Source organism: Amblyomma americanum, chromosome 11 (assembly GCF_052857255.1).
Source record: "Amblyomma americanum isolate KBUSLIRL-KWMA chromosome 11, ASM5285725v1, whole genome shotgun sequence".
Lineage (NCBI taxonomy): Eukaryota > Metazoa > Arthropoda > Arachnida > Ixodida > Ixodidae > Amblyomma > Amblyomma americanum.
Window position 1 is genome coordinate 75177994 of NC_135507.1, and position 130473 is coordinate 75308466.

At 47.3% G+C, this 130473-nt stretch overlaps 1 protein-coding gene across 1 annotated transcript; it reads right to left on the reverse strand.

The window, feature by feature from the left end:
- Window positions 1–11030: 11030 nt before the first annotated feature.
- LOC144111033 (uncharacterized) lies at window positions 11031–93499 on the reverse strand. The gene is made up of 12 exons (XM_077644127.1): window positions 93108–93499; window positions 92353–92470; window positions 79956–80190; window positions 72347–72493; window positions 71350–71583; window positions 60587–60754; window positions 44143–44298; window positions 42217–42372; window positions 36829–37080; window positions 28496–28706; window positions 21011–21177; window positions 11031–11980 (listed from the first exon to the last, which is right to left on the reverse strand). Exons 1-12 carry the CDS (start codon window positions 93364–93366, stop codon window positions 11330–11332), a joined length of 2754 nt encoding a protein of 917 aa, XP_077500253.1. The 5' UTR covers window positions 93367–93499; the 3' UTR covers window positions 11031–11329.
- Between the last annotated feature and the right edge of the window lie 36974 nt (window positions 93500–130473).

Here is a 130473-nt window from a genome sequence, read left to right on the forward strand (position 1 = left end):
GGAAGCAATTAGTAGTAGCTCTATGGAAGCAATGGGGGAGGCGAGGCCGTCGCAGCGATGACAGGCGGTCAGGGGGCGCTGCTAGTAAGAGGAGTGCGGGAAGCACTGCTCGAGCGCAGAGTCATTTCACGCGCTGGCGGCGAAGGATTTGTGTTTTGTTGCTGTGCGCGTTGCATCGCCGTGTGTTCCCGGTGTATTGTTTACGTCTGCCTGTGCTGAAGAGTTGGATTAAGCGAGTAATTCGTGCATAATGACGGAGAGACGACGAGACAAAAGGGACACCACATGCTTTGTGCCGGGCTGCAACAGTGGTTACCGCTCGTGCAAGGAACCCCGCTCCCTTTTCCGTGTACCCACTGACCCTTATCGCCGCGAGATTTGGTCACGTAACATCAAGAGCGGAAATCGAGTGCTCAACCAAGGAAGTGTGCGCGAGCGCCATTTCGAACCAATTTTCGTTCAGTGCACATTTAAAACAACTATAAACGGCGAAGTCGTGGAGATCCCTCGAGACCGGCCACTGCTTACAGATGATGCTGTTCCGAATATCTTTCCGCATGCACCAAAGCATGTTTAGAAGTCGTTGCCAAAGAAGAGGAAGGACAGGAACATCTGTGAGCAGACAATTCCTGCAGAAAAACGGAGGCGGTGTTTAAGCACACAAGCGAATCAGCCAACAGCTACGCCTGATTGCGGCAGTCCCGAGGAGCCGGACAATGCGGCTTCCGCCGAGAAAAACGCGTACGTACCATATGCAAGCCTAAAAATATCTGATATGTGGTCAAAAATTGCCTTGCCACGCTGCGAAAAATGTTTCACTACGCTGAATGTGAATTGGATGCTGCCGGAGACACAAGCAAATTGGTTTTGCAAAAGCTTGTAAAAATTGACTTGTCGGCTACACAGGTGGTCGGGGAGTCTGTTGTTGCGGCTATAGCTTATATAAGAGGAAAGAATTTGCTTCAGCGAGATATTTCAAAGCCAGCAGATGCGGAGGCGCTAATTGGGCACGTTAATAAGCTGAATCTGCGCTCTGGTGCAGGCGTACAACCAGTTACTGGTAAGTGCCCATAATTCAACGGAAATTTCTTTTCCAAGAGGTGCACGCTTGTGGTCAAGGACGGTACAGCCATTGCATGTGTTCACTGCAAGTACCAGTACAAATTAATACAGGGCCAGGGGCCAGATTACGCAACTGTGACAAATTCTGTTACAATTAAGTTACTGACAGTGACGTCAAAATGACGACACGATGTGACGTCACCACGTGACGCAACGAGGAATCAGCCAATTACAGCAGGGCGGCGCCCCGAGAGCATTCGAGGGGCCGTCTGCTTAATGTTTTTTCTAAAAAGAAATAAGAAATGAGCAACGATGAAAATAACTATTTTATTTTGTCAAAACATTATGTTTGAAGCTTGAAAATATTAAGCAAAACAAAAAGCGTTTGAAGGTTTCCAATAAATTGGCTGGTGGGTAACTTTTGCTGCCGCGGGGATGCGCTGACGGCGGTAAAACGTCAAGCCACTTTGCACGAAAGCAGCCGATTCTACGACGTGTTTATTGTTTGTTACGCGGCGTCTGAAGTCAAGCTACTGTGAGGTTGACCTAAGTGCGCAGAAAAATTTGAACGAATGCAGTGAAGGCTACGTGCCTACCTTGCGAACTTGCAAGAAGCGCTTGGCACGAAATCGACGAAGAAAACTTGTTGAAGTCTGTGCTGTGCCAAAAGGTGAGCATTGCAGTATATGTAACGAGTGGTTGTTTCTTTCCCCTTGGGAAACAGAAGACGACCATGAAGTGCCATTTGCTGGGAAAAATAGAGTGGTTTGCCAACATAAGCGTGTCTCATTTATATGTAGCTGTGTGTCACAGAGGTGACGACGGCACCCACCCCTTTTGCGCACAAACTTTACAAATTGCCTCCAACACCCACTGTACGCACTTGCTCACCGTCGGTTGTGCTATGCAGACGTACGCATCATTACCAACGGCAGCTTGAAAGCCGCCGGTAGCAAATAACCGCAGTGCACACAGCACTTGCTGCCGCACCGGCAGCGCGCTCGCACGCAAACCTCCCAGTTCGTCGGCCACTTCGTCGCACAGCCACTCCACAGTCTGCTTCTCCAGTCTGAAAAGGCTTCGGAACAGCTCGTCCGGCAAGTCAAACGCGTCTTCGTGCGCCCTCCTTCGCCGCTGCTCGCGCCAGCGCAGCCGCCTCAGTCGTATGGCCGCGTACACCGCCGCCATTTTTTGTCACAAACGCAACGGTCAAATTGACAGCCTCAAAACTGTGACAAAAACTGTCAAATAGCGGCTGCATAATTAGGTGTGCAACGTCATCACTTCTGCCACATCCGTGACGTCATCTGCAACCACCCATGACGCAAAAAAGCAATATGGCCGCCGGCCACGACCGACCAATAGGAGCGAGGCTTATTGACACCTTTGTGACAAGTTTTTGACAATTTTCCTAATTGACAGTTACGTAATCTGGCCCCAGCTGTCTCGAAGAAGGTGTCGAAAGGTGGTCGCCAGGAGCAAAACTGCTAACGTGCGCAGGGCAATGCGACGAATGAAAGTGAAGGTGTACAAAACAAACATGGATCTTGAGAGAAGGCTGGATGAGGCAGAACCTGTTTTGAATTATATTCCTCCTCCATGGAGACCATTTGGACGACTACATTGCTGAAAAGAGTTCCAGCCGCCTTGTTCACTACGTTGCTGGGTATGTGGCCCGGAAGGCGCTACAGAGCACAGGATGCAGTCTTTGTGCTGAATGCTTGACAATTACCAAGGTCGCTGCAAACCTCGCGCAAAATGAGTTCATCCGGCAATTTGATTGTGGTGGCCTATTGTATCCATCTGGTCAGCTTGCAAAGTTAATCGCCACACTGGAAGACTCATTCACTATTTTTTTAGCAGCAGAAAGATTAGTGCAGCAGGTATGTCGGATTTTGCTTCCTTTCTACATGGCATTCCCCTTCCAATGGTCGGCTGTCCTGCCCGTGACAAGTCTCCCTTCGAATTGTTAAGTTTTAATTACGTGCTCCTCAGGTTCCGATTCTACACGAAACCTTTAAATAATGACAGGAGCTCCCAGCGAGAACGACTTTATGCTGAGGAGGTGCAAATGAGCGTGGTGTATGTAGCCTACCAAGGCGCTGCTTTGCATGTTTGGAATTTGAATAAATAAATGTCGACACCTTGACCCATTGTTTTTGCTTAATGCGCGAACTTTCTAAAACAATTAAAATGACCTGGACGTGAGTTTCAACACGCCGCAGGCTTCGAACAACTGCCTCCATGCAACGAGCTTACGACCTTGTGTGAATAGGATCGGAAAAACGAGATCCAGCTAGCACACGCTGAATGCGTCCTGTACTTTATTTAGCTCATGGCTAACGGCCGGTAAAGCCCGCACCGAACAATATTTTCGTCGTTGGTATTATCGGTTTCCTACTGCTGCGCGCTGCACGAAACAACGCATTGTTTGTTCAGGGAGTTTAACATCCCAAAGCGACTCAGGCTATGAGAGACGCCGTAGTGAAGGGCTCCTGAAATTTCGACCACCTGGGGTTATTTAACGTGCACTGATATCGCACAGTACACGGGCCTCTAGAATTTCACCTCCACCGAAATTCGACCGCCGCGACCGGGATCCAGCCCGCGTCTTTCGGGCCAGCAGCCGAGCGCCATAACCACAGCCACCGCGGCGGCCGTGCAACGCATTATTCTTGAAATGCTACACCTGCTTATAGAAATGTGCCATTAGCAGCCAGCAAATGTCTCAAGAATGCATCATGCAGTACTTATACAACGTACCGCCGTGCCGCGGCAACGCAGTAGACGGCTCGCGGAGCAGCCGACCTTGGCCAGGCCAGCCAGGCCTCCAGTGCCTCCTCATAGGCCTGGGCGAACGCTCTCTTCAGACCGTTGGGCGCCGGCTCCGCCGCCGCTCGCGGCTGCCGCGTGGCGGCGCTGTGTGAGTAGAATACATAGAATGGAGAGAGGGAAAGGGCAGAGAAGAAGGTTCCTAGTGGCACATCAACAGGACCAGATGGTATCCCGATCATGTTAATAAAGAAGTTAGGACCAAAATCCAAGCGAACATTAATACAGGTAGTGAACAAAATGATAGTGGATGAGAAAGCCCCTGATGAATGGCGATTAAGTAGAATGAACATGATATATAAGGGAAAGGGGGACAAAGCAGACGTAAGTAACTATCGCCCCATAACAGTGACGTCTGTGGTTTACAGGGTGGTGATGCAAATTATAAAGGATAGACTGCAGGCTTGGGTGGAGAACGAGGGGGTGTTAGGGGAACTACAGAATGGGTTCCGGAAACAAAGGAGGTTGGAGGACAATTTATTTTCATTGACACAGTGTATAGAAATTGCGGAAAAGGAACATAGGCCCTTATGGCTAGCATTTCTGGATATTAGGAGAGCCTATGACAATGTTACTCAGGAGCATTTGTGGGACATACTGGGCACATTGGATGTGGAAAATGGAGTAATTAATCTTTTAAAAAATATATATAGAGAGGTAACAGAGTGCTCATAAAATGGGAAAAAAAATGTATCAGGGCCTGTAGAGATACAGCGGGGGCTTAGACAAGGATGTCCTCTGTCCCCTTTGTTGTTCATGTTGTACCTGCAAGGGTTGGAGACCAAGTTAGAGGGGAGCGGACTAGGCTTCAACCTATCTTTTTTCAAGCAAGGGGAATTGATTAAACAGACATTACCGGGACTAATATACGCGGACGATATAGTGATAATGGCTGACAACAAGGAAGACCTGCAGAAGTTGTTAGACATATGCAGTACAGAGGGAGATAGATTAGGCTTCAAGTATATAGTAAGGAAAAATCTGCAGTCATGATATTTAATGAAGAGGGCGGCGAGCATAGAATACAGGAGTTCGTGCTAAAAGTAGTGAATGAGTACAAGTATCTTGGGGTGTGGATAAATAACAGTGTTGAGTATCTGACAGATCATGAAAAATATGTAATGAATAAAGCTAGTAGGAATGCAGCTGTCATGAAAAATAGGGCACTGTGGAATTACAATAGGTATGAGGTGGTAAGAGGGATCTGGAAAGGGGTGATGGTCCCTAGCCTGACCTTCGGGAATGCGGTCATGTGTATGAGGCCAGATGTTCAAGCAAGGCTGGAAATTAGGCAACGGGGAGTAGGGAGGTTAGCTTTGGGAGCACATGGCAATACACCAAATCAGGGGGTACAGGGTGATATGGGATGGGCGTCTTTCGAGAGCAGAGAGGCTAGCAGTAAGATAGCATTTGAGGAACGATTGAGAAAGATGGAGGAAAAGCGGTGGGCTAGGAAAGTTTTCAGACACCTGTATATAAAGAATGTTGACACGAAATGGAGAAAGCGAACTAGAAAATTTACAAGCAAATATCTGGACAGCAGTAAGGGGGCAAATCAGCAATTATCGGTTAAGAAAAAGGTTAAAGGAACAGAGAGAGCTTTGTGGAAAACAGGGATGCTGACGAAATCGGCACTGGAAACATACCGGACCTTTAAACAGGAAATTGTCAAAGAAAATATCTATGATAATTGTAGGGGAAGTTCTTTGTTGTTTGAGGCCAGGACTGGAGTTTTGCGGACTAAGACGTATAGAGTCAGGTACCAGGAGATAGACACTTTGTGCATTGCGTGCGGAGAGGAGGAGGAAACGGCTGAACACTTGATACTTTTCTGTAAAGGGCTTCACCCTACAGTGGAAGGCAGCGGGGCTGACTTACCCAAGGCATTGGGGTTTAGGGATAGTGAAGGGAAAGTGGATTTTAAGAGGTTAGAAGTAACCAAGCGAAGGTTATCTGATTGGTGGCTAAAAGCAAGACAGGAGTAAAATTTCACAAGACATGGCTAGGTGGCTTGAGCCACCGCCCGATGTAAAGGGTTCAGCCGGATCCATCCATCCATCCATCCATCCATCCAACAGGAACACTAGAGCAAACTTCACTGTACGGAGCCTATGGCTGGATGGGCGTGCGCGTAGTTTTGGCCGGCTGCAGGGTCTTCGGCGGCCGAGGAATAAACGTGGGCTTTGCCTACTTCGCAAAGGACCAACTCATCCTAAGCCATTACCAATTCATGCCTACAACAAAGAGGAACGCTCTTTTATATCATGTGGAAAATAAACGCCAGTTAATTGTGAGTCAGCAGCGCCGAGCGCCTCGACACCACATTTTTTCTTGTGTGTTTTCTTCTTTAAAATCTTTGCAATACTTCTGCGCACTGTGGCGTTTGCTTACCAGGTGTTCCCGCGCAAAACCAGCCAGTGCGGAGACGAGGAGCCCAAGGCGTTACCTACAAAATTCCTTGTGCCGACTGCGACGCAATTTCTACATCGGCGAAACCAAAAATATATAAAAGAAAGAATTGGGCAACACAAAAACGACGTCCGCAATTATGCAAGAAAGCGCAGTTCTGTAACTGAACATTCCTAAGACAGACAATCAACTTCAACGAAACCATGGAGCATGCTCGGAGCCGGAACAATTATACAATGTTGTGCGTTTTTATCGCTCACACTTTCAAAAATTTCCCCGCCTCAGCCGCTGGCTCGTTTGCGGTGAAACTGCACACAGAGCTTGCGTATTATGGTAACTTATGTATCGTAGCAAGTTTGACAATGGTACTTACTTAGTTCAGGCGCACATGATGCGAAAACGTAAGCGTCTACGAGAGATCGGCGAGCCAAAACCCGCAGACGACGCTTTTTCGCTGAATGGCGGCTGTGGCGCCATCTGTTTTCGGCAGTAGAAAGCGTATGTCAAGGCCGCCGAGACCAACGTTACCAGATGGCCGAGACGAGCGTTGCAAACAATATTCTTATTAAGGTAAAGCCTCTTTAAATCAGTTGTTTTGATATTTTTCCGCTCAATTAGCCGAAAATGTTGTAAGCGCTTCAGTTGAAGCAGACGCAAATGCCGAACGGCATATTCAAAGGGCCCGTGCTCCTTGCAAGCTCGCCTCGGCGGCCTAGTTGTGACGCTTTCCGCTGCCGAAAACAGATGGCGCCACTGCCGGTTCTTAGCGAAAAAGCGTTGTCTGCGGGTTTTGGCTCGCCGATCTCTCGTAGACGCTTACGTTTTCGCATCATGTGCGCCTGAACTAAGTAAGTACCATTGTCAAACTTGCTACGATACAAAAGTTACCATAATACGCAAGCTCTGTGTGCAGTTTCACGGCAAATGAGCCAGCGGTAGAGGCGGGGAAATTTCAAACTTGCTACGATTCAAAAGTTACCATAATACGCAAGCTCTGTGTGCAGTTTCACCGCAAACGAGCCAGCGGTTGAGGCGGGGAAATTTTGAAAGTGTCAGCGATAAAAACGCACAATACTGTACACACAAACCTGCACTCACCCAGTGCGCGGACGACTTTCCACCGGAGGCGAAAACTCTCGTCGGAGACCTTCTCAGGACACAGAAAACGTTGCTGCCAGCGGCAGGCACTGCAGCACTTGCGATGTTAGGAGGTTATTTGGCTCGCGTTGTTCAAGAAAAAATTGACTGCAGCAGCTGCACTGCTCTTCTTACTCGACCAGCCTCATCTGACAGTTTCATCTGTCATCAGGACAGAGGAGGCCTCCTTTATGTTTCAATGCAGTTTGTGTACGTTCTGTACGCCCTGAAGAACTACGTCGAGGTGTTGCTCAACAAAAGATTTTTAGCAAAACCCCTGCAAGCTGCAGTCAACAACGCAGTTGATGCTCTTGCAGAACATGGAGCACCGAAAAGTAAGCTTGCTTGCAGTGATTACCACGGCCAGCTTCTGAAACTCATCTGCACGTTTCTCCAGACTGTTTTTGTGAACTATGCGTTGTCAGTGACTGACAGGAACGACGTAGTGAAGCCGCTCTCATCAAAGCCTCTATCTATAGAAAGCTGTTAAAGTTATGAAAACTTTTTTGCGCATGTATGTTTTATTCTAACTACAACAGTAAACTTTTTTCCATTCACTCATTGCTCACAAAAATGCTTCCTTAATGTTTCTGCTTATATATTGGATCAGATATGACTTGTTCTGAGAATGCGTGTTTTGTACAAAGAAGCACACAAATAATTACCGTCGGTAAAGCTGAAGACTGAGGAATTCATCTCGGTACTGCAGCAATGTTCGATCTGTATGCCAGGCCGCTGCTTTTATAATTTCCTTGATGAGCAGCTTTTATTAAAGTACATGTGCACAGGGCTTAACAAAAACAACTTAGCACTTTAACGATCGTGCCCGCATATCACTCTTAGTAAAAGACAAAGAGTATACGCAGTAGCAGAATTGCGCGCCGCGTTTTACGCTGCGTGCAACTCCTGCCGCGTCGTCTGCTCCGTGGATGGATGGATGGAAGGTAGGAGCGTCCCCTTTGAAATGGGGCAGTGGTAGTTGCCACCACGCTATTTTTATTCCTTTATTTTTGTTTAACTCTGCTGTAAGTTGTTAATAAATTCGCCATTTTCTTTAAAATACGTCTTCCTACACTTTACAACTTCTGTCACCTCTCTGCTTTTGTGCCACAAATCCTCCAATCTCTTTTTGCTAATTTCCACCGCGGATTTATTTGCATGACTATTGTTATCTCTAAACCCCAAGCCCTCAGGAAGAGTGACTGTGCCTGCATCAACATCGGGATGGATACCATCACATTTTAGGATGAAGTGTTCTATTGTTTCTACAGATTTACCACGTGTTCTATTGTTTCTACAGATTTACCACACACAACACATGTGTCATCATCTTCGTTAAATTTCGTTTTGTAGCTGCGCGTTCTAAGACACCCTGACCTAGCTTCAAAGAGGAGGGCACTGCCTCGAGTTATCATAAAACGTTTCCTTCCTGATCTGCCTTTTCCAGCATCGATATAGTTATACACTATGCTTCTTTTTCATTTAATCTATCCAATTTTTACCTTCGACGTTTTTAACCTGTCGTTCAATGCTCTTTCTCCTTCGTCGTCTCTGACAAACTTACTGGCCAGCTTTCTAGTTCGTTTCCACCACTGTGTGTCAATGCTCTTTCTGTACAGGTATTTAAATACTTTAGCTGCCCACCTGTTATCATCCGATTTCCTCAGGCGTTCTTCATATAGTAATTTACTCCGAGTTTCCCGTGCTTCGAACGTTGCCCAGCCGATATCCCCCTGTACTGCCTCGTTTGTGCTTTTCCCGTGGGCACCTAGTGCTGATCTTCCAACAGTTCTCTGATTTACTTCTAATCGCGACTGAACTTCAGCCCTTAAGCATATAACCGCATTCCCGAAAGTAAGCCCCGGCACCATTATTCCTTTCCAAATACCTCTGAGGACTTCATACCTGCTTCCAGGGCAGCGCGCGCCACACGTCGGCACCGTGTGGCTCACCATTACTTCGGTGCGACGAAGGCTGCGGCAGTAAATCTCTCATCCCCTCCCTTGCCAGCAAACAGTGAGTGAATGCGAGTGGACATGAGCATGAGTGAGAGCAGACGTGAGAGGGAGCAGACGTGCATCTCATGCTTGTACACATTAGGCGACTGAGTGGTCATGAGTGCGAGTGATCACGAGTGTGAGTGGACATGAGTGTGTGTGAGTGGTCATGAGTGTGAATGTGAGCGAGTGGTTGCGAGTAAGTGGACAAGAGTGAATGAGTGAATGCGAGTGCGACTGACCGCGAGTGTGATTGAGCCACCTATCATGGTGCCGAGCTCTGGCTTTTAGTGCTTCATTGTACTGTTAATTTCATTCAGTTTCCTTGTGTCCAAGCTTCAAAATTATCTGCCTGCATCTCATTCTTGTACAAATTAGGCGACTACTTGCCTGATTTGGTAATAATTAATCGGAAATCCACATTGTCTGCAGCGACAGCGAACCAAGAAAGAGTTTTGCAGAGGCTAATACCGGTAGCGCCATCTCTCAGACCAAGCCAGCTTGTCTGCGGCGCTGCTGATCTGTTTATGGTTTGGTTTGACATCCCAAAGCGACTCGGGCTATAAGGGATGCCAAAATGAAGTGTCCAGAAATTTTGACCCCCCTGGGGTTCTTTAACGTGCACCGACAACGCCACTAGAATTTCACCATTGAAAATCGACCCCCAAAGCGGGGATCGAGCCTGTGTCGTTCGGGTCAGCGCCTAACCACCATAACCACTGAGCCACCGCGGCGGCGCTGGGGCAGGCGCGACGTCATGCCCTCCAGCTCGTAGACAGGTGCTCTCCTAGTGCGACCCAGCGACTGCTCACTAAACGCCGAAAGATACAGCTATCCGCTCAAAAATAACCGGAATGATGAGTGTATACGTCAGTAATCGTATCTTACAAATGAAAATTTAGTGCTTTTAAAGTATTTCCAGATTTTATTCATCATTCATTTAATCACTCAGTAAGTTAAAGGAATTTAACTTACAGGAATTTAAGTTCATTCGATTGCCATCTGACAACCATGGCAGGTTGCAGTCACCTGTAATGGTAGACACATATTAGAAAGGGCGAGAAAAAGTGCCCAGCTCGCACCGCCGGTTGGCACAACAGGATTGGTTGACACTAGTTTGGCCAGAAAAAATAAAGTGCCTTGCCTGTACTGCCAGAAGGCACAACAGGTGGATAAGTGGAAAGAAAGAAGTCCCCCTTCATAATTACAGGAGAGAGCAGGTGCAAGAGAGAAGAGGGGGTGAGGGGTGGCCGGGCCAGATTTCACCGATTTGCAAGGGCATGCCTAGGCGCCATCCTAAGGCTGCCGACGTAGATTCCATGGCCGACTGCAGGCCTAAATGATGGCTATACCAAAAGCTAGAACAGCTTTCTCTGATTAATGCACCAAGCCTGTAAGCTTACCTCAACACACTTTTATATTTCTTACCGTCCTACTTGGATTTAATACCCGCAGTATGAAAACTAGAATCAGTCGTGAAGCAACACCAGACCTGTTTCTAATTCAGTCTCAATCAGGATCAGGATCATATATACCCATGTTATCGCACTGTTGTAAGCGAAAGTTACTATGAATACTTAAGAAGTCTTCATAGCGAAGTCATTAAAGAACATTTTATTTATATTGTGCCTATGTTCAGGCAGAACAAACGAGAATAATATACATGAAAGAACTGTGGCAATGGCTGAAAAGAAAAATGGCAACAAATGATAAATGCAGCCCCTGTGGCTGAAAAAAAAATGCAGCCCCTGCTAGCATATTCTGCGGGCGAAAACTTGCAGAATGAAGCACTGAAGTTGTGCCTCTGCTCAAGGGCCCTACCCCCAGGATATGTGTGGCACGGCTCAATCCCCACAGTCTTCATTAACTGCCATGTTCTCGTTAGAGCCCTCTCACTGGGATGTGCTTGGTGTTGTTTCGTCACCAGTGCCTTCATCAACAGCCATGTTACCGTCAGAACCCTCGTCTTGGGATGTGCTTGGCATGGCTTCATCATCTTCACCATCATTATCTTCAGCAACGGCCTCTTTGCCACTGGCGTCCCCCTGCCCTCCTTGAGACTCTGCGGCAGCTGCTGCTTGTGCGGCTTGCCGCCTGCGCTGTGCCCATGCCTCCTTTACCCATGGCTTCTTCTGTTTACGCCGGACACGGCGAACCTTGCGACCTTTTGAAGGAGTGCCAGGTGGCAGCACCACAGTTTCAGCTACATTCTGCTCGTCCAAGAGCAGCGGCCAAAAGAAGTATGAGAGGAAGTGACTGCGCAGTACATCGTAGTTGCGTCGGGTTTCTCGCAGCAGTACACACCGACGGCACGCCAGCTGATCCGTGTACAGTGCTAACTCCCTGTTGGCCATAGAAGGAAGCTCATCCTCTAAAAGAGCCCTGGAAGTGCAATCAGCGCACTGAATGCTTTCAACGTTCACAGCATCAAGAGCCGCAGAAAGTTCTGGAAACGACTCGAAGTCTCGCAGGAACGACCAGCATTTTTCAGCGTCTCCGTCCGCAAAACGGTCTACAAGTCGTCCAAAAGTTGCCATGGTTGTCTGCAATAAACCAGAATACTCATCTGAGGTCAGTAATAAACAAGTGAAATTAAAACAAGAAAGCATCAGCGTAAAGAAACGGTTAGCATGCAAGCACACAAGATTCCAGCACCATCTGTTCACTTCTGGACCAGTAAAAGCAGGGCTTGTAAAAATGGAAAGGATTTTTTTTCCTTTTTTCTCCAGAAGGCCCGCATTATCTATATCCTCCCAAGACCTGGAGTGCAAACTGTGTCACCACTTCTTTTCAGATGTTTAGAATACCGTATTTTCGCGATTCTAAGCACCCCCCGAATCTAAGCACCCCCCCTATTTTCGGAAAAAAATTTCTGAAAAACTTTGCATGCGAATCTAAGCACCCCCCTTTTTGCGCGGAAGAGAGCGTTGCTGAGGCCGCCAAGTGCACTTGCTCTCTCTTTCGTCGAGCCTGTGCAGTCCCGAGGAGGCGCGGCCTGCGCGTTGTTGTTGTGACTGAGCTTTTTCCTAAAGATGTCATCGTACGAACCCAAGAGAAAGGGTGGATGACAGCAGAACTGATGTCCGACTGGATTCGAGTCGTGTGGCAGCAGCGCCCGGGAGCATTGCTCGGCGCATCTGCAGGCACACGGTCAATGCTTCTGTTGGACGCGTTTCGTGGTCATCTCACCCCCCAGGTAAAAACAAAGCTCCAAAACAGCAATTGCGACCTGGTTGTTATTCCAGGCGGCATGACGCCAGTGCTGCAACCTCTCGACGTATCGGTAAACAACCCCTTTAAAGCTAATCTTCGGCAGGAGTATGAAGAATGGGTGCGGAACCCCGACCGGAAGAAAACGCCGACGGGAAAGCTGCAGAAAGCACCCCCGTCAACCATCGCAAGGTGGATTTCGGAGGCGTGGAAGCGGGTGCAAGTTGATGTTGTGGTGAAATCATTTAAGAAGTGTTCCATTACAAATAACTTCGACGGAACAGAAGACGACCTGCTCTGGGATACTGAGAGCGGCTGCTCGAGCGGTGCTACGGACTCGAGTGGCAGTGAGAGTGACGAGTAGCACATAGCGGTGCGTTCACTGTCTGCAGCTATTTTTCTTTTGAATGTTTCCTAAATAAAATGTTTTTTCTCGCGCCCGTTTCATCGAGATTTCGCCGCGAAAAAAGGGGCCCGGGGGGGGGGGGGGGGGGGGGTCTAGATTTTTCGAATCTAAGCACCCCCTCTCACTTTGGGCATCGCAATCGTGAAAAAAAGGGGGTGCTTAGAATCGAGTAAATACGGTATGTTTGGGAACACTTTCCAAACATGAAAAAAGATGATGCGACTGTCACAATGTACTATATTACTCCGTTTCATACATAGCAGGCAACGCTGCCAAAGCTAGCGTGCCTGTTCGCGCAGGCCAAGTCCGCACCAAAGAAGCAGTTCGGCCTAGAACCCAGGTGGATACAAACATACTCATTGCAACAGATCTCAGTATGTGCGTAAACAGCAATCTCGTTGACTTCACTTTACCTCTTGCCACATTTGCATCCTCTAACTCATTAAGACTCCAAGAAGTAAGAATGTCCTTGGTAGTCTGATACACAGCTGCTAGGGTGATTCGCCTTTACTCCATCAGCGCCTAAAAATTCGGTCACACTCAATGAAAATTATAGCCAGAGGTTCGGGGTACTGAGCTTCTCACAGCTCTGAACGTAATTTTCGGTGATGCCACTTCGTTTTATACCGCTCTTTGTTGTCGTCCAAAAACTCACCTAGGTTTCAAGAAGGACAAATGACACATGGCAGAGCAATATGGCTTCACGGACGCATTACTTCCGCAGCCTCCGCAGCGCTGCCTGCTATGCATGAAACGGAGTATAGGGCTATGGCACCAAATCTCAGATGAAACAAACATCCGCTGACATGAACTTCAGCTACAGTGAAGACGAACACCAGCAATTTGCAAGCCTCGGCATGCTGCAGCAGGGTCTTCAATGCAGTCCTGCATGAGTAGATACCGCTATCACTTTTCGCACAAAAATTGTGAAAAGGGCGTGGGTTACACAAAGAAGGCACAAAAAAAAAGAACGTCCATTACTGGTATGCAATGCCAATTTGAACGCCTGCTGCAGGAAATGACATGTTCAGAGGAAGGACACACTCACGGGATATCGACTAATACCGCCCTTCTCCTCTAATCATGGGACCATGTGAGTCTTCTCATGGCAGGTCATAAAAAGAGAAACCTTAACGTGCTTGAACAGAACTATGGAAAGAGATTCAATGTAATACTATACACTGGAGTGTGCTTGTCAGTCGGGCGAGCAATTGCCTGAACCACATCCACTGATCAAGGATTTCTTGGAAGCCAGATTAAATGTTACAAGCTGAAAAAACTGAAGCGCCTACTTCATGAAATCTGTGTGAATCCATGGCTCCTGGACAAAAGCAGACAGGCGGCTGTGCCTCAAGGACATGCACTGCTTACGAGGTTTCCAGAAAGGCCCTTTCACTTGCACTGCGGCCATCCGTGCTAACCTGCTGCTGTCAAGTCATTGTAGGGTGCGTTGACCCCTGTCAAGCCTTCTCTGGCTTTTTGTCGACGCACCCAACATCCTCAAGATGTTGAATAAATTGAATTGAATTGAAAAACCTCACCATGGGCCCCTGCACCTTATCTGGCCCAAAGATTTACTCTAGATAAAATTAAAGAAGGGTGCATGGCTGGGCAAGTTGGTTCACTGTGGGTGGTGCAGCACAAAACACAAAAAAGACGAACGTAGAAGATGACAGGGGCAAGCACTGACTCACAAATACTGTATTTTTTATTTTATTGAGTTATTGAAAAGAACACTCATTTTATACATCAGAGTCATGTGGCACTGAAGAACCTAGAGCACTTGCACAAAGCGTTTTCAAGAAGTATATCTTTAACAACTCATCTGCCACGCAATGAGTCCCTGCTAAAAACGAGCTCTCCCTCCCTCATTTTAACCCCCCCCCCTAGTCATAATCATGAATCATCAAGAAATGAAACCTCTTTATCATCAAGCAATAAAGAAGGCTGCCTTACACACTGTGGTCGTCTCTTTCAGACGAAAAATTCTTTCATAAGTGTTCTTGTTTAATCCTGGTGGCAAAATGAAATATTTTTGTTGGTAACAAAAATGCGGCACTTTTTCTTGTCCCCTTGCCAGAAATCACGGCAGTGATCGTTTGAACGTGAATAGCTTGAATCTAAGTGGGAAATTAGGTACCACAGAAAAATGTTATTGCATCCCTATACATACTTTCTTGCATGACAGTGAGAGCTCATAAACTGCTGCGTAGGCACAATCCACAAGCCTTGACCTGTGAGAAATTGGACCTTTGAACAGGCTCAAGTAAATGACCATATCATTACGTTTCCTAACTGCACATCAGAGCCCACTCAACTTATAAAGCGCAGGGAAAACACCGCCAACCTCAAATCATCTCTTCATATTTTTAAAATCTGAGCTATTCTTTCCACTACTTTCTTATCTCTTATCTATTAACAGCTACTTTCTTATCTACATTACCTATTTTTAAATTCACAAAACTCGCCTTTACCAATCACGAAAGGTTCTTGCCAGTTGTCCAGGTAAACACAATCTGGAAATCCTGGGGTTTTGAGCCTGCTAACCTGTAACTGCACACTATCAGGAATATGATAGTTACAGGAACTCTGTAGGCTGGAGTGAAAGCTCTTGAAGAGACTGCAATTTCGTTTTTCACCATTTTGGGTTGTCCAGACGAGTGCAGTTGAAGCCCTCTATAGTAAAGTAGCTCAGACCAGCAAAAATCTTTTACTATGCCAGGGTCTTTACTACAGTCGACGACCGAAAATTCAAGCGCCCGATTTTTCGGACATGCTTGATTATTCGGACTTTTTCGCGGCACCGCGAAATGGCCCACAGAGCCAATGTATAAGAGCGCCTGAAATTTCGAACACACCGGAACTGACTGCTCGATTTTTCGGACCTTGTTCGCACTCGCCGCCAATACCAAAGCCACCATATAATGCATGCAGTGGAACCTCATTAATTCAAACTGCAGGAGAGATCGAAAACTTTATCAAACAAACCTAAATTCAAGTTTAAAGAGAGCCACTTAACTTGTGACGCTGAAATTCTGCGCGAGTCAGTACATTGCACCCGCGTGGTTTTGAATTCTTACTGTTTAAAGAACAGTACTGCCGCACGAACTTGAACAGTAGTCAGAGTTCGCGGAACTCATCTGTGCCGAGTCTTTCCTCCCGAATACGGAAAGAGGTAGCAGCGAAGCGCATGGGAGGCGTACGGCTTCACGGAGACGGTGAGCGCGGGAGGAAATGGTGGTGCATTTCAAAGCGAGGTCAGCGTACCCGCGGCAAAACGCACCGCAATCCTGACTTTTCTACCGTAAAACTGTAAACAACAGGCGTTTCGAAGACAGGCAAGACGCCTCCCATTAAACGCAAGCCACCTCAGAGCGCATATGGCTGGATACGATGCCGATTTTGGCTCTAGTCGCTAGACCTAATATCGAAGGCCAACGTTGGTGGAGCGCTAGCTTCGGCTGTTTCTCAGTTCTTACTGTTTCGCCATCTTCGCATTCTCGTTCTGGGCAAACTGCACTGCGGGCGCAGCTCAATTTCCGTAGCAGCATGTTCCTTTCCTGTTTAGAATTTGTCCCAACCTGTGCGTTCATCAACAACATGCCACGGGCAGCACAGCCAGGCCGAGTTCATGAAAGCGGTCGCTGCCCGTGGTTCGTGCAAACTTTGCGCAGCGAAAGTTAGTCATGAGGAACTTTAGAATGTGTGCAATACAAACGACCCCTTCCTCCGGCATATTGGTAATAAGTTTGAGATTTTTTTTGGAGACATTTGATTTTCCGGACTGCCTGATTTTTCGGTCGTTTTCGCGGTCCCTAGAGAGTCCGAAAAATTGGTCGCGGACTGTATGTCAGTTGCTGGTCAGGGCATCGCTCTGACTATGCTCTCTGGCTGCTTACTAAGCATGAAGTGCTGGTTTATAAAAACAAAAACTCAAAAATACCTTACATCCTACTCTTATCATCCCTTTATACGATAATTATTTATTATCAGTTATCACGTGTTATCACATTTTTGACATCATCTACATCATGTGAAAGTACTGCATATACACGAATACGAAGTGGCTACGAAAATAAAGAGTTCGATTCCATGTGAAAACCAAAGCTTTCCATGATCACAGCATCATCTTCTGTGGATTCAGTGTCACTAAAGAGACAGTAGTGGAGAAATGCGTGCGACAGAACTGCTTATGCGGCCCCGTGCTTCGTGCTATCGTGCTGCAAATGCACGCAATTTTCTTCCCTTTGGTACCCCTCACTGTGCTTTTACTGGCTTTCCTTTCTCAGCGACCCTCGCCGCCTTCTTTCTACATTCATAGCCAGCTTTAGTAATTCCGTGCGCGCTGCATGCTGTGCTGACGGCTTCAATGTCTTCGAAAATTCCTCCGGCACGGTGGTGAAGCCACCTCAAAGAGTGTATTCGGTATCTATTTACTTCTCGATTCTAGCCTTCGCGCATGCCGCGATTTCATCATTCTGCGGGAAGTACATCGCCATGGCCAGATGCTCTTTTTTACTATAGCCATTCCTTCGAAAAAAAGCTTTAAAAAAATGTGCAGTCATCTATGGAAGGCGAAACGGGACCGCAGCTTCCCTTGACTATCTATAACAGAGTCTACTATAGTGGGGTTCTACTGTAGTAACACCGGTTTCTGAGACATTAGACAGTTTTAGCTGTGCGTACGCAAAGAGTTAGCGTACGCGAGGAGTTTGCGGGGACGGTAGTGCGCATGCGCAGAACGCAAGCGCAAGCCTTGCGTCTTGCGTACGGTAGCCTTGCGTACGCTAGCCAGCGGAGTTTGCGTTGCGGCGCTTGCGTGGCTTGCGTACGCTAACTTTGACAAGATGGCGGCACCCTGCTCGCCCGCTTCGGAATAAATACATGTCGCCGCTGGATTCTCCGACGCAATAGCTCGCTAAAATGGTAGCGGTTCGCTTTTATTTCGTTTAATCTTGCCCACACATAGCGGTATAAGCGATAACAAGCCCCTGTTTTTCAGATAATTTGGCGATCTTCAAGCTCCTAGGCCTAACTATCTTCAGTGTGTTTTCCTCGTAGCAACGACACCTGGCGAAGCAGTTTTCTAACTTTTAGCCAGATCTTGCATTTTCTTCGGTTTGCATAGTTTTTCTTCTTGGAACAAAAAAGGCTCCCAATGCACTCACAGTAGTTATCAGTAATCACGGATGAAATTTTCTTCAACCGAGCGTTGATGTGGTTTGACTTCTTGCCACTAGATGGCGCCACGTGCGCCTGAGGGACGCTACGGCACGGTCAGCTAAAACTATACTTCGGAGCGGACAGCGTAACGCACGCAGCGCCGTAGCTCTTTGCGTACGCAAGCACTTGCGTATGCACAGCTAAAACTGTCTATTGCTCAATACATCCAACATAAGCAGTCATTTCTGAGAGATAGCTTAAGACCTAAAAACTGGAGCACTTCTAGAACATGCACTTTAACATGAAGGACAATCCCTTTCAACATTCCCAAAAGAGATTCAAGCTGTCAGCTATTCACTCGCTGAAGTTGTCTTTTTCAACCAACACGAAAAAAACTATCTACAAGATATGCATTGCCAGTCCATTGATATGCTTACTAATAGCTTTGTCCGATTGACCTGGGAAAATAATGCTTAGTACTGGCAATACAATACATACATTTCATAGTATACCCCTTTCTCGAAAATAAACTTTGCCACACCAGCCTACATATGTGGACTGTAAATAAAAGGACAGAAGTTCAAGGAGAGCATCAACAAATACTCCCCACTGACCCATAAACTTTACTTTTAGGGGTGTGCGAATATTGAAATTTTCGAATACGAATTAAATACGAATATTCGTTCAGTTAGAAAAAAAATTATGGGGGCACCTAAGCAATTCTTGTGATGTGCAAATGCAAGAGCACTTATATTTGTCGCGGAGTTATTGTCAGGGGCTTGAGGGGTGAACGTTGTTTCGCTGCAGCAGCTCGCTTCGAGAGTTTCGCTGCGTTGCGATGGCCACATACTTCGTGGGCAATGAACCGCCGCCGAAAGCTGAAGGCCAATTGACGGCAGTGGCAGGGACTTCCCCTTTTGAGTTATCTCTAGCCATGCTAACATGAATATGACAGTGGCGCATCGCATCGCATTTTCTAGCGTATCTTGCGGAGGCGACACACCACTCTTTGCATGTACCACATCAAGTCAGATGGGACAGTGGCATCTCGCCCAGTGCGTGCAGCGCAGGGGGCCAGCCACTCCCATCTTGAGCATCCAAGTGAGGGGGTATTGTACAGTGACCCCAGGAAGAAGAAGAGGTGCCCCCAAACCTGTTTCCATTAATCACGGAAGTGGACTAGCCATTCTGGCTACAGCAGGGTTTGAATGTGCTATGTGCAAGTGCGCTCGGCTCTTTAGTGTCGCATGACTGATGTACAAAATGTGCGTTGTTCTCAATAAAAACATCTCTTGCGAATCAGTTTTTGAATGAATCACCTGTGCCATCTTCTACTTTTGTCCATCTCTTCCACGCTGCACCACTCACAATGAACCATGAGTCCAGCTTGGACCGTGTGGAGCATTTTCCGAGCATGAAAATTGGTCACCAGCATCTCCACTGCACCAGCATGCAGTGTCTGTGTGATCTCCCGGCTGTCACTCGTTAGCACTCAGCAAAGACAGCACCCTGACAAAACCTAAGCATCGCAGATGCAGTTATTGCATCTGGCTCATATATGTATGCCCCGCAGTTAAAAGTGTCCTTCCATTGTGTGACAATGCAAGCACTGCAATGCTTGCAAGGAGTAGTGTCACCGAAGCATGCCAACCGGCATCGAAACTTGGCCAGGAATACTGCACAGACAGCGAACCACGGAGTTTGCCATCTATACTGTAACCAGCCCACTTACTGCAAACATCGAGCTACAATAAACGAAGTGCACAACACAGCGGTGTTCATCATAAGCACGCTCGAGTGTACAGATGCAAGCACACCCTGTACTGCATTACTTCCTTTGTCTCCTCAGTGTTGCCACACCAAGCAACTTTTTGAATGAATCACCAAATGGCCCACAGCGCAACTTTGCTATGCTTTTAAAATTCAGCTTTCACTAAAAAACCTCCTAGTTGATACTTACTAGGCTGTTTAATTGTGTCAAAGTCAAACGTTCATTACAACTGAAGTCAATACAATAAGTTTGTTACATTCGAGGTCCAGAAACACAGTTCGTTGTATCCGAGGTGGTACACACAGATTCTTTACATCTGAGGTTCAGGCACGAAAGCTCGTTATATCCAAAGTAACATATGATAGCTCATTATATTAACGCACGAAAGATCATTATATTCAATGTGGCATAGTAAGGTTCGTTATATATGAGGTATTTTTCTGAGCTTATTCGTAGCCGGCGGGCAGGTAGCCTCCTGCTATGGCTACTGAAAGACGGTGGTTGCCCTTTCTGTTTGCACTGACCCCTCTAAGGCCCGTTTCACATGCATGCAATTTTTGTCTAAGCCACTGCAAATTTTTTCAGCCTTCGACTGAGGAGGGCCATTGGTCTAGCCATAGATGGCTTCTGATCGAGTTCTCTCCAGCTGGTATTCAGTCGCAGCGTTGGTGTGTTTGCTCTGTGACTGACTAATGGGGAGCGCCGAGACTGCGTGCGACGTGGGAGCAGTTGCCGCGGTAGAAGCAAAACTGACTTCTAATCAAAACATGAGAAATATTGAACTGCATCTGAAAGTATGTTGTTCATAACATCCTCAACACATTTCGTGTAGCATTTCTGTCGCTTGGGCGAGTTGGTAAGTCACGTTTAAGTCATGGGTGACCTATGCTAACATCAAGCAACTTTGCATATCGCTATTTTCGTTCTGGTCGTAGCATGTGAAACGCAGTAAAATGCCGTAAAATAAAAAAACCTGCAAAATGCAGATGACACACATGCGAGGCCTGCCAGAGCAGCACGCACCTCGCATGGTGCCAGCAGGGGGAGCTGGTGGCTTGTGCCTGGTTCAAAGTTCGCGGGCACTCCCAGCACACTCATGCAGAAGAACTCCTCGAAGACGGGCACGGTGTCCATTTGCTCGATCTTGGGGTCCCCTGGAGACCTCTCCAGGTTGTGCACGTCATGCAGAACTGCCAAGGAAAGAGGGTATTCAACTTAATGAAATGGCACCCAGTCAATCGTTCTCAACACATCCCTTCAATCATGTAGTTGTCCGTTTTCGTGACATGTGTTAAGTTCTATGGCCCACAAGTGACCAGGCCATCATGTGCCAAACAGTAGAATTAAAAATGCCTGTTGTAGTAACTAAGTTTTAAAGTTAGTGCTTGTCAAAAAGATGAGATGATGATGGATTTTTATGGTGCAAGGGCATCTATGGCCAAATAGCACCATGGAAAGGTATTTTCTTTTTCTCAAGGTGAGGCCAAAGACCCATTTTCCAAGCATTTCGCCCTAAATAAGCTGAGCACCAGGCCAGAGGAAAGCTTGTACCCACTGTATCACCGATGGGTACCCGGCGGCACTGGGAATCGAACCCCGTACGTCTCGCATGCGAGTCGGATGCTCAACCTTGCTTGTTAAAAAGGTTTTCGTTTTATGACAATCACACACTGAATTCTCTTGTAAAAGCAATCCAAGATGAAAAGTGACATGTTCATGACAAAATAATGTGATATGCTGTTTTAGGTTTTCAAGTTTCAGGCATTAAAATAAAATGTGGTTTATTGTGACTATGCCTATGCATGCTTCGCACAAAGGTTTGTCTTCAAATTTCCCCCAGGTATGAAGTTGAGCTTAAGGTGTGTGCGTGTGTGTGTGTGTAATGCAGAGGCAGCACGAAACCACCTCACAAAAGTTCTAAGCAACTTGATGCTCTCCATTCGTAGAGGACCAACTTTAATAAGGGGAGTTGTTAATTTAATTACCGCATGCCAGTCCAGGTAGATGTGGAGACCAAAATAACAGGATGGTGTTTTAGCAAGCGCAAATTTCCTCGCAAGAGTCATCACGCGACGAAAGTCTAACTGTCGTGACAAAGCAAGCAGCTCAGGAGAGGACGAGCTCTGAAATCGGCTTGCCTTTTACGAGTCAACCGCATTCCCAGTAGGTACTTTCCAGTCATGCTCTACCGTGGCGGTGGGAACACAAACACTCAATATTTATTCACTGACTCGACTAATTGATAGGTTGATCCAGGAAGAAATGCAACCCAAGAAACACTGGGCTCTCCAGCCTCTTTTCAGAGCTGTCCAGATTCCCCTCGAGTATAAAATGGTTAAGGAAAGATGCTACTCAAAAAAATTTTTTTTAATAATTGACCCAGAACAAAGAAACTTTATGTGCTTATTTTGCTCAGTTTTGCTCAGTGTCGCTAACAAGCATAAAACAAAGGCCTTTTTGCGCACATGCTTTTGCATAGAAATGTTTCACTGAGGACGAAGAGCAATAGCTCATTTTGCAGCTTGCTAACTGTAGAATGCAGATAACTAACCAAATTTTGGTCATGGAATTTTGTAGTATGAAAAAAAAACAATAATTTTTACCGCTATTTTCTTGGGGATACTGAAATTCAGAATAGATACCTGCAAGCTACACATTCTAAAGAATATACGTGCCAAGTTTCATTGCAATATAAAAAGGTGGAAGTACAAAAAACCCTGTGTGCAAACTTGAAAATTTGCTCGAAATTGCAAAAGAAGAAAAACGCATTTCAAAGTTTGAAAACTCTGTATTCGACCAAAAGATGCTGAAACTGCATGAAATTTGGCAGAGAGAAGCATGGGCTATATAGCAATCATATCCCATTACTAGAACTCCCCAGCACCATAGGTCACTCCCTCATGGGCCTTGCGAACGAATAGGTCCTCAACCCGAGCCTTCTTCGCCATCCTGTGGCGATGAGCTCGTGCTTGAGCAGTCTGCCGTTCAGACAACTTTTGGATGCGCACCTTGTCTTTACACTCACTGAGAACAAGAAGTTCCTTAGGTGGAACAACTCCAAGCTCTGTCAATACTTGTTCGAAGCTTGTGTGTCCCCTATTGAAACACAAGACTGCAAGGGCTGTGGCTGTCTCAACAGCAGTCCGAGATGCAAACCTTGTCTTTGGGCACAGCAACCATATTTTGCTGTTCAGACTCCCCGCTGCATTTTGAGTTTTCCCTCGAATGCAACGAGCCAGCAGCTTGTCCTCTGTAAGCCGCCTGTATATAGGGAGCAGCGTCTTCCCTTGAGTTTTCATCAAGAGGGGTGTGTGGGCAGGTGGAGGATGTCCAAGAGCTTCCGCTCCCTTGTGTTTGCACCATGATGATGCGCCCCCTGGACAGAACTTGTGGCTACTAGCCCCAGCACTAAAGCAAGAATGCAAATACGAAGCCCAAATACTGCAGTACATAGCACGAAGATCACCCCTGTTGTGAGTTATTGCTATCTGCTAGCAGGTCTGCAGCTTTTGTATTGTTGACTCCTTTAGCTTTTCTCCGCGTGGAAGTGGAGTCTTCAGTTGCTGAAGGGCTGTTCCTATGCGCTTCGCAACGAGATTTGTGCAGTCCTCTTTCTCTATGGTTGTAGCCCCATACACTTGAGCCTCGGAGCCAGCTGTATATGCCTTACTACCTACATCACTCAAAAACTGTGAAACGCAGTGGCGTCTCATATGACAGCGTTCTCTGCCAAATACGAAGTGCTGCCTCTTTCTCCATTTCATGTGATGAGCACTCCACATTTTTCTCGCACACGGGGCGATGGAACGCTTGCCAAATCTCTTCTCCACTGCTCAGTATTTTGTGCTGACTGCATGAAAAGCAAAAATTAGACAGTACTTCAATATCGAGGCACAGGCCACTGTCAAGGGCCACAACAGTGGCCACACCATTGCAACTTTTATGACCCCTCTTCTGCCAAGTGCCGTCATACATAACAGCGGCGTCTGCACCGCCAATACGAGCCTCGATTTCTCGGGCCTTGTCAAGATTTTTTGCAGCAGCGTTCATGGCGGCGGATTGCACCTTCTTTGCTATTGCATGGAAGGACTTCTGGTGCATCGGTTTTGGAAGGCCGATGATCGTGCATAACCGCACGAGTTGATTGCAACCAGCACTGGTTGCGCGAGCGGCGACGACAGCCTTCACATTTACAGCAAAGCTGTCGTGAGCACTCCCGCTCATGTAACTTCACTGCGTGCTTGTGTCTCCACTTGCCGCCATGTCCACGCTGATGTTTCCGCTTGCCGCTGCATGCTTCGAGGTGTATGACGACGACAGAACCGATTTGGGGCACTCACTGTTTCCGCAGCAGCGTTCTACGTACGACGAAAGTCCCTTGCGATTTCGGGGCGACTCCCAGACGCACAGTTGGCACTCTTGACAAACTGGACACTCCGCACCTTTCATGAGCACCGTTAGTGCATCAAAGTCACAAATGACCGCGCTGGCTGAGCTGTCACATCTTCTTTCTTCGTTTTTGATGAGACCAATCTCCTTCTTAGATGCACTAACAAAGTGCACGGCGGAGTCGATCATGTCGGTGCCGCTGCCGTCATTAGGCCTAGGAGGTTTCGGGACGCTCTTCTCACAAATAGTTTTTGGCGTCGACTTGCGCCTCCTGCCTTTGAATTTATATTTGCTACGGAACTTTTGCACGTGGACATTGCGCCTTTTCGGACTGACCACGATTACACCAAAAAAAAAACGCAGAAGTGATCGTGGCAGTCTCGCGAAGCTCGCAACAGGGAAAGAAACAGCAGAACCTGTGCATAGGCTTCGCTGCACAAACCGGCCACCCGGAGCCAATGGTGGCGTCGGAATCGCTCCACATGATCGAAGAGAGGCTTGAAAGCGACGGCAAAATGAGCTTTCTTTATTATTTTTTACTGAAGATACGAAACTGGCAGCCGTTTCATGGGCGAGAATAAGGCTCGGCCTATCTCCGGGAAGCGATCGCCATGGTGTGCGGCGAAGGTGCTTTGCATGGCAGGCGCGCAAATATGGGCAACTTTCGGGGATATTTTCGATTTCTCCACAGACCATCACTCATTCAGACACATTATTTACTTATTTCTGGTCCGAATATCGCTTTCATTTTACGAGAGAAGGTAGCTGAAGCCTAAAAATGTTAAAACAATAAAAAACAAAAATAAAAATTTTTGAAAAAAATTGTATTTTTTCATTTGCATCTCCCCTTAAAAGGCAATGGTTCACTGATTCTGACTATTGCTTTCAGCCAGTGCAACCAGTAATGACTGTCGATCATTGACCAAAGCAGTTGCGCAACCTCTGCAACTTCCAAATATAAATGGGCCTAAAGAAGAAAGTAGAGTTACAAATGCTATTATGGTTGCTATGCTATGGCTCACCACAACTTTGACTGGACAACAACTGCATAGCCCACACTGGGAAGTAGCAACACAGCTGCAGAAAACCAACATGCACTGATGGCACATGGTAACAGGTGGTAATGGCAAGTAAGACTGCACACACGGCCTTTTTTAAAGGTCCCCAAGGCCACAGGGAGAAATTTTTAGGTGTACAGACAAGAATCCAGAGCCGTTCTCCAGTGTGGCCATTTTCTGCCGACTGGGACTACTGGCCTGCGGCAGCTCCGCAGGGGCGCCTGCATATAGCCGCGATTTACAGCCTTTTGGGCGCTAAGAAAAGCATTGCCGAGTATGCTTCCACTGCGCGCTTGTGTTGCAGGAGGACTTTGTATTATTAAAGAGACAAAAATGATGCATTAATCATTACATTTAGTTTGACATTCGCATCAATCTTACCAGCGTTTAGCACACACTGGTTATGCTATCGCTACCGTCTGGGTGCTCCATCGCAGAGAAAACTTTTTGGTCGATAGCATGCACTAGGTGTATGGCTAGCCTGCAGTTCAAATCCCAATGCGCTCTTAATCGTTCCTGCCAGCTATAAAAGCATCTCCCACAAATAGGGCTTTGTTGTCGCCTGCATGGCGGTGCGCCAGTCACAACAAGTTATCGTTGCGAGCTCAACCAAGCGCAGGGCTAACAGAAAACAAATTTTGTCCTGATTTATGCTACTTGGTGAATAAAAACGTAATGTCGCTTAATTTATCAAAGCTTGAATAAATATCAGAAGAGAAGCCAGATTTCACGAATTCTGCAGCCCGAAGTCAATCGCGTTTATTTTATTCGGAAGCTCTGGACGCTTGTGACAGTGTCGCATAGCAGTTTGCTAAGTGCCACAGACTGCAATACAACTGTGTATATTTTGCTGTGATTCGGGCAGATACCAAGTGCCAGAAGATAGTACGGTCAGCCCTTACACCTTGCTGATCCCTCTGACATATGTGCGGAAACAGCAACTTAAACTGGTAACGGTCGAGCTTGCAGTCCTGTACACAAAATGCGTTTAATGGAAACAATAGCAAGCACAGCACATGGAAGCCAAAGGCATACTGGTGATCGAAAACATGCGCTTCGCCTGGACAACCTTCATTCTGCAGCTGGCCGATCTGGTCCCCACATTCACATCACTGCGCCATCGAGTAAAATCAATAAATCATGCATAAAATTATGATAGCTGTTAGTGCACATAAAAGACTGCAATAACTGATACGCCAGCACAAACATCTGCTAATAGGTAACGGTTTCCAGCCTGCGCCCTGCCTGGTCAACTACTTTCGTAAGTCACCATAACAAGCAACATCTAGCGTCAGATAACTGCAGTCAGGTCTGGCAGAGATAAAATGTGAGTAGCGATGCACAGCAAACACCCACATACGTTAGGTGATGCAGTGCATCAATGACGGAAGTGAAGAGCACATAAATATGCATGCTACACGCAGCGCCGGCGTGACACGCAGTCCACCTGGCCACGTTCACCGACGGATGGCGATTGGTGTCAAGAGTAGGAGCACGTCCGCAGCCTGCATTCGAGGGTAAAAGAACCTGGTCTATAGCTGAGGACTTCATCTCATAGTTAGAAAAGGCCAGAGGGGTCAGAACAAGCAGAGTTTTTCTCTCTTTTCAGACTTAGAACTTTGGGCGGGCAAGCAGAAAGTGCCCAACTACAATAGAACCTCAATTATACGACTTTCAGAGGAGCACGTGAAACCATCGAAGAGTAATTGGAAATATCGCACAACTGATGCATTCGCGTAATAAATGCAGCCGCCAATCTGGCTTTCAAAAATTAATTAAAATTCTTTTCCCCGCACTTTAAAAGAGCGGCCGTTTTTGTTCTGCGTGAATTATTTTTGAGACCCCTTCAAGCCAGGCTTCTCACTGTCGAACAAGCGGATTTAGACAAGGCGCATGTGCGTTTCAGTCTCTGCATGTTAAGTAGACGTCACATGCACCTCGAAAATTATGATTTGAACGATGCACCAGAAATACATATGGCTGCTCCCACACTACAAAGTGCGTAGCACCACCATGCCAGCGACATGTCTTTCTGGTCAGACTTCATCTAAAACCGCTGTGACTTCGTGGGAGCTGTGCCTGTACTAGGAATTCATATCATAAAAGAAAAATGAGAAACGAAAACACAATGTTCGCCTGCAACGCGAATGCGCCAGTGGTGCACCTTCCGCAGCAAGAAGCGGCCCACCTGGTGACAGCGTGACGCTCGCTCCTGGCTTGCTCGGTGTTGTTGCACTCAATGTGCTCCTCACTGAAGCCGCGGTGGAAAGTGCTGTCGAACTAGCAGCCGAGGATTACAAAAATTTCTAATCTTGTAACCGCCTGCACATTAACTTCATGCTGGTACGCACGTACAACTGAATTTCCTAACGCCTTTGTCAGTGAAGCGGCGGAAAAACGGGCCAGGCGAACCACCTCGCACCAACGGCTGCAGGTAGCACGCATGGAGTCTGAGCCTAAACCACTGGCAGAACTGTCATTACAGGCTGTCATGCGCATGTCTCCATCTTGATTCCAGTCTGGAACCAACTCGGTTGACGTGGCATCTGCCAATAAAGTGCTCCGCCATTGTCGCTCATTCTGGACTGTTCCCACCGGTTGTCACCCGAAGCAGGTCGGGCATGACTATCATATAATCGAGACTTTTAATGCATTATTCCCATACGAAATTCTTAGAGCCTGCACCAATTTGTCGTAAAATGCAGGTTGTCATATTAGTGGGGGATGCATAATCGGGGTTCCACTGTATAAAACTCAAAAGCAAACCCTGTAGCTCGAAGAGTTTTGACATACTGTACAAAGCATCGGGCACCATATATGCACGTGGCATTTGAACTGCCAAACATTTTCTGTTATTGAAACTAATTTTGATGGGATATAAAATAGCCACGTCAAGCAGATCGGGTGCTTGATAAAGCAAATTGGCTCTGATGTAGAAGGCAACAGGCAGGAGCTGAGCAATTATATGCCACAAGGTACAAGGACACACGAAGGGATGCACACATGAATATACAGTATAACGAGGCAAGCGGGCAAGGTGCCGGCGCTTAGACACACGCACCGTTAGTCACAGCCTGCCACTCCTCATGCTCGTAGGCAGCCATGTTGCGCCACAGGGGACGATACAGAGGCTGGGCGTACTGGGCAATGGCCCTGTTCAGGGACCTGGCCTGAGTGGGCGCATGGTGTGACCAGCGGCCGCTCTGGAACTTGTGCAGCAACCGCCGGTACAGCCGCAGGCACGTTTCCCGGTCCACAATCTCGCTGTCACACTGCACAGTGCGTTTCCAGGGTTTGATACCTGGCAAGACTTCTGGCCACATGTTTCTCGCCTCTCAGGCACTCAGTGCAGTACCCGCAGATGGATTGTTGCACTGCACACATGATGCGCCATCATTTTTCTTTCTTCTATCCCTGAATAAAGGTGCCTGCAAACAGCTCATGGATGCCCTCCACGAGATGGTTTGGACATCACCGAACACAGAGGCTCTATGCTTTGTTACAAATGCCCTCACCTCCAACCGACTGCTGTAGAGAGAATGGAATGCAACCCTGTGCATCAACTGCTCCTGGCCTTAAGAAAACATCCAGATGTTTTCTTTGTTCCAGCGACCATAAAGTTATGAGATTAATCGCACTAACACATGTTTAACCACAAGGTCCTCGTTACAAAGAACTATGGGGACACTTTAGTTACGTTAAGAGTGGAATGCGATAGCATTAGATTGCAGGTTTGTCGCAGCAGCTTCTGTTGCAACTTGCAAGTGTGTTTGCATCAGTTTCTCTGCATCTGTTGGTCTGTCAACGGCCATATTCAGACTGCTACACTCAAATCTTGTTATAACAAACAGGCAAAAAAATTGCAAAATATTACGTACAGCCGAAATGCAATGTAATACTTTGTCAGAAGTGCACACAAGAGCAGTGCAATTTAGTCAGTGAAGAGAAGGCAACTCAGGCGATCCTTACTAGAGAAACGAAAAAACCTTTTTATGCATTTCATTGATGTTTCGAAGGCACTCGCAGAGATTTCGAAGAGTGCAAAAAACCGAGCACTAGTTATGTTGGCTTTCCCACACAGCACCGCAAGCAGGCAGTGCCGACACAGGTTAAAGGGCAGCCAAGGTGAATTTCCCGCAATACAGCCGTCTCGCGTGGAAAGCGGTAAGCCATAGTGAAGCTGCCACCACTTTCACTAACTCCGTGACAACTGGCATAAGGGCAGGGTGGACACTGCAAGGCTTCAACAGTCCCTACCGCTGCTTCCAAAGGGGCTGTCACAGGTGCGAGAGGCTTAATGCTTGTTGACGCCTGGCTTAAAACCCTCCACGCTGCTCTATATTTCGTGGCACTGCTGGCGAGCACGAGATAAATGCTTGAGCCTAAACCGAACGCTTGCCACACCACCATCAGTCATTCTTGTAGTGCGACAAAGCCTGCAATCCAAGCAAGCACCACCTGGCACAAGGTAGTCCGATATATCCAATTTATGGTTAACCGCGCCTGACATATACGGTGGAAACGGCATGTGTTTACAAAAAATATTTAGGAGTTCAATAAAGCCAATATTTTTGTAATATCCATGAGCTGCAGGAGCAGGTATCCGCTATGCTGACACCATAAACGGCCCCGGGTTGCTCCTGATGTGAACTTTAATGCTATCTAGAAACTAGGTTGCTCACAACCCGGTGGGCAGGTTGTTGTGACTTTACTAGGTCACGTGACCTCTCTCGACTAGTCACTGGTTTAATCACCACCTTCCAGAGTGGGCAGATTGTGCTGACGTTGCAAGGCCACGTGACCATTCTTGATCAATCAGCGAATTTCATGACACCAGACATCAGGGGGTTTCGGTGTGACTACAACACTAATGCTATCGCATAAAAAAAACACCCTTTCAGCTCTGCCCCAGTGCAAAGAAATAAAAAGGGTGGATGCACTACACCCCTCTAGACAGTCTGAATTATGCCTGCATCATCATCCTCAAGGCTCATGCTCACCTGCGCGGCTTTCTCAATGGACAGCAGTGGGTGGCATATTTTTGGCGCAAGGGCAACTTGCACCACAAGTAATAAGGGCCCTTAAGTAAAAACCACCGGCCGCAAGGGCAGACTGTCTATTGATGCGTATAGGTGAAGACGAGAGTAGCCGGTTATGACATCAGGCAGCTATGACATGGTTATGCCATCATCAGGCAGCTTCGCCCTCCCGCCATTGCATTTTAACACGATAGCAGTAGGGAGCTCGTGTTGCAGGAAATCCGGTGGCGGCAGCGTTGACTGTGAGCGAAATGTCCAATGAAAATCCCCAGAGAAGCAACACAGAAGGTAGGTGGTGCAGCTAGGTCATGCGACCTTTAGGCGTCATCACAGCCTGATCACCAGATTGTGAGCAAACTGCCCACTGTGGCAGGCGGCCGTTAAATTAATGATTGGTCATGAGATGTTGCTGGAAAGAGCAACCTGGATTACGCAAGTACCACCACCAGTGGCAGCACTTGCCATCGCAGGGCAGTGGCACATCACTTAAGGGGGGACACAGCGCTTTCGGGCTGAAAATTCGTGAAGAAAATGGGTTTTTCAATATTGTCATATACGGATTCACGAGGTCATTTTGCATCTGACGTGGAATTTTTGAAAAGAAATATCCAGCATTTGCTTGGTAATAGCCATTTAAATTTACAAAGGCGCATGACTTGCCTTTTAAACTGAGGTCAAATCATGCCTCGCCATCGCTCGGTACCTAAGCGCTCCCCCGACGCCTTTTTGGTCACGTTCGAAAGCTCGCGGCTGCAGCTTTCTTTAAATCAGTAAGCAACGCTAGGATTTTTCCATTCGCGGACAAAATGACCACAAAGAAAACTTGCGTGCCGCGTTGTCATTGGTTAGAAAAGCCATTTGATCAAAATGGAGCTCTGCGATTTTGTAGGCCTCGGGTTAGGCTTGTCTGCTCAAGAAGTGCAGCGCCATTTTGAGAGAGTGCCACGCGGCGCGTGTGGATGAAGTATCCCTCGTTTCATCGGTTTGGCGCCCGGAAACGGAGAAAACGCAAAAGGCACAAGGAGCCAGGACTATCGCAGCCTCCGCAGACCGAAGGTCAAATGCGGATGGCGCGGATGGTGCGCTGCCAACCGTGAAGCGCGTCGCAGACCCGCACCGTCAACGACAAATCGCTAGTGCCGTTGCCAGCTCCGCTCCCGAGCAAAAATGAAGAAAACGCTGTTCGTATTGACACTGGAATTGACACAGCCTCAGCAGGGCAAAGGTCGAAGTCAAAGTGTTGTTGGAGCGCTGCCAACTGCGTCGTGAACAACCGCGAAGCACATCGCGGACCCACGCTGTGGACAACGGCACACCTCCAGTGCCGTCGCCGGCTCTACTCCCGGGCAAAAACGATGTGCAGCTCGAGTTACGCCAGCCGCATATGCAATGATGCTGGGACTATGACTGATAGCAATGTGGTTGAAACAAGTGCCTGTGAACGAGTGATACTTCATTTTGAATTGACGCTAGCAACAACGTGAAAGACGAGCATTTCGTCGCGTCTGTTTCTGAGGCTCCACCAAGAAGTGAAAGTTATCTGTAGGCATCATTAAGATGGCAAAAAGGCGACAGAGAGATGAAATGCATCCTGATTATGCCCCTGGTGTATTCCTATGAGTTTGAAGTTGTTTCTGTCGCATAAAGATGGTTGGAAACGTTTTTTGTCGTTTTCTCAGAACACCAATTTTGACAGATTTGCAATAGTGCAGGGATGATATCCCTGGTTCTAGGTGGGCTAGCTTCACAATCCTTTCTGTGTTGGAAAGATGAACTCACAGAGTGAAATAAGACTAAATCAAGACCAACTGCCAATCAGCATAATTTTAAAACAATACATTTCGTCTGAGCCGCTATATTGAATTTTCCTTGGTAAAGCTTAATGTGCTATAACTTCTGTTCAAATGTGCCTAAAACAACCATTTTTGTCTTAATGCACTCCATGGACATTCTAGATCATGTCTATAGGCACCCTGCAGATGTAACTCCGGCGCCGACGCGGGCGCCTCTAGCGGCGGCCCGAGCGTCCCTTGGGGGCCGCAGCGAGCAAGCGCGCCGACCGAGTAGCATCGCTGTTTCCTTAATTCCTAATTAATGACATGCTGAATAAAGAATATAAATTACTCAAACCTCTCGGGAAAGTTAAGTCGTTTGAAAATCATTCTGCCTCCGCTTTCTTGTAATTGATAACAGTGAAAGCTTTCTCCTTTTCTGGGCCATCCAAAAAGTTCTAGTTCCTTTTCAGAGCATTCGGAAGCCGCTGGGGCGACTTCGTCGTTGGGTAGTGCCTCTGCGCGAAGCATGTCAGTCAACGGACATTTGATGTCCGCGAAAAACCTTATCACATGGCCGACATCAATGATTTTCGCACGCACTGAAAAGTAAAATAAGATTACATTAATGTACATTCGCAAATATCATCAAGGGATCTTGCTTTCGGAACGAGTGGGGTGATTGCATTTGAGAGCGTGACCAAAACAAGTTACCGTTTTCCTTTCTCGGCCCATGAACTTTGGACAGTTTCGGGTAAGTTTTGCGCGATGACGGAAGGCCCCAGGCTCGCGGTTGGCTCGTGCAGGAGCTACATTTGTACTGTTGAATGTAGAGAGCAACAGCCGCCGTGTGCTTACATTTTCCCGCCACGCCAGCGCGGCAGTCACAGCTAGCTCTGCGGATTCTTCGGCTTCCGTCGATCTAAAGCACCAGTACAGCGATAAAAAATTGTAAGTCGGCATCTGGAATCTCACATTTGTTTAGAGCACTTGTACAGTGCTTTCGAAGAAACTAAACTTACCTCAAGCGTCACGCGTTTTGTCGCTGCGTTTATTCTTGTCTGCGGTATGCATTTTCCCACGATTTCGGAGCCAGCAGCAAGCACAGCTTCACTGACGTCATAGACGTGGCCCGCTTGCAGTAGTAGTTGACCCTTTTTTAGGTTTGCACCACGAAAAAAAGCGTCAACGTCTTGAAGTTCAAGGAAACCCGTCGATAAAACAAGGGGCACGCCGTTTACCGCCATACCGCTGCACCGCGTGAGGCGCGTCGTCTGCTGCAGCTATCCCCCGGCGAACGCAAAAGCGGCTACGCGGTGGCGCTTCACGACAACCGAAGGTGGTGGCGCCTGGCGGATGCAGGGTGCCTATAAGTGAACTTCACCATGGCATTTACTGTTACAAAATTACCTGCATGTTCCAAACAAAAACTGCACAATATCTTGAGAACAACTTGTTTCACAGAAAAACAAAACACATATTTGAAATCAGCATATTGAAATATGTAAACAGGGTAAGTTTCATGAGTATCTATCAAAAAATAAGAAAAATAGTTCTAAGAGGCGTGTCCCCTCTTAACCACTGCACCACGAGTGGTGTGAGGACTCCCAGGGATCTATGAACGTTAAGTAGAAAATGCCAAATTCCGCATATATTGGCATTAACCCATCAGCTACAGTTAAACCTGGATGTAACGAGCATCCATATAGCGAATCTCTCGATATTACGAAGTTTCTCAATTCTCGAACGCAGTCCCCATTGAAACGCATGTATTTAAGGGCTCCATGTAACAAAGGTGTTGCGGCAGTCGACCTTGATATAACGAACTGGCTACGCGTCTATCTGTTAGCTAGTGCTGAGTTACCCACATTTGGCAGAACCACGTGAAAGTCTTGTGACGATAAAGCATAAAATGACATGAGAGGTACGCCGATCACAATGAGCAACGCAGTGCTCCAGCGCCATCGGCGTATTTCCAACGCTCTTTTGGAACGACATACCACGTAGCGTTACAACAGTTCATGCTCAGAAGCAGCGAAAAATATTAGGGCATAGCAAAAAGAAAAACGAAATGAACAGTGCGCGGCCATCGCCGCCGCGCAGTTGCATGCGTGATTCTGGCGCCGGTAGCTCTCGCGCATTGGGAGCAGGAACAGTGAAGAGGGCTGGAAACGCAAGGTGAAGAGTCCATTTCCTGGGGCAACAGCGAGGGGAAGACGGAGAGGGAACATGTGGGTAGCCTCCGTGGTTGGTCTACAAAGGCGGCGTGGCCGCGTGCGTTCTCCTCAAGCTAGTCTGCGATGCCTGCACCTCCACCACCCTCCCCACCTCACTCGTAGTGGCGTTGGGCGAGCCGTGGCGGAGGTGGTGGCGGCTGCTGCTGCAGTGGCACTGTCAGCACGATCGTGAACCTGGATGTAACGAAAAATCTCGGATTTCAAAAATTTCATTATAACCAGGTTTCACGGTATCTTGTCATACACATAAGACGGAGCTTAAATGTCCACTCCAATTTTTTTTTGTGCTTCCCTGCGGGATGGCATCGCGGCACGCATCAACTCAAAGCATCAAACTCCCAATGATGCAATCACAATCACAAAGAAAGTAGCCTGAAGCCAGTGGAGATCAAAAGCAAAAAAGTGGTGTTCCAACCTCCCTCCACACTCGCACGCAGCCTGAATGACCAGTGACAAAACGAACTGCAAACGGTCCCGTAGTTTCCGATTCCGGCATGACGCACGTCCTGGCAATTATTGGAATTGGAAATTGGAAGTTTGCCATGCGCTACCTACCGCTCGTCCGAGGAAGCGACTGCCAGTGCAAATGAGCAGTGTAAATGGTGTGTAATTCGAATTTTCTTTGGCAGACTTGACTTACATATGAATTAACTTCTTTTTGATGCATGGAGCCCCATGCATCCTCCAGGAAAATGCCACCGGCACGGGGCGCATGTACTACCTGGCGCACATCCAAAACTACCGTAAAAACCGGATTGGTCAGACCGGAATATAGGTCGACCCCCAAACTAACCAATTCTAAAAATGAATCTTTTTCAATGGAAAAAGTACCAAGACACCCTTAACTTGAAATAAATGTGACTCGACAGATGGCACAATGGTGACAATTTTTATTTTCATTTAAATGCTGCTTGTAGGCACACCCGGCCAATTTTTTAACAGTATTGCCGCCCATCGACCCGCGTGTTTGTTTCTGACACACAGAAGTATGGCACTATAGAGCAAAGCCCTTCCTCTTCATGAATCGCCGCACCCAGGATGGCGAGCCCTTGAATTGCGCCCTCGTGAGTCTAGAGGCACGCGCGATCTCTACCGCTTTCACGCGGATGCATTCAGCAGTCACAGGCAGCGATCTTGCACGCAGCACAACCTTTCCTTCCAATTCTGGATATGCTGTGGTCCACCCATGAAATAATGTTTTCTTCTGGTTGCTGCAAGTTGTAATACGCAGCTTCTGCCTCCGCCAGTACTGAATGCTCTTTTCGGTTACTCCAAATTCGCGCTGTGCCACCAGGTTCCGTGAGCTTCCGAGTACTCAATCGCGTTTTTCTTGAAGGTGACGGTAAATTGCCGTCGGCTTCCGCTCGTTTTGAAACAAAATGCGAAAAAGCAGCCTTTAACCAAAATAGCTTTGCAACAACGAAAACGCAAAATAGCGGTGCTTCGCTACGCCAGCCATGCCGTGCTGTTGCTGATGGCAATGGTGATGGAGGCTACTGACTTCAGCTGCCCATTGCTGCAAGATTTCCAGTTTTTCCGCCAATGACTGGTATATAAGACAGGGGTCGACTTTTCGCATGGTTTTTTGAAAAAAAGTATGACCTATATTCCGGTTTTTACGGTACCTTAGACACTGCAAATAGGTTGGCTCCACATATAGGTCGACTGCGAATTTCAGGTTAGGAAGGTCAACCTTACCCTCTAACCATGGCACACTACTCAAAGGAACGGCGCAGGCGGCCCACAGACAGTCCTCTACACAGCAATCACTGCAGAACCATAGGGGTGTTACAAGCTCAGGCCTGCCTCAGCGACATAATTAGGTGTGAAAAATGAAACCACACAAAGCACAAACACATAATTCAGGGAAGCTGTGAGTTCACTTCGACTAATCGGAAGAGAGGGGCTAGAAGAACCACTCTTGACCAAATCTTAACGTCCGACTCCCCTTCTGCAACGAACAACATCCATTACATATTCCTCCCCAAGAAATGCACACCAAGCGATTTTATGCCTCACTGTTCTCCAGACAAACAAAGTGCGTCCCTCCATCTTGCACCCTCACCTAGCATGACGCACAAGACTTTGGGAAAGACCAACCACCTAGCCACTTAAGAGATATGAATACACCAACACTTCCCAAACTATCCCACCCTCACCACAGATTGTCAGACTACAAGACCTGAATGTAGGGAGTGTCCTGATATTACGGCTATCGCATAAGTTCATCACCACTCTTGTCTACTCACTTTTCATCACTTCCCCTTTACCAGCAAAGAGCCATCTCCCACTCCCTGAATCAGCAACCTGTACAAGAGAAAAAGCTGCGCAAAAACGCAAACAAACCTTGACCAGCTTCAAGGCAACCTCTCTCTGTGTTGATGTGTTGATCATGCGACAAATGCGCCGGTACACGTTTATCCGCCGGTCCATTGCCGTCGTTAGCATACGGGGAACCTCGGCCACCACAGAATCAGGTGTTGTATAGAGCTTTTCCAAGTCAGCGGCTGTCACTTTGTCCTTGCCCACCATTTGTGACAACCGTCTGTAGCGTGTCAGCACAGAGTGCGACGTCCGCCAGGGCATGCCCTTGGCCACCTGCACATGGAAGGATAGAAATTAAAAATCTGAGAATGACTTGATGATGCTGTCATTAGAACAATAAGAGGTAACTTACATCTGATTTCCCTTCCGAGATGAGCCTAACAAATTATAGATTGCTACCAGATCTGGTTGCATTTTGCAGATAATTAGCAAAAAAAGCTTTGTCACGTTTAATGACAAAAGGTTGGAAAAGCAACAGCATACAACACCACAAGATCCCACCTTGGTAGTAAGTTATTCACACGGTGATAAAGTTTAGCTATGCAAGCTTATGAACTGTAGCTTATGAACAAGGTGTAGAATCAAGCCTACATTTAACAACCGAACTGAATCTTTGTGTACACAGACTAAGAACAATCCAAGCCAATGAGACCTACAGAATCCAGATTAGGGCTACGGCACCAAGTCTCCAAACAAGCATATGTCAGCATGAGTGCTTTCTGTCGTTACAGCAAGCAGACATTTCATTTTATTTATTTTTCCCTTAAAGGAGCTGAGACATGAAATGTTGAGGCTATAAGCTTGTTATAGGCTTCCTCTGTATGTAAGGTCACCGATGGCAAAGTATTGGATTCAACAAACGATTAAAAAATATTTTAATTCAGCTGCAAAAAGCCCCAAAATGCTCTTTCTCATAATCGAGACCCACTGCTAGCGCTATAGTTGGTGACGTAGAACTGTGGAACTATATCAGTGAATAGTAATGATATGACGGCACAGTAACATGACGTACTATGTACGGCGACACGGAGCATAAAGATACAATCGCTGACTGAATTTTCGGACTCGACAGGACCTTGAAAATGGTCCAAATGATCTAACAGTCCAAAAAATCCGTGAACTTCAAATAACCTAATCTTTGTCTGAAGAACCAGCTTTAAAAATCGCAACGTTCACCACTCCTCACGTTCTGCTTGCGAGCGACAATACAGTGCAGTCCACTTATAACGATATCGAGAAAGACGAAAAATATGATCGTTATAACCGATGATCGCTATATCTGGACTGGTTATAAAAATAAAAAAATAAAAAACGCGGAACATACCTTTGCAGCTCCGAACTTGAATTCGCTACTTGCTCTAAAGAATAGATGATGTAGAAAGTAGGCTGTGAAAAACAAACTTTATTTCTAGCGCCAGTAACCGTGTCAAGGGTTAGGCGCGCCGAAATAGTCCGAAATCTGCACTTGCTTTTGCGGCAGCTTCAGATTCACAACCGCGGTGTGCATGGATTCCAGCTGCTGCGCGAACACTGGCGGCAATCCTTTCGCATGCATAAAATCAATTAAGGAGTTGATCGACGACAGTGCACTTTGCGTGGACATCGTGGTCGGGGTCAAGGTGCCACTGTCAATCTCGTTGTCACTGTTGCTGCTGCCGTCGCCACCGTCGCACAACTTTGCCGTTTGTCGAGATAGCACATCTTCGGCGATTGCCTCGTCGGTGACCTCATCGCAGAACGAGGCAGCACTGTCTGCAGTCAAAAACTCCTCCATCGACGCACCACCTGTGTCACCAGTAGGAACGAGCTCCCAGAGCTCGGTTATGTCAGGGGCTTCCACCATGTTGGTCTCAGTGGGTTGGGGAAGTTCGTCCTGACGCACAAAGCCCGCCTTTTTGAAGCAGTTGTATATGGTTGACTGCTTTACTTCATACCATGCACCGTAAACGAAGTGCACGGCTTTCAAAAGGCTGATCTTCAGGTCAGGGGGCCCGTCTGCATGACCCGACGTGCCAGGAGCTGCGCGGTCAATGGCTAAAATTAGCCACTCCAGCATGCGCCGCCGATACAGGATTTTAAAGTTGGCGATCACGCCGGAGTCCAACGGCTGAAGGCCTGCCGTAGTATTTGAAGGCAGAAACATCAATTCGACAGATGTTAGCTTCGGGTTAACGCTGTGTGCACTACAGTTGTCAAGTAGCAACACTACTTTTCTTCCTTGGCCTTCAATTAAACTGTCGAACTCGAGCAGCCATTATTCGAACAGGTCGCGGGTCATCCACGCCTTCTTGTTACTGCGATAGCGGACCGGGATGTACTAATTCTAAAAGCACGTTGGCTTCTTTGATCGCCCGATCATGAAAGGCTTGAGACGATGGCTCCCGTCCATGCTAACGCACAGCAACACGGTCACCCTAAGTTTCGAGTGCTTCCCGCCGGGGCATCGATCTCCTTTAAGAGCGTGAGTCTTCGACGGCAACATTTGAAAAAACAGAGCAGTTTCGTCGCAATTATATATGCCCGTCTCCGCATAGCGCTCCAGCACGCCGGGCAGCTTTGTCTGCAGCCACTGCTGCTTTGCCTCTGTGTCCAAAGACGCCGCTTCCCCCACCACGTTTTTGTAAACGATTTCGTGCCGCTCTTTAAAGCGCTGAATCCAGCCTCCCCCAGGCTCAAAATTTGACCGTCCCAGAAGAAAAGAGAAGTTTTTCGCTTTGGTGGCAAGTACTGGCCCACTAATAGGCACATTATGCGCGCGGGTTGTGATGAACCACCGGTAAAGCGCCTCTTAAACATCGGCGTACAAAGGGTCTCTAACCCTTTTCCGCTGATCGGCATGGCCGCTGACAGCTCCTGCCTTCACAATCGCGGTGCTTTTGGTTTTCAAGATGGTTGATATCGTTACATGGCTGCCAGCCGAAGAATGATACGAGATGACTGATGGAAATGAGATGGTTTAATGGCCGCTGGCCTAGCGCGAGCGCTCCGTCTCGGGCCACTGCCAACTTCGTCTTCTTCGTCACACTACCCGGGGCCACCGAGCGATCGTCCAGATCGGTGACAAAGAGACGCGCGAAGTGGTGATGAGCTTGAGAGAATGGCGGGACAGGAAGCAGAAAGTGGTAAGGTGCTGGATGCCACGATGAAGGACATGGCTGAATGATTCTTGGCCCGCGAAGCTTCCTGCCGTAGGTCACCAGGAGCCGGCGGCCGGGGCTCCAGGACGCGCCGAACGGCATGGGCAGCGGAACGGTGTCGTCACGTGTGGGCAGCGTCTCGGGTCGGTGGGGTCGGGTCCTTGCAGCAGCTTCAGTTCATCGTGTCGAGTGGTCTGGGCGGTGGACGGGGTGGGGGAACAACGGAGAGATTGGTTCGGGTCAGAAAGGCTGGGGCACGGCCGGGCGACGCAGACCAAGGACTCACGGCCGACGACGACGGCTGACGCATGCGCCGAAGCTCCCGGACCAGGATGGGGATGTACCCCGCACCTCCACCAAATGTTACGTGACTGCCAGCCGAAGAATGAGACGAGATGACTGATGGAAATGAGATGGTTTAATGGCCGCTGGCCTAGCGCGAGCACTCCGTCTCGTGCCACTGCCAACTTCGTCTTCGTCACAATATCGTCGACTGGGCGAGCTCATACTTCTTCACGAGAGCGCTCACCTTGAAGCCGCGTCGAGAGTCCTGCAAAATATCCATCTTCGTGTCAAGCGACACAGCTTTACGCTTTGTCAGCGCCATCTTTGAACTGGGTTGTACCGTTGGTTGCACGCTGCTTCGGAGGCGTCAGCCTACTATCGCGAGAGAGAGAGACAGGGTGTGGCACGGGCGCCACCGCGCCGCTTTGCTTGTCGCTTTTTTTTCTTTCTCTCTCTTTCGGAGCGACTGTGACCGACGCGCATGAAGCAGCTAGCGCCATTTTGTGGCGCGCTGCGCCTACCCAAGTACTCTCCGGTGCGCAGGCGGCGCGGGACGCGCAGCGTCGTAATGGCAGAAGATACGAACTTACGGAGGTAAACATCGCCTCGTCTCGACATCGTTCATTTCAGGGAACTAAGCAACGCAAATGTTACGATTATTTTGCACGGAAAAAGCCATCTGGACGGCAATATTTTGATCGTTATATCTGATATGCGGTGAATAACCTATCGTTATAAATGGTTTTTTTCCCCATAGACCTAATGCATAAAATGACACTCTCATGTCGACCCATCGTTATAACCGATATATCGTTATATGTGGTATCGTTATAAGTGGACTGCACTGTATTAGACTGTCTCTGGACCAGTCATGCTTTCCACACCACCTCGTGTCATGATACCAGACAAAGCAACATGACCCCAGGTCATGCCGGAAATGAAAGCACGCACCACGCGAAGCAAGAAGTCAGATTCCATGGGCAACGACGCTCACGATGACCGAGAGGGGTAACCCAGGGGACAACCCCTCTCCTATCTGTCCACATCAGGAGTGGCATCATCCAAGCTACGCGCTCTTTGTAAGCCATAATTATGGCAACGACGAGCATGCCACTATCTCAAGTGGTAACGATAAAGTACAAATCGCCAAGCCTATCCAAGCCAGTCTGTCCGAGTGACTCAGTTCCAATCCAAGCTGGGGCATTTCACAGCAGCGGAGAACCAGTTAGCTGTGACAGTGACACCCACTCCTGTATATATTAGGCCGAAAAATGAGCTTAGGCTTTCATTTGAAAAACGGTCCCCACAGCATTGCTGGCATTTATAATAGTCTGAAAAATCAACTTATTGGGCTCCACAGAGTCTCCACAGAGTTTCATATATTGGCCGTGAGAATTTACACTTTCCTATAAAGCGTGTGACGGTTCCTCAGCGAAGTCCAAAATATCGTGCAAGTCCGAATTATTGGAGTCCAAAAAATTGGCCGACTACTGTATGCGTCAAAACTACAACTGCATCTTCTCCTGACAGCCAGCTAGGGTGGCAAGGAAGATGTCTGAAGTAAAATACAGAAAAAAGCTTTGTTCGAAGATTCTGGAGTTTTTACAGCCACAAAAAATGTGGTTTACCGTGATCCCGTCTTTGCACACTTCACATGGAGGTACACCCTTTGTCAAAAGCTTAGAGCCTAAGGAGATTTGCTTCGGACCCGTGCCGTGTGGCTTGTTAAGCATCCTCAGCATCCCAAACCACTTGACGGTAAAAGGACCCCTGGTCCTTTCCCTCCAAAGGTTATGAGTTCCACTAATGCTACAAAGACCCTACTACACGGCTTAGAAGCAAGCGTCATTGGGCTCTAAACTTTTGAAAAAGGCTGTATGTGCCGTTTTGTGTGCATAAAACTGTGTGCAAGGCAAGCGCAAGTAGGAATTCACCACACGGTTATAGTAAGCCTCTCTTGCTCCAGATGCACTGTTGCTGCCCCTACCTGAGCCCAGCATCCTAGGCCATGCTTGTCCACCAGCTCCACCAGGGCCTTGTCCTCTGAGGGGGTGTAGGGCCCTGAGACGGTGTCACACGCAAAGCTGCTGATGTAGTGCTCCCGGCACTGATGTTTGGTTCGGCCCGGCAGGAGGGTGGCCACCTGGAAGAAGACAGCAGCAGTTGTGATGTCTTACCGGGACACCAACTCACAGAAATCAAAACCAAAACTGCCCCGTGGTTTTGGTGCAGACACTGTGCCATATGTAGTACAGTTGCAAAGCAATTATTCGATCTCAGAAGGAGCCAAAAAATGGCCTGGATAATCAAACAATTTGAAAAATGGCTTGAAAAATCACAACTCTTGTCACTTCGTCATGTTACACCTGCAAGCGACAATATTCACTTGCACCCGAATCGATGCTATATTCTGGTCATATCCATACTGCAAAAGTCCGCATTCCAGACTAAGTCAGCAATGCTAAATTGGGCAATGCAGTCGCGAGTCAAGCCGCCAACTGTGCCACGAACCAATTCCACGCCAGCACACTACGCCGTATGCCCTTTGCTGCCCAAAGTGAGTGCAGAGTCCGCAAAATTTCAAATCGCGAAAATCGACACTCCCCATGTCCTGCCTACAAGCGATAATAATAGATGGCATGTGAGCCATAGCCATGTACTCGTCGTCTCCGTGCCCTCGCATGTCGCGATACCAGACAGTGCGACGCAGCCGCAAGTCATGCCCCGAACAAATGCACCTGCCGCGAGAAGCAAGAACAGTCAGTTTTGCATGGGACAACGATGTTCGCGAAGACCGAGAGGTAACCGACAGGAACACGTGAGCTGAATCCAGCCCAGCGCCTCGGAATGCACTCGACACCCCTTTTAGATCATTTGCTGCCCCACACCGCGAGTGGTGTTATCCAAGCCACGGCGGACGCTGCAGCTGTCCCGTTGCGCCATATTCAATGTGACCCCGCGCTTTATCTCGATAGCAACGGAAAATGTCCCATTATCTCGAATAGGAACAATGGAGAAGAAATAGCCAAACCTATGAAAGCCAGTCCATCCGATTCCCTCCGTCAGCGCCCACCACCCGCCAAGTCCATTTAAATCCAAGATGGCACTTTTCAGGGCGGCGGAGAACGAGTTGGTTGTGACAGCGATGCCCGCACATCTATACTAGGTCCAAATAACGAGCTTTCGGTTGAAAAATGATCTCTACAATATTGTTGGCATCTGTTTTAGCCCGAAAAATCAAATTTTACACCCCACAAAGTTCAAAATATCGGTCGTTGAAAGGTACAGGTTTCTAGGAGGTGCACGACAGTTCCTCAGCTAAGTTCAAATTATTGAAGTCCGAAAAATCGGTCGGCTACTGTAATTCCTTTCAATCTGCAATGACTCAAGGCAAGGCTCTGCCACTTGAGAACTGCAGCACTAAACCTAAACCATTTGCCACCCGGCACGACTAAAGCCCAAGCTGATAAGAGAAAACCTCTCCCTGCAGTCTAATTAAGCAACCACCATCAGAAAAACAAACTCGCTGAAAATTTACCGCTGCTCTAGTGCGAACACCAGCGAGAGCTGAGGTGCTGAGAAATGCCGATGCCGGACAGAGTTTAGTAACTCAGGGTAGGGATCTGGAATGTTGTGTTTATACTGCTACACTTGCGCTAGCACCGCTTGTAAGCTCCAGTGAATGCCTCGTGATGTCAACTGTGTTCACATTAATCCAGTTAACGAAATTTGTGCCAATCAGCATAGCGCTTATTCATGACATCATGCGTGACATCACTGCATTCCAGCCAATCAGCATGGTGAGTTGTCATAACATCGTGTGTGTCGTCAATGACCAATCAACATGATGCGTCATATGGCAATGACAACGTGGCCTGAACAGCTGTCGTAAAAAATGTACAACAAGGCCTGCCTTGCTCCAGCCCTCCGGTCCATAGAGCTTGACAGCAATAAGGAGCATCATGTCTTCTTCAGCTGCCCAACGGCCGCGCACTATGTGTGGGTCCATGGAACGGTAGTAGCGGTTCATCACCTGCTTCTTGGATCGGGTACCCATGAAGTGCGCCACCTGCAGCAAGTCAGCAACAACAATCGACTGAAGCACAAGAAAGGAAACTGTGAGTTTCGCCAACTAAACACGGTGATTCAGGGTCAAATGTTAAATGTGGTGTATTAAAACACTACCAAAGCTACACTGAAAGCAGCCACAATCCACCAAAATCAAGAAAAGCCACCAAGACAGCAACACACTGACAAAACAAAACACAAACGCTTCACAGGCACAGGGCTGACTGGTGAACAGAGCAAATTCGCACTACAAAGTGCCTTTGCACCATGCACAAAAAGCTAGCTTTGTAACCTCTCCGAGTGCTTAAACATGTCCGTGTCATCCTCCTGAAAGTACAAAAAATCATGTGGGTGCCATTGCGTTGTCTATGGATGCAGTAGCAGTCAGAGAAAAAAAAAGCAGCAAAGTTCTGGAGCACTGTGTGCGATGTGCGCGACGTGTGTCGAGAGCTCTGCCGCTACAGAGCATTCAGCCTGCATAGTTTGTCATCAGGCATTAAAAATGCACGCCTGCATCAAATACGTATTTCTGTGGTGCACAGAACAAATTATGAAGCAAGTACGAAAACACGAGTAAGTATAGTCGAGCCCACATATAACAATCCCACTTAAGACAAATTTTCGCTTATACCGAACGAGACCTGCGCGACCGTCAAAATATACATTGTTCCAATGGCACAAAACCACACGTATAACGAACGTCATTAAGCCCTGCTGATCGGTTACAGCGAACGGACAGCATAAACCCGGCGCCATGATGCGAGGTAGCCTGACTCCGACCCCTTCGTGCACCCGGCGCGCGCGATGTTTCCTTTAGCCTTAACCCAAGCAAACTGCCGGACCAGTTTTGTACCGCTCTCTGAAGCGAGCTCCCCTTTCCACGCCGACGCGCCTTTCCCGCCCCTCCTCGCAACTCCGCTCCCCTCTTCTCACTCTTGCAAATCCGTGCGTAGCCTCCGCAATCAACCGCGCCGCCACCGGTGGCAATCCACGGAGGCCATGCTCCGTGAAGCAAGCTTTCCATGGGAGCCATGAGGTGGCTGCACTGACGCTCACGGACGCCCCTCATTGATCTCTCTGCTGGCGTTGTGCGTCTGTGTTTGTATCTTTAGCTTGATTGCGCGCCTATGCACGTTGCATGTCTACCCCGTCGCGCGCTTTTGTCGATCTTCTTGTTTATCATGTTGCAGTGCAGGCGTTTCGTTCGCCTCATTCAAATCTCGGGCCCTGGTTGTAATTCGAGATGGTGGACGGGAACATCGTGCCCATTTGACATTGTAATCAGCGGTAGAGGTGATGAAAGTGGCCAGGGCAAAGGTGACGGCCACTGGCGTGCGAAACTGCTTCCGCAAAACTGGCTTCGTCGACACGGTGTCTGATGCAAAGCCTGATGCTTCGGAAGATGGCCAGCCCGGTGGCGATTTATGGCAGCGCGTCGTTGACTCCGAAATGGGGGGTCATAACAATGGTTGTAATGATTTTATTTGTGCCGATGACGACGCCGATACCATGGAACCATGCACGGACAACGGCATCGTTTCTGAAGTGCAGGACGAGAGTGACGCTGAGGAATCGGATGAGAATGAAACTTCGGAGCCAGTACCCATAAGCACGCCTCTAGCAATGTGCTACATAGAAAGCGTAAGGCAACTTGTCTATGCCAAGGGCCTCAGTGATAGCACGCTTCTGCTTTAAATAAACTGGAAACCTCCCTCATCGGATCTGTGCTGCATAAACAGACGTCCATTACGGGCTTTTTCACAAAGAAAAAATTTGTGTTTTGACAAGCAACTGTCTTTAAAGCTGTGGTCCACATACTACAACTTCGGGATATAACGAACGGACGCCGCGTGACGCTCATGTTCGTTATAAGTGGGCTCGACTGTACTGTGTTTGAATCAATCAACCTAACCGTGTGGCCATCACAATACATTTAGCGTTCAGTGAGCATTCGGGAAGGGGTGACAGTTTTTGTGACTGTGTGTCACTGAATGTCTCCTTTGCGGACTTGGAAGCTTGTTTCCTTGCTGCGAGCTGCTCTGCCGTTCTCCCTGCGGACGCTTGAGTGCACCGCAGCGGTGCCCCACTGTACATGTGGTGTTTGCACATTAGTGGCATTGATCTGTGTGGTCGCACTGAAATAGCACAGGAACTAGCCGTATGACCGATAAAAGCAAATGAATTGGTCAAGTGGGACAATCCACCATGAGCTCAATTTGGTCGTTGGAACCACCTCACTTTCATTTGTAGCTCGGGCGCTCAAGTGCTATATAAGTCGGTAACGTTTCGCCAGGCTTCCCAGAATTATCGTATACCATGGATTTTCTTAACATCATGGCTAAGCACGTTCATAATTTGCGGCTTGTAACACATGCTAGCCTCCGAGGGTTTGAGACAGTGGATTGAGAAAACCAAATCAGACCTGCTATCTGTACAGGTATTCCCAAATAATCGCACAAAGGCCAGGCATGCAGATAAAGAGTTGATACCAATGCTCGCTGCATTATTGAATCCTGCCTCGTTTTGCAGAATTCTAACAACTTTAGTGATTTGAGAAAATCGCGTGCAAAGTTCTTGCGCTCACCGGAGGTACTTGCCCCTGTAGCAGACAAGGCCTGCAAAAGCTATCGCTTGTGTACACAACAGCCTCGCTGAATGTTGCAGGATAATAAACTTGATCACTGCAAATTACGTCTTTAATTACGGTGTCGTGCAACGTTAACAAAGAGCCATCTGGCTGCTGCTCCGATACGCACCCTCTGCCATGTCGCCTTGCGTGGCAGCCCGAAAGTGGCGTTTCTCTCAGCGTTCAATAGTTGGACCCACAGCGCTTTTAAAATGGCGGCATTCAAATTCATTTCATGTTCTACAGGTCTACAGACCACTTCCTGCAAGGCTGCTTCCCGCAAGACTGCCTCACGAAAGAGTGCCTCATGTAAGAGTGCCTCATGTAAGAGTGCCTCACGTAAGAGAGCCTCTGCAAGAAGCCTCCGCAAGAAGGCCTCTGCAAGGCTTATGCAAGATGCCCTCCGTAAGACTGCTTCACGTAAGACTGCCTCCCATAAGACCACTTTCTGCAAAACAACTTCCCTGCAAACATGCCTCCACACACCTGTTCTTGCTTGGCTCGAGTGTGCCGCACAGATGCACGGCGTGTACTGTTATCACCATGGTTTGAGGTCACTGTGAAAGTTTGCCTTAAATGAACATGTGAAGCTGTTCTTCTTAACCAAACTTTTGTTTTACACCCAGTCATTGGGGAACCAACCAAATGCTCTCATGTTGTTCTCAACTGAGTTCATCTTAAAGGAAGTCCACTGCACAGTAGACACCCATTAAGGCGAACTCTGTTAATAAGAATTCTCGGATAAGGTGAGAAATTAGAGACTATTTTAGTGGTTTCCATAAGATTGTAAAAAAAAATCTGTTTAAGACAAACTGTTCGACATGTGTTAAGACCAACTTTTGTAGCCACCCCGTGCAACATACTCGCAGGGCGCCTATGCAGCTCTGTTGAGGAAAGAAAACTATATATATTGCGCTAAGCAAGAAAGTGCACTCCCACAGGACCCATTCCGAGCATCTTCAAACAAAAGTGTGGGGAAGCCATCTTGTAGGAAAGCTTTCTTGCTGGTGTGGAAAGGGCAGGACACCTTTGTGCCTATGCCAGAGAGCTGACATGGTGAGATCTTGGTACTGTGCGCAGCACGTCACATGCCACGTGTTTGCTGACTTGGGGCTTGAAAGTTCTGAAGCTGCACATATACAAGTGATGCAGCATCGAAACATGCATTATCGCCCCACAGAGATGGCCAGATACCAGCGCCGGGCGCATTGCCTGCGGCGAACCAGGCAGCAGCGTGTTGTGCCTGCTGAGCTGGTTGTTACTATGCTGCAGAAGGAGGGAGACAAGGGAGAGAGACACGGCTACCCTGCTAGGCACCTCTGAGGCACTCTGAGCTGGATGGAAAGCAAAAATCAGAAAAAAACACAGCCATGCCAAGACAGGGGCAAGAGCCTCGTCAAGCTACTATGATACAGTAGAGTCTCGGTGATATGAACCTCACGCGGTCGCAAAAAAATTTCTATCATCCGAAATTTTGTATTATCCAAACGAACAAAATTCGTATGCAGAAGCATGAAAAATGCATTCACACAGATCTGATTACGGCTGGCGAGATTTATTCACTGCCGAGCGGCCACAGCTCACTACTCGCGGTGCGTACAGCGCGACTACCGATCGCGACTTTGGCGATATGCGGGCCGCGCACCACCGCTCACTACAGTTAAACCTGGATGTAACGAACCTCTATGCAACGAATTCCTGAATTTAACGAAGTTTTTGAATTCTGCAACGCCGCCGCCATTGAAACCCATGTATTTTTGACCTCGATGTAACGAACGCGTTGCGGCGGTTAACTTTGATGTAACGAACTCGCAAAGCTGATCAGTCATTACTTTTTGCACTTTTAAGAAAAATTCGGCCGAAGAAATGCACTAGATTAGTGAGTTTTAATACTGTAAGGAGCCAGCAGCTACGCGAACGGCTGGGATCGCTGCGACCGAGCAAAGTTAGCGATGATGATGATGATGGCGGCAGCTAGCGCCGCTCCGTGCCTAATGTAGCAGCCTTTTCAGGCTTTGCTTGTCTAGCACGACACCAGGTGGCATTTGTAGCGGCAGTTGATTTCTTTTGCAGCATTTTTTTTTTGTATGAATGTGAGGGCAAGCATTCTTATTTTTTATTTTCATTTGTTTCAATGACTTAGACACTTTCTGTGTTAGATTAAGTTTAAAAGCAACGCTGAAGGCCGGTTCTTTCACTGCCAGGATGGGGGAAGGGAGAGGGACGACGAGGCGACGCCGCCGCGCTGCATTCGCCATTTTGCGTGTGTCATACGTCTCCGCTTGTAACTGCGTCGTCGGTTGATTGTGATGAGTCCTACTGCCAGAATACAAAAAGTTCTGTCTTTTGAAGACAAACTCGCAATTTTAAATGCAGTCTCTGCGGGCGAGAAGAAGAAGGACATTGCCAACCATTTCAGCATTCCAGCGAGCACCTTATCAACGATTTTGAGTGTGGAACGCAGCATCAGAAACGTAGTGGAGTCCAGAAAAAGCTCGAAGAAAAAACACAAGCTGTCCACATACGCTGATGTGGACAAGGCAGTGTTAGGCCACATTCTCACAGCCGGTTTTTCGCTTCCTCCGTCACCTCTGTCGCCGCTGGAGCCGACGGAGGGGGACGAATTTGGACCGGTTTCCCTCCCAAATCCGGCGGCCAGTGCCGCTGGGCCCTGCTCTACGTTTCCGTCTAGTGGCGGCGACGGAGCCCCACCCCACAAAAAACGTGTCAGTCACAGCGCGAGCTCGCCTCACGTGACCCACGGCTTGCTTGCTGCGAGCGAGAGATGGCGCTGGGAGCGTCACAGCTTCGGTGGTGGCGATGCGTGGGTGCGCGGCTCCCAGTACCGGCCAAGCAAGCCATCGCCACAGGCCGGGCTGCCAGCGTCATGCACCTCCGGGACATGAACGTTTGAGTGCAGTGGGGCCGTGCGGGTGCCCAAGGACCTGCACGTCCTAAACTCCCCGGTGTCTAATAAAGTTTCGACCACCACCACCGGGCACAAGTAAAGAAGCCCCCCCCCCCCCCCCCCTTTTCTTTTCTCCGTCGTTAGATGAAAGTGTCTTGCGCCCCAAAAAGCACCCGCTGCCAAGGAACAGAGAGCGGATTACGGTTTTATTTCATTTGGCAATATACGAGGCGTTCCAGGTAAACGAGTCTCCGATGAGATTAGAGTTTGCATTGGGCGCGGGATATACGATAAGCGAATTTGCATCTGTTGCGCTCAAGTATCACCACTGTTGTGTATTTGGATTTCTCGCGCTACCGGTCAACCCGCAGGCGAGCGTTGACCGCAACCAAGACAGAGTTGGAAGGAAGGAGGGGGGACGTTTTTCCCGGAACCCCACAGAGGTCCCCACCTAGGTCTGAGGGGTCCTCACCGCCGGGCGAGACAGGTTTGGACGCTCACGCGGCGCCGAAGCCCGAGGACGGGGCATACCAACGGCTCTCGAGAAGTGGGCCGGGTTAACGAAACGTAGGTGTACATACAAAAGGGATGCTGACGCACATTCAGAGACAGCAACGACAGGCTGGCGCCGCTTTCCAGATTTTGGGGGGACGCCTGTCAACAGTCGGCACGAAGACGAGTAGTTTGTTACTTGCGGCGGTAGCAGCTCGGTTGAGATCGATAATTGCCGTAATGCTGTGAGCCGCCAGGTCACGGGTTCTCAGGAAGCTGGCAACACGTGAGAGTGTCTTTGATGTATTTTCGTGTTTCTCTTTTTACTTGGTAAGGAAGAGAGTTTGAGTAATACTGTAGAAGTATGGGGCGTGGCACGTAAACCTAGTGGGCCAATCATTTCGAGGGCCCGTTCCCGGAATGCCCTTTTTTAAAAGCAATTTTGATGTTCTTATCGTTCTGAGTATTTTAGGGAGAGGGGTTTGAACCTTGCAGAACCTGCAAGACATGTTATGCAGTTTGTATACAAATCATGGGTTAGTGTGTTGTGATTGTGTGGTGCCAAATGTGGGACAGGCTCCTAGGTTTCAAAACCGGGCTCCGGAGCCTGGAAAATTGTCCTGAGCTAGATTTCGATCCCTTGTGATGACAAGGAGGGAAGATTTTCTCTCAGCCAGTTCCACGTAATCACTCGCCGTTTATTCTGTTGTAAATATGTGAATTCCTGTATAAAGATTCAGTCTGCCTTCCTTCAGTCAAGTGTTGCCTGATCTTGTCTATTATACCGCCTCGGACGGCGGGGCACCTGTTGTGGAGCCCGAAGAACGAACGTCAACTTAGACAAAAACAAAAAAAAACAAAACACGGGCCGTGGACTATGGCAAACAGAGGGAGTTCGGGACGGTAAGGAACTGGGGGACGGAAAGCCTGTTACCAGGTTTAAACCGAAGAGAAGGGGATGGCTGATGAAAAGAACAACCATTCAGGTGAAGAAGACAAAAAGGAGGATAGAGGTGACGGGGCAGATAAGATAAAGAGCAGAAAAACAAACTCAAATAAAAACAATGGAAAGATAGTAAAGAGGATGAAGAAACGCGAGATGAAAAACAACGGTGTAATAAAAAAGCGTATTAATAGGAATAACACTGGAAGAAGAAGTACAGAAAGCTGAGCAAGTTGTTACTACTATCCATGGTAAAACAGCGTGCAAAAACACGAGAACGGAACAAACACGACACGAGCGCTGTGTCGAAGGCCGCCACCAACCCGCCGAGCCGACGGCTTCTAGCCGCTTCCTGCGATGAAAGCTGCGTTGAAACCCCGTTTCCTTGTAGCTAGCTTTTAGGGCCTCATTGCTTCAATTAGCCTATACTGGTAAAATATTCTCCAAACTGTTTTGCTAGCCTAATTCTCGAACGTTAGTATAAAGAACAATCTAGCAAGCCCTGACAAACCATTCCTGTATTGATAACAGAGTTCATTACCCCCTACATATGTTCGATTTTGTTCACGTTGGCCAGAATAATGTGACTGCAGTGTGCGCAGTGCTTTAATAATAGCTTGCTATATTCATATAAATATGTTTTGGTGCTGTACGCGTGGTGTTTCGCTGTAAAAATGTGGAATTGCGCAAAGTTATTCAACTGACTTCTAACTTTTGCCACTGCTTGCGCGATCGCATGTTTGTTCTGCAATAATAGTCAAGCAAAGCAACGCGCAAGCAGACAGACGACTTTCACTGCACCTTCGGCATCTTCTTCGGACTCCGCCACCGCCGTTTTTTGTTTTTGTTTTTTCCACGCGGGAGAAAGGTGGGAGGAGCTAGCACCCGCCCTAACTGGTTTGCCAGTCTCCGGCGCCTATTTCAATTAGAACACCGCGGTTTTCGGCTCCGTCGTTGCCGCGCCGTAGAGGAGGCCGGCTGTGAGAATGTGGCCTTAACGTGGTTTTTGGACGCGAGAGCCAGAAATGTGCCCAGTAATGGCACAAGGTTACTACAACAGAAGGTAAAGAATTTTGCGTGTATCATGGGCCATGACGATTTCAAGGCAAGCAATCGGTGGCTGCAGGGATTCAAGAGCCGGCATGGCGTCATCGGAAGAGTAATCAGCGGCGAATCTGCCTCCGCAGACAGCGATGCTGCTGCTTTGTGGGTGGTTGACAAGCTGCCAGGAATTCTGAGTCGCTTCGAGGCGGCTGAAATCTACAATGCCGACGAGATAGCTCTATTTTATCAAATGCTTTCGAGCCGCACACTAGCGTTAAAAGGCGATGACTGCCATGGCGGAGAGCAGAGCAAGCTCCGCATAACGATTCTGCTTTGCGCCAACCTCGACGGCAAAGACAAAAGAGTCCCGCTAGTTGTCGGCAAAAGTGCCCGTCCCAGGTGTTTTAAGGCAACGAAGCGTATGCCCGTGAAGTATGTGGCGAATTCCAAAGTGTCGATGACTCAGCCAATATTTTCTGAGTGGTTAAAGGAATTTAACCAGGATGTCAAGCGGCAAGGCCGCCAAGTTTGCCTACTGCTGGATAATTGCTCGGCGCACCATGTCGAAGGCCTGCAGCTGTCAAACATCGTACTGCATTACTTTCCGGCCAACTGCATGTCCCTAATACAACCCCTGGACAAAGGGGTCATTAACAGTTTTAAATGCTGTTACCGGCGCCGACTAATCCTGAAGATAATTCTTGACATCCGTCTGGAACGGGAGATGAAGATTGACATTTATCAAGCAGTCGAGATGCTTGCTGCCTCCTGGAAAGAGGTCAGGGCAGAAGTTATCGCGAATTGCTTTTTAAAGGCCGGAATAGCCAAAAACGCACAGGCTGGTGCTGACGAGGAGGAGGAGGAAGACCTTTCTACTCCGTCCGATGTGGCCGAAGTGTGGGACAAGCTATGCACTCACGGTGGTGTACCCGACGACGTTGAACTGAGCGACTTTTTGTCTGCCGACAATGCCGCCGTGGCTACAGAAAAAATGACGGATGCAGCACTAGCTGAAAGCGTGCAAGATCCCGATGGCGGTGATGATGGTGCCTGTGAGGCAGATCCGTGTGACTTCCCTATTGCAAAGGAGGTGATGAACGCAATGGAACTTTTGCACCGTTTCGTTGGCTCACGTGACGATGAAGGAGTTTTAAGCCTGGACTCCATGTACGCGAAAACTCACGCAAACGCAAAGGCGACGGCACGCGAAGCAAAATGCATGTGTCGCTTGCCGTGTCGCTCGGATCTGCACCCACAGAAAATTTCGCTCGTCGCCTGGAAGTCCCCCACGCGACTGGCCAATCAGAGCCCCACAATGCCGTTTTCGGTTTGTCCATGGTTTGTCACGGGTACATCTCACGAAACCCTACCAGCGCGTCGTCTTGGTCATCGCAACCGTCGAGAAAAAATTTGGTTTTGTAGCTGAGAGGCAGACCCACATGATTTAAATAATTAAAACAATCTACTTGTTGGTTGCGGAGGGCTAACAGCATTTGGAGCAGGCTACGCGAGCGGGCGTACTGCAGGGAGAGATGCATGTCAAGCCACGGGTAACGACGCTCGATCCACCGTGCCGCTGCGCTCCACCTGTATATACATGCAGAAACACTCGCGGCGCGCATTCTCACTGGTATATTATAGTTTGCTCACTTACAATCAGATTGCGGCGACAGCTTATGGGAGTGTTTTTACTAAGCCGAAGTGCACAGGCACTGAACGAGAGCACACCTCCGCCGTGAATCCGTGATGGTAACGACGCTCGATCCACCGTGCCGCTGCGCTCCACCTGTATATACATGCAGAAACACTCGCGGCGCGCATTCTCACTGGTATATTATAGTTTGCTCACTTACAATCAGATTGCGGCGACAGCTTATGGGAGTGTTTTTACTAAGCCGAAGTGCACAGGCACTGAACGAGAGCACACCTCCGCCGTGAATCCGTGATGTGACTTCGTCTCTGCAAGCCCTCCGTTGGTTATCTCTTTTGCCGCTACACCGCTGCCGTAGAGGAAATATTTCTTTTGCCCTGACTATAAGACACACTCACAAAATTTTGAGAGAACAGGTTATGGGCGTGTTTCTAAGCTTGAGTGCGCAAAGCACGGAGTCCGTTGCGCACGTCGCAGGTGCGTGTCGCCTGCCGCCTTGTCGCGTCCAGCTCTTTCGCGCACACGGAGCCCATGCTTTACACGATTTAGCTTCTTTAGAGCGGCGTGTTGTGCCTTCACTCGTGCAGAAGAAGCAAGCGAAAATTACGCAGTTTTTCGCTGCAAAATAATCACTTGAAGGGTGAGTTCAGCTTCACGGATATCTTGAGCCATTTGGTTTGTTTCTGCATCGTTTGTACGAGCCTTCACGCAAAACCTGCACGTAACGAAAAATTGCGAGCTCTTGTCAAATTCGTTATATCTAGGTTTAACTGTACGTACGTTGCATACCGCCCGATTAGCGATCGTGACTTTGGAGATGTGCAGACCACGCACTGCAGCTCACTGCGTGCGATGTGTACCGCGCGATTAGCGACCGCGACTTTGGTGATGGGCCGCACACCGCCGCACTGGGCATGGTGTGTACAGCGCGATGGGCAATCGCGACGTCGACGATGTGCGGGCAGCGCTTAGTGCTCGAGGGTGCGGTCTTGGCTTGCACATTTGTATCAGCCGTAGAGGCGAGGGAGAAACTTCGGAACATCCGAAATTCCACACATCATATACAATCCAGTCTGGCTGGGGAATTTCGCGAATTCGTATCATTGCGAAATTCATATGAACCGGGTTCGTATCACCGAGATTCTACTGTAGTAGCTTTTTGCTCCTGTCTTAGTAGCAGTATTTTTCTTCCACTTTTAAGAGAAAAAATGATGAATAATGGATTTGGATAATTGGACTAACGCTATTTCCAAGTAGGTTAAAACATGGGCTTTCTTCATGCTGTCAGTCTGCAACTCACTTCATGTATAGTACAAGAAATGTAATACTAGGCAACTGTTCCATCACCACGAGGCTACTTTACGTATTGTTTTGAGGTAACATTACTTGGGCATAACTAACTTGCTCATATACCCTTTTTTTGGGACTACTGCTACGACAAGCTTCTGATAACATGAAAAAATTTTCTGGTGCATTCAAGTTCATTTTCAAGGGAATCTACTGTATTTTCATTCAACAGTTTTGTCATGCCAGCAGCCACTGCAGCATACTCAAGCACGTACTGTCGGAACAAAAGTAACTGTGCCAGTCTCGACACTACGAGTGCACCGTCAGGTGGCACCTATATGCAGTGTGCGGCATGGTTCGGAATTTGGAGGGTGAGTCAGTTACCTTTGTCCCCAATAGTGTCTCAAGTGTGATGATGTACGAAGTATAAACCACAAAGTGAGAAAAGTGATCAGCGTGCAAAATTTGAGCAGGAACAAACCAACAGCACAGATAAATTTTTCAGAAAATGCCAAGACAGCAAGCTCAGTGTGCACAACAAGGTTCAAAGATGTTCTCGTGAGGTGAAGAATCCCCAGGCACTTTAGCCCACAGCGTAGCTGCCTCAGTGCTACAACAAGAACAAATATATTTACCCGCGATCTTTGTTGGAACACTCCCATATATTTTGTATGCTTGAAAGGCACTCTGGAGCCTTAGGCGAAGCATATACCATGCAACCCCTGAAATAAAATGTCTAGGATATAAAACATTGATCAGACCAGTTCTAGAATACCTGAAGCTTGTCTGGAACCCATACACGAAAAATAATTGCTCAAAGATTGACAAGGTTCAGCGTCTTGCTGCCAGGTTCATATTCAACAAATACCAACATCTTACCTCACCTTCCCGACTCTGTTCACAAGCTGGTCTTCATAAGTAGAGTCGCCTACAAAGCTTAATAGGCTAAAATACTTGTACCAAACTATCCTTAATCTAATTTTTTAAAATTCATTCTAACGAGATCATGGCATCGCCATTCTATGTTTATTCCAGCCCCATCTTTTCGCGCTGATTGTTTTAAGTACAGTTTTTTCCAAGAGCAATTAATGCGTGGAATTCTCTACCTGACACTGCTGTACAATGCATGTCCGTCGAAAAATTCATGTTAAGCATCACAGACATTCTTGTTTTTTTCAGCCAATGAGTTTATTTCATTTGCGAGTGCATGCAGCATTGTATACGTGTTATATAACCTTAATTTATTCTGTGCCAACTGCAAATACAGTAAAAGTTCGTTAATTCGGATTCGAAGGATACTGGAAAATTCTTCGAATTAAGCGAAGGTCTAATTATCGAATGGGCGCTAGAATGAACGGTTATAGAGCCCCGCCACACAGGCAGAACCCGAAGCAGTCACATCTGGACTCATCGCGAGCTAGGCGCTACTACACGTTTGTGGCGGGCATATTCTGAGAATTAAATTCATCCGCTCCTAATGGCAAATGAAATAAATTGATCGGCCAGTTATGCGCTAGAAGCAAGTACTGGAATGCATTCGTGTAAGCAGCAAGCTTTAGTGCTAGGATATATGACGCTATTTATGCTCCAAAACCTGTTTATTTACGGGGAAGGATTGTCAAAATTAAAAAATAATCCGTGAAAGGCATTTGCTTGCGTTTCTTCTGTCAAGACAGAGAAGTGGCGTGCCTGCAACATCAAGCGCCAACGCTACTTCAAGTGCACTTGGCGGTGGCGTCTCGTCGCCGCCATCGGACTCATCACTGTTGGCTGTTCTCACCACACGCGAGCCCTGCGACGTCTGCTGGAAGCATGCAGCCTCAATTATATCGGCATCACTCAATTGCCCCGACCCCTCCACGCTGCTGTCCACGTAGCTCGCACTCGCAGCACCAACTAAAGCCGCTAAAGCCGTCATTGCCCAAACCGCCATACTATGTTTTCACACCACGTGATCGCGACCCAGCGACCGCGGCACAACGAAAACCTGGAACGGCTCGCACCGAATCATCAGCGACGCCGGCAAGTGCTCCGGCAACAAAAACCTGCTACGACATGCACTGGAACGCGGGCTCCGTGAGCCTCGTGCACTCTGCCTTTTTTTATTTTCCAATGTTTTACATCTCTGGTAAATTTAGAGTGTGTTTTACTTTCTATGGGTCAGCTTCTACCTACGAGGGGTGGTGTCAGCCAATGGCTCCTAGTTCGAATTAACCATGGCCGATTTGTTCAAATTATTCGGAATTTTCCCCCATTGAAGTACAGTGGACTGATTTTTCGGATCGTCTAGCGACCGCGGAAATGACCGAAAAATCAGGCAGTCCAGAAAATCAAATTTCATCAAAATAATCGCGAACTTATTGCTATTATGCTGGAGGAGGAGGTCAGTTTTGCTGCATACGTTCTAAAGCTTCTAATGACTAAATTTCGCCGCGCGACATGTGCACAGACGACGGGTGGCGACCAATTTCACGAGCTCGGCCTGGCTGAGCTGCCCTCGGCATGTTGCCGATAAACGCACGGATTGAGACAAAGTCTAAATGGGAAAGCAAACATGCCGCTGCGTGAGCTGCATTGCGGCCGCAGTACGGTGGGTCCAGAATGAGAACGTGAAGATGGCGAAACAATAAGAACCAAGAAACGGCCGAAGCAAGCGCTGTTGGCGTTGGCTTCCGCCTTTAGGCCTAGCGACTAGAGCCAAAATCAGCATCGTATTCAGCGATATGCACTCCGCGGTGGCCTGCATATAATGAGGGGCGTCTTGACTGTCATCGAAACGCCAGTTATTCACGGTTTTATGATAGAAAAGTCGGTTGCGGTGCACTTTGCCACGGGTACGCTGACCTCGCTTTAGAATGCACCACCATTTCCTCCCGCGCTCGGCGTCTCCGTGAAGCCACATGCATCCCACACGGTTCGCTGCTACCTGTTTCCGTATTCAGGACGAAAGACTCGGCACAGATGAGTTCCACAAACTCTGACTACTGTTCAAGTTCGTGCGGCAGAAGACATTCAAGAACAGTACGAATTCAAAACCACGCAGGCGCACTGTACTGACTTGTGCAGAATTTCAGCATCACAAGAGGCCCCCCTTAAGCTTGAATTTCGTTTTATTTGATCAAGTTTTCAATTGCTCCTGCAGTTCGAAGTAATGAGGTTCCACTGTGTACATTATATGGCGGCTTGGGTATTGGGGGCAAGTGTGAACAAGGTTCGAAAAATCGAGCAGTCAGTTGCGGTGCATCCGAAATTTCAGGCGCTCTTATACATTGGCTTTAAGGGCCATGTCGCGGTGCCGCAAAAAAGTCCGAATAATCAAGCATGTTCGAAAAATCAGGCATCTGAATTTTTGGTCGTCGACTGTACACTGGCCTGTGCCGGGACCCGGGCGTCAGTTTGAATTAACCGTAAGTTAGAATGAACAGAGTTCGAATTAACGAGCTTTTAGTGTATTTTGTTTCTAACCCAAAAATTTGTTAACAGCCTGCTTTATTATTATTACAAATATCTGCATTAGGATGTGCTACTTGTTATTCACTTTTACTATTTTTTTCCACTCCTGTAAAAGCCCCATACAGGGCTGACAGTATCAATAAATAATAAAAATAATAATAAATAATAAATCCTGTATTACAGCATGTGCCCAAAAGGCTCCACTCAGCAGTTTACTCAGCAAGCATCTTCTCTTTTCAATGACTGCCACAGTGTTCTCATTGCAATGGGATCCCTTTGGTTGCCTCTGTTCATTTGCTCGTTGCAATATGGCACCACTGATGGGAAGTGGCAGCTTGGGTCACAGCATGAACTGCTCGCATGGCTGGTGAACGCTGCCTGTTACAAAGCACCACTTCAAGAATGGAGAACAAAAAAACACGCAGGGATAGGTAATCCCATTATACGTTGGCAATGTGATGTGTAACAGGTAACATACTTCTGTTAACATTTTTCGGTAATGTAAGGAGTGATGTTACTAGTTACATTTTATACCAATTGTCCCCCCCCCCCCCCATCCACCCCTTTTTCAGAAAAAAAAAGTGCAGAGCACCTAAAGCGATGCTGTAAATAAACAAAATGTACAGGTGCTCTGGACAACCCTTACAGCATGCCAGAAAGCACCTGGCCTTGACAACACGCCCAGCTAAAAAAAAAAGAGAGTGCAACATAAAGCACGAAATACGTTCATGAACACGCATTCACACACTTGCCTCCACCTACCTCCCCTTCCCAAACCACTCACACACACAACACTCTAAAGGGTAAAGGCACGCCGAGCATTTTGGAACATTACACTTTTCAGAATTGCTCTAAATTCGCTGAGAGTTCAGCAATGTTTTCTTTGTGAAGTTAGAATTAATGATGAAGTGTCATTTTGTGTTTAGTATCACATTCGGAAAATGACTTCACCACGTGTCACAGAGTAACAGGACACTCTAGGCCGCTATAAAATTGCTACGCTCCTGCCCATTTGTGCAAAGTATTCTCGTTAACTCAAGATTTCGGGTAAAATCGTTGGGCTAGAAGTTTTATGTGAAATATGAGCGGTTTAAAATTGCTATCGTGAATTCTTGCAGCGAAGACACACTAATTAAAATTTATGACATGGAGTAACGGCAAAGTAACGTGCAGAACTTTTTTTCGGTAACAGTAACGGGAACACGTTAAATTTTTTTTGTTGGTAACGTAGGGCGGTAACACATTCATTTTTTTTTTAGCGAAACGAGTAACGTATTTAGTTACTTTTTTTCGCTAACGACTACAACACTGCCAGAAGTGGCGTAACTTTCTGTCTGGTGGTATCACTTCCCTCCAGCCAATGGGCGAATTTTATGACCAATGACCATTTTGGGCCCATTGGTTTCAAGTTCTATCCCATTAAAAATTTGTCCAACCACCTCCCGTGGTATGCTGCTACTCACTGCGTGCCCAAGCCACCATGGTGGCTCAGTGGTTACGGTGCGCAGCTGCCGCATTTCAATGGAGGCGAAATGCTAGAGGCCGGGTGATACGTTAAAGAACCCCAGGTGGCCGAAATTATCTGGAGTCCTCCACTGCAGTCTGCACTCTAAGTCTGAGTCACTTTGGGACGATAAACAGCATAAAACCAAACCAAAACCAAACGATTGGGTGCCCTTTACCTCTCACTGCATGTGCGGAGCAGGCACAAAGGCTGGTGAATAGTTAATTTGCCAAAGCCGGCTAGTCTGGCTGCTAACAGAATCAAGAAGCCTTGGCTAATACATTGACCCTGAGCTGCCAAGCACACAAGACCTGCTGGCTGCCCCACAACCAGAGTAATCGCAACACACAATAAGCAGAAATGAACCCATCGAGTACGTGCCTGAGACCAGGAAATGTTATCCCTCTCGGAGCAGAGGTTGATGAGCACCCTGAGCCGCTCATCCTCAGAAGGAGTGAAGGGGCCAATGTTGACGCGCACTGCACGGTTCATGCAGTAGTGCTGCGCACATTGGAACGCACTCCGGCCAGTATTCAACTCAGCCGCCACCTGCCAGAGACAAAGAGAGGCCTTTTGAAGCTCACTCATTTGTAAGCATGGAGAGAAAACTCATAACCGCAGTTGAACATCAGAAGCCAATCTAGTGAGAGCATGTCGGGGCAGAGCCGTGCCCTTAAAAGCACTTCAAGCCAACATAGGTGGCGTTTCCTATACACAAAAGCTGCAACGGCACTCTGCCAAGCTTTCACTGAGGTCCTCATCACCGCTGTAAAGTGCAAGGTAAGATGTTGAGCACAGCTAGCCAGAAACCAGTTTCTCCAAACTGACCCGAACACAGGTCACATTTAAAGGGACACTGAGGAGAAATTGAAGTTGGCTTGTATCGATAGAATACCAGCTCCTGATCACAAAAACGCTGCTCTTTCAGAAAACAAAGCTCTTGTAAGGTAGAAAAAAGCAAGAAACAAAACACAGGTATCGTCTCCACAGGCCAATCTCGCAAGTACAAGCGTGCTGACGTCATAGGACAAGAGACGCTAACTTGGAGGAATTTTTCTTCCTCCATGGAAGCGACGAATCTCTGAGGCTGACAAAAGAAGGTTGCGCGGTTCAATATTCAAGTTTTGTTTTCAAACCGATAGTGCACTTTTATCACACAAGGAAGACAGAAAATGACAACCTGAATGTTGGAAGCAAAGAAAACCGATGCTTGGCGGCACCACAGGCGGCCAGGAGAGTTTCGGTTGTTATTGGCGCTTCGCGTCTATGAGCTTTGCGTGCCCCGTGGTTTTGCTTTTGACGTGCCTCGATTTACAAGCGCCGAACAGCAGAGGAACTCCAAGTGGCGCTTCAAGTGCTAGTTAACTTTTGAAAGAGCCTGTACGGCTCGTCAGATGATCGCCACAGTCGATAAAAAACCAGTTTAAAGAGCACTTGTGTCTTCGTACGTCGCTCAGCAGAATGTTCCCGGCTGTGCCAGTCAACTTCGAACTACTTAACAAAAATTGTTTACAGTCACCAACCTATTTTTTGGACTCAAAGGGACCCGAAAAATGGTCCGAATAATAGAACAGTCGGAATAATCCGTGCAGTACAAAAAAATCGTTTTAGTGAGATGAAATTGGCTTAAAAATGCCACTGATTTTACCTTGCGACAAATTTCTCTGGCTGACGACGATTTACGCCTGTATTTGTGCCAAAGTTGTACTTTCACTGTACACATTAGACAGCAAGGTCACGGCGTTAAGTTGAATACTTCTCACGCTTCTTTGATGGACCCGGCGGCACCATGTTGTCCACAACCAGAGCGTGCACCATATCGCTCATCAACCACAAGAAAAGAGAAGGAACTTTACGTTCAAATCGGTGGAACCGCCAGACGCAATCACAAAACGGCGAATGGATGTAACTTCGTGAAGACTCTCCACTCGGTCGACGCGGTCGAATAAACCCAAGCGACGAAACAGGGAATGGCGAACGTACGAGACCCACCACAGTGGCTCAGTGGTTAGGGCGCGCAGCTACTGATTCGGAGTACCCGGGTTCGAACCCGACAGTGGCGGCCGCGTTTCGATGGAGGCGAAACACAAAGGCGCCCGTGTGCTGTGCTATGTCAGTGCACGTTAAAGATCCCCAGCTGGTCGAAATTATTCCGGAGCCCTCCATTACGGCTCCTCCTTCTTCGTTTCTTCTCTCAGTCCCTGCTTTATCTTTTCTCTTAATGCGCGGTTCAGGTGTCCGCCGATATTGCAAGATAGTGTGTGTTGTCTTGGGTTTTATGGCACAAAGGCAGCTAAGGCTATCATGTGCCAAGCTCAAGGTATAGAAATGGTTTTCTGTAGAATGTTTAGGAATATAAAAAATCGTCGATGGTGTAGATGGCCTAAATATATTAATCTGCCCGGTAAAAAACAGAGAAGAAATCTGGAAATAACTAATGGTAAAAGCCACAGAGAAGGTAAGGTAGCCTCAGCGGCTATCCTTGGCTGGGCAAGGATCCTGAGTCTCCCAAGTGATCAAATAAAAAGCCTCAGCCTTCTGCTCAGGAATGAGAAAGTGGCTGAGGTGTACCATGCAATAAAGCAAACCAGTGGTTCAAAATTTACAGTTTTTCAAGTACCCCTGCTCCTTTTAAAAAGCTAAAAAAGAAAGATATGTTAACGGCATTATCATCTAAGAGCAGTGCTGGATGAAAACGAATGCATACATTATAAAATTGAGCAAAATACTTTTTTCTTGGCGTTTCAAGTTTCACACATGAAAATAAAATGTGATTAACAGTAAGATCATCTCCGCATTAGCAAACAGGTTTGTCTTGCTTTGTTAGCAGGAAGTTGTGCGTAAGGTGCGTGTGGCCTATTCGGAGGCGGCATAAAATCGCTTCCCTAAACCTTCCTGGTGAACACATGATTTAAATTCACCTAAGACCGGTTCAACCAAGTGTAGTTTATTATTCACTTTGCCGTTCCATGCGGACTGCCATTTTTCTTTTAATTTATGCTCTAGCAGCGCAGAAATCCACCCTCTCGTTGCCTCTTATCCCGACATGACTGGGAACCCAGCAGAGTTCTATGTTTTGTCCTCGAGCTGTCGCTGTTACTATCTTGAGTATGATGTCATCAAGAATCGGAGTGACTGCATTTCTAGAGTGCAGAGCTGTAAGTATACTGAGGGAATCTGCGTAAATAATACTGTTGGTGAGGTTTTCGTTTTCTATTTTTTCTACAGCCACACAGACTGCATAACATTCTGCAGTGAAGATGAATGAGCACTGTGGAAGTCGCACTGTTTTCTCCAACTTCCCTCAGACCACTGCGCTTGCTACGTAAACGTCTGTTTTTGAACCATCTGTATAAAACTGAGTAAAGCTACTGTATTTCTCTTCCAGTGCAAGGAATTCTTGTAGTATATGTTGTTGCGGAGTTTGTTTTTTATGGAACTGAGTAAGAGTGAGATCACAGATTGCAGGAAAATTGTACCAAGGAGGTAGTGGATCTCATCTCCGAGCAATGTCAGGTAATGTATCTAGTACGCCGAGGTTTTGGCACATCTCTTCAAAATGCAGGAGGAGTGGCCTGATAGAGAGCGGTTTATTGTTAAACAATGTTCTAAATGGGCACTTTGTGACTATTGGGTAACATAGGTGTTTGGGCAGTGAACGGATTTTTAAAATGTATGAGCAGGTGAGCATGGTTCTTCTATCTGTAAGTGACGGTTTGTTGATTTCTACATAAAGACTATTTATCGGCGACGTCCTGTAAGCATCAGAGGAAAGACGCAAACCTAAATTATGTATTGGATCTAGTCGTTTCAGGTACGAAGGTCTCGTTGACGCGTAAACTACACTTCCATAATCTAGAACGAACAAAAGACCGATAAATTTGTAAAAGGCACATCCTATCAGAACCCCAGTGTTTCCGGGAAAGTACTTTAAGTATGTTCAAAGACTGGGGGACTTTCTTTTTTTAGAGCATGAATATGCGGTAGGAACGTCAAATTTTTGTCAAAGATAATGCCCAGAAATTTGACTTCATTTTTTATAGGCAGTTCGATTTTGTTTAGATGTAAGCTGGGGTTGGATTGTAGACCTCGTTTTAGTGAGAACAGCATGCCCACTGTTTTCTGTGTGGAGAACTGGAATCCATTTTTGTCTGCCCATGTCTCTGGTTTGTTTATTGTTAGCTGTGTTAGTCTCTCGCATGTTGCTGCATTGGATGATGTACAAGCTATTTGAAAGTCGTCAACATAGACTGAGTACATCATGGACTTTGGGATTATTTTTCTTATGGAATTCATCTTTACAATAAACAGTGTTGTGCTTAAAATACACCCCTGAGGAACCCCGTTCTCTTGAACCCCGTTCTCTTGAACGAAGTTCTTGGAAAGGGGTGATCCCAAGCATACTTGAAATGAGCGGTCAGAAAGGAAGTCATTTAGGCAGTTCAACATCCTGACGCGTATACCCAGGTCCACTAGGTCGCGGGGGATCCCAAACCTCCAGATTGTACCATACGCCTTCTCTATGTCAAAGAAAACGGCAAGACAATGCTGTTTGTGTATAAAAGCTTCTCTTATTGTGTTTTCGAGAAAAACTAAATGGTCTGTTGTTGAGCATCCCTTTTTATAACCGCATTGATAGACATCAAGAAGTTCGCAGGATTCAAGGACAAATGTTAATTTTATATTAAGGACACTTTCCAAAGATTTCGCGAGACAGCTTGTGAGGGCTATCGGCCTATAGCTACTTGGGGAAGTTGGTGGTTTCCCAGGTTTCAGGAGCGGCACCATGACGGCTTTCTTCCACTCCTTATTTATTTTTTTTCTGTGAATATTTTGTTAAAAAAATTCAAGAGTGCCTCTATGGCAGGTTGGGAAAGATGGGCAAGCATTTCGTAGAGTATCTGGTCGTGTCTTGGAGCAGTTTCTTTGCCAGTATGCAGTACTTTAGTTATTTCTTGGAGGGTAATTAGACAATTGAAATTTTCATTTATCCCTCCACTTGTTAGGAGCCTGTGTTTTTTGGCCATGCTTTTGTATTTCAAAAATGACTGGCTATAGTGTGATGAACTTGAAATTGCAGCAAAGTGCTCCCCCAATATGTCTGCCTGTTCTATATTTGTTTGTGTAGCGGGTGTTGTCAGAAAAGGAACTTTGAAGGGTGAGTGGCTACCATTTAATTTTCGAACTTGCTCCTTCATTTTCTTCGATGGGGTTATGGGGTTGAACTATTTATACAAGACACATGAGCTCTCCAGGATATTTTTCCGGCATTGCGCCGAATGTACCGTGCTTGTGCTCTGGCCTTTTCGAAATGGATAAGGCTCTCGTGTGTTGGGTATCTGCGAAAGACTCCCCACGCTTTATTTTGCCGTTTTTTTGCTTCCTTGCATTCACGTGTGTGCCACACTTTATGGTCACTGATGGACCACTCCTGATGATTTTGGGATTGATAAGTGTGCGGCAGTAAGGATGCATGTAAATGCGTCATTTATTTCGTCTATGCCGAGATTTTCTAAAGCAATATTCTCAAAACTGGCCTGTTCTCTAAACAACTCCCAGTTAGCTAAATGTAACTTCCAATGGCGTGGTTTTGTCGTGATGACTGTTGGTGAGGATGACAGGCTTATTATGGCAGGAAGGTGATCGCTTCCATGCAGGTTGTCAAGAACATCCCATTTAAAATCGGTAAAAACACTTGGTGAACAAAAAAATAAATCTAGGCAGCTCATTTTCCCACTCCTTGGAGAACAGTAAGTCTGTTTTCTTGTGTTCAAGAGGCAGACATTGTTGCAGAGGATAAAATCTTCTAAAATCCGGCCTCCGACATCCGTTTGTTTGCTTCCCCAAAAAAATGGAGTGAGCATTAAAATCCCCGACTAAAAGATATGGTTCCGGAAGTTGTATTAAAAGACTTTCTAAAAAGTGAAGTGTGACTGTTCGGTGAGGTTCAATGCATATGGAACATATTGTTATTGTCTTAAAATCGAGGACAGTGACAGCAACTTCCTCATATGAGGTCTTTAGGTTAATTTTTCGAGTAGCAACACCACCCTGGACAACTATAGCAGTGCCTCCAGAGAGCCTGCTCGAGGTTTCGAGGTCACATCGAAAGACTTGATACTTTTTAAGAATTTTTTTTCTGTGGTCCTAGGTTAGTCTTCTGTAGACACAGTGCTACCGGGGAGAATGAATTTAAAATATCTGTTACGTCAGTGTAGTTGTTTAAAGGTCCACGACAGTTCCAGTGAACTAGAAAAGCCATGATTGTAGACTAGTTAAGGGTAAGTTTTAGAAACTAGGTTTGTCAGTCTTTTGGACCTGTTATAGAAGGTCCATTCGTCTGCACCTCCTGAACTGGTTCACGTGGTGCTGCACACTGCCATTCGTTTCAGCGATGCAGCCTAGCGCCCTCTGCACCCTACCGTTCGTTTCAAAAAGTGCAGCAAAGGTGCAGGGCTGGTTCACGAAATTTCTGAACCCCCGCAGTCGGAGGTGCAACGGCGGGATGCAGCAGACGATGGCAGCAGGCGAAATTGACGGAGCACTGAACATGCTGATAAATGGCCAGTTGACGATGCTGCGACCTGTGGTGGACGAAAACAGGGCCCGCGCTCGTCAGGGTGAAGGTTTTGCCTACGCCACTCCAGGTACGTGCACTAACGACGTGCGTGCATATGTGCACGCACGTGGTTCATTTTTTTTGGTGATCTTTGTTCACTGCAGCTGTCTACTGCCTTCTTGCAGTATTTCTCGCTACGACCTATTGGATGTTAAATTATGATATGATGCTTGTTTGTTATTCTGTTTACGCTTAACATCTAGTGCATAGCTTTGTTCCAGTGTTAGCGCCAAATCGTAAGCGCCCAAGCCGTAATAAATTCCCATATTTTTTCTGTATACAGATGGGGAGATCGTGTGCGTTGTAGTCAGAGACACAACGCAGACGGCTGCACCACCGGTGGCTCCGTCTCCACCCGCGGAGTCTGCCTCCGCGTCACCTGCTCCGATTGCCCCATCTGCAACCGTGGCGCCGACCGCTGCATCACCTGCAGCGCACGTTTAAGCGGCTGTGGGGCCTACGCCCGATGAGCGCCCAGGCTCCCCTGACTCTGACCTCTGGAATGGGCCGAAGGCCCGCTTTCTGATTTCCAAGTATAAGGAACTCAAGGAAAATGTCAGGAGGAAGGGCGGTTTTCGGAAAGTCACGCTACATGGATATTTCATCGATCGTCTAGCTTTGAGTGGGCATAGTTTTGCATGATTTCAGGCAGTGAAGGCCAATGTGTGATCAAGTCTGGCCTTTTTGAAGCAGCAGATAGGTTTCTTGAAGCTGTCATAATCACGTGTAGCTTTCTGCATGCTCAGGGGTTCGGCGATGGGAATTATAATGCAGCTCTGATATTAGATGACACACCAAAGATGAACTTGATCATGACCAGCATTAACAGATGCATAGAAAGTAGTTTATAATATCAAGTACATTTATAAACATAGTTAACATGCATGGTTCTTATGTGAGATGAAAGTGTTACATAATTTTTGTTCGAGCTCGACATGCATTTAGATGCAAAATGTAGAGCAGAAGTGTTACGTTTCCATGTGGCTGAGTTTGTGCCCATTTCTTTCCTTAGAACAAAGAAAGCCTTATGGCAGAAACTGGCCGATTTGGTATCTGCTGAGTTTTCGGTTAAAACCACTGCGCTCCAGGTGCAAAACAAGTGGAAGAGCCTCGAGCGTGCCTATAAAAGGGCTAAGGCAAAAAATGGTTCGTCTGGCCATTCCAGGACTTCATGCGAGCATGAAGAGTGAGTGTATTAGTCTATTTCCTGCATTGTGCTTTTTCAGGCTTCTAATTTGTCTTCCTTTTTCCAGGGAGTTGAGCGAAGTTCTTGAGAAAGAACACCATATAGCGCCAACTGTGCTGCTCGCGCCTGGTAAAACAATAGGGAAAAGCAGGTGGGTTCCTTTACTACTAATTCTCAAGCTGCAGCTCTTCAGAAGCTAAGCATTCTATTGTTTCACATTGTAGCGACGAAACTGAAGGACCAAGCTGTTTGGATGAAGAGCCGCAGCCATCAACATCGGCACAACAAAACCTGCCAGAAAAGAAAAGGCGCAAGGAAAGCTCAGTACAGGGCCTCCTTGATGAATTCAGGGAGGCAAGAAAAGAAAGAGCTGAGCGTTTTCAACAAAAAATGACTCTACTTGAGCGCCTCGTCACGGCTGTTGAGAAGGTGGCAAACACTAATAAAGATAAATAAATTTTTGTGTTCCATCAGACAATGTGCTTAAACACTGTTTTATTTGCAATAGTAAACATGCGATGTTGCACTATTCATTTCACAAGAACACTGACAGTGGCACATACTTCAGGAGAATATGGACTCAGCACTGCTTCTGTGCTATGGCCTTTCGCAGGCTTTCGCTGTACACTACCAAACTGCAGTCGACAATGTCATTTTCATCATCATTCCCTACCTCTTCAGGCTGATGAATTTGCTGAAGCTCGTCTAAGAAGTCCCGTTCAGCATTGCACATGTTGTGCAATACGCATGCACCCATGACGATCAGACAGCACTGCTTGATGGTAACAGCATCAGCCAGATACAGCCTTCTGAACCGCTGCTTGAGAAGGCCGAATGTGTTCTCTATTGCAGTCCTTTGCTGGAAATGACATTGTATTTCGTCTTCCATACCTGGAAGTTGTGCTCAGTGTCTCTGTAGGGAGTAAGCAGCCAAGGCAGCAATGGGTATGCACTATCTCCCAGCAGGCAGTCATCGCCGCATTTTGTCTCTGCTTCGTCGTAGAAGGGGCCTTCACGAAGAACTCTAGCATCATGGGCTGACCCTGGGAACCCGACCAACACATCAATGAATTTATTCGTGTCGTCGCATATTCCCTGGAGGATCACAGAGGGAAACTTTTTGCGGTTGAAATATGAAGGGGCCGAATCCGTCGGGTTGTTTATTTCCACGTGGCAACCATCCACAAAGCCAATGGTGTTCCGCGGTACCTTGCCTGCACTTTTTGACAAAAAGCCTGCCTTGATACGCTCTCGTTCTTGCTGGCTTGGCCATGAGATGACTTCTCCACTGATGCTACGCAGGAAGTTCAGCAGCCTTTCAATGCACGCATGCACCGAGGACTCCGATATGTCAAATTTGTCTGCGAGAGAATACATGCTGCACTGGCTTCCCAGATAACCTAACACAACGAGACAGGTCTTCTCAGCACTGATACGAGGGCGCCCGCCGTGACCTTCTGGAAAGAACTGAGACGTTTCATAGCGGGCTCTAGATTGCAGGAAGTATCGCGTGAAAGCCGGAAGAGTCTCTTGAATTCAAGATCAAAATAACTTCCAACTACGTCCTCGTAGTACCGCGGAACGCGGTTTCTGTCCATCCTCACCAACTTTTCAGCCAATACCACAGCCATGTCGTCGATTTCGTCGTCGCTGTCCGAGTCTATGAGCTCCATGGCTACGTCGACAAGAGTTGACAGTGCATCACAAGTTAACATCGTCCTTTAGGCACCACGAGCAGAAAAAAAAGGGAACACAAACACTCCGGCGAAAACGCGAAAATTTGAGCGTATGTACGGACAGTGCAAGGCACAACCACGCACAGCGGCGCACAGGGAGCAGAAGGCTTGCATATCTTTTGCAAAACATCTGCACCTCAGCATTCGTTTCAGAGTGGCGCTAGTATCGCGCTCTAGCTGCACCACTGTATTGTGGCTGCAAGAGTGCTGAACCGTCCGTGCACCTCAGTGAACCGGCTGTGAACCAGTTCAGAAGGTGCAGCCGAAACGAATGGACCTAGAAACTTTATCCCTTTTTTTGCGCTCAAGAGAGCTTTGCCGCCGCTGCAGAGGGGTGAGGGAGGAGTTTTGTCCATCACCTCACCAGAGGTGCTGGAGAACCGCAGCGTCGCCGCGGGTGTCTGCGTTTCAGACCTCCCCTGATGGGGGAAGTCGCATGGGAAGCCGACCCATGGACCGGCGCTCCCTGCTTCCGGGGTGACAGAGCAGCCTTCGCTGACCCTGCCTGGGGCGTGGATGGCCCTGCCATCGGCTCGGTAGAAGCCGACTCGGTAGGTGCCAGAGTGCTGTGTGGTGCTACGCCCCTGCGCACCTTTCGCACCAGCGAAAAGCCGATAAAATCGCATATTTTGGCCCGCAGGCGACTGAAATTAGTCTAAAAAATTTAACTTTCAGACTTTTGAAGTCCAAAATATCCGTCGCGAATATTTATGCGCTTCTATAGGGTGACAGACGGTGCCTCACCAAAGTCCGAAATATCCTACAAGTCTGAATTATTGGAGTCCGAATTATCTGTCGGCTGCTGTACAAAGAAAGAGAACTGAAATTCTGATTTTGTGTCCCCTGTTCATGCGACGACCAACATTTACAGTGAAAAGCACGGTTCCAGAGTTAAAAGTCTTGAACTCTAAATGGGTCAGAGAATAACTGCGGGTTAATGGCATAGTTATTGTAAAGCTGTTCTCATCTCAAAATCAGGCAATCATTGTCCGTCGTCCACCACCGCAATACAAATGGTTCTCAACAGTTTTTTTGGGATCATTCGATAATTTTAACTTTCAGATAATTCAAACATTTTTTTCTGGTCCCTTGAAGTTCAAATTAACAAGCTTTTACTGCAATTAAATTTATTCTCAAGCAATGTTTCAGCTTCAGCAGCCAATCGATGGCTGTGATGACGACAAAGTTCAGTACAGGTCACATGAAGCGCGTCAAAACTAATATTACCATTGTTTTGTCAGTCTAATTCACTACAACACTCAAGCCGGCCTGCTTTAACAGCCAGGATGTCATTCAATGCAGAAGAAGAGATTATACTGCAGTTTTTTTTCATGCATCACACGAAATTTTGATGTCACGGGCATCTTTCAGCAGTTTAAATTGAAACCAAAACGACAAGACAGGAAAAAATTCAATGGCAAGTTATTTACAAAATGCAGGCGAATACCATGCAGTGACTCACGTACACTCATGTCCTACATATCATTACAAAGAAGCAAACATGCAACCAAAATTTGCTGCCTGCATTCCGTGAAGAAAAGTGGCAACCTGACTAGAGACTGCGCTCCCCCCAAGCGTCGCCAGCGACAGCAGGTACACACACCTGGTCCCAGCAGCGCTCGTCCCACTTGGTGACCAGAGTGCAAAGCCGCTCCTCCTCTTCGGGTGTCCAGGGGCCCTGGTTGAGACGCACATCGAGCAGGTGGCGCCAGTGCATCTCGCAGCCAAACGCAGTCCGGTCTGAGTTCATGTTGTTGGCTGCAATGCGCAGCCAGTCGATGGGCCGCGTCGACTGCTCCAGCAGCTCTACCAGGGTCATTTCACGCACTTTGGACATCTGCGATCGTCGCACAAATGTTGCTCAGGTTCGGCTTGGAGGCAAGAAAGGGTTCGTGCAACTTGAGTGATTCCTTCCCACGCTCCAAGGCTAAAAAAAAGTGACTTTCCCCTTGTGGTAATGCGATTCCCAGTGACAGCTTGGGCAGTGTGAAATACTGATGCTAGCCGGAGTGTGTAGCATAAATGGGGGTAAGGGTGTGGGCAGTGTTTATTAACTCCAGGTATATAAAAAGGTGTACAGGTGTACATTCACTTCACATGGTGTGACACACAGTCACCCATCCATCCATATGCAGTAAAAGGGAGGAAGTGGGAGGGAGGGGTGTGCGCGCCGACTTGCATTTGGAGTCATTTTTTTTTGTCAGCAGGGGCTACGAGTTGGGGGGTAGATTTTTACGCGGCAGAATATGGTAGCCACAAAATTTGTTTTACGAGGTTTTACTGTGTACGCCCCATGCATCGCCTGTAGATTCGCCACAGAAACACTGAAAGCCTCCCAGTGGTGATCAATGAAAACAAGGTCAGAGCACTTTCCCCAGCTTCCCAAATTAATCCATACCCTCCAATACGCCCTCCGTCAGAGCCTATGTGTCACTTCAGGACACTGATTGAGCCTCACGTTTTACGATTCTTTTTTTGCAATCGCCATGTCACACCTCTTCCCCATTCTGCCCAAGAGTGGGATGGGCCAACTGGCCGGGGGACTTTTCTCCCTGGGGGCACACAGTACACCATGTGGCAAGTCAGGACTACAGACACACCTGCTCGTCCAGCTTGCTTATACGCTCCTTGAGCTCGGCATTCTGCGAGGGGTCATCGGTCGTCAGCAGTCGCTCGGAGAGTGTCTTTTTGCGATCCATCAGTGCCTCCAGGTTTTGCTCCAGTAGGTTGTCTTGGACTGCATTCACCTGAACATTGACACACGCAAGCAAACTAGCTAGGATTAGAACCCCGGCAGGTGCTGGTCATTATTTCAACGCACAGCAAAACTTTTTCTGCCTTAGATAGAATCCAGGCCTTACAAAAACCAATTTGTTAATCAGAAAACATCAGCGGTTAATTTTTTACAGGCAAGTACAAAATTGTTACAATGAATGTTAACAAGGTTGTTACCATGAATTATAAATACTACCTAAGACCAGGATTTGTCAAATATGTGCCTGATATCATAAAGCCATTTCCTGCTTCGAAGATGCACACGAAGCTAGAAATTCAGGGAAGAAAGAATGGCGAATGATTGAGCCTCGTTAGGCCAATTGCGAATTAGGTGCGCTAAATTTTCAACTTCGGTTCGAAGCTCAGCTTTCAAGGTGAAGCAGGCTTCAGATGAAAATCGGTGAAACTAGAGTTAAGCTCCACCTTAAGGGCATGACACCATTGCGTTAATGGTTTAATACCCATATATATGGAATCGGTCATTCTCTACTTTACATTAACTGATCCCAGGGAGTCCTCGTACCACTCCTGCCACAGTGGTGCAGCAGTAAAGCAATGTGCCAGTGCCCTGCAATGGCAGGTGTTGCCTCCGGTGGGGCTTGCAAGACCCAGAATGTTCTTCCCGAGCAACCTCTTGCGACCAATCAAACCGAATCACCACCTGCCACGGTGGGTGCACGGCGGGACCATACAGACTCACTAAAGCGAAATCAGCAAGCGGAGGCTCTAGAGCTAGCGTACTAAAAAAGAAATAGTATTGCTGGTGGCACGATCTGTCAGCATTGAAACTGCAGAGGATGTGCTGCCAAGATCAATGTTTTGTGAACTATTAGTCATGAAGTTCTTTTTCATGTTTTATCATGGGTCTTAATATCAATAAAGATTAGTACCTGCAACTATCACATTGCCGCACTAAACGAATAAATCATGATAAGCACCTCAGGCCATACGTCAAACATTGCAAGGCATGCAAGTTTTCTTTTTTTCATCGTCCATCAAGATTTGGAATTCTTTACCACGAGATGTTGCTGACTGTGATCCTGTGTCTAGCTTTACACTGTAACTAAAGTAAAATATTCCATTCTGTTCCGTAACGCAGAAGATCGTGTTTGTTCTTTTCGAACCTGGGTGGAATTATGAGTTTGAGTATTACATCGATGTGCTAATATGTTGCACAAAGTGATACACATTACGAATATCCCTGTGACCCACTGCCTGTATGGGCCTGTCAAGGCTCACTGTTATATAAGCTAATAAATTATTTACTACGTTCATTAGTTTGAACGAAAGGCCTGTCAAATTCACCTGAAACAAACAAGTATCTGTTAAGTGTAGCACACTCTCAGAAAAAGCTGCAAGTTCCTGCTGCACACAATTGTGCACATGGCATAACACCTTAAAAGTAAAAATAGTGATGCAATTGGCTGAGGCAACTTTGGAGCAGCCAAATGTGCCTTTTGGCACAGAAAAGTGAGCATTTGGTACACATAGATATGGTATTTTCTGCTGTATAAGTTGCGATGTTTTTTACCGTTGGTGCAACTCAACAACAACAAAAAATGGCATGCCACCATGCGCCATCTTTTGCTATTCCTAGTAACGATGCTTGAAAAGAAAACTGCAGAGCAAAAAAGAAGGATCGAGTTATTACACAGTTTTAGTACAGCATGATCCACCACCATGATCCCTTCAGTCTGCTCTCAGTTCGAGAACAACCAACACGAGGAATGCCTTTCAGCCAGTCGCTTAGCGGCTTGCTCCTCTGCCATTGGCGGTGTAATACGTAGCAATAAGCAGAGTGATCTTCAAAAATGAGTGGTTTGCTCGCAAACCGAACAACACTTGCAACAAAACGCGATGGCGTCCCACAGATCATACAAAAGTGTAAATCCATGGATGTCGCGGGATTGCAAAACTGGGGAGTGGGGCAGACATGGGAGAATGGGGAACTGCGGATCACAAACGCACCACAAGGAAAGAAGCTAAACATGTGCTTCAGTCGAAACAGGCGGAAAGGCGCATCACCCTGTGGCAGCAGTCTCGTGAAATCAAAGAGTCTTCGGGTATTTTTATTTCCGTGGGATTAATTTGCGGCTACATTGTCGGCGACTGAAGCTATTTAGACATGGAAACCCAAAAAACAAAAGCGAAACCGAAGTTTTCCAGAACACTCTTTAGTGCACCTTTAAGGCCCATGTTAACATTAGTGAAGGGAAACCCTCAAACCCAATCCAACCCACTCACCCTAAAGCTAAAGGCTGCATTGAGGCAAAAAATTCGGGCTAGAGGGAACTGGTCATTTTTAAGGACAGTGGCATACATACAGCCAGACAGCATGATCCGGTACACTGCGTTTATTTGTTACTTACTTTTTTTCACACTCATAAGCGTGAGTGGAGGTGCATGTCAGCACCTTTGGCGAGTCAGCCTTCCCCACACACTGAAATAAGTCCCTTACCCCTGCCCTTCCCTCACCAGCAAGGCACCATTCCCACAGCACCTTCTAATCTGCTCCTTTCTTTTCACAAGTGCCGGGCAAGGAGAGCAAGGTCAGAAGCAGCGACCTTCCCTGGTCAGTAAAGGAACATGATGCCAGCTGAAGGTTGCGATGTCACTTTGGACCAACAACATCCAACAAAAGTGACATCATAGTAGTATTTGCTAGTTTTGTTATTTGACTCCTTACCGGGTGACAATAAATACCTAAGCTACGAAACACCTCCAGGGGTTCTCCTTTTTGCAGTTACATGGTCTGTCAGACAGGCTGAGCTGCTGTAGGACGCGTCATGCTCCAGGTTAGGCTGACAAAGGTTGACTCCAACCACTACGGCTGTATATTATTGTAAACAGTTGTACGCAAAACCGTCTCCTCATCACCGTCTTCATTGCAGCAGCACGCCAAATCGGCAAAAACCCACAACTTTACCGGTCACTTGAATCACAAGAAGAACACATGCATTACTTAATTGAATCTAAGACTGCTCTGACCGTAAGCCAACCCTAAAGAGCCGCACGAAAAAAAAAATGTCCTCGACTGCAGGCCAGCAGAAAAACCACCAGCCAAAACCGGAACGATCTGCTGATTACCTAGGTTGTGTGACAACTCATTGCAAGCCCGGATGAATGCCAATTCGCTGTTGTCACTGAATATTTCTCAACAGCTTCCCTTGGCGCCAGCTCAACACTTCTCAAACATAACGATGGCCTTCCCATAGGCTGTTACTTTTACAGCAAGGCAGAACATGTGCTCTTTTCTTCAACATTATGCATTTGTTCTGTCAATGCCATACTCTCACTAGCTTTAAAATTCATCAATTTCCTGCAGCTCATAAGACTAACCATAAAAGTGGCAGTGCAGTGACACCACTTAACGGGAGCGATCGCTTCCTGAAACAAAGCATGCTGCATATCGCGCCAGCTGTGCACTAAATGATGGCTGACGAATGGTGTTGGGGGAGCCTCATCCTCAAATATACAATATTTTAGTTTCGATGCCTACCATCTTACTTTGCTGGTGGTGTCTCATAAGAACCAAACCTAAAAGCCCGCACCGGCGGCTATTGGCACCATTTTGGGCTGTGCATATGGTGTTGCAGCAGCTGCTGTGCTTGTGAATGCTACCCAAGCAACGTGATGTTTTACGTTTACGGTGCTCCTTAAAGGGGCCCCGAAACACATTTTCAGCGCATTGTTTTGCCTATTGGTTGCATAGAATGAGTTATAGTGATGCTATTAACATCGGTCGTACTATGTATACAGTGGTTTTTAATATTTTAATTACCTCGCAAAAACAAATTTGTGGCGCTGACGGTGTCACCATACAGTGGCGGTTTTTAGCAGCGGATATGACATCACTTTGTGCGAGCTTGATGATTGGACAAAGAGTAAATATACTGCAAATTGGGTTAATAACTAGAGATACGTTTTGTAAGTTTTTATGTTTTATATTACATTAATAAAGCCAGCTTGTTTGCATTAGATAAAAGCACTGTAAATCAAGTAAAACAAAAACACGCCACCAGAGGCACTGGCTACATTTTGCATCGAAGGACTTTGCGTCTCTCTGTAAGCATCCTACGACATACCACTAAACACTCATGGCTACTCTCTATGCATCTGAGAGCGGCTTTGCGGAGTCGATCCGATCGAGCCATTGCATTCTATAAGCGTTCGTTTCGGTCCCAAAGAAGGATGCGTTCGTTTCACATTTAGCAGGCAGTGCGCATCGTCAGTTTGTAGAGAACCACCGGGCACTGGTGCCAGAGGGCGCCACGTTCCTGTCAACACCGCTCGCTCCTTGCTCGCCGTGGCCAACAAGCCCGCTAGGAGCGACGGGCGATGGTTGGCGGTAAGCAGTAGCGGTAAGCGCTATGCTAAATGTGTCTGATATCTTGCGCAGGCTGTCACACCGTCGCAGTATTTCACGCTCGAGTTCGGACCCATAAGTAAGGGAACGTCACTGATCAGTGTTCCCTTCTGCTCCGTCGATGTGACGGTGAAGCATCACTTGGCCAGCTGGGCGTTCACATGGTTGTTGTTACCATGCAAATGGCGCTGCCAGCCTTGGAATGAACGAGTTACAGAGGACAGGCAACCATGGAGTGCAAACTTCGGCCACGTGCTAAGATAGGCTGTTTGGTTGGTAGCCCTAGTGTCTTCATTGGGAGAGTGAAATGGGAATGGGAAGCTGCGCGAAAATCCAGTTGAGGGCAGCATTTTGTTTTGTTGTATTTTGAAATTTCTTCATTGAATAACTCACGTTCCAATGCATCGATTCTCGTAATTCTTTTCGAGTCAGCATCTGTGTGACAAAGAATCCATCTGAAGCGTAACCGGCATCTGTTCGAGCGGTGTTTCGCAGCCTCTTTAACTGAGAATACAGCTGGTTTTGTGTAAGGGAGCAAACAAACCATATCATGCGAGTAAGATGTCATCAGTGCTGCATGGCAGAAATGGCTGCAAACAGCAGTAGCGCCAGCGCAACGGCGAACGGCAGTGCTCCACTTAATACCACGATGTGTATATTTTCTCTTTTGAGGAGCACATTTTTCAAGCTTCGAAATGTAACCGTAATTGTAATTGCAACTGTGGGTACAACTGCAAAGGGAAGGAACCGCATGCTAAGCTACCTATCGCGCAATGCAGGTGCAATGCAAGTTCACTGCAGTACATCTGCATCGCGCATTGTTCATCACACAGCGCAGCCTATTTCATGTATATATCTCCCAATGATGCCTGCTGCCACTTAAAGTGCTCTACCTTCATATTGCATGAAAAAATTTGAAGTTAAGCAGGTGTTTCAAACGTTGCGTATTGCCCCAGGACGCGTGATACACACTGCACAATTCATATAAGCGTGCTAAATAATTTTTTATTGCAATATTTATACTGAGCGATTTTGGTTTCTGTTTCTGAGCGCCGGGGTGTGCTGCGACGGTACGATCAGGGAAGAGCAGCAATCCTGGTCACATGGGCCCCAAAGTTGACGCACGTATTGCTGCGTCGTCTGCTCTCGTACAGGTGCTGTGCATAGCAGCGCCTTTCGAAATCATGTCCCAACAAACTTAGTCGGTACTGCGATATGCTGAGAAAAGCCAAGCGAGCGATGAAACCAAGCGGCTCGCTTCGGCCGATCTTAATCGCCACACCACGTATGCCAACGCGATTTCAGCGTTTTATTTCGCTTTGCCACACCGACGCCGATGTTCGGCGGACGTCTGTGTTGGTGGCCCGTATCTGACCCTGGTCACATTACAGCAACACGATTCCTCACTTTTCCTACCGACCAATACCCGTCTCTGTCTTCACTTCGCGCTGCCAGCGCAGCCGTGCTGCAAGACTGCTCAGGGTCCCGTGGCTGCTGATTACGATATCTGCTGCTAGTTTAGCAAACAGTCCATGTATTCGCTACATGAACACCTCCAGACAATTGTACATGCAGAATTTAGAATTAACTGCACGAGTTCGTAACTCCTTCAGGAATGCGCCCATGACGACTGCATCTCGGCGCTACTTTTGTTTACATATCTCCATCTGTATACAGGCAGCAATTGCGCGTTAGTTCGGCATGAATTGCAAGCTGTGTTCCAATTAGGTTAAGCAAGCTCATCTATTTTGCGCCGGTTGTGGGTTTACTTGTTTGCGCAGTGCGATAACTTTGCAAGAATCGCCGAAGAATGCGAGCGCCAGCCTGAGGAATGCTTCATAGCCAGGTTGTTGACAACATGTATATAGGACCGGCGTTTCTAACTCGTACCTGCTTTTTTGCTTTTTCCAATGCGTCCAGTACTTGAATTTAAATTGGTTTACCTAGATGTATGTACGGCACCAATTTGAGACAAACAAAATGGCTGAATTTATTGCCCTCAAGCGACGCCGACAACAGTAGCTGCCGCCGCGGGCGCCTGCAGCATTGACTGACAGACTGGGTCACACCTCCTAGCAGCAGCGCTTCTCGCTTGATGTATTTTTGCATCCTAAGTAGTAGACAATCCTCGACCTCAGGTCACTGTTGTCAAAACTACGCTCAATGATCATATGTATCTGCTAAAACTTTTGAACTCGCTCTCCACAATCGCCAACATTGCACATACGAACCCGGCAGAATCGCTAGACCTATTCGTATTGCAGGTGAGCCAAAGGGTGAAGATACGAAATGTAGTAGCCGTTTCGCTTATTCGTATTACGAAGAAAGGGCACTCGGCTGCCGATATAAGGTGCCGGCTGGTGCGTCAGCACCGGCATATATGCCGATGAGCACACCGACCGCTGTGTCGCCGAAGCAGCGCGCAGCGCCTAGCCGATGCTGCCGATGTCGCGCGTCACCGTTCATAGTACGTCACGTTACTGATATCGTTCCCAGGGCTCTACGTCACGACCTATAGCGCTAGCGATGTGCCTTCATCGTGAAAAGGATCACTTATGGACTCTGTGGAGCTCAACTAAAATACATTTTAAGCGCTTGTTGCGTGCAATACTTCGCCTTGGGTGACCTTACATACAGAGGAAGCATGCTTACTATGGCCTGAAAATTCGATGTCCAAACCCCCTTTAAAGCATGTGTCTGCACAGCCCACCACCAGTGGCAACAATCAACCGGCAGAAACAGTAATGCCTGCTGACGCACAATGCACAGGGTTAGAGAGCACTTTCCTCCTCCCCAGCTTGCCCCAACCTGCGAGTTTTCGAACTAGTCTTTTCGTAAAAAAACAAAAAGCTTAAATTCGAGTAAATACAGTACATATGGAGCCCAACGCTATGTGTTCATTTTGTCCCATGTCTTCTCTTAAAAGCTATAAATTATGTATTCAAATGCGCACCTCCTCGCTACCAGAGTGCACCAAATATTTGGACAGTCACTGACTGAACCTGACTAGCCCCTGCACTGCAATAACGAGCATACAAGCCACAAGAGGGTGTCATCATACCACATACCAGAGAGCGGCATTCCTCGGTTGTCCATACACGTGTCGGAGTTAGGTACGGGTCCAGCTCCTTGTTGGCCCGCTTGGCGAGTTCGTCCTCGTTTGGGGGCGCCGACATGCCGTTCACGTCGCGAAAGTATGGGTGATGGAAGACCAGAGAATGGTACCAGTTCTTCCGCACCTTCGGCTTTCTGCGGCGCTGCGTCCGCTCTGCCACCCGTGCAGGCAGCTCCTCCTGTAGTTGCCTGCACAAAGTGGCACCGTTTCACCACACATGTTCCACCAGCAGTGCCAGCAAAACTGGCCACTAGTCCAGCACATACACTGCCCAGCAAAAAAAAAACACAGGAGCACGAGTTCCCAAACTGGGTTCCATGGAACCCCTGGGTTCACTGGAGTGCTTTCTGGAATTCCCTAAGCACCTTTGTGATAAGGGGGTAATTACTCACTGGCATCCACCCAAGGGCAGCCATACGGCTATTCAAAAGAAAGCTACACAGCTTTCGTGGTTGCAGCAGGTAGAAGACTTCACGAGTTACATCGAGGATGTCATCGATCTGTGCAAGAGGGTGAACGCACAGATGTCCGAAGCCGACAAGATCAGGCATATTCTCAAGAGCGTTGATGATGATGCCTTTCAGATGTTGTTGGTGCAAGACCTGCGCACCGTCACGGAAGTCGTCACCCTATGTCAGAGCTTTGACGAACAATGCAAAACAGGTCTCTTACACGCTAACAAACCACGAATGCTGACTCGCTTGCCGGCCTGAACGATGCAAAAGACCAGTCATCACTCCTGCTGCACATCAAGAGCATCATCCGCGAAGAAGTTGCTCGGCAGCTCTCGCTTATTCATTATGTCAGCGGGCCCGCAAGAGGTGTGGGCCCGCTGACATATGCGGACGTTGTTGCACGACCTCGACCACCTACCTATGCTAAGCCTCCTGGTCCCGTTCGAGAGTCCGCTGCTTTTATTCCACCGCCTGCTCAACTGCGAACCTCCTGGAGCTCGCCTGATAATATTCAACCACCTGCTCAAGTGCAATAATTTATAGGCCTTGAGCAACAAGATGACAATGCTTCACACTACACTGAGAAGTGAGGGACACTTTATCAAACTCTGTCAAATTGAATTTGTTAACAAAACCTGACAGCCCGCATTTGATGACTTTGTCATCATTTGTCCGACGGCAAAAGATGCATTTATTCTTAAGAGATTTGGATTAAAAGTTGAAAAACTTTTTCCCGTCCCTCTGATTCAAACTCGGGTCTCTGATGACAAAATAGCCGAAAAGTGACTTAAACTGACAAACGTGAACTCTGCGACTGCTGGCAATGAGTGGTGCAGCCTAGCAGCAGCTGAAATGAAAACTACCACTGGCCGGACAATGAAGGTCTTTATGAGCCGCTGGCTGCTACAGTCACTTTGGTTACGTTTGCACCAGCGTTACAATGGATCTCATTCCCGATAACGAAGTTCTTGCAAAGAACAAGAGCCTCAACCCCACACAAGGTGCAGTGCTTTTGAAGGGTCAGCAGCAAGCCAAGCTACTGGTGCGGCAGCTGTCACCGCCGAGCCACCGTCACGACAGATGAGTAGAGACTGCTACGTATGGACATATTTAAATTCTGTTCGAATAGTCCTCGTAGCACTTGTTATGCAGCCGAGTGTCTAGGTATGTTGACAAAGCGAACATGCTGAGCAGTGCGTTTGATAACATGGAGGCTCAAAGCTAGCCACAAGTGTTTTTCTCATCGCAGGTGCTTGCCGTGGCATGAACTTCGTCCGAGGAGCATTTAGAAGGGCACTTGGAGTTCCTATGCTGCACCACACTTGTAAATCGAGGCACAGGAAAAAGCTCACAGGACGGTTACGACTGCAACGAGCGATTCAGCGACATCTCTTTAGGTGTTTAGTCACGTTACCACTCGTGTCATGGTCACACGACTAAACACCTAAACAGCTATTGCTGAATTTCGCGTTACACAGTCATAACCGTCCTGTGAGTTTTTGCTTGTGAGCTTTTTTTCACGTGACCACTGGTGTAGTAGTCACGTGATGCACCCCTCCACTGGCAGGTAGCTTTTCCAAACAGAGCCACCCGTAGGCTTATGCCACCAGTAGGCATATGCAACCCAGGCTGACAGTGATACAAGGTGAGTCCGTTAATGACCAGTGAATGCATGGAAGCGCAGCGATGGCGTAGAGGTAGGGCGTCCGCCTCGCTTGCAAGAGGACCGGGGTTCAAATCCTGGTGCGGCGCAATTCTCCACCGGGTCTGAAAAAAAAAAGCCCGCATGTTCATGGAATTGCATAAACAGGCCTAGGGTGCAGCCTCTTCTCGGTGACCAGAACCGACAATGAACTCCCTCACCAGAACAGGATTTGGCCACCCTGGTGTAGTACTTGGCCAAAACTTTCTATAAACAAACCAATTAACCCTCGGCCCCCAGTCCCCAGCGGCTGCGGAGCAACTGACCATGGCGACGGTCAGACCTGTGACGCAGCGGAAGGTGCTAAGAATTTATGGCTCCGGACAGGCCGCCATTGGGATATGAACCTGGCAACGTTTAATGCTAGAACTTTATCTAGTGAGGCTAGCCTAGCAGTGCTGTTCAAGGAACTAGCAGGAATTAAATGGGATATCATGGGGCTTAGTGAAGTGAGGACAGGTGAGACGTATACAGTACTGAAGGACGGACACATACTGTACTATCACAGATTAGCGGATAGACAAGAACTAGGTGTGGGATTCCTCATTAATCAGGACATAGTTGGCAACGTAGAGGAGCTCTACAGTATTAACGAGAGGGTAGCAATTATTGTAATTAGACTCAATAGGAGGTACAAGCTGAAAGTGGTGCAGGCCTACGCGCCTACATCCAGCCATGATGACCAGACTGTTGAAAGTTTCTAAGACGTGGAATCGGCAATGAATAAAGTAAAATCACAGTACACTGTACTGATGGGTGACTTCAATGCGAAAGTGGGCAAGAAGCAGGCTGGCGACCACGCGGTAGACGACCATGGGATAGGCTCTAGAAATAGCAGGGGAGAGTTATTAGCTGAATTCGCAGATAGAAATAATTTATGGATCATGAATACCTTCTTCCGCAAACGAGAGAGCAGGAACTGGATCAGGAAGAGCCCCAAAGTGAGACTAAAAATGAATTCGACTTCATGCTATGCGCTCAGCCTAGCATCGTTCAGGATGTGGCCGTCCTCGGAAAGGTGTGCTGTAGCGACCACAGAATGGTAAGGTCTCGAATTAGCTTAGACTTGAAGAGGGAACGGAAGAACCTAGTGAAGAGGAAGTCCATTAACAAGTTAGCGTTAAGAGGGAAAGTATAGGAATTCAGGACATCACTGCAAAACAGATATTCGGCTTTAACTGAGGAAGACGATCTTGATGTTCATACAATGAACAATAATCTGACAGCCATCATTACGGAGTGCACAGTAGAAGTAGGCGGTAGGACAGTTTGATAAGATACCAGAAAGCTATCTCAGGTGACGAAAGATCTGATTGAGAAAAGCCAATGCATGAGGGTGTCTAATCCTACCAACAGAATAGAACTGACAGAGCTATCGAAATTAATAAATAAGCGCAAGGTAGCAGACATAAGGAAGGTTGATATGGGGAGAATCGAGCATGCTCTAAAGAATGGACGTAACCTAAAAGCGGTGAAAAGGAAACTAGGCACAGGTAAAAACCAGACGTATGCGTTAAGAGAGAAGGAGGGCAATGTCATTAGCAATATGGATATGATAGTTAACGTAGCCGAAGAGTGCTACACAAATCTGCACAGTAGCCAATTTACAAGAGTGTTAATGAGAGAGACTGTAGCGCACAGCAATGCGGCATCCCGCCAGTAACAAAAGAGGAAGTAAAGGCAGCCTTAGGAGCAATAGAAAGGGGAAGAGCAGCTGGAAAGGATCAGGTAACCGCAGATCTGTTGAAGAATAGGGGGATATCATGCTAGAAAAACTAGCCACCCTGTATATACAATGCCTACTAGCTTACTATCCACTGCCTGCAAGGTATTTACTAAGGTAATCACTAATAGAGTCAGGGCAACCTTAGGCTTCAATCAACCAAATGATTAGGCTGGCATTCGTAAAGGATATTCCACAATAGATCATATTCACACTATCAATCAGGTTATAGATAACTGTGCAGAATATAACCAACCTCTATATATAGCCTTCATTGATTACGAGAAAGCATTCGGCTCAGTGGAAACCTCAGCAGTCATTGCATAATCAGGGTGTAGAAGACCCTTACATCAAAATACTGGAAGATATACATAGCAACTGCACAGCTAATAAAGTCCTCCATAAAGTCAGCAATAAAATTCCAAGGAAGGGCGTCAGGCAAGGAGACACGATCTCACCAGTGCTATTCACCGCCTGTTCACAGGAGGTATTCCGAGGCCTAAATTGGGAACAGTTATGAATAAGAGTAAATGGAGAATACCTAAATAATCTGTGATTCGCTGATGACATTGCCTTGCTTATCACTCAGGAGGTGAACTGGCAAGGGAACAGCAGTTCACAATTGGCAGCAAGGGCTTGGAAGTGGTAAAGGAATATGTCTACTTAGGGCAGGTAGTGACCGCTGATCCGGATCATGAGAGGGAAATAACTAGAAGGATAAGAATGGGGTGGAGCGCTTATGGCAGGTTTTGTCTGATCATGAATGGCAGTTTACCAATTCCCCTCGAGAAAAGTGCACAACAGCTATATCTTACCGGTACTCACCTATGGGGCAGAAACGTGAAGGCTAATGAAAAGAGTTCAGCTTAAGTTATCGACAACGCAGCGAGCCATGGAAAGAAAAATGGTAGGTGCAACATTAAAAGACCAGAAGCGGGCAGAGTGGATCAGGAAACAAACGCAGGTTAATGACGTCCTAGTCGAAACCAAGAGGAATAGGCTTGGGCAGGGCATGTAATGCGAAGGTAAGATAACCAACCGCTGGTCCTTAAGGGTAACAGAGTATATTCCAAGAGAAAGTAAGCGTAGCAGGGGGCAGCAGAAGGTTAGGTTGGCAGATGAGATTAAGAAGATTGCAGGAAAAGGGTGGATGCAGCTGTCAAAGGATAGGGTTAATTGGAGAGACATGGGAGAGGCCTTTGCCCTGCAGTGGGCGTAGTAAGGCTGATGATGATGATGAATGCATGGTGGATGGCACTAACGCACAAACTAGTTACGCCGACGACGAGAAAGCCAGGGACGGGCACCTAACAGCTATCACTGTGTAGCAATACAATGTGGGCACAAAAAGCGTAAATCACCAAAACATCAAAACTCACCAGGCCACCTGTTATGCCGCCAAGTATAGGTTTCCTTTGGCTTCCAATATTCATGTCTTTTTTCAGTCTTCCGCACGTAACAACAGCGCACTAGTGGTTTACAAAACAAAGCTTATATGCTTCAAAATCCAAATGCGCAACTTTCATGTGTAACTTTCACATTTTTTAGCCTCGGAGATGTGTGGTTTTGCTGATGTTTCGTCATAACGCTTGTTCTTGTGAGATTGGCCTGTAGCAGCGATATCTGTACAGTAAAGCCCCATTATTACGTAGTTGGCGAATACATAGAAAAAGTATGCACTATATGGTAGTACACCACCCTGACTACTACAGATTTTCCAATATTCACCCTCCGAAAGAAAATTTCACAAACAGTAAATTTCCCAAGAATACCTGTACGTGCACTTTATTCATGTCCTGCCAACCAGAAGCCTTTTTCAGATGCTGCCGTGCGGTGACAACAGAAGAATCGAAATCAGCTAGACTAGCAGCAAGTGTGTCCATGAGACCCATCTTTGCACTTTGCACTGCAGCACACAATACCACAAGGCCACAACACATTCAAAATGGAAGAGCAAGGTCACACGGGCTCTGTGGGGTGACTGTTATGGTTGCTGTGATAAGGCGGGCAACGATATTACTCGGTGGTGTGTTTACACATACAGTAGTAGCGAACGCTCTCTGGGCTCCCTATTGACATGGACACTGCCGCACTCCTCAGGGCCATAATGTTGTATTGCCAGCGGTTTTGCGTCACAGAACAGTGTCAGCCTAACTGTGACGAAAAGCATGTATTAACCAGTAAGCATTTGATGAGCCACTAAGCCTCAAGCAGCCAGCCAATACACGAGTTTCAATGGTGATTGTTAAGTCGGGGAAGGGAATTCTCACAACAATGTTACAACCTAACTGACCGAACCATGGCCTTTTGGTAGAGCATCCGCCTCGCATTCGGGTGGTGCTGGGTTCGATCCCCAGTGCCGCCAGGTACCCACCAGTTTTTAATGGGTGCAAGATTTCCCCCGGCCTGGTGCTCGTCTCTTCTGGGTGAGATGCTTGGGAAAAGGGTCTTGACTACAGCTGCTCCGACGTATCAACGATAAGTTCTGCCGTCAATGTTAAATCCACCACGTGCGGTAGAAGCCCATTTGTGGCCCTTTTTTTATGACTGCTGCTGCTGCTGTGTGCCAGCGGGTCAAGGTTCGGCGAGTTCTATCGAGAGAACTGCGGGCGACGGTGTGTGCATCTCGCAAGAGAGGAGGCGTCGTCGCGGAGACACCATGGCACTGAGGGAGTTGCCTTCACTGCGGAAGGTCTGCTTTGTCCTCACTGAGGAGGAGATGCCGTTGCGCTAGGGCGTGCGCGCACTCAGGGACAGCGCATCGAGGCTATGCTTGCGTTCAAACCACGTTGGCCGAAGGGGTACCACCTTTAGCAGGCTGCGAGGTGATTCGAAAGTCGGGCTTCGCCTGCGAAGGGTGTAGCGGTGTTTACGGACCCTCTACCAAGCGAACACCGCTAAAGAAAGCCGGGCGCCAGGCCGGGGGCCACTATTACCCATTTTTATCAGTGGGTGTCCAGCGGTGGGGTTTCGAACCAACCACGTCCCGCAGCCGAGAAGGGCCCAAGGGTTCTTCACTTGCGAGTTAAACACGAACCACCTTTGCAGGCAGAGCTGTTCGAAACTGGATTTGCCCCCGAAGGGGTGCAGCAGGGTTTTGCGGAGCCTCCTCCAAGCACACACACCCCTGAAGAAGCCGTGCGCTGGGCCGGTGGTGGCTTGTACCCATTCCTACCTGTGGGCGTCCAGCGGGCGGGTTTCGAACCAACCACCTCCCGCAGCCGAAGCGGACGCCCAGACCACGACTGCGGGCCTTGGTCCCACCTCGGCAGTGGGTTTTTGGACCAAGTCCACAAGGTCGGGATTTGAAGGCGCAGGCTCCTTTGCCAAGCCATTAAACTCTAGCAAGGCGAGCACCAGGCCGGGCCATAGCTTGTACCCATTTTGAGAAAGCCAGTGGGTAACCGGCCGGCAGTGGGAGTTGAACCCACCACCTCCCAAAGCAGAGGCGGGTACACTATGAGCCACGGCTGCGGATACTTGGTATTACTGTATTTTAACTGTATTTTAAATAAATAAATAACTCTTGCTCTTTTCTACATTACAAGTTTTTTCAGTAAGAGCGGTATTTTTGTGGTTCATCACCATCAGCCCGACTACGCTCACTGCAGGGCAGAGGCCCTTCCCATGTCACTTCAATTAACCCTGCCCTTTGCCAGCAATGGCCACCGTATCCCCACAAACTTAATTTCATCCCACCTCCCCACCCCTTAAATTTTTGCCACTTCCTGTTACGGTTGCCTTCTCTTGGAATCCACTCCGTCACCTTTAAGGGCCAGTGGTTATCTTGCCTTCGCATTAGATGCCCTGCCCATCTTTTTCTGGATTTTGACTAGGATGCCACTAACCCGTTTGTTCCCTCACAGACTCTGCCCACTTTAAGTCCCTTAACATTACGCCTATCATTTTTCTTTCCATAGCTTGCTGCATTGTCCTTAAACTGAGCTTAATCCTTTTCGTTAGCCACCGCGTTTCTCCCTCGTCGGTGAGTACCGGTAAGATGCAGCTGTCGTGCACCTTTCTCCCGAGGGATACTCGTAAATTGCCGTTCTATTATCTGAAAGAACCTGCCATATGCACTACACTTCCAGCACCTCCCTACCAATTGTGAACTGCTGTTCCCTTGCGAGACTGTTCAACATTACTTTGGTTTTCTGCATGTCAATTTTCGGACCCATCGTTTTGCAATTTATCTCGTGAGTGACTCGGCAAGGCAATGTCATCAGCGAATCACAGATGATTCGGGTATTCCCAATTGAGGCCCCGGAACACCTCCTGTAAACAGGCGGTGAATAGCATTGGAGAGATAGTGTCTCCCTGCCTGATGACCTTCCTTATTCGAATCTTATTGCTGACTTCATGAAGGACTATGGTATCTGTGCAGGCGTTATAGATATCTAGTATTTTCATCTAAGCCTCTCCTGCACCCCGATTCCGCAATGCCTGCATGACAGCCGAGGTTTCCACGAAGTGAAATGCTTTGTCGTAATCAATGAACACTATATATAGGGGTTGGTTATATTCTGCACATTTCTTCATCAGTTGATAGTGTGAACATAGTCTACTGTGCAGTATCCTTTACGAAAGCTTGCCTGACCAATTGGTTGATTGAAGTCCAAGGTTGTTCCGATTCTATTTGTTATTACCGAAGTAAACACCGGGTAGGCAACAGGCAGTAAGGTGATCGGTCTGCAATCTTTCCTCTCCTTGGCGAAGATGTTAGCGTTCTTCCAAGCTTCTGGTATGGTCAAGGTCATTTTGAATAGAGTGGCGTTTTTCCAGCACTATCTCCCCTCTGTCCTCCAATAGATCTGCTGTTACATGATCGTCACCAGCCATTTTTTCCCCTTTGCCCTGCTCCCAAGGCTTTTTTTACTTTTGTTGATGGGATGTCCCATTGCTGTGCACTACTGCCTCATGAACATTCCATTTACACTGTCTAGAGTATAGATTTGTGTATAACTCTTTGGCTACTTTAACCATCTTATGCATATTGCTATGACATTGCCCACTTTGTCTCTTAGAACATCTTTTTACGTACGCCTAGTTTCCTCTTCACTGATCTTAGGTTACCTGTTCTTCAGAGCATGCTCAATTTTCTCCATATTAAACTTCCTTATGTCGGCTACCTTGCACTTATTACTTGGATCTCTCTGCCAGTTCTATTTTCTCTCTAGAACTAAACGCTACTGCATTGGTCACCATTGTTTTCATTCACTCAGTGACATACATTTTTCGCTTGCCACCTAGAAAAAAAGAGAAAATTCTGCATGTAGACAGAATTGCTTAACCAGGCCTGGGGTGCAGCCTGATCTCGGTTACCTGAACCAACAATGCACTCCCTCAGCAGCGCAGGATTTGGCCACCCTGGTGTTGTACTTGGCCAGGAGGAGGTGGAAAAACTTTATTAAAAAGAAGGAAAGTTGTTTGAGCTTACGGGTGGGGCCCTCATTCCCGGGCTTCATTGGCTTGAGCTGCCCTGCGGTATGAGGGCCCATTGATCCTCCAGGTTATCGCTTAAGTCACCTTCCACCACTCAAAAGACATGATTTCCATCTGCAGAGTGTTTGGTTTGGCCCCACATCCCCACGAAATGTCGAAAAGTGTAGGGTGGGCCTGGCACCAAGGACATGTGTCTGTGTATAATGTTGGGTGTATGAAATGTAGTCAATAGAGGTTTCGAAATGTGTTCGTCTGCACCTGCCGCCGAGAGAAGGCATCTGGAGTGTCTAATATCCTACGAGGTGGGGGAAGCGTCTCCTTTGAAGACGCTGAAACTCAAGGCGCTCATTATACATGAAAGGTAGAGGAGTAAACGCCACCATGGCACGTGGCCCCGCTCAGCTGACGATACCTCAAGCAAGAGCATGTGCCCTCTCGTTTCCCCCGTCCCTGGCTTGGGGTCCAGGTAATGTGGTGGTGCTTGGCGAAGGGTGTAGTGCCCATGAGCCAGGTGACATGCTTGGAAACTCGGCCATTCAGGAAGTTTCAACACGGCGTTATGAGTCTTATCACATGAGTGCTTTGACCTTGGGACTCAATGTCTAATGGCAACCTTCTATAAGCAAACCAATTTACCCTCGGCCCTCAGAGGAGCAACTGACCAAGGCAGCAGTCAGACCTGTGACGCAGCGGAGGGTACTAAGAATCTCTGGCTCCGGACAGGCCATCACAGGAAACAGCCTGACGCCAGAACCTCATCCAGAGAGGCTAGCCTAGCAGCGATGTTCCAAGGAACTAGAAGGCATTAAATGGAATGCAATATGGTGTAGTGAGGTTAGGTACAAGCTGAAGGTGGTGTAGGCCTACACATATAAATCCAGCCACAATGACCAGATCGCTGAAAGCTTCTATGAAGCCAATGAATTTTTCCTCGGTGTCCCTTGAAGGATAGCTTAAGCGTTCAAGTTTTCTGCCTCAAAATACTGCAAAATCAAGCTGCACTCGCATTTCACATTTCAGAGTAGGGTACTCGTCAGTTCATTTTTCTTACCTTTCAAGTTTCTGTGAAAGGTGCAGAGCTTTCATGTATAGCCCTATGGCTGCACTCACTAATGAGTAATTACTGATTTAAATGGAAACTTACTGCCCCCTGCTTGGAAGAAACAACTCCACAAAAATACCAACACAAACACTTTCATGCAAGACAGAACCACAAGCATCTTAAAACCAAGACCCTAAAAGGGTCAGGTCTCACAGCAGCAATTTCACTTGGGGACCCGATAATTCCTACACGAAAATACAAACATAGATGTGTAGTCTATTCTTCAGCATACTAGTGTCCACCACAACAAGCACTGTCAATAACAAGTGGAAAGAACCCAATGCCTATCAATCAAAAGGCTTTGCAAAGTATCACCACTGTTCGCTGGAATGCTCCCATTTTTCTAAACGGCAGTTTCATAGCACAAGACTTGAAGACTTAACACTTGGCATTTAACCAGATCAGTGCTCAAAAAGTTCCAGAAATCATGGCCTTGGCATGGAACTGACCAGCACCAAAAACATTCCCAATCCCACAAGCAGAGCAATGCTGAGCAAAAAACTGCACACTTTTGCTGCGAAGCGCAGCTACAGTCAGGATAATAAGGTTCACATCAAGAAGTTGGACTGCTGAGCACAGCAGGTGCTGTCAATGGAGAGGCTTCAAAAACAGTGTCCAACTTCCTATGAATTCCTTCTACGCGTGGCAATACTTCAACGCACAATTCTTTTTGGAACTAAGCATATACAATGACACGCACACAGTGTCCAACACATAATGCATATACATCCACTCACACACCAGCTACCACACAGGCACATGCAGCTTTTAATGTGCGCCTGAGAAACGGGAATTTCACACATGCGGTATGCAAAGCACAGTGCATGTGTACACTTCACACACACGTGCTTCACAGACTCAAAAGAAAACATTTGATAAAAATCTGCCTGGTTGGGAAAATTAATTTAGTAGAAGGATGACTGACGCCAACCAGGTTAATTTTTGAAAAACAAGACGCTCCGGAACCGGCTCGGTCCCTTCTTCACGGTGTGACTACGGGCGAGGCACAGCTTGGCTTTTTAAGCCCTCATGTTGAATACCTCCGGGTCAATGGCCGCAAACCATGGATGTAAGACGAATGAAGTGTCCCCAGGGAGCGATTCACATTCCTTCGTGTCTGTTGTATGTGCCATGACTCCAGCAGAAGCCTCCTGTGACGGTTAGCTTCGGTCTTCAGTGCAATAGTGCCATCAAAGTCAAGGCTTCACAGATTGACGGCCTGGCCAGTTTTGCATAAATACTGGAAGTAAAGCACTAACCACTTTTCATACCAATTTCACGCCATGCAACTGATGTAGATGCAAAATTGTGGCACAGTTCTGCATGCCAAGTTGGATGCTAGTGCACTGAACAAATTGCTTGCATTTTAGAACCACAGGTGGCAATGGTCAGAGTGGACCCAAACATTGTAATAAGAAGATTCTGTCCCACAGGGCAGTGTTCTGGCAAAATATTCTTGGCAACAATAATTGTCATTCTGAAAATGCACAGCCTATGTCAGAAATGTACCACCCTAGCAGTTTGCTTCTAAACTGTGCACTGGGGCTCTACAGCCCTCCCAGAAGTGTTGAGCCTCAAAGCCCAAATGCAAGGCTGTATATCTTCGACAAAGGCTGTACCGCCAACAGCACACTTAACACAAATGCACGAATGCATGTCCTGCACGGACACTTGAGCCGCTAAGCGGTGGGCACGGGGCCAAGAGCATGCTGCACGGTGTGTTTGCGGTGGTTGGCGACAGCTGATGTCCTGTCTCAACCTTTATGTTGTCTCAGACCCAGCGGCCGACGCCCAGCGGTTCTAATATCAGTTGAAGACATGCGCTCGAGCATTCGTGTTAAGCTAATGCCGACAGCCCTTCACCCGAGATGAGATGACAGCATGCATCATACTCCTCTATGCAACCAAGTAAAAAAAAGGCCTTACCGGTTTTTTTCAAGAAATTCTGTGAGCTCCCGAACAGCATTCTCGAGAAATTCTTGGTAAACTTGGTTCGCATACAGGCACTGCTGTAAGTCAGACGGTGCTTCCGTATTGCTTGAGCCTGGCCAAAGGTGAGAAAGTATATGCACTTGTTTTCTCAAGTTTATAAAACAAGAACAAATTCAGCGCGCAAACCAGCACTCGGTGTGTGCGGTAACATTTAAGGCAACCAAAACCCCATCCTCCAGTGGGTGGCAAAACGCGCTCTCCTTCGGACAAGTGACGCGGTACGGACCACCGCCAGCTCATTACTGTCATTTACAAATCGCACAGTGTAGTAAGTTATTGAATAAGCAGCCGCGCATCACAACGCGTGCAACGCAGTAGAATAAAATACACGTAATAAATGCCTGCCGCCCTCCCGTTTATCCACGGTGCTGGTGCTTAAAGAATTTTGTAGCGTATAGCGAGGTTTTTTCAAGCTACCGCGAATGGTGCCGTCGTGCTGCATTCCATGCACGTGTATTAAAAAAGGGGGTATCCGCAAGCTTCGTTCACTGCGGCTCGCTTCACACTTCTTACAACTACTGCTTATAACTTCTTTTTCTCTGACGACACGTCAATGTAAATACTGATGGTTTATGGGGCTTTAACGTCCCAAAGCGACTCAGGCTATGGGGGACGCCGTAGAGAAGGGCTCCGGATAATTTCGACCACCTGGGGTTATTTAACGTGCACTGACACCACAGTACACTTACCAAGAAGAGATTCATTTTCGGCGTCGTTGTCGGAGTCGTTTTCCTCTGCCATAACGGGTGTGCCAACGTCGACATACTCTGAGCAGGCATCGTAAAATTGCTCGTCGGACTCGTCGCTGTCGAACTCCTCGGCGTCGGAAACGCCGGGAAAGAGCGCTATCTGCGGACGCAAGTCAAGAGGCGTGGCGTTACTTAGCCCCGGCTCGGCGTTACTTGGCCCCGGCTCGGCGTTACTTGGCCCCGGCTCGCTATAGTCCATGTCAGATTCGTCCAGCCGCACGCGGAGGTGCGTGCGAACAACGAGAACCCACCACGCGCTTCGGACGTTCGCACACGTTTGCACCTTGATTTCGCGCTGCTAGTGGCTAGGCCTAGGCACCCTAGCGCTGCTGCCGCAAACGACAGCGGAACGTTTGGCCGCCGCTAGGCGCCGCCACTCGAGAGTCGATTTGCCTCTGAAGCAATGTAAGTTTATTGAAATAAATTTACAAGGAGAAGAACGTAGCTGTGAACTAGCAGGAAATTAGAAATTGATAGCGGGCCGTAGTCGGGTTCGGACTCCAGACTGTCAGGACTGAAGTAGCGGTGGGTAGTGCCGGGCCACAGTTCTTGATACCAGCCCGTTCAGACCTCTAGCGCCGAGTTACCAGCATCCTCGGAACCCATAGAGTTTATAGTAAGTAAGCTCTATGGTAAGAAACTCTATGTCGGAACCGAAACAGAGATATTAGATTAGATAGATAGATCATAGTTTCTTACTATTAACTAGAGGGAAAGCTGGCGACGCACCCCGCGTGTTTCCAAATGCCTGAAGATGCAGCAGCAGAAGGTCCGGTAGCGTCACTAAACATAAAAACACAAGCAAAACAAAACGATTACGCCGCTTACGTTTGTTCGAGCATACCACTTATTGCACAAACTGAAATGCATTGTTAACAAAATAACATCTTGCATTAAAACTTTTGCACAGCAATCCACTCTTTACATCGCCTGCGTTCGTCGCGCCATCTTCACGTCGGCCGACTGTGCCGCTGGCGGGGTGGCTGGTTTCGATCGAAGTTTCGCGGGGAAGAAATGTGCATAGGACATGAGTATCGCGCTACGGCACAGCCCCAAAACCAGCACGAGCGGTGTACAGGTTGAAAAAAAAAAACGAAGGTGAGCTATGCCGAAACTCCGTCTCGATAGTTGTCGCGCGATCCTGTCGTACACATTGGTGTGCAGCGTGTTTACTTAAAATAAAGGTGATACGCAAGCTGGCCCTGACTTCTCTTACGATCACATTTTTCCGTCCCATACCAAACATATGCCCGCAAATATCCTAAATGGTCTTGCTGCTGATCGCCTAGAGAACATTCCCCATATTCCCCATCGTACTGTTCTCTCCACTGATTCCTCCGGGAGCTGCGAGAAGGCGTCGATTAGGAAACATTAGCAGGAATGGCTTGGAGCTATTCCGCTTCGTATCCGTGATTACTCTCCTATATTCTTTTTAGAGTTTTTGGCTATTGGTTTGGCTCTTCTCAAAATTCTGGGACATGTAGCACGGGTTCTTATCCTTGCAGACTGCCTTTCAGTTTTATTTCTTTCCAAACTTCAGGAAAATCTGTATTGAATCGTTCCTTTAGGTTTTTTGTTCCACTCCCCGTGAGAAGTTAATTTGTCCGGGTATCTGGTCATTCAGGTGTCTGTTTTTGAGAGGCGGTCGATTTAATGCAACGTCAGCTCTGTCACAAAGTTCATGCCTGCCCTGTCCAGCTTTGACTGAGAAACATGTCGCGGAGCGGCGTCGACGACGGCATTCTCACCATAGCGCTCGAGGGGTCACTCAAAACTACTCCCCCCCCCCCCCCTCTCCTACCATTTTTGCCATACAGGTGGCAAGCGCTTGCACGTGTTGGGAACAGCAGAAGCGGATTGAATGCCCCGGCATTGTTCGCGGCCCCCAATGACTCCTCGGGGGATGAAGGCAGTGTGCCGAATTCTTTCGACATTCCTTCATGTGTTCTTTTTTTCTTTTTGGAAGCTGCATTCCTCTGTGCGTGGCTCCTGAAGTGTCCTTTTTTCCCTGTGTTTTTTTTTTCTCTCATTCTTTGGCATGCGAAGGGGGCGACGGGAACGCCGCGCGCTGGCAGTTAGTCTGGAGATTTCGGTGCGTGCGGTCGTGAGTGAGGTCAGCCAGGGAAGTGGTCGGCAAGGAGCCTAGGCGGGGATCTGACGCGTAGAGCGCGGCGACGGTGGTCCCGAAGACGGGAGGCCCAAGTTCGCCCGTATCCGCAAGCCCCCATCAGCCCCGCGACGAGCAACCGCAGCCCGACGCTCCCTGCGACCGGACCTTGCCACTCCGCAGCTAAGCCATCGTTTCTCACCACTCACTTCAACTCTTTTTAACTTTGTATTTTTGCTTTCTTTGTTTCTCGTTGTAATTCTTTTACTGTATTTCCGTCTCGTAACATTTTTGTATAGCAATCGCCCTGATGTTTCTTTCTTTGTGTTAATTGTTGTGTTAACGTGTTCAATTGGTGCTTGTGTTATTTGCGTCACGTCAGTGTACGGCGCTACCTTGTCGGGCATATTGTAATACTTGGTTGTTGTTTGCCTAATTAAATTAATTCGCTACGGAACTTGCCTACGCCTCATGCCTCCTGTCAGCGACTAATCAGGCGTGGCCCCTATCGCCGGTCAGCAGTCGAATCACAATCTTTCGCACGCGGGGCGGAGAAGTTTGTCGCTCCTCCCCCTCCGAACTTACGGAGAGTGCAGTGGTGGGCAGGTTGGCCCGATTAATTGTAACTTCGGCGCCAACCAACACCGCAGTCGCCCACGATATCTTGTCAAGCTCTCAGTGCCCTTGTAATCAATCTCGTCCTTTGCCTCATTCTGGTGGAGATTTCGTTTCCTGCATTTCTAACATAGCTCAGCCAGCTTCAGTGATTCCGTTGCTCAATGCCGCGGGTTTTGAGCATTTAAAGTATGCCCTTAGTTGGAATATTTTGTCATATAAATCAAGGCTGTGTGAGGTGTCAATGACGCTTCTGCGATGCACAATCCCCCACCTAAATTTGTACCATCGGGACAAAAGTGGTATACTCCATGCAGCGGGAGCCGGAACAACGAAAAACTAGTGTTCCTGTATATGCCCCCTGCGGGAGCATACGCAGGAACACTAGTTTTCCGTTGGTTATTCCGTAGTGTTCCTATACATGCTCCTGCAGGGAGCATATTTAGGAGCATATATAGGAGCACTGGGGAAAACTGCATCGTAACGCCATCTACAGGCGGCATCTGGGATCGAGACAGCCAGTTGGAGCCCTTTATTACCTGCAGGCATGTCGTTTGACTCGTTTCAATGTTTCGTGCTTTAGATGGCATTACGGTGCAGTTTTCCGTTGCTCCGGCTCCCGTTGCATAGAGTATACCAGTATTGCCCCCGATAGTGCATATGCAGATGCGGGTTCGCTATGACAAACCTTTGTGACTGATGTGGGGAAGTTGAAACAATAGAACATTTTCTCCTCTCTCGCCTGCGGTTCACATTTCAGAGAAAGTCGTATCTGGAGGTCACCCTTGTGACGTTAGGACTCCTTGTGTCTCTTCCAGTTCTTCTCTCGTTCATTGTGAGCACCAAGGGATTCGCATTAAGAAGGTACCAAGTAGAAAAACCGGCAGAAGAGGACGCGTACACAATAGAAGAAATTAACACGGACGACGCTGGAGACACAACTGAAAATTTTTACTTGATCAAGGAATCGAGCAGAGCAGGGTGCACATGCGCATGAGCAGGACATGCCGACAAAAGGAAGAAAACGAAAGCAAAATAAAGATTCGTCGTTTAAAATACTGCTATCTTGCACGTGGAGACTTTTTTTTTTAATCGAGAAGTGTGCCATGAGGCATAAGTTGAAAAAGGAAAGAGGGGAAGGAATGCACGGGATTGAAAGTTAAAAGAAGGAGTGAAGAACCGTTGCGCTGAGGTATTCGCAGAGGTTGTTAATGAAACGGTTGTCCATTGTCCACTTCACGAAGTCACTTTCGCGGTTCCACCGCAGGCCAACCTCCCTGAGGAGCCGTTTTCTGATAGCAGCCGTCGCTGGGCACGTCCACAACAAGTGCCGCACATCACATATGTCCGGTGCATCGCCACAGTGAGGGCACCTGTCAGGTAGTGGCAGATCTTTGGCACGCCACCGATGACGGACAGATGGTGTCAGAGCCGCCCCTGCCCGAATCCGGCGCACGGATACCTCCTCCTGCCGAGTAAGACTACGGGGGAGAGGGTGCGAACACGGAGGAATTAGAGCGCGTGTTCGCTGGCGCAGAACTTCGGAATCGGAAACGTGGGACAGGAACGGATCTGGGGGAAGAGGGGAAGGTGGCGGATCGTCTAATGTATGAATATGAGTCATAGCATCCGCTTGAATGTTATGTGGATCCTGGGCATGGCCGCGAATCCAGTGTATGCGCACAGGACATGGATACTTTGCGCAGAGCACATGAATAGATTGTGAAATCTGGAACGTTCGTCGAACAGCCTTCAGCTGTTTAAGGGCGGCGCGGGAGTCGGTGTAAATGTGAACTGTATTGAATGTTGGAACGAGCGGAAGGGAAGCAATGGCATTGTAAATGGCTTGAAGTTCCAATGCCAGGGGAGTGCACGTATCCGCAGTATACGTCGCGCGAGAGTTGAGATGCGGATGAGATGGACTATACACAGCAGTAACTCCCCTCTCTGCAGAATGAGATGCATCCGTGTATAATATGCACCCTTCAGGCAGATACGCTGCTGATACCGACGGGGAAACAGTGGGGCGATTGTCAGTGAGCTGGCAATAGGACCACGGTGGAAGTGTCTTTAAACGATGAAGTTTGAGAGACTGTTTTCGAGCTCTATTTGCCACCCGTTGGTCGATGATCTCACTGAGTGTATTAAGTTGGGCGAACTCCTGTAGCACAGGTATGGGTGTTAAACGAGGCAGATATGTTATGACGCGCATAGCCTCACGATTGATAGCTTCAAGGGAGTCCCACTGTCTGCGGGTGAGACGTTGAAATTGAGCCTGATATACTATCCGTGGCTGAAGGATAGAGCGCACAAGCTGGCGGGCCGTATGAGCACGTGCGCCACCAGAGCGCATAGCTATGCGACGAATCAGACCTAGAGTAGCGTGAGCCGATTTACGGGTGGCAGTCAGCCACGGGGTGCCAGTCCCAGATGTATGGAGGAGAAGACCAAGAATACGAACAGTTTCTACCTGAGGAATCAGAGAATTATGTACCGTAAAATTTAAAGGGGGAGCTTTCCGTAAGGCGGCTTTATTTCCAATTCGAATGAAACATGATTTAGTAGGAGAGAGTGTTAGACCCAAAGGTGGGAGGCGAGATGTCAATACATCCAGCGCGTGTTGAAGGACCGACTGATGAATAGACGCATCTGGATGACAGCACCACAAGGTGATATATCATCGGCATATGCAAGCACGCGGATAGAAGGGATGGTCTCTAGGGCTCGAACCAGAGGAATTAAAGCCACATTAAATAATGTGGGGGCGAGAACGGAGCCCTGCGGCACTCCTCTATTGGAAGTGAAATTACCAAAGGGCTTTCCGTGGACACGCACGCTGAAGGTTCGATTTGCTAAAAAGGCGTGAATGGAGAGGAGGAACCGGTGAGGGAGACCAAGAGTTTGAAGGGAGGCAAGAATGGCAGAGTGAAGGATGTTATCATATGCCTTTGTTATGTCTGTAGCGATTACGGTTCGTACAAGGTGACTCTGTGGAGAGTGGTCAAGCACGTCAGCAGCCAAAGTAGCAAGGCCGTCCTCCGTTCCAATATGTGAGCGGAAACCAATTTGGGAATCTGGGTAACAATCATGGGATTCCAGCCACCATGATAAGCGTGCGGCTAGAATGTTTTCATAAAGCTTGCAGATGGTAGGGGTAAGGGAAATTGGACGAAGGGCCGAGAGAGATACTGGAGGCTGACCTGACTTGGGGATTGGAACCACAATAGAATGCTTCCAGTCTCCCGGCATGATGCCAGAAAGCCACACTTCGTTAAAAGTATCAAGTAGGGTTTCCAAAGCCCTCCCTTCCAAGTTACGGAATAAGGAGTTAGGTATGCCGTCGTGCCCGGGAGTAGTAGTAGTTTTTAAACGGTCAATGGAGGCCAGCAGCTCTGCCATGGTGAGGTCAGAAGTAATCCCATCGGGGGGCTCTGTTACCGATAAGTCAGGTGGAGACGTAGCGGTGCAGTCATGGTTTGGAAAAAATTGACGGGCCGCTTGTTGTGCAAATGTGTCCTCATCCACATTTAGCGCGAGGCGAATGCTCTCTGTGTAATCTGCAACCTGAGAAGGGCGCTCCATGGCGTGAAACACTCTCCAAAGATGTCGATTGACCTGCGTAGAGGACAGGCGGGCACACCATGCAGCCCAGCGTTGCCTGCCTAGCCGCTTTGCATAGCGCCGCGCCCGTGCGGTAGCGCGGTGAAGAGTAGGAAGAGCCGAAGGGTCATCGGGGTGACGAGTAGCGTAAAGATCCGCCTGGCGACGAAGAGCCCACAGATTCAAGAGATGTATGTCCGGGTTTGGGTCATCTTCATTTACAGTAGTGGTAATAGTGTGAGTAGCGAAAACATCAGATAGAGTAGACAATGCTGAAGAGGGGTTGAATGTAGATAAATGATTGTCTGCGCGTACAGAGTCCCATGATGTGATTCGTACAGTGCGGCGTATTTTCCGTAGACGCGTAGGCGTGAGGGAGATAAAAATAGGGCTGTGATCGCTACCCCAAGTATCAGAATCAACAGCCCAACGAGGGTTACCGGGGCCTAACCACCAAGTCAAATCAGGTGAATACGGGCCACCTCGTGGGCGGGTAGAAGTATTCGGGTGGTTTAAAAGTTGAAAGGAATGATCTGAAAAGCTCCCTTGGATGTGTGAACCCCTTGAGGAATCCGATGGGTAACCCCACGCAGTGTGTGCGCCGTTGAAGTCACCGCCAACTAGAATAGGGATACCCGAGTTGGTAGAACGTAGAAAACGAACCCATCCCAGATTGGGAGATGCGGAGCCAGGACGACTATAAAAAGAAACTAGAATAAGGGGTGTGCGTGCAGGTTTTACGAGAAGGGCGACAACCTCTTGACGTGTGTTGCACCACCGTGAAAGGTCGAGCGCTGTGTGCGGAACTGAACTGTGAATATAAATTGCAGATTTACCTGGGCTGAGGGAGGAGGCGGTGCAACGGCGATCAGAGATAGATGGTGAATGGTATGCGCAGAAACCTGAAAGGCGTGGGAGTGCATTATGCTCTTGCAGTAAGAACGCCCATGCCCTCAGCTTTCCGTCGCGAAGGCGGATGTTCACTTCAGAGGCCTTATTAGCGAAACCTCGACAGTTCCACTGCACCACCACCGATGATGATGCGCTATCCATGACGAGGCCGAAGAGCTTCCACGATGAGGGATGTCACCTGCTTCATCAGCGCTAATATCTTGTCCACTGTCGGGGTAGTCACGGCTAACAGGTGGTCGGCACCTGATTGTGGGCCAGTGCTTACCCTAGGTGATTCCTCTGATGATTGCTCCCGAGTTATGAGAATTCTTCGAGAGGATTGAGAACGACGCTGTTCCCGGCGCTGGATGAGTTCGTCTAGTCGGCGGCGAGCCTCCGCGATTGCATTGTCTAAAGCTGTGTCTTCATCTGTAGTATCCACATGTGATGGATGCACTGGACGTTTGGGCGTACCATTTGATCCGGGAAGCTGAGCCGCTTGTGCATATGTACGCTGGCGAGGAGACGTATGGTGAGCAGCAGGCTCAGATAAAGGAAGTTCAGGGAAGTCGTTGTCGTCACATGCGAGAGCTGCAAAGCGATTACTTGTAGGGACATCCATTTTTGCAGGCGACTTGTGAAACTTCTTCGCTTGCTTCTTCTTTGGACAAGCGGGGGAGCGAATGTCATGGTCCGGCGATTTGCACAGGGCACAATGAGCTGTTGGTTCATTCATGTCGGCCACAGCTGCTGGATTAGGGCAGGTATTTTGCATATGTCCTTCTTTGTGGCAGTGATAGCAAAAAATACGACGAGGTCGGAAGGGCTGTGGTTTGACGATCGCACCGTAGTAGGTAAGGTACTTCGGGAGAGTCAACGGGCCTTGCAGGATGAGCAGGTATGAGCCCCGGCGACCCATAGGCCGTGCTTGCAGTACAACATGAGTTGAGCAGCGAATATTTGCGCGCACCTCCTCGGGAGGGCTCGTGCTGTCGACATAATAAACCTTGCAGCGGAGTGTGTCAGGACCAGATGCAAAATATATTTGCACCGGGACATGCTTGCTGTCATCCAGGGGGATCCGCGTAACTGCGCAAAGTTTCTGGGCGTCCATCAAGGATGACAAGTTTACCGTGATGGTGTTCGATGGGCGATGGACGACAAACCCGCAGTAGTTCGAAGAGCCAAGGGCATGGTCAATTGTGGCTTGAACATTCCGGGCAGGGATGGCAGTCATATCAAAGCGCAATGTAGGCTTGATGGTAACGCGGAACGAGTTCGCAGCAGGCGAAAGAGAGCCTTGACTCACGGGAGGCATCTGTGGAGGAGGCTCAGACGCTGGTGACGGCCCTTGGTGGGAATACTGAACTGGCGCGACGGGCACAGTTTCTTGAGGGAGTGCCACGGGCACGGAGGCGGTAGAGCAGTCCATGTCACAGGCCAAAGTCGTAGCATCGGAAGACGGCGCAGGCTGGAGGCCTAGAGGCGCTGACGATTGCGTGGACGTGGAGGCTGCGTCAGGTGGCAACACAACGGGCATCCGCGTAGCCGTCGTCGACAACGCAGAATCCATGCAGACGCGTTGCGCGGCCTCGCTCGGCAGCGCCGAGCTAAGCCTAGCTTGCCCCTGAGGGTTCCGGTTGGGTTTTCTCACTTGAGAATGCGCCCGCCGTGCCGGGAATTTCTCCGTAGGGGCGTCGTCAGCATTCGGTCGCGCGGAGGGCACTGTCCGACCCACGCCACACACGAGAAGACAGCAAAAAGCGAAAACACAGACCTAGAAGCAGACACGTATCCACCCCACGTGGAGACTTATATTCCCATTCATGAATCGGTACACTTTTGGAACAAAATTCGACTGATGTATCGCTGATGCAATCAGTGCCTGACTTTTTATTTTAAAAGCTCCCAAGATTCAGCGTTCTGTCTGCGTTTTGCCTCGGCGCATCATTTTTACACCGCTGAGCAGGGGAGTACAGTTTTGACATTTGTTACAATATATACAATATACGGCGGTTAGCAGTACGAAGAGCACTTCTGGTCTTCGCCCGCTCGTCTGGCGACACGTTGCCGGTTGGGGCAGCAATTCAAACTTCTCAAAAGAAAACTTATTTATTAAATACGGGATTGAAATACAAGGTAGTGATGACAAGGTAGTTTAAAAAGGGCAGTTTAAAAAAAGACTGTTAAAAACGGCCGAGCTTGAGACTCGGCGCGCTCGTCCAAAGTCGTTGTTTCCCGCGGGTTTTAACCCCTTCGATAATTGGGCGGAGCTCTACCAAACCAGCTCTCGCCCAATTTGTCCCAATAGTCATGCAATGTATAAGTGGGCGGAGCCCAGGGCACACTGGTCCGAACCCAGTGGACCCCGCTCCTCCCGGAACGTGCAGGGCGCGTGACTCCGCGTACGCAGCTCGCTGCATGCGCATTCCACCGATTGCCACGCATCGGAACTGCCGTCTCCGTTGACAGCGAAGGAATGTCTTCCGCGGGACAAGGTTGACTGGGCGCCGGAACAGAAAGGATTAGTGCCGTAGCTCACCCTAAGCGCGGGCGTCACGCCTCGACGTACATTCCTCGATTTCCCCCCGGGCATGACCGCTCCTGGTCACAGGTGCGGGGGGGGGGGGGGGGGGTCCATCGGCCCTGTGGGCTTCCACTTAACAGTGGCCATCGTCAGAAAAGGTGAGAAGAAAGTCTGAAAATCCGTATGTTGTCATGATGTGGCACCTCATGAGTGAAGCTCAGGTCAGTGAAAGTGAGATGAAAGATAGATAAAACGTCATTGGCTGCTGAATCGACGCTGTCAAGGGGAGTTAGATTTAAAATGGTGAAAAACCTTCAACGTATCTACAAATCTTAACAACCTTAGCGTCAGTATTAAGCTTGTGAAGTAACACATTGTCAAAACCAGATAAAAATAATTGGCACAACACGGGAGCTACGCTTGAGCCAATAGGAATACCCTGCTTCTGTATGTATGTGCGATCCTCATGCTCTACAATAGTAGATGACAAATAACACGTTAAAACTTCCAGAAACGAGTAGACAGATAGGCACATACTGTTCTGAAAAGGAATCATACCTCTGCTTTTGATGAGGCCACGCACAATCTCAAGTAACTTCTCGGGCGGTACTGAATAGAACAAGTCCTCGACGTCAATGGATATGGCACAAGCTGCATCCACTGGGGGGATATTGGAGATAAACTTCATTACGCTCATTGAGGACTGGACTGAAAAGGGGTCATCAGGTGCCAAGGGGTCCAGTGAGTCTTTCAAGAACTGGCCGACAGTTTTTGCCTCGTACCGCCCTCGGTGACAATGGCCATGAGGGGACAGCCGGTCTTGTGCGTTTTTGTGGCAAACAACATTTTGAGGACATCAGTCTTCTCTTTTCTGCTCACTTCTTTCAATATACCTTCGAGATCCAGGTTCTTCAAGAGTTGAAGAGCGCAGCTTTTCACCTTTGATGGCTTAACGGTCACCGGCTTGAAATTTTGTCATGTGGAGAGGCCTATATTGGCCAGACTGGCCAATGCATTAATGACCCGAAAAGACAGCATAGCAACCAGATAATATGGTCAATCTCCCAAAAAATTGTAACAAATGTCAAAACTGTACTCCCCTGTTTATCAGTGTAAAAATGATCGGCCAAGGCAAAACGCAGATAGAACGTGGAATCTTGGAAGCTTTTAAAATAAAAAAAGTCAGGCACTGATACATCAGTCAAATTTTCTTCCAAAGAAAACCGGATCATAAATGGGACAATCTTCACGTGCAAGATATCCGTATTTTTAATGATGGACCTTTATTTTGCTTTTGTTTTCTTCCTTTTGTCGGCGTGCCCTGCTCATGCGCATGTGCACCCTGCTCTGCTCGATTCCTTGAGCAAGTAAAAATTTTCAGTTGTGTCTCCAGTGCCGTCTGTGTGAACTCCTTCTATTGTGTACGCGTCCTCTTCTGCTGGTTTTTCTACCTGGTACCATGCACCAACTGGCCCAACAAGTTACACATTAAGTAGGGTTTGTGGATACCTTCGCGATTACAACTGGCATGTTACCTTGCTAACTTTATACAAAATTTTTCCGCATTCCAAAAACGTGTTTTTTCTATTCCTGGTACTTCAAAACTCTTTAATTTATTTCAATTTTTCAACAAACAATTATTACTATTTTCTTCCTAGCTTCTGTCATTTCACTATTCTACTTCTCCACCTCGTGCTTTTCTGTGCAAATGCTACTTGATTTTCCTTGCCATTCACCGCCATACTTTGGCCAATGCCCGCGCATGGGTACGTGCCATGTTTACCAAGGTAAACAACAACTTCATTCTTTGCATAAGTTTCTTCAGCATTGGAAGCCTCACAATGTGACTACTGCTTGATTAAATTCGGCCAGTTGCGCCCTATGTTCCAATGCGAATGCCACTAAGAAGCTGCAGTTTAGGGCTCATGTCCATGAGCTGTAATGCAGGCACACCCTGTCAAGCTAGCGCACCTCTTAAATTTTTGCCGTTCTGTTCAGTGCTTCTAAAGATGCATGAGAAAATACACTGCCAGTACATAGGAAATGATTTTTCCTCGAAGCCGGCATTTGTTCCTTCGATGTCAGTTTCCACAGGAACAAAAACGAATAAATGTAACATTCGCACATATAGATGCAACCTGCCAGACGATGAGTGTTGTTGGAGCAACGTCTGGTTGGACCTACATTGCTCGGTGTTCGTGATTGAAGCGGTTGAATAATTCAGCACAAATGGTTTTTGTTACATGCATGTACGAACAGGGTATATTTTTGTACCATAAACAGTACAAAATGTATGCGGGATCTTAAATTTGTTCTTTTGCTTCTCCCAGGTTGCTGTGCCATAAAAAATGGCGACGTTACCATGCCAGCGGGAACAACGTGACGAGCTGACGCAGCACGAAGTGCAAGGCTATGGTAGTTGTCAAGGCTAGGGAGGTGAACAAAAGCACCGGAAAGAATGACGGATCCCTTTGCTGAGCCTCTTTCTCTGTGTGCAATCGCAAACTGAGCCATCTAGCATGACCATGATTACCCAGTTGAAAGCGCTGATGCGCTGCGCTTTTAGCTCTGGAGCAGTCAAGGCACGCTTCAGCAAGTACTTAACTCGGGGCTTTCTGCGACTTGAAACCTGTGTACCTGCATGATGGCAGACTGCATGTTGAAGAGGACACTACAGGCTCAGGGTGACTTCTAGCGATCTTTTAAACCCGATGAAGAGTACCATGTACTAGATCTGTTAAGTGCAGCTACAAAAACATGCCGGCACCGCTGTCAGGCTGCTGAAAAAGCTGCAAGAGAAGCTTCTGAAATACTCAGTTTGCAGTTTGAAAATCACCCGCTGGTTTCAACCTGGTCCCCACTCACGACAGGTAGCTCTCACATAATTAAGCCACATATCCAGGCATTGTTAGACCTGAGCAAAGCTCCCTTTGTTAAGAATTAATTTGGTGTTATTTGGGGCTTAGAGTGGGAAGCTGGTTTAGACAAAGCAACAAACTTGCAAGGCTGCCCAGAGGAGCCCTATAGCTACACATTCCTGAAAAGGTGACTGTGTGGGAGCACTCTCCCACTTCCAATGTCACTTCAGCTATAGAACTGATGTCTTTTAAATGAAAATTGCTATAAAAGTTGTTCAATGAAATGTGTGCAGGGTCTTACGTGAAGGACATATCGAAATATAATGCCAATGCAGTGCAGGCAGTAAGTCATGTATTGAAGTTCCTTGGATTCATTTCAATCTACCAAGGCTGCCTGGTGTGTTTTAAGATGATGCGCTAACTGGAGTTTCTGTACTTAGTCTGCATCAGAAATTCATCTCTTCTGATCAAAAGTCAAACCTTTAACCTGGTTTGTGAGGCAGGACAGCTTTACTGCTGCATCACCACAGGAACTCATTCACATTACTTGATTCTTGCTCCTATCACCCACGACCACGTTGCTAGCTTTTCAAGCTGAAAAGAATACGATCCTTTCAGTTTATTTCCCAGCAAACAACGTACCTCCCCAGGAGCGCCCAGAAAGGATGGAATGTCCCTGTCCCAGCACAACATTTATCGAACATTTCTAGGCCATAGAGGCAGGACATATAAACACAAGCAAAAGGGAAGTGCGCCCACTAATGTCCTAGAAACGTTTTTTCGAGGGTGTTAAGCAGAAACAAAAATAAATAGCATTTTGGTCCCAGAAAGGTAACCGGGAGAACGTTTTTGAGACCAATGCTTTTCAACAAAAAATACAAATTGACTCCTCGCTCCCTTTTCTCTCTCACTCGCGCCAAACGCTACGGGGAGAGAAGGTTTTCCTCTTGCACTCGCCGTTTTGAGAGATCAGACAGTTTTGTTCAAACAGCCGAAGGAAGCGCATTTCACCCCGCATCTCTCTCGTAGGCCGTCGGCTCCATGCTGCAAACAGGCAGGCGACAGCGGTCTGCCTTTTCATCGCATCACCGGCAGCGGCGGTCACCAACGTGCCCGTCTTCTATAGTTTTTCCAACTTCAGCACGGTGCGGCGGTCCCTGCAGGCATCTCCAACTACCAGCAGTCCTCGTTGCGCCGCTGTCTAGCAGAGGCGCAGTAATGGCCTCCCGTCGCTCGCCCGGCTTCCTCGCTGGACGGAAGCCATCTTGCGCACACGTATTCGCGCAGTTAGCCGCACGCGCGCAGGCCCCAGCGCGCAGCAGCTTTTGCTCTCATCACTGGGCTGTCGTGAACTTCGTAGCTGCGGATTCATGGCAGCTTTCCCGCGCACCTCGGCGTGCCCACATAATTCCTTTTGGAACTGGTGCAGCGGCGCGCGGCGAATCGCATGTATTTTGCACAGCTTCACGTCCCTACACCATAATGGCGCTCTTAAAGGCGTCGTTCGCGGCAGCAGATTTCAAGGCAATGGGCGACTCCTAGCTTGCACTCTGCATCCCTCACCGCCTCCGACGACTGTGGCGTGTTGTTGGTGGTAGCGTGGCCGTCCATTGCGGTCATAGGCGGAAGAGATCTTCGGAAGCTCACCAGACTCTTGCTGCGAGTGCCCATGGATTAACCTGCTCTATACCTACATTGCCGTCCTGTCGCACCGGTATAGTAGTTTGCGTTGTGTTCGCGTCGCTGACTCCCAACCCACCCCCACCGGATTACTTGTGCCTTTATCACCTTGATCTCGCCTCCCATGCCGTATTGTGGCGCATGTGTGGTCTGCTGTACCATGGGTGCTGCGAGCCAGGGCTCCTACCTCAAGACGCCCCCCCCCCCACTTTCCATCCGGCTCCAAGCAGTATCTCCACACTTAGTCACAAGAAAATAAAACGGGGGTGTAACGAGGATGAAACGCGTATGTTTTAGCGTTCGCTTTGCCGTGAGAAGGCGCGCGACAGAAGGCTGCGTTGAACTCATATATATATATATATATATATATATATATATATATATATATATATATATATATATATATATATATATATATATATATAGTTGCAGCATTTTATTTCATCCCCAGGTTTCTCTTGGCAACGTCGTCAAGGTATGTCGTTTATGCTCGTTTTTTTTTATTTTCGCCTCATAGAATTAATTTTTTTCCTGTTTTGATAACACGCACAAGATTACTCCGAGGCTCGTGCGAGAGGCAAAGCGAGAGGGAGGTTTCACCCTGCAGTACAAGCTTCTTAATTTGTTGGGTGCTGACATGAGCACGTTTACACCAGCTCTTGCGCCTACCTTTTTGAGACTGTGGGAAATGCCATTATTGTAAGGAATGACCGCGTACGGCTTCCTTTCTTCGGATGTGGTTGTGACATATTTTCTGCCTCTAAGTACTTGCAGAATCTCGTCGGGTAAACTGCTGCTTTCAGCCGACTGTTCTGGGCGTCAAAACATCCTCGAACTTCATGACAGGATCTCGTCAATGCGGCTCTCATTGCTACTTTTGCTAAGGACTAGATGAACTAGGACTAGAAATAATAATTAATAATAATAATAATAATTGGTTTTGGGATGAAAGGAAATGGCGCAGTATCTGTCTCATATATCGTTGGACACCTGAACCGCGCCGTAAAGGAAGGGTAAAGGAGGGAATGAAAGAAGAAAGGAAGAGAGAGGTGTCGTAGTGGAGGGCTCCGGAATAATTTCGACCACCTGGGGATCTTTAACGTGCACTGACATCGCACAGCACACGGGAGCCTTGGCGTTTTTCCTCCATAAAAACGCAGCCGCCGCGGTCGGGTTCGAACCCGGGAACTCGGGATCAGTAGTCGAGCGCCCTAACCACTGAGCCACCGCGGCGGGGCAGGACTAGAAATAACAAGTTCACTTCCAGAAAACAACGTTATGCGATTTCTTGACTTGACGCTAGCCTTTCTAGGCGCTCACATATGCTGGCGGTACGGACCACGAAGCTAGAAAAAACTGCTCCCCTACACATCTGCGCACTCCAAGATCATCAGGCGGGGGTAGAGAAAAACAGCAATGAGAGCCGCATTGACGAGATCCTGTCATCATGAGGTTCAAGACAACTTTGACACCCAGAACATTCGGCTGAAAGCAGCAGGTTGCCCGACGAGACTGCTATCCAGTGCCGCAGAAGGGATTCTGCAAGCACCTAGATGCAGAAAATATGTCACAACCACATCAGAATAAAGGAAGCCGTACGCGGTCATTCCTTGCATTAATGGCATTTTCCACAGTCTCAAAAGCGTAAGAGCAAGAGCTGGTGTAAAAGTGCTCATGTCAGCACCCAACAAGTTAAGGACCCTGTGCGCCAAAGTCAACAGCGAGCAAAGAAAAAATCAATGCAAGAAAAAACACCTGAAAAATGCATGTGAAATGTGTGAAAAGCGGGGTTTATGAAATACCTCTGTCATGTGGACGCGCATACATTGGTCAAATAGGGCGCTGTTTGAATAAACGGCTTCGAGAGCACAAAAGATTCCTAAAGAGCGCCATCAGCAGTGAATTAGCAAAACAATGCAGAGAGCATGATTGCGCTCCGCAGCTTATCAACACAATGGTCATCCCGTCATATTTTGATCAACGGACCAGGGAGATTGAAGAAGCCTTCAACCTCCGACCAAAGAGCGATATATGCGTCTGCATACCTTCAATATCGCTTCGTGACAAAGAAATTGATTATCTGCGTGCGATGTCTTAACATTTCACCACGTGTACATCTTATGCGTTTTTCATGCTTCTTTTTTTCCTTCTTATACGAACGAGAAGTATATATTCAACGAACGTGCATTAAAAATCCGGTTGTTATTCAGCGTCGTGTCCTGCCTCTCGCTTTGTGTCGCGCTGCGCTGCTCCCGTTACAGGATCATGCACCAACCAGCCCAAATTTTCACCTTGTTAAAGAACATTTTATGTACACAGGTAAGTCTGAATGGCCTAGCCAGCAAGCATTCACGCGAGTTGACAAATGTATTACACCACCTGTAAGGTAAGCATGTGCCTGAAATTTGGCACATATGTGCGCTTAGATGCCTGAAGTCTGCATGAAAAAGAAGAAATGATTTTATTGAGCCAGAGCCGAGAAATCTAGCATTAACCTTTTGGGGCTGTCCCTGGGACGCACTTTTTGGACACGGCTAGTTGGGGGGACGTTTTTTGGACGTCTTCGGGAAAAATGAGAACCTCCTGGGGGACATTCCAAATGTCCTGATGGGATATTTCTGGGAGATTTTGAGGAGGTTTTGTGTTTGTTGGGTTGTAACCATGGAGTAGGAGGAAAAACTTTATTACTTAGAATGGAAATTGGAAGATTCCACTTGGTGGCATCAATGAAGCAAACATAGCAAATGAATATAAGCCAGTAACAGCAAGCATAGAACAGAAAAAGTAGCAAGGAAAACTCTGAACTTTATATTGGTGTTGTGACTTCCAGTCTTGTATATAAAATGCATTGCAAGTAATTGACTCTTTGAAATAAATTACAATTTCTTCAAATTCTTTAATGCATTGACTGCTCTTTGTAAAGCGACAGTAATCCGACTATTTGTTTCTGTAAAAGATGAATAGTAATCTGTTAATTTTTTTTGTACAGAACAGTATAACTTTGAGAACCAGAACTCAGTGGCAAACATTGGTGTAGCACGGAATTACCCTGCATTAGAAGGACAATGATCGAGCTGCCGAGAAGCTAGAAGCTACATGCGAGAGGATTTCAGCACATGCAAGCCCGAGTGGTCTGCATTTTACTAGCCACGTGTTGTACGTTTCACGTTTCACCACGACACCACATCAGAATGTCATTTTTAGTGAGCTTGGACTCACTAAAGCTTGGGCTTGGTCCGGTATTATTTATAAGATTCCTCTCAAGTGTAGACATTCGTACAAAGGCCAAACGTACCAGAGAGCACAGAAATAATCTTTGCACATGCAAAGGCTGCTGGCCCATCGTTGTCAAAACAGTTATCTTGTTTCGCCATTCATAGCATCACCAAGGGACACAATGGAGACATTTTGTATCTATTCAGGTACGAAATGTGTAACCAAGCTGTCACTCACGCTCCCGCAGAAAGAGGCTATCTCCAGAGATTTTAACACTCATGATTTTGTGAGCTTGTACTGATACAGGAGCGATGGGTTTCTTGTTGTCTTAAGTTTTTATTCACTTTCCTAATAAACCAGTTGCAAGAATGAAGCATGTCCCGTCTTGTCTAACCGTGTCCTCGAGTTTGCGCCTACTTATCTTCAGCAACCGCCATCTCGTCCAGTTTTCTGTTTTGCTGAAGCAGAGAACTGGTTTGCTTCTGTGGCAGAAAAGGAAAAAATGGCATAGCCAACCTTCACATAACTATTTTTCATAGATGTAGGCCACCACTTATAAAAAATAAAAAAAAGAAGTGTGGCTAGTGTATCGTATAGACGGAACAGCCGCCTAAATCTCTGTCCAAAAGCAGCATTTACTGGCACTGCAGTTATGGGCACACCAGACCCTCCTTTCCTCTTAGGACTGATCCTCAGTGCTGAATCGCCTTTCAGGTCTCGGTGAGGCGAGCACCAGAACATAGCATCGCAAGATGCACTATGTAAGTACATTGCTGCATAGTCTTGTTTTCATACTTATTGCACCTCAAGCGGTTAGGTTTGGCTTGGTTCGTTGTCACACAAGTGGCTGGCAGTTACCGTTCTTTCCGGACATAATTCCGAGAGCAGTTATACTTTTTATTTTTCAGAATGCTTAAGATTCCACCAAGACGGAACAATATAGCAGCTGTGGAGTTCAGTCCTCTTGAATGGCATCACAAAATGCACCAATGTCTGCTGCTGAGTGGTTTTTGCTTTGCAGGTTTTTTGTTGTCATAGGGGACTTAATTTAGTAACAGCCATTGTTCCGTGTGGATGTAACTGAGAGCGATTTATATTGCGCCTAGACGGAACACTGGCATCAGTTATTGTTCCGTCTGGCCGGAACTATAGGCATAGAAAAGAAAAAAAATGGTCAAATTAAAATTTCGAATCATTTGAAATGCTCGGAGGCGAAAGCGCTAGTGGTAAGCTGTACTGCTTGACCCGGTGGTGCACAACTTAGTAAAACTAGTGCAGCCAAACAGAACACACTTGAAGAAATAAACTTTCGGCTAGCGGCAGCAGCGGGCCACGTCAGCGAAATTTGAATGCCTTGAGAAGTACACAATAATCTGTACAGTGCATTCCCTACTGAACGAAAGTATTTGCGGTGACTGAAACCTGTCCTGGGAACAGCAGTCTTCAAAAAGCAAGAGTGAGAAAAACACCACTACTAAAAAAAAAGCATTGCGCGAAGACTGTGAACATACAGCACAGATATTTCCACACAAATGTTAAAGAAGATCATTCTACAACCTGGGAGGAAACGAAACCTCCGCATTATTGTTGTTGTTGTTGTTGTTCCCCTCACAAAATGGCACATACCCACGAGGGGGATTGGCCATAACTAGGCGGTGGCTATTTAAATTGCAGGTAATTTTTTTTAATTAAGGATAAAAAGTAGCGCCTAATCTAACAAATTAGATGTGAAAATTATTGAAACAAAATATTTTTTTTAAAAGGTCGCAAAGCCTCGTCGCCTCGTATCCAAACACAAAGGCACAAAGGCTCAAAGTCGAACGAATCCAAATCCAAACCTTCATGAACGCTCGATCTCGGGACAGAAGTACTGGAAGTTGACTTTCTTCAACCTCTTTTTTCTAAGGCATTCAAAATGGTTATTGCAGCTTGGGACTGGGTTTCTGATCACACACTGAAGTGCTTAAATTCAGGATCGGCCACATCTTCGCTCACACACTCAACCTGTTTTAGATCTCACGTTATCAGTCCTGGAATTGGCGTAACGAATTGGTCGACTGTTGATAGCAGCACCTCAAGTGACCATATACCTATTCATTTTGATATCATATGTCGTGTAACTCCGGCTTCTTTTCAGTTGCGGTCACATGTAAATTATGACAGATTTCCGACGGTGTTGCGCTCTGCCCTTGCTTCAGTGTCTAACATCGCCGAGGCCCACCAGTCAGCAAGCATATGTCTGGCTTTAGAGGAAAGCCGTAAAAAGTCGGAGTTCCTGGTGAGGCCAACAAAAGGCAATTCTTCTAACTGGTAAAATGCGGACTGTACAAGAGATTACAGGCGGAGGAAGCCAGCATGAAAAAAGCTTCTTCATAACAAATGCCCGAATAACTGGAGTGATTATAATTTTATTGCAGCCACCTTTAAACGCACAGTTTCTCGTGCGAAGGAAAAATATGACTCAGAACACTTTGATTACCTTTCAAAGGCGGGCAACCGAAGTGCACTATTCGGTTTTCTACGGTCTAGGAAACAGCTCATGTCCTCTCATAATTTTCAGTCAATAGTTATGTCACCTGAAGAAGCTATCCAAGCGGTTGAATTAATTGCCACAGGCCTGCAAAAGCGGTTCTCGTCTTTACTACTTTTGCGCCCAATGTTGTTTGCACCAGTCGTGCCAAATGATAATGCCTCACCAGTAAATCTATCAGAGCTTTCACAAGTTGTCCGGAGATTGCCAGCTGCTGCTCCTGCATGGTCCTGGTGGTGTTACTACAAAGATGCTCAAGATTCTCTTTGAAGAGTCTCCCAACTCCTTATTGCACCTAATAAACTACTCTTTCAAACACGTTTGGATACCTTCTGAGTGGAAGCTGTCCAAGGTGATCCCTTTACTTAAAAATCACGGTGGAGGCTATGAATTGGATAATATTAGGCCAATTTCTTTTGACATCAAACGTGGTAAAGTTGATATAAAGGGTGTTACTAATTCGGGTGTCAGCCATTGTGGACCGCAAAACTATACTCAGCCCGTGCCAACTCGGTTTCCGGCCACGGTGTTCGATATGGAATGTACATGTTGATCTTGAGAGGAGAATTCTCCTTGCTCGTCGTCAACGCCTGGTCGCGGCTTTGGTTAGATTAGACGTCGCCAAAGCTTACGACAGTGTAGAACACTCCATCCTGATACATAGGCTACAGTCTCTTCAATTTCCAGGTTATATAGTTGCATGGATATCTGCATTTCTTTATAACAGGGAATTCTTTTGCGTTCATAATCGTGTTCATTTAGAGAGGTACAGGCAAACGCGAGGTGCACCGCAAGGAGCTGTTCTTTCTCCTGTGCTCTTTAATATTCTGTTAAGCTCAATTCATCTCCACCGCCATGTACGCACTTACGTCTATGCGGACGACATTGCGTTTTTTGCTGCTGCGCCAGATATACATTCTCTGTATGGTCTGTTGCAGTCATATTTGAATACACTTGAGCACTGGTTGAGAGCATTACACCTGAAGTTAAATGTTGGCAAGTGCGCCACTCTTCCTTTCCCTCTATACACTCCTGTAGTGGTCTCTCTCACTTGCCAGTTAAAGATAATACCGCAGGTTCAATCCCTAAAATACCTAGGGGTCATTTATGACAACAAACTCACCTGGCGACCTCACATTGACCATGTCGCGGCGAAAGGGGCTCGTGCCGTGGGCATGTTACGGAGATTATGTCATCACCGGTATGGCATGCGCAGAGATGCGCTATTAATGATCTACATAATGTATGTCAGGCCAATTTTAGAATTTGGATCAGTGTTGTTTTCAGGCTCGGTTACCTATAAACTTCGTCCTCTCGTCCTTTTAGAGAGGGAAGCACTTCGCATGTGCCTCGGAATTCCAAAATTTGTGGCTACCAATGTGCTGTCCCGCATTCCGCCTCTCTTATCACGACTTCAATTTTTAACTGTGCAAACTTACCTCAGGATATATGAATCCTATTTCCACTGTTCCCAAAGCATTTTCTGTTGTCAGCCGTCCTCCTTTCCTGGTCTCGTTTCAATTCCCCTCAGGTAGTGTTTGTGCAAAGATTACTTCAGCCTTTAGATGTAAACATTTATGATATCCTTCCGGCGCTTCGCAATGGGCCCGCTATCTACATTGTTTTCGACGACATATTCCCCCAAAATTCAAAACTTTTGCCACCGAGTATTCTAAATGGTCTACTAGAAGATCATCTGAGGACCCTACCTACAGATATAGCAATAGCCACTGACATATCGCAATGCAATGAAAAAGCAGGTGTGGGAATATTTTGCTCGCATTTAGACTGGTCCTTTTCACTGCGCCCTCCAGATTTCAGCCCTATTTTTCAAGCAGAGTTTCTAGCAGTTGTACTTGCTCTACGCAAGCTAGACCCCTCTATTACAGCAGTTGCAGTAATTACTGATTACCTCTGTGTTCGTCCCTCGCTGCACAATATTGACGGCCCCATTTTAACAACTTTCTTATCCCTACTTCCTCCGCATTTGAGCCTTGTTCATTTAGTATGGGTTCCCGATCACAGCAGTGTGACAGTAAATGAGATTGCTGACAATCTCACAAAAGGCTTCCCTCAGCGGCCCCGTGTTGCCAATCATCCCAGCTACAGCCTATATTACAGCATCTAGATTTCGGCGACGTGCGTTTTTAAGCACGCAAGACACAACACTTTTAACATCGGCGGATTATGAGCACCTTAAATATTATTGGAACCGGAAAATTTGTTGCTCTCGGCAGCTTGAAGTATCACTGACGAGGAGGCTGCGCTTCCGCATCCCCCCTCTAAATTTCTATTTACATAAGTCGGGTTTGGCGCTCTCTCCCCTTTGTGCATTTTGCCGTGAGCCTGAATCTATAGAACATTTTTGGCTGTATTGTCGCCGACTCAACTCTCTGAGAAAAAGGCTGCTGGAGGAGCCCTTGCAGCATTTTGGCCTTAGTTTGAGCAGCCCGCTCTTGCTATCATTTGGCGCCACCACATTTGGGTTCAGCCACAGATCTGTTTGTACCGCTGTTCTAAATTTCCTGATAGAATCTCACCGACTGCCTTGCTTAGTGTTCCAAATTTTTTTTCTTTTCTATCAATTATTACATTTTGACTTATTCATTACTATTTAATTCCTCTCTTTATTATTATTCTTATAATTTTGAAATCAAAACTCTCATCCATTTTCTGTCCATGAGGAAGAATTCACCTGTGTTGCGCTTCCACGTGCTTTTCCTTTTTATTAACTGCGTTCAGGTGAATAGCCACCCGATTCTTGGCCGATTCCCCAGTGTGGGTATATGTGCCATCTTTTGATAGGCTAGCAAGAACAACATAACAGTGCTGGCGAATTCTACTCACGGTGAAGTTAAGACCAGCGACGATCTTCGCAGCCAAATCAAGAATATCAGGGGGAAGATTCACGCTTGAGTCTTGGCAGCAAGCATCAGGGAACCGAAGCCCAAGCACGTCGTGCAAAGTAGGCCCGGTGTGGACCACACAGAGAACCGTTCGAGTCTGAATTTCGTCAGCGCAAGAGGCATCGGCAATGAAGCACAGCCCTTTGATTCGGACGACATGTGAGCGTCATCGCCAGAACGCAGAATTGCCCGCATAAGTCGCAAGTCGCAGCTCATAGACCACCTCAGGTGCGCTCGTCTGGCGACAAGGCTATGGTGGTGTGTGAAGGTAACCTAGCAGAAACCCAAAACTCAGCTTGGGAAGATGTAAAGTAATGCACCTCCGGCAAACTGGGCAGCGTATCGCGATGCTGGACGCATCAAATTTTAGAGTAGGCGCAAATCAAGCGTTGCAGTAATGTTATACGTGGACGACAGAAATGCAACGAAATGCGCTCACTAGCTAAGGTAGTCGCTAGTTTGATGGCAACCGTTAGTTTTTGGGTAGGCATGAATACGAAAGAATCGGAACACTGGCTGTAAATGAATCAATTTGAAGCTGGAGACGATTCGTCTTCCACTCAGGAGCCGTCTTCACGTACTATGAGTTGAGGTCGACAGAAGAAGACCCCGCTCGCACCACTAATGTATCGAGGAGGCCTTGTTCACGTGAAGTGGCGCATGATGAAAACGAGTGGCAATTTGTGGCTCAGCATGTGACATAGACGTCGGGCACAAGCATACAAAAAGGCGCCGTTGTCGAGACTACGGTGTACCTGGTGGTTCGATTAATCCACGATTCCAGATGTGTCCGGCACTGCAGGTTCTTTTCCTTATTTAATATGTATTGCTTGACCAAGTCTATCACGGCCTTTGGCTTCAGTGTTTTTCAGCAAGCGCCTTTGAGGATCTGTTTTTGTAGACGTGGCAAGGTAAGTCTGATAGAAGAGTGCTACTCAGAGTACTTATACAGGAACTGTCCCGATTTACACCTATGAGCCAACTCACTCAAAAGTACCTTAGTCAAGAGTTCGACGGAAATCCGTCTGGTCAGGCATGGTGATGCAATGAAGTGAAGTAGCAGTCACTGACCATAGTCGAAAAAAGAAAGACGTTTCGAAACCCGTACGGGTTTCTTGTTCACAGTGAGCAGGACAAGAGCGGTGGCGAATTTATATCCGGAGAATGTGACGTAAAGATCGGGCGTAGATGCCTGGCATGGGGCCAGCGTTCTTGTTTAATGTTGCTTGTGATGTTTGGATGAATAGCGATTCCAGCAGAAGGCGCGTCGTCAGGTTTCTTTCCTTAGATAAGATGGAGGCATTGCCCCAGTCAATCTGGTGGCCAGTGTCGTGTGCATGACCCGCCAGCGCATTTGTGGCATGCTTTTTGTTTTTTACATCACGTTGGTGGTCCTTTATGCGTCTTGAGAACTTCCCTGTCTCACCGATGTAGGCATGATTGCAGTTCAGGCATGGTATTTTGTAGACGACTCCTGGAAACTGCTCATTTGGTAGTCGGTCTTTCACATTCATTAGCTGATTCCGCAGCTTGCTGACAGGCATGTGGGCCACGCGTAAGTCGTATTTTGAGAACACACGAGACAACGCTTCGCTGATACCAGGCATGTATGGAATGCCTGCTCGTGTTCGATACGTCCTACAATCAGTGGTAGCTGGATGTGCAGCTCGTTCTTGTAGCTTTGATATGAAGCGGCTCGGATAACCGTTGGCTGACAGTTCTTCGTGCACTCTTTTTAACTCCTTTTCTTGATCTTCTCGGCTTTTGCAGACACGTGTCGCACGTTTGGTCAGTGATGTGACGACGGAGGCTTTGTGCGCAACTGGATGATTGGAATGAAAATTTAAGTACTGGGCTGTGTGCGTAGGCTTTCTGTACACAGAGAACGAAAGGCGATTGTCCCTCCGCTCGACCAGGACATCCAAGAAGGGAAGGCGGTTTTCTTGCTCAAACTCGGCCGTGAACTTCAAGCTTGGTTCGACACTGTTTAGTTCATGTAGAAACCGCGACGCGTCCTCTTTCCTTAATATGCAAAAACAGTCGTCGACATACCGGTAGAAGACCTTGGGTGCTGGAGTGAAAGCATTCAATACCTTGTCCTCTAGTGCTTCCATGACGAGGTTTGCTGTGGTGACCGATATGGAAGCGCCCATCGCAGTGCCTTGGGTCTGTCTGTAGAACTTTGAATTAAAGGAAAAATACGTATTGCTTAGGCAGAACCGTAGCAGTGTGCTCAGCTCTGGAACGTCGAAGGGCGTACGACTTGCCAGATTGCGGTCCTTCTCGACGACTGTTTTTGCATATTAAGGAAAGAGGACGCGTCGCGGTTTCTACATGAACTAAACAGTGTCGAACCAAGCTTGAAGTTCACGGCCGAGTTTGAGCAAGAAAACCGCCTTCCCTTCTTGGATGTCCTGGTCGAGCGGAGGGACAATCGCCTTTCGTTCTCTGTGTACAGAAAGCCTACGCACACAGCCCAGTACTTAAATTTTCATTCCAATCATCCAGTTGCGCACAAAGCCTCCGTCGTCACATCACTGACCAAACGTGCGACACGTGTCTGCAAAAGCCGAGAAGATCAAGAAAAGGAGTTAAAAAGAGTGCACGAAGAACTGTCAGCCAACGGTTATCCGAGCCGCTTCATATCAAAGCTACAAGAACGAGCTGCACATCCAGCTACCACTGATTGTAGGACGTATCGAACACGAGCAGGCATTCCATACATGCCTGGTATCAGCGAAGCGTTGTCTCGTGTGTTCTCAAAATACGACTTACGCGTGGCCCACATGCCTGTCAGCAAGCTGCGGAATCAACTAATGAATGTGAAAGACCGACTACCAAATGAGCAGTTTCCAGGAGTCGTCTACAAAATACCATGCCTGAACTGCAATCATGCCTACATCGGTGAGACAGGGAAGTTCTCAAGACGCATAAAGGACCACCAACGTGATGTAAAAAACAAAAAGCATGCCACAAATGCGCTGGCGGGTCATGCACACGACACTGGCCACCAGATTGACTGGGGCAATGCCTCCATCTTATCTAAGGAAAGAAACCTGACGACGCGCCTTCTGCTGGAATCGCTATTCATCCAAACATCACAAGCAACATTAAACAAGAACGCTGGCCCCATGCCAGGCATCTACGCCCGATCTTTAAGTCACATTCTCCGGATATAAATTCGCCACCGCTCTTGTCCTGCTCACTGTGAACAAGAAACCCGTACGGGTTTCGAAACGTCTTTCTTTTTTCGACTATGGTCAGTGACTGCTACTTCACTTCATTGCAAAAGTACCTTAGCAGTGGTGTATCAGCTCGGAACTTTTTTTTCCGTTTCACCAATGTATTCTCAATCAAATTCTGTGCACAGGATACTCTAAATCACGCCCGAATGTGTGTCTGTTGGTGGCATGCCGTCAGCTGTTGCACATTCAAGTTTGGTACCTCAGTATCCCAAGACCGTGCGATGTGGGCCAATGACTCGCTGCTAGGTACATGAGGTGTTCACGAGTTTCTCGTTCTCCCACTTTTCATTGCGAAGAGCCTGGCAGCTGCCGTTCCGGTGAGTTTATGATGGCTTTGAGAAGCCTCTTGCGCAAAAATCTTTGCAGACATTTTTCTCGCCACCTTTCATGTCTTCTGGCCATGTGCTTGTATTTACTCGAGGGAAGAGGAGTGGAAACTGATTTCTTTTTAGAGGCCATGTGTGGGCACACATCCTGTACACACTAAATGAGAGTGCGGCATCAAAAGGTTGTCCAAAAACGAACTGTCTATCCACTTTTCCTTCTACTTTGCAGTGGGTGGCTTTTCGATGTTATTCGGATGCGTGGTGAATGCAGGTAGTTACGCCTTTCTGACATGGAAGGGTCATTGGTGTAGCGCACAAAAACCTCGGGTGATGGGATTAAACAAGTGAGTGCTCTATCTTCCAGCTATTTCATGATTACATTGGGAGCAGTGACAGAAATGGCTTAATAATGAACCTGTTTGTAAAAAGACCTGGGGAGGAGCATATGAAGACGGGGCATATTAGTGGCATCGCAGATTCTGTTCAGTGTGCTTACCAAATTCTTAGGAGGCCTTCCTGCTGTTGTGACCTGGCTATTGTTAGTACTGAGTAGTGTGCTATTGACACCATCTGCTAGCACACTGGCAGAGAGAATCACTACAGGTAGAGATTCCACATTATTGAGGCCGATGCTCGCACTGAAACACAGGGATGACTGCCAGATTCTGTCACATTTTGGGGGCACCCGTGCACTTCTGGCCTGCACATGGTTGCAGTTGAGTAAATAGCATAATAGCACCAGCTGCGCACTTGCTTTCGAAGGATCACCCTGTTGTCTTCTGCAGAGGCAGCTCTCTCGGCAAAATTAAGCACCACGCAAACACGTACAGAGATTTCACCGTGAGAGTACTGCAGTGGATGTGAACGAAGCCACCCACCTCAGTGGCTGTGGCGTTTGGCTGCCGAGTCCAAGGCCACTCGATCAAATCCAGGCCACATTTTGGTGGAAGAAAAATTACATGTGCTGTGTGACGTCAGTGCACACAAAAATTTGCTATTCTCTTGCCTCGTACACATTTACTAGAGGAGAATTGCTTCAAACAAAAATTATAACCAGCAATTTTGAAAACACATAGTGATAGCCAGACAATAATGTCCTTCAGAATATCATCTGAAACCTTTTACTGCAAGATGTTTTATTTTAGTAGAAATTCTTTCTAAGACTTGTGGGCTTTCCGAGTCATATATCCTTTCAGGCACTAATTATACTCCAAGGGCCGCTGCGGTGGCTAAGTGGTTACAGTGCTCGGATACTGACCCAGCCGCGGCGGTCGAATTTCGATGGAGGGAAAATTCTAGAGGCCCGTGTACTGTGCGATGTGAGTTCATGTAAAAGAACCCCAGGTGGTTGAAATTTCCGGAGCCCTTCACCACGGCGTCTCCTATAGCCCAAGTCGCTTTGAGACGTTAAACCCCCATAAACCAAAGAGAAGAAAATTTTCAGAGTTTTATAAGGGGCATGACAGAGTCCACAAAAAAATTTCTATCTTCTCCAGTGATCAATTATGCTCTCACAACCTTGTGACTACTGGGCCTCCCATGTTTGGTCGCGCTCGTTGCGTCGCACTGTATCGCCTTGCTGTTGCCAAACATGAATTTGGACACATGCTGGACCTTGGCTTCATGCGTCTCTCCCTCCTGCAGTCCTTGGGCATCGCCCCCCCCCCCCCCCCCCATGGTGCCCAAAAAGAGCGGTGACTGGCGACCGTGCGGTGATTACCATGCGCTTAACAAGGCCAAAGTCCCTGAACGCTACCCGATTCCCTTCTTATAGGCATCGATCTTATCGGCCAGCTCAGCCAGGGATTCCAAGGTCTGAAATGAAGGCACGCTCAGGGTCATGCGCACCTGCAAAGGCAGCCGCTGCAGGAAGAGGTCCTGCAGGAGCGCGCAGTTGTGTGCAGTAGCCACATTTCCAGCCAGGGCGTTCATACGATGCTGCAGCTCGGGAGGCTTGCGATCTCCGTTTCAGAAGTGCACTGGATGAGCGTTGCCTTAAGATGATCATAAGGGCGATAGGCAGGCGGAGAACGTAGGTCGTCGCAAACAACCGCAGCAGTTGTAGGCGTGAGCCCCCCAATAACATGGCCGAACATGATCATCTGCGAAGTAACATGGTGCTGACGAAACAAGGCCTTGATCGTCAGGAACCGAAGTTCTGAGTCTCATGACCAGAAGTTGGGGAGCTTGAGGGCGGAGACTACGGGCTCGCGAGGAGGTGGCGTAAGAGGCAACGGAGTCGGTACACGAGCGAAGGAATTCATGGCCATGGCTTGCACGATCGGTGGAAGGCAGGCAGGCAAAGGCAGCCGGGGACTCGAGCTCTGAGCGGCGGTAGGTCTAGCTAAGCGTTCGAGGCAAGCGCAGGTCAGGAGCAGAGTGCGAAGAAGCGAAGTCTAGAGTCACCAAATTTGTGGAGAAGTACCGACACAAGTCGTTGTCGGGTCTCCACAAAATAGATTTGACAGGACCCGCTCAGTCAGATGCGAGTGGGACAGCATGCTGCCGCCATTCCACTGTGCAGCTACGAAAAATCGATTCTGTTCACGCTTGGCAGGTGTGCTGGGGCATGTCGTCGTCTTTGGCGGCCGGACCACTATACCACAACCTTGTATGTGCAAATTGAGGGTCAGAACAGTTTTAAAGGTCTGAATGATATAGTTTTTTTTCCTGCCATATGAAATCGCTATGTAACAAAATGACCACATTTTATGCATTCTGATGTGTTAATGTTTGCAAGACAAGCAAACCAAGACAAACTTATTGAAGCCATAACAGGGCTACTGTACATCATGGAGGCGTCAATTTTGAAAGTGATTATCTGTGCTCATTTTGCATGCCTGGCTTAATATGTTTTTACATGACCTTTCAGATTCCAGCACATTTTATTTCGTCTGTGTTTGTAGGAACTGCATTCCATATACAATGTTTTGATGCTGCTCAAGTCGCATCCACAAATCGCATCCACAAATGTGGATGCAGCACCTCACTGGGTTTTCTCTACATACTGAAAAAGTTCACTGAAAACCTATCTGCATGTTTGTGGTATGATTTGGGTATCTTTCATGCAACTGAATTGTGTTACACCACTTGTACTGACTGCCAGGTACTATACCCTGTCGAGATGTTGCAGTTTGGGTGATGCAGCGAACTCATGTACTATTCACGTGCAGGAATAAATTATTTTTATTACATTGCTGTCATTTGCTTTAACTTTCTAAAAAAAATGATATGATTCATGTGGTGAACAGTGGCTTGCATTTGATGCTTATTTTCAGTTGATACAGAAAAAGTAACACTGCTCCCCGCATGTATGCTAATTTAAGAGAATACTTATTTCTAGCCTGTGCCATGCTGTGTTCTTGTTACCTCCTGCACCAACACCCTATTTAAGGATAGCACAGTCATCTATTAAAGAAAAATGATAGCACAAATGTTAAGAGACAGCAGAAGAATAAAACTCTATTAGCTGCACACCCACATTCCAAGACAGGGTAAGAACCAGAAAGACAGCAGCAAAAAATTGGCTGCAGGCAGTCACAGGCGAAAAGACATCAGGAAATTTGCTGGCCTTAAGAAGCCACAGCTGACACAGGGCAAGCAAGGTACTGCAAAGAGATAAATTGGAGACGACAGTCCTGGTACCGGATGTGACCCGTCTGATGATGAAGACCAACTAGCCCGTGTGTCAGTTCTGCAGCAGTATACAGTCAGCATTAACTTTCAAGCATCCTTTTTATGCTCATTCGTGCTTCATTCATAAGCAGTGTTCATGCTTGGTATCACAACAACACTGTTCCAAGAGTAAAAACAAATGATGTGCTAGAGATGGATTAAAGTCGATGTAAGAATTTTTTTCATGGCCAGTTAACTAAAACTAATTCAGGAATGCTTAATTTGTCCCAGCACTAAACGATGCGCTCACAGTTCACTTAAAAGCTCAGAAGTTGCATTGTTTCTTTTTTACTTCCTACTCCTTACTTCCCTTTTTACTTTCTAACAAAGCTGACAGACATCCTGAAAGCACTGAATTCAATTATATGTCACTGCACCTTACAATGTGCTAATCGGCACGTAAGGTAAAGTATTGAAGTTGACAACATTTTACTCTACATAAAGTTGTTCAAAGTTAAGTATATATCTGATATTAATATACGAATGAAAAGATAATTGATCATAATTAATCAGAAAAACAGCTGCTGCGGTGTCTCGGTGGTTATGGTGCTCGGCTGTTGACCCGAGAGGCGCGGGTTCGATCCTGGTTGCGGCGGTCGCATTTCGATGGAGGTGAAATGCTAGAGGTCTGTGTACTGTGCAATGTCAGTGCATATAAAAGAATCTCAGGCGGTTGAAAATTTTCCGGAGCCCTCCATTGCGTCGTCCCATAGCCCGAGTCGCTTTGGGACATTAAACATGAACCATAACCAGAAGCACAATGTTGATGTCTGTGTGCCACATCAACAGGGTGAAAAATGTTCCACTGTTGAAAGATTCCTACTGAGTGTTAATGTGAAGTACATTACATTGCACTGCTGCGTGTAGCTTCATAGACCGTCATTGTTACATATGTATCAAGTTCAGTGCTCTCCTTGCTATTTTTTCTCTTCCATGTTCCTACTATTATACATTCTTTTGCCATGATGGTTTCATTGATGTCGTCGAGTGAAACCTTCAGAAAATGTGACCTACCTCTGCGGTGATGCAGTGACGAAGCCATTCTGCTGCACGAACTATGTTACATGTTTGATTCCTTGTGAGAGGAGACTATTTCGATGCAGACTAAGTACAAAAACTAAACTCCGCGCACATTATTTCAAATCACGTGAAACAACTCCAGACAGTTGAAATAAATCCAAGGCACTGAACTATACCGTGCGTCATCACCGAGACTGGATTGGCTTGGAATACACAATAATTTCATTATATTCTTATCAGATTTTACATGCATTTTAACTCAGATGTGTCTGTTATGGCATTTTAATATAAAAAACGCACCAGTTCTGCAGCCTAAGCGCTACTGGAAGTTAGGAAGTAGTCACTGTACTCCCACGTTGTCATATTTTCAGAAATTGTGTAACAACAGGGGCACTCTAAGCAGCCTTCTACATTCTAAATTAGCTTTCTACTCCCGGTGGCCAAATAACTCGCAAGTTTCTCATGCTTCATGCTAGTATTTGTAATTCTAAGTTGCTATTCCTGAAAAGTATGTATTCAGTAACTAAATATGTGTCACTAGGCCATATTGTAGGTTTATCAATACACAGAGACCCATGGAGTGATAACTACTAGCCCTATGCCTGGAAATTTTCTTGTGTGCATTCATGGGAATGCCTAGAGCATGGAGATATATTTCGACTTATGCTAGCAAAGAGAACTTTTGCTCAGGTCTCACGAGGCTATCTTAATTCATGTGGGAGCTGGCTCCTCATGAGAGGGAATCTGTCAGGCTGAAATCAGCTGATTTTTTAATTGCAAGCCCAGGAAGTTTCTCTTGCAACCTTTTCAGCAGACTGACAACCGTGCCGTGTTTTTGTTGGAGCACAGATAATATGCACGATACTCTTAGTCAGGTTTAAATGACTACTAGGAAGTTGCCCTGAGTCTGCAGTGTCTTCAACAGCCAGTCTGCTTTCACACAGGTGTACAGGTTCTGAATGGTGGCAGTCCCTCAACAAAGAACCTAATGAACAGTGATTTCACTTTGCTGCCCAAATGCTAAAGGTGTGAGGCATCGGCGCTTTCAACTGTGTGGTCATGCTTGTGCTGTGTGGCTCACTACGCGACTGCACACGGGAGCTTAACAAAAGGAATGTATAATTCCTTTTTAACGCGACAGCATTAGAGGTCCCATTCACAAGAAAGTGGGCTTCTGTCCGTCCATGTCACGAAAAAGCAGGTGGCAGTGAAATTAATTCAAATAATTTCAATGCCATTCCCACCTGCACACCATGCAACTGCGCATCAGCTCATTTGGGTGAAAGATAAGAAAGCCTCTCAAATAACTACCCGCAAAAATGAGCCTTGCGGGAGACCTGGAAGAGCAACCTGTGTCTGGCAAGCCCCATCGGTGGCTCTGTTTGAAGCAGCTACCTGCCGGGGCACTGGCGCATGGCTTAAACACTGCGCCAAGAGTGGTATGAGGACTCCCCACAATTTATGAACCTGTGAAAGAGGAGGAGTTGTTGTGCGGGAGGGATCTTGTGCTATTGAATTACACTTCTAAGGGCAGGTTATGCGGCGCCCAAGCTGTTTAAGCTTTTGGTCATGTTTTTGGGCTTAACATGCACCGTGGCCTTCCATCTCTGGTTGCGTAAGCTCCCCACCTTGTTCGAGTCAGCAAGGCAACATTGCCAAACCTTATGGCAGTGAAACCTGCCATGCACAAACAAAAGAGTAAATTTTTCCAAGCTGTTGCCTTAATTATACACATATATCTTACAGAAACCACCCGTTTAAAAAAAATTATCTTGTTATTTATAACAAAGTCCATGCAACCAGGGTCAAACTACAAGTATCATTTAGGTTGCATGTGAATGCGCGAATGCAACATTTATTACCTATTCTATTCGTATGCAGATTGATATCACGGTGGCATACAATGTCTTGAAAGCAAATGCATTTTTACTGTGCTGGCAGAACGTTTTCACGTGCATCTCTGTCGATCGAGGAATACAACGATGTGCTGAAATTCAAAGACGCCCATATATATATATATATATATATATATATATATATATATATATATATATATATATATATATATATATATATATATATATATATATATATATATATATATATATATATATATATATATATATATATATACAGTTTCACTGGCGGCTGTGTTCAGTCTCGTTGTCATGAGGCTGAAAATGGAATAGTCGTTCTTCAAAAACAACCTCACTGAAGTATAAGGCCCGACAGCCGTCGCGGTGGCTGAGTGGCTACGGCGCTCGGGTGCTGGCCCGTAAGACGCGGGTTCGATCCCGGCCGCGGCAGTCGAATTTCGATGGAGGTGAAATTCTAGAGGCCCGTGTACTGTGCGATGTCAGTGCACGTTAAAGAACCCCCTGTGGTCGAAATTTCCGGAGCCCTTCACAACGGCGTCTCTCATAGCCTGAGTCGCTTTGGGACGTTAAACCCCCATAAACCTATAAGGCCCGACAAGCTGTATATATAACTAGCATAGATCGCATTTGAGAGGTTTCCAATTCTGAACAAAATTGTGCAAAGTAAATGCACCGCGAGCCCGGCGTGACCGCGTGTGCTGCGGCATATGACACCTTTCAGCATTCTTCCTTTCGAACCTGCACACTGGCGGTCCGTTGCGCGATTTCACCCCGCTACATCTTCCTTGCATGATGCTTTAACATCGCAGCCAGGCTGGCCAGTCAGACGTGCACACGCGGCGCAAGCAAAAGCAAGCGCGCCACGCCCCCGTTGCGCATATTGCGCAACCGATGCGCAGTCGATGTAGGCGGCGGACTGCTGTTGAGAAGTTTTAATGCAGCTGACCATTTTATTAACAATGCATTTCAGTTTGTGCAATAAGTGGTGTGCTCGAACAAACGTAAGTGGCGTAATCGCTTTGTTTTGCTTGTGTTTTTGTGTTTAGTGACGTAACCGGAACTTCCGCTGCTGCAGCTTCGCCCCGCCGCGGTGGCTCAGTGGTTAGGGCGCTCGACTACTGATCCGATAGAGCTACTACAACCAACACTAGAGCGAAAGCGGCGGCAGCACTCCCATGTAAACCCTCTCCACTTTTTTTATAACCGTGGACGACAGCCATCTTGTTACTCCTCTCATGGTTCCCTGCATGGTCCAGGCGACCTAGACCAGGTTTAACGGCAGTTTGCAGCGTACTAATCTGGCAACCTCACAACTTCCCCCAGTGTGGCCGCACGCTTCGTAGTGCGCGTCAAAAAGTTGTACGAGGAATGGTGCTGCGGCTTGCTTACGTACTGTGTTGATTTCCTTTCTAGTTCATGCGCAAAATGTTCGCGATGGTGCGCGCACGAAGATACTTCCAGGTGGTGGCGAATCTTGTGCCGCTCATTACGTATGATTTGTGTTTGTGTGAGCCGAGATCAACGAGGATGGTTGGCGAGGTTCAGCAAGGTTTGTTTTGATGTACGGGGTATTATAAAACATGCATGTCCCATGCCTTTTGGCGTAACCTGGAGTCTCTTTAGTAAAGTGTGCACCATCGCCACCTCCTGTCTTCTCCAGCGGTCAGATCTCGTTGGTGTTCCATACAGGAGACGAGGCAGAAGGGAGACGACACTCGCGCGGAGTGCAGCGCATGCCTTCTGTACCGCTGCCTGTTAAGATGCGAATTCTGTTTGAATACAACGGAAGATCTGTAACAGACTCCGTTCCGAAAGGTTTAATCTGCTTGCAACGAAGCACCAAAGCGTACATACATGGAAGAGCTTTATGCAAGAGACATGTGGGATAAGTCGCACTCGGAGAGCACTAACAGAGTATTGTGCAAGGTGATGATAGTAAAGAGAAACGTTGGAATGCGGTTTGCTTGCGTACAGCTTTGGAAATATTAAAAATTCAGGCCATATTCTGTAAAACAAAAAATTGACTATCAGTGTATCTGCACAATTACAAGCATGTGAGATTATTAAGCAACCTGCCACTGCAAAGTTACAGCTGGTTTCATAGTTGACAGTCATTTAACTTCTGCAGTTATGTTTGTGAATGCCTGCTTTTTATTTCTGCCATAAATTCACTGATATTACTGTTGTACACACTAGACAAAAGTATCATAGCTTGTAAATAATGTCTCAGTCATACACAATATAGCATTCAATACTTTGCACATCTTTTCACACACTCAAAGAATGCACATGAAAAAAAAATAGAAACAGTACCAAGACCTCTGCTCTCATTTGTTGAACACCTAATAGGGCAGCCTTGATGCAGTACTGAAGGAAACTTGAAAAAAAAAAAACACATGTTCAACATAGTATCAATACAGTGATTTTGCATTAACAATGTTCGAATAAATGTTCGATGTCACTCTTCATCATACTTGTTATCTATAGCAGGACTGTGCATTTGGTGCAGATCCCTTCAGAAATAGCATCCCTCATAGCCTGTGCCACTCTGGGATGTTAAACCCCACAAAACCAAAAAAATAGAACCTTCAGAAATGCACATGAGCATCTGTGTAAAAGCTGAAATGTGCAACTGCTTTGCATTTAGATTTCTTTAACGCGAATAAATGTTTGAGTACCTGCTGAGCACTTCAGTGATCTTAGCTTCAGAAACATTTTCTGCACTGAAGATTGCACTGGTGAAGAGTTGTTGCATTACACATATAAGGTGTGTTTTAAGGAACTTCAACAAAAGGATTCTTATTTCTTCTACTACAATCAACAGACATATTTACCTTGCGTGTCATGCATCATTGCCATTTATCTGACATAAGGCGCGACAAGAGATCTTTGCAAGGTAATGGAACGCAGTCCTGAATTTTACACTGCGATACTACTATATATACATGTACATTGGCCAGGTTCATTCCTACAATGCACTGGTGAAGCTACCCCACTACTGTCGCTGTATCAACAGTTGTTGAACGCCAACTTGTGATAATGTAAAATCAGGAGTATTTAAGAGAATATGCAATGCGGCTAGTTGGCACAGCTGGTACTCTGTATTTTGTAATAAATTTTCGGCGTGTGTAAGACCCCCAGGTATCAAAATTATTGAAGAATCCTCTTCTGCAGCGTGCTGCATAACCCAAGTGCGACTTTGGCTTGTAAAAATTTATTATTATTAGTTTATTCGTGTTTTCTTCATTCCTTGCTTTGCACTAAATAGTTGTTAAGTTGCGGTGCAGACAAAGGGAGATAATCGAGGGGCTCATTATGACATATACACTGACAGTTCATTAACTTTGGATTCCTTCATGTATATGTCGCTAAGTTGATTAGTGCAATTGAAAATGGTTGTTATTGATGCTGAAACAAGATTTGCTTTGTAAGCAGTGCTCTAACATATGCCCCTCTTGCCTTCTCTGTTATCCTTCTAGCCTCCTCTCTCAGTCTGAGTGTCACATATTTCTTCAAAACGAACTTGATCACTCCAATTACATGTACTGGGCTCTGTTTGTAATGTTCTACTTCATTCAAGCCCTGCTCATGTCGTTGGCAGAACTGCTGGAAGGACTGTGGCCAAGCGGTCAACGTTTTTGTGCCCTTGCTCATCACTGCAGCGGAAAATCTTTTTAAAAAAACGCGACAGTGCCGTTATGAATTTTTCAGAGAAGAACAGTACTCACACATAAAGCACGATGGCGGCATTCTGCGGAAACTCTGTGCACGAGCGAGACAAAGCGGTAGATCGCGAGGCGCGGAGCCACAGCGCGCTGCGTGCTTACGGCGTCTACTGAGCAACTGACAGGCGAGCGTGTATAAGCGGACGGTTCTGTTCTCTTTATTATCTTATTTGTTATCTGTGTTCTTATGCTTTTGATCGAAAGCGGACTTACTTGCCCGGCCGACTTCTATGGTAGTTTCGGGTGTCGCTCTGAACGCTGCCGACGGGTCCAGAGTCCAGATTCTTGTGTGCGATCGATCGACCGCCGTGCGCGCAAGAGATACGATCGGCCAACGTGCGCACGGGAAACGACTTGCGTGTGCAGCGCTTTCCTGGCACAGAATCAGACATCCAAAACCAACACCAGCAGTGAAAGCAACGTTCGTGCGAAAGACTGCGAACCGAGCGGCGGGAGTGAATGAGTCCAAAGTGCGAAGAGTGGCTAGAACGCACGGTCGAAAAAGAGG

Bases quoted from the DNA above. Each gene is read 5' to 3' on its own strand.
- LOC144111033 (XM_077644127.1), bottom strand. From the start codon at position 93,366: ATGGACTATAGCGAGCCGGGGCCAAGTAACGCCGAGCCGGGGCCAAGT. The intron at 37,081-42,216 runs GTAGGGGCAGCA...TTCCATGTGCAG, and splicing joins GCCTAGGATGCTGGGCTCAG to GTGGCCAAGGGCATGCCCTG. The intron at 28,707-36,828 runs GTTTGTTTGCGT...CGCACTGTGCAG, and splicing joins TTGCCTTGAAGCTGGTCAAG to TGTGACAGCGAGATTGTGGA.